General features: G+C 40.3%; 8 protein-coding genes across 9 annotated transcripts in view; 3 read left to right on the forward strand and 5 right to left on the reverse strand.

The window, feature by feature from the left end:
• The first annotated feature begins 1,563 nt into the window (after window positions 1-1,563).
• On the forward strand, window positions 1,564-3,755 carry hmx1 (H6 family homeobox 1). Its single transcript, XM_085356364.1, has 2 exons — window positions 1,564-1,837; window positions 3,139-3,755. The coding sequence occupies exons 1-2, from the start codon at window positions 1,564-1,566 to the stop codon at window positions 3,753-3,755; spliced, it is 891 nt and encodes a 296-aa protein (XP_085212490.1).
• A 1,895-nt stretch (window positions 3,756-5,650) lies between these two features.
• hmx4 (H6 family homeobox 4) lies at window positions 5,651-6,574 on the forward strand. Of its 2 annotated transcripts, XM_085356366.1 has the most exons (3): window positions 5,651-5,792; window positions 5,832-5,864; window positions 6,000-6,574. In XM_085356366.1, the coding sequence occupies exons 1-3, from the start codon at window positions 5,651-5,653 to the stop codon at window positions 6,572-6,574; spliced, it is 750 nt and encodes a 249-aa protein (XP_085212492.1). The 2 variants fall into 2 exon arrangements, with proteins under 2 accessions (XP_085212492.1, XP_085212491.1); XM_085356365.1 differs by having other exon boundaries at window positions 5,651-5,864.
• A 57,453-nt stretch (window positions 6,575-64,027) lies between these two features.
• Window positions 64,028-71,296, reverse strand: cpz (carboxypeptidase Z). The gene is made up of 13 exons (XM_085356367.1): window positions 71,027-71,296; window positions 70,527-70,559; window positions 69,824-69,875; window positions 69,335-69,657; window positions 69,018-69,233; window positions 68,235-68,470; window positions 66,647-66,808; window positions 66,127-66,285; window positions 65,910-66,045; window positions 65,649-65,788; window positions 65,257-65,356; window positions 64,955-65,100; window positions 64,028-64,851 (listed from the first exon to the last, which is right to left on the reverse strand). Exons 1-13 carry the CDS (start codon window positions 71,118-71,120, stop codon window positions 64,648-64,650), a joined length of 2,001 nt encoding a protein of 666 aa, XP_085212493.1. The 5' UTR covers window positions 71,121-71,296; the 3' UTR covers window positions 64,028-64,647.
• A 2,329-nt stretch (window positions 71,297-73,625) lies between these two features.
• On the reverse strand, window positions 73,626-75,318 carry LOC146631139 (G protein-coupled receptor 26-like). Its single transcript, XM_085356368.1, has 3 exons — window positions 74,574-75,318; window positions 74,277-74,390; window positions 73,626-73,869 (listed from the first exon to the last, which is right to left on the reverse strand). Exons 1-3 carry the CDS (start codon window positions 75,245-75,247, stop codon window positions 73,626-73,628), a joined length of 1,032 nt encoding a protein of 343 aa, XP_085212494.1. The 5' UTR covers window positions 75,248-75,318.
• A 14,729-nt stretch (window positions 75,319-90,047) lies between these two features.
• On the reverse strand, window positions 90,048-98,977 carry LOC146631140 (serine protease HTRA3-like). The gene is made up of 10 exons (XM_085356369.1): window positions 98,551-98,977; window positions 94,611-94,716; window positions 93,961-94,183; window positions 93,355-93,552; window positions 93,181-93,213; window positions 91,489-91,606; window positions 91,319-91,366; window positions 90,988-91,045; window positions 90,467-90,562; window positions 90,048-90,216 (listed from the first exon to the last, which is right to left on the reverse strand). Exons 1-10 carry the CDS (start codon window positions 98,975-98,977, stop codon window positions 90,048-90,050), a joined length of 1,476 nt encoding a protein of 491 aa, XP_085212495.1.
• Window positions 98,978-102,010: 3,033 nt separating this feature from the next.
• Window positions 102,011-114,834, reverse strand: pi4k2b (phosphatidylinositol 4-kinase type 2 beta). Its single transcript, XM_085356370.1, has 11 exons — window positions 114,329-114,834; window positions 109,750-109,901; window positions 109,165-109,245; window positions 108,860-108,979; window positions 108,533-108,664; window positions 107,498-107,651; window positions 107,175-107,242; window positions 105,836-105,938; window positions 104,738-104,871; window positions 104,577-104,636; window positions 102,011-103,037 (listed from the first exon to the last, which is right to left on the reverse strand). The coding sequence occupies exons 1-11, from the start codon at window positions 114,681-114,683 to the stop codon at window positions 102,864-102,866; spliced, it is 1,533 nt and encodes a 510-aa protein (XP_085212496.1). The 5' UTR covers window positions 114,684-114,834; the 3' UTR covers window positions 102,011-102,863.
• Window positions 114,835-116,056: 1,222 nt separating this feature from the next.
• Window positions 116,057-118,478, reverse strand: LOC146631142 (cysteine-rich protein 1). Its single transcript, XM_085356647.1, has 5 exons — window positions 118,436-118,478; window positions 117,472-117,566; window positions 117,305-117,359; window positions 117,200-117,206; window positions 116,057-116,132 (listed from the first exon to the last, which is right to left on the reverse strand). Exons 1-5 carry the CDS (start codon window positions 118,476-118,478, stop codon window positions 116,057-116,059), a joined length of 276 nt encoding a protein of 91 aa, XP_085212773.1.
• Window positions 118,479-127,617: 9,139 nt separating this feature from the next.
• Window positions 127,618-143,038, forward strand: part of rnf38 (ring finger protein 38) — a 26,887-nt gene continuing 11,466 nt past the window's right edge. Inside the window, exons 1-3 of the mRNA XM_085356371.1 lie at window positions 127,618-127,718; window positions 128,664-129,364; window positions 140,646-140,707. Coding sequence (XP_085212497.1) covers window positions 128,752-129,364; window positions 140,646-140,707 — 675 coding nt within the window. The 5' untranslated portion in view covers window positions 127,618-127,718; window positions 128,664-128,751. The remainder of the gene's footprint in view (window positions 127,719-128,663; window positions 129,365-140,645; window positions 140,708-143,038) is intronic.

Consider the following 143,038-nt stretch of genomic DNA (forward strand, 5'->3'; position numbering starts at 1 on the left):
TCATGAGAAAGACAGTGAAACACAAATCAAATCAGCCACGTATGAAGTGCTTGTAGCCCACTCTATGTTATAAGACAGGTGCAAGAATCAGCTCTTGGACACACAGTTCACGTTACTGTTGTCTACTCTTAGTGTTAGGTTGAGGAGCAGCAGTTCCACCGATCCTCTGTCAAAGGGCAAGTCTTGCCCTAAGGGGGGCAAAGAAAGAGAGAGAGAGAGAGGGTGAGAGAGACTTAGAGACAGAGAGAGAGTGAGGTCTGGAGTTAAAGGTCAACACCGCTGACTCCACTGAGGGAAATAAAAGCTCAAATGTCTTGCCATTTTAACGAAAAGGGTAAAAACGCCCGTCAGCACTCGTTTATATGTTTCAGATGATCCAATACTGATGAGCCTTTCTTAATCTGCAGGATGAAGTCCAATCCTTGAAAGCACTGAACTTTGTTTTGTAAATGGCAAATTCAAACTAATCCACTTCTATTACACCAGCCCATTATTTACCTTTATTCATTTAAATTTATATATCTACAACTCAGATACCCAATGCTGAAACAGCTTTATTTAGATACGTCCTGAATCTTTGCAGATCAACTCCAAAACATGTAAGGAAAATCATGTGTAGTAGGGCTTAATAAAGCTATGAAATTCAAATTTTATTTGTCACGTACACAGTCATACACAGTACGATATGAAGTGCACAGCTTCAGATAAACATGCTTATTATCAGGAATATCTGAGCCATTGCGGAAAGTTTGGATAACCTTTGACAGCATTTATTTTCAAGGTGCAGCGTCTCGTGCCGTTTAGCACGGTTCAGTGCACTCATGTGTCGAAACATTAGGTAAAAAAAAAATCTACCATTCGGAGCACTAAATCATTTTATTTGGGATAAATGGGATAACTGAAACATTAGAATCTACAAGCTGCTGTAAAATACTTTCCAGATATTATAATAGGCCTATAAAATAATTAAACGATATGCATATAATATCTGTTTGTACAGTTATTGGATAAAGGGGGAATCTATTTGAATTTGACAAGTTAAATTCTATCCTTCTCTGTATTAAGTGGAGGGAGGTCAAGGCTCTAGGATGATTGCTTCCCTGCCGGATCTTTATTTTGATTTGAACCCTAATTGAGCCCAAAAAGAGAGTGCTGTTTCAAGAACAGAGGTCTTCTCTTGTCTGGATGACCTCGAGGGGACGGCCCTTACCGTGAACCCACACACACGCGCGCACGGAGTAGCAGCAGAGGCTTACGCACAAGACCGTAATTCTCTTTTTCTTGGTAACCCCCATTTGCTATTGTGCTCGTCCAATCGCTGGATGCCCTCGACTCATTAAGCGTTTGACTTGACGTTTCACTATACTGCTACTTCCTTCTATCCATTTCGCTCTCCTCCTGTGGGCACCGAGGGATCGCAGTCTCGGCCATGACTACACGTCCCAACACAGCGCAAAGGCAGCATCGCTGGAAATGACTGCTTGGACTTTAGATTGCGTTGAGGCACGATCAAAAGAGAATCCATCGGCTTCTTGTGTAAAAGCATCGCGACATCGATAGATCATGCAGGAAAAACTGACGGTCACTCAGGCTCCCACTTCATCGAGGGCGTCGTCGTTTTTTATCGAGAATCTGCTGAGCAAGAGGCAGGATGTAGAGGAGTCGATGACCGATAGAAGTCGAGGGGACATCTCCACCGAAAGACAACTAAACGCATATCACACCGACACAGTGCCCGACGTCAACTCATTAGCTCGGTCTCTATACCGAGACTCGCTGTTGCAGTGGTACCGCGAAGGGACTGCGTTCAACTTTAGAGCTTTGGAAACACCACACAGTAAGTATAGAACAGCTTCACGAGCCACGAGAACATGTTAAATATTGGTTAGAAAACAGTTCGTGCCTAAAATAAGTTAAAGGTCTTTTCACTTGCCCGTGTGCAGTGCAACAAGACATTTTTTAACTATTGATCTTACAATAATATATATATATTAAATGTATTGGTGTAAGTTTTCCATATAGTTCTTTTAAAAAATATAGTTTCGCTTGATAAACATACAGAAAGTGTTCCGGAATGCGCCTAATGAGTCTTGTGGATCCATACTTTGGTGTCAGGATTTCAGTCACATAGATTGACTCATAGAAAATACAAGCAAGTCACGAGTCACTTCTCTGCTCTTTAAATATAACCTAGATAAAATCAGCAAACTTGAAGCGAGTGAGGTGTGACACCCACACTTGTAACTATGGTTCTCCGTTTACTCATCCTTAGTTGACCGAGCTCTCCTATCTATAGACCACAGTAGGAGTATTAAAAGTCATCTTTTTTTAATGGTGAAAAAAGCTGGGGCATTTTTGAGCTGCAAAACACATGCAAGTCTTAACGTTTTCGTGTCTGAAATTCGTTCTCTATTGACGGCATGGCTGCTTGTCATGAGATCCATGGTACGGCTTGAAGATTACGCACACGGATTACGCACAAAAACCCAGAATACAAGGCAAAACAAAAACGAAGTACGGAACGTCGACATGACGCTTTTACGCACATTCGGTGGATTTGTGACACTCATATGCAACCTCAGAACAAAGTGCCCCACCCTTTGGTGTTCACAGCCAAATACGCTTATTTTAAAACTCCAATATCACCATACTGTGTTTACATGTAATGAAAGTCCCATATCAATACCAACAGCCAAACATTAAATTAGTATTTACTAGCATATTTGGGAAGATGTTGTTGGACTCTTATTTATATTTATAATAATAAGTATCATAATCGGGCCTGAAACCGCTTAGTCGAATGTATTATGTGTTATGCAATCCAGTCAAAACGCCTAAGCTTTGCCCATGCTTGTCCAAACTTTTGACAAGGGGTATACTACGACACACAATAAACACGATTTTTAAACAGGTGAAAATTTCACTTTTATTTTTGTTTTCTGGTGCAACAATAAGTGTGTCGACAGTTTGACTCTTCGAAGATTATCCTATGAACCAGTTACTATAAGAAACAGTTTGAAGGACGGTGTAGCCAGTTAAAAAATCTGACTGAAGATAACGGAGTATTTGGAGAATGTGTATCTTAATGTCTGATTGTCTTTTTTAAGCAAGTTCTTCTGTTGCATTGTCTCCCTTTAGGTCCAAAAGACAGTACAGGTTCACTAGATCCATGCTGCTCATTATCAACCAGCGACAGGGCTTCACCGGCTGTGTCTGAGCCGATAACTGAGGACAGCGACGAACCTGACAGGAAAACGGGCGACAGCAACCTCACGGAAGACGTGGAGGACGCGCAAAACGTTTCTGACGCACGTACAGAACAAGACGCTTCATCTGACGCAACTTTCGCCAGGAAAAAGAAAACCCGAACCGTGTTCAGTCGCAGTCAGGTATTTCAACTGGAGTCCACTTTCGATCTGAAGCGCTACCTGAGCAGCTCAGAGAGGGCCGGTTTGGCAGCATCTCTTCACCTGACAGAGACTCAGGTCAAAATCTGGTTTCAAAACCGGAGGAATAAATGGAAGAGGCAGCTGGCGGCTGATCTAGAGGCTGCACAAATCCCAAACTCTACCCAGCGGATTGTCAGGGTCCCAATTCTGTATCATGAAGGACCCACACCAGCACTGGGTTTCAGCTTAAACGGACATCCCGTTTCTCAAACCGTGGGAAGCTTCTCCAGCCCCATCAACTACCCTCTATCGACGTTTGCTCACTCAATGAGCATGCTAAGATCGCAGATGACAGGACTGGTGTAAAGACTGACTTATCAAACTGTATGCTAATAACACAAAACCACCTCGTTTTTATTAATTGTGCAATAACCTCCAACACCGCCGAAAAGGTTGTCTGCACTCAAAGACAGTCCGCAGAGTCCATATGACACAAAGTAGCGAACCATCTTTATATGTCGGTGCATAAACTCCGACAAGAGTGCTGCTCTTGCATAGCATAACCCCTAATACAGTCAAGCATGGCAAGGCCTCCAGGGCAGCGGAGGCCGAAGATGAATACTGTATGTTTAAATACACACTTATTTTTGCAAACTTTTGTATTTAAAGTCACACATTTTTCCATCTTTGTCACTTTTCACTTAATAAATAAATAAAAAAAAAACAAGCACAAACTATCAGCATTTGTGTTGTTTGTAAACATATATGTGACAGAAACACTGCATTTTTCTTTTACTTCTGCCAGTCTAACAATCATCATGAAGGATTGCACACCTATGTATATAGGGAATGAAGTGGATCAGTGTGTTTGGAACAAAGCTTAAAGTGTTCCGGAAACAAAGTTAAGTTTAATGCAGTTTTTGAACTTTTGTAGCATCCGGCTAAACCTTAGCATGATCGCCTATACAATATACTATAAACCCTTGTGTGCCTTTATTAAAGTGAACTAACTAACATGTATATAATTACAATATATAATAATAACAATGCACAAAGGAGGCAGTGAGAGTATACAAAAGAGCACTACAGCCAAGCGAAACATTTGACTGAAACGCTGTCTGAAGACTTTGCTGTTCATTTGGGAGAAAGTAAGGTAATCAATATGGAAGAAAAAAAAATCACGTCTAAAAACGTGTTTTCACAACTTAAGATACGTTTCTGAAGGTGAAATAGGTCCATTTAAAAGGGTGCAAATGAAAAAGTATATATGAAATATGCAAAAGTAATAAAATTACAGAAAGCGTAATTAATACAAAGTGAACTCTAACGGGAAGCTTTATTATTAGCTACATCTGGAGCGTTTTAATGACAAAAATGTAGCCATCAGCAATAAAATAGGCGTTAATTACAAAATACAGAGGCACACTGAAAACAGTCACGATTTTGTGAATGTGGCGTGATTTAAATCAAAGTATGTTTTTGGTTTCTAATTAATATTTTACTTTTACTTAAAAAATGCTATTCTATATAAAGCTACAGAAAATGCATCAAGCCACGATTTGCAAAGACAAAAAGCTAATATCCGAATTCGAGAAGATTTTATTTATTTATTCATTTTTTTGTTGGGGGGGGGGTGCGTCAACAAATTCCTCAGATAAACACGTACTGCTACATTAAGCCAGTCTCGTTTCAGTCAAATTTGATATTAAGCTGACAAATACTTAAATATTTAACGCTCTGAGCACGCAAATCACACTCAAGTAGCTGCGTGGCCCACTTCACAAAAAGGGGGGTTGAAAACTACAATAAAAAAAAACCGTGTCAGAGCGTACCTAGTCTACTGTATATGCTGTAAAATTAAACTGCTTGATTATCCTGGGGAATCCCTGCAGGGCTCCGGACGATTTTCCTCGCAGCAGATGCATGAAGATGAGGGGGAGTCAGAAAAGACTGGGGGTTGTTGGTCTAGGCACAACATCACTTTCCAGCCCCCCAGCCCCCCCCCCTTTTTCCCTGCCATTCCTGCGCTGTTATTGGTCACTGCTAAACGTTTCTTTGGGCCAATCAGCAAGGACACAGCGCTCCATCCTGTGTGTGTAGCAGCGACGCGTACAGAGCACAGCCAGCCCAGCAGGCTCTGCTCAGTGACTGCTGCTATGGTGTATCGAGACGAAGTGGTGAGATTAACGTCCCGGTTTAGAGTTAAGGACGAATAGACTCGAGGAAGTAAACAAGAGAGGACTTGGAGCGACTTGGAGAATATGAACAAAGCAGAAGCACCACGTCGCCCGACCGCCTCTCTAAAATTCACTATCGACAACATCCTCAACCTCAAGACAAGCGGCAGTAACTGTGACACTTGTCAATCCGCCGGATCGCAGGATGAACTGGCCACAGCGATGCGTAAAGACAGTTTTCATCACGAAGAGAAAGGAACTCAAGCCAGACAGGACCCGGACAGGCTCAACGACAGTGGTAAGAGCTTTGAACCAATTTCTATCTGTGTTCATATTTACGCACAGCTCGCACTCGTCGATAATTCAGTTTAACGTGACAGCAGAGTTTGAGTAATGACCACAGTGGGTTAATCAAAGTGTCATTTTATTGCAGAGTTAATCACAGACTGTAGCGGATCAACGGAAACGGTCGTCATCAGCCGCGGGAATCAGAGGAAGGTGACGGAGGCGCGCTTCGAGAGCGGGGACAGCAGTTGCGATGACAGCAGCTCTCCCACCGCAGCCACAGACCCCCACAAAGGAGGGAGCCCAGGCAAGAAGAATAAAATGATAACGAAAAAGAAAACACGCACTATTTTTTCAAAGAGACAGATTTTTCAGCTGGAGTCTACTTTTGACATGAAACGTTACCTGAGCAGCGCAGAGCGCGCCTGCCTTGCCAGTTCGTTGCAGCTCACGGAGACCCAGGTAAAAATATGGTTTCAGAACCGTAGGAATAAATTGAAAAGACAAATTTCTAACGAAATCGAGGGACCAGTTAGCGATTTCCCCGAGACTGGAAAGCCTGTGGTGGTGGGGCAACTCCCGGCTTTGTACAAAGAGAGCAACCTGCTGGGGAGATGCCTGCTGCCCGTGCCTCTGCCCGTGGTCTACCCGGGAAGTAGCACGCCTTACCTCTGCTTCTCAAACGCCAGCAAGTACTTCAGCCTGTATGAAGGGGACGTATGATGCTTTTAACAATTCCCTGCAGTGAAAGAGACACTTTTAGTGGTCTGTTGCCAACTTTGAAGCATTTAAGGTGGTTTAGATGGAGGAGACGGCTCTGCGGCCTTAACTGTTGAGTAAGACTGCAACTACAGTGGCAGGGGAGTAGTTACATATCACATACAAATAAGCGGATTCAGTATTATTTATTTTCAGTCATCTGTGGGTTTTGTAGAGGCCTGACACGAAACCTATTGTTACACATTGCCCTGTACAGATCAATCTCAGGCTACGCTAATGATAGCCCGAGGGAGGCCCAAAACAATATAATTTAGATCATTTTATTGTTTACATTATTATTGTTATTGTTATTATTATTGACAAAAGCATATCCAGCAGCCTAAGCCACCAAAGAAATTATTATATCCGATTTGCATGCATTTCCTATATCATAAATGAATTTTGAATTTTACTGAAATTATCTTTGTATTTAAATGAATGTAATTAACATTTTATTCTGTTTCACGCATGTGTTTTGTTTTTCTGAATATTTTATCATTCTTACTTTGTTTCACGTTTGCCTGTGGGCCCATTACACCTTTTATTGAAATTGTAATTAAAATATCTTCAAGAAATATTTCACAGAATTGATTCAGTATTTTGCAGTGACCCTTGTGTTTCGGACATAAATTGTATATAGTTTCACAAAACTGTATATAATACGCTATGGATGCAGTTGTTGGTTAATTAATTTTCTCAATATCTTTGCTAAGAGGATTCTGTAGGACCTATTGACTGAAAAGAAATAAAAAACACAGCTGCAAAAAGGTAAATCATGCAAAAGCGTAAACATGTGGCCTCTGTAAAAACCACTCAATGTAAATTTGTTTTAAATTACACCAGGCTGCTGTATCCTAACCTCTATGGGTGAAAGGACAAGGCTTAGGCAAAATAGTGGCACACTAACATAGATAATTTGTTAAATTTGGAGGGCAGTACTTTATACTACATTCATTTTAAATACCTTACAGCCAGCTGAATATTATTATTATACTGAGTCATAAAAGACAAACCATGGAGTAACAACCTCAGTATGTCTGGGGAAAAAAAGTGTCACTTTTATCTTCAACTGAATTAAAAAAAAACGGCATATTAGAGGCATAACTACAAATGACAGTAAATGAAATTGGCAATACAATGTGAGACTAATTCTGTTTTACCTTAAGAAAAAAACTGTTTACATTGAAGCAAAGTGGTTACACATTCAGACATTCCCTTCTGTTTCTGTAGGTAAATACTTCAGGTTACACTTGGTTACGATGTGCTATATCAGAGGAGAAATAACATGAGACTAATCTTGTAACTTGCTGAGAAACTAAAATATTTTGGAAAACTTTTGACCCAAAGATGTAGAGCTGACAGATGTAGATATGAGGTGAAGCTCCTCCTTCCCCATTTGGTTATGACAGAAAGCCTACCTAAATTCTCCTTCTGTCCAGCGCTCAGTGTGCAAACCAATGTACACATATCTCCATCATGACTTTAAGCATACACAATAGGAAGCTTTTCGCCCACTCCCGTGAAGCCAAGCCAAGGCTCTTTCCTTTTGAGTTAACTTCTTTTGTGTCAGCTGTATTAGCAAGGGGATATTTACACCCAGGACTCCAGAGTGAATTAATGCACTTCCCCCAAAACAGAAACAAGGCTATCTGCTTTCTGGAGTTCTTATTTCTGAGATAAGATGTCTTAGCTGTTTAAATTATATAGCTAACAAGAAGGAAAATAAAAAGAGAAAGTAACTGGTAATGATCCCTAACTACAGCAAATAACATGTTTTTTAAATGGCGATATAATATGCATTTTCAGAATTTAAAGCATGCATTGTGGTATACCTAACAAGGTATAAAACGATAGTCATTGTCTAATACTTGTCTTCTGTTAAAGGAAAAAATGATGCAAAATAATGTAAAAAAAATTAAATCTAGATTTATAGTGTTTTTACTAAAAAACAAGTAACATTTGTCTGCAAAATATCTTAAAACACTGTGATGGTGTTTCACAGGGTAACATTGTGATGTTTCAAATCTTATGATTTTCCCAAGACCAAAGATAATTTGTTATTTCACTGATGCCCGCAGGGAGTCTGAGCGTGCCACAAGCATAATACCCTTGACTTAGACTAAGTGGTCCATCACAGACAACAGAAGAAAACATAATTGAAAACAATAATTTGTCAAAAACAATAATGCCATTTTCTCCACTAACAAAAATTCTCGCTCTGCATTGAATGAGCTGAAAGTGAGCTAACCTTATCAGTACTGCCCTTTGACCCCCACGGGGCACTTTGCCGAAACACTTAACCTGCACATTTATAATAGCATAGGCCTAAATCATACCGAGTAATCTATACTATCTACTACGGAGGTATAATCACATAGTTAAAATGAAGTTACTTAAGAGAAAAACAGGCCACTATGTGTTCATTACCGATCCTCTGTGGCAAATAAAGGAATCTCAGAGGCATTCACATCTATCATTGTGTGTGATTCAGACATCGACTCCATCAAGTGTGTGTGTTCACTGAAGAAAAGAGGCCTGTTATGTCTGGCAGGCTGTCTCGTGTTTCAGAGCTGCTGGAGAGTCACACTGCTCCGTACCCACAATCCCCAGCGGCTACCAGCTCAGACATGACGGCGGACTGTCAAGATACGAGGTGTGGCCAAATGGTATATTATTAACATTCAAGCCATAGTTAATGGAGAAGATCATGCCGTCTTCAAGGCACCAAGGCTTTCAGCTGTTGGACTGTAGAGAATAAAGTAAACACTTTGATAATCAGCTTGATTTGTTATGTGTCACATACATAAACGCACAAATTGAGTTCAGTACTTCTCATAAGAAGTGTTAATTGCTTCCACCACTGTACTCGCTTCATTTTGTCACTCTGTCCTCTTCTCCCATTCTTACTGTGCTTCCCTCTCGCCTCTTGCCCTGTCATAGCTCATCACAGTAATCTGCGCACTGAAGCCCGACTGTGTGCGCCTGTGACTGAATGAGAGGGACTGAGCAGGAGAGTGTGTAACACTGAAAGAGATGGAGGGGGAGAGGGAGAGATCACTCAGAACCAGTTGATGAGTGTGTGTTTGTGTTGGAAAAACTACGATCACATTTGTATTTCTGCATGGGTCTGTGCCTCTCTATAGCCAAGGTCTGTTTGGTCAGGAGCGAGGAAGTGCTGTCTCTGTTGGATGGAGAGCAACTCCAAGTGTGTGTATGTGTGCGCACATTATGCCTGTGTAAAGCTCTGGCAGCTCCTTTCTGCATGACTAGGCGGGGGCCCCTTTCTTAGCTCGCCTATTACTTTAACCTCTGTTGACCTCTCGCTGTCAACTGACAAAGGTCATCGCCCAGGATGATGGGAGAGCCCATCCATTAAAGTACAGAAAAGACTGTCACCAAAAGATTTCACATGGGAGATTTTCTTTAACTGAAATTCTATTTTTGGCTTCATAGGGCAATGGTGTGGGTTTGTCACAAACATTTTCAACACTTTTCCAGGGAAGTAAAACTAAAGGGGAAGAATAATATTCGGTGAAAAAGTATTCATGCCTCTGAGCATTCAACAATTCTGCCAAAACAAAATAAGAAAAGAAAATATTTGCAAAAGAGTATTTTTATTTGTGCTCTCCAGCCTCAGTCAGCACTGCAAAAGTCTGCAAATGGATTCTCTGGGGAGTCCCAATGCCCTGTAGGGCAACCCTACACAAAAACTTCATGACACAGCACATTGTAAAGTAAACAACAAGGCTATTAGTTAGAGGTGGAAATCTGAGACACAAGATCTGTGTATGTGTCACACTTTTTTTTTTTTTTACTTTTTGGAAGTGTGTGTCACACTTAAGGACTGTTTGATGGCCTATTGATCTGCTTATTTAGACACCCCCCACTCCATAATGCAAATTGCTTGAGGAAATTGAATGATGCCGAAGGGGATGAACTGAGATAAAAGCAAATGATACAGAGACAGAGATAATAGGCGAGAGAGTGCAGGGATGAGGGAGGACGAGACCACATTGGAAGGTGTCCAATATTTAATTGTAAGCCAAGCTAAGTGAGAGAGTGAAAACGCTCATGAACTAAATGAACTAAGTGACACTACGCTGGAAAATGGGTTTGTTTTAAGTTTACATTAACACTGAAATTTATACCAGTTTTCTCTGCGTCATCCTGGTTAGCTGCAGCTTTTTGAGAGTTCTGTTTTGCATTTCAAAAGCCCGAGTCAAACTAGCTGTGCTATGACTCATTCACTGTGATTAGATGCTTACAATGAATGAGTTGCCCTAACTTAGTCGGCACTTTAAAAGAGAACAATTTTGCGTAATATTTTTAAGTTCTGGGAACTAATTACATTTGCAGTGTTCGCCATACTTGGCTTGACATATTTCTTACAATTTGTTAACTCAGTTTTACCTCCAGGATGGCACGGTGATGCAGTGGTTAGCACTTGGTTCCATCTCCTGGGGTCTGTACATGATTCTTGCTTTGTTTGCATGTTCTGTTCATGCCTGGGTGGGTCGCCTCCAAATAGTCTTCCTTCCTCTTACACTCAAAAGACATGCATTTTTTGTAAAATTGCAGTGGTTAGGTAACTGTAAGTGTGGGTGTGAGAGTATGTGGTTGTCTGCTTTAGCCCTGGGATAGAACCCAAGTCAGATGAGTAATTAAGAAAATGGATGGACGAATGAATGGATGGAGATTTTAGATAAGGAACTTCCTGGTTCTGCACGAAGTGAAAAGGTACTTGCCAAAATTCATAAAAATTCTTACCTTATCCTGATTAATGTCTCATTTATTTATAAAAATTGTTTTATTTCAATTTTTAAATAAATATTCTAAAATCTCTGCCCATTCATCCATTTTCTAATAAAAATGTGAGTTTTTAATTTCATGTTTCTGTTTCATATAACACACACACACACACACACACACACACACACACACACACACCAGAGCATATCAATTAAAGAACATCATCTCTAACACTCTCCCTCACGTCCTGTCCCCTCACACACCCTTGTCAGGATAATGTGCCATTAATCTACCACTGAAAACACATTATAGGCCAATCAATAGGTACGATGGAAGGATAAAGGCAGAGGAAAGAGGAGAAGGAAGGAGGAAAAGGACAGAAGACAGGGCAGGGATATTCAGAGTCTGGGGGGACATCTCTGAGTGAGAGTGGGGGCATCAACACTTATCCATAGCCCCAGAGAATGAGCTCCTCTATGTGTGGACATGGAATACTCTGTGTGGTTTCATGCTTGTAGTCAATATAAGTCCATTAACAACAAATACAGTTGTTAGAGTGTCCTAACTTTTTTTTTTTTTTAACTCGTTCTTCCTGCTTTCCATCTTTTCACAAATCAGCATTACCAACAGTCTGGCTGGACTTCATTTCAATGCCTTATTCTTAATTTTACTCATGAAATTTTATATTTAAGCCTGTTTAATCCCTGGGTTTTAATTAAAGGTTTATGCGTTACTGTCAGTGTCCTGGTTTTTGGTCCCCAGACAGCTAAAACGAAGCTTATCAACATTACATTGTAAACATGGTAGTTACTGGGTTTTTTCCCCCAAGACAACCGTTTGAATCAGTCAAAATTTTGAAATGTCATTAGATCTACACTTGCGCCACAAATATTTGTCATATATACAACACATATAAGCCCCAGAGCTCCTGTTAATTCATGTTCATGTTTACAGTTTGACAGATTATAGGAATTATACCAATTAATAAAACATCCCATTTGTTTTAGGGGCTTAAATGAAATTGAAAATAATAGAACTGTGGTAACCAGCAAAATAATGAGACCATCTAAAGAGTTTATGAACCTAACTGCAAATGTATTCTTTCAGGTATGATTGCTGCATTAACAATATTTTTTGTTTTGTTTTTTACTTCCCCTTGGTAGAAGATGATGAGACAGGTGAGGATATGTCCTAAATCTTGGCAAAACTTTTATTTTGGAAGAAATATTATCCAAACATGTCAAAGAGCTGTACTTAACTGTTCCAAAGCCTGTTACGTGCGCACACATACATACACATAGATGGTCTATAACACCTTAAACCGAGAGGTTCATTCAGGCTTCCTGCACACACCTTGATGATCATGTACCACAAAATGCGGTCATGCAGATCTAAGCAGAACAGAACATGTAGTGTGCATGAAGCAGAGCTGACCTGCGTGCCTCTATAGTGACATGACACACGAGAAGTCCCAGGAGACCAGGGAGTAACTAGGCCAGTTACTCCCTGGTCTCCTGCCATTTACAGCGTCACTTGATGATGCTGAATAAACAGCTGCAATGAAACCCAGTCCCCAAAGAACAACCGACCACTATGAAGATCTTAAAGAGGCTAGCGAAAAGAACAAAATTTAGGCAATAAAATGGCAATCTAAGAAACCCACATCCAAACATTGGACGGGGAACACCAAGATATACTAATCCATGCTATCTGCGCCATCATTAAATCCAAAGAAAAAAGCAGCAGGCCGCATTTGGCACAGTTGGCACTGAAGAATACCAGATGGTTATATTTTTTTAAAAGTGCTACTCTTTCATTTTAAAGAATTGGTACAATGTAGTCTAGGAGCAAATAACTAAAACTAATTTAACTCCAGGGGGAAAAAAAGGTATAAAAAAAAAATTTACGATCTCACTTTGTTGAGCAGACATTATCGTACATGAGGTGTTGAGTCGATAGCTCTCAATAGTATCTACAAAAATATTGTGAAACTGACACCCTACTTCAGCTCTGATAACTTAACAATGTGCATATAATTTATTATGTGAATTAATTTTAACTGCACAATTAGGAAAATACTTACATTAAATTTCACTGCAAAATTACATTGAAACACTTCATGAAATAAGAACATAAAAACATGATTAAGTAAAAAAATACATAGGCAGAAAAAGTTATGGCATTGTCATTGCCCAAGCTACACTGATTTCTCTGTGATGATGAACAGCTCTCCCAGTTTTAATGTTGTGGCACATTGGGTCTCCAACAACAAAGCCTAGAGGAGCAGTTTCTGGTGTTTTGCCTATGAGTGTTTCTCACCAGTTTACTAGCTGATGTAGAGAGTTCACACAAAAGAAGCGCTTGTTTTATCATAGATAAATTCTTGTTGCAACTAACATTTAAACCAAATTGGTACCTTTAGAGTTTAAACTGAGCCTTCTTGTAGTGAGTGCAATGAAGAAACACTAAGAAAGAAGTTTATTGGCATTACATATGTTTAGCTGTTATTCTGATGAAATTGACAAGACATTTATCAAACAGTAAGAACACCATCTCAGAGTTAGAGATGTTGTGGAGTTCTACATCGATACAACAGATATCTGCTTGGGTGCAGACTCGGACATAATTATCATTTTCTAGTTTTACATTTAGTCCAGTTTGAGTGAAGTTCACTAAAATAAAGAGCAGCACAAGCATTAGAGCAGTGAAGCTGGTTTAACAGGTGTTAAGGTGGACACAGCCGTGTGTAACGAGTTCCTCGGTAGTAGATGGTTAAGAGTTATAGCAAAACGGTGTAATTCAACATTATTTGTGAATTCAAGATGTGCACAGACATATCGTTATCGGAATATGTGATTATTTGTGTAGTAAACATCACATGCTTAAAGGACTATGAAGTTCTCCTTTCAACAGCTCAAAACAGTATTCAAGTTATGTGAAGAATGTAGAAGCATCTTAAATAATGTATATACAGCCAGTCGTCTTCGTCCCATGTGAAACGTTAAAGTTGCAACATGTTGAACCCGGTCCTCCAAGCTAGAGGGTTGGGCATGGAGCTAACAACTCATTCCTGTAAAACAACATCATGTAACACAGAAACATCAACGTCCACAGTAACTGGCAGGGAAAACAGGTACATAAGAGGAGCTGAGAGACTATAATATATGTGGAGTGTATATTAAATTTGCATGAAAACTAATCCGTTGAATATGAGAAGAGCTGCTGTGTTATGGGAGCTAAATTATTATCCTGTACGGGACAGCTTGAGCCTTTTTTTAATCCAGTTTGAGTTGTATTTTTCTTCAACATGAGTGTAGTTGTTAGAATTGTTGTGATAACTCACTGTTGCCTCCCAACACACCTCTTAGCTGTGAAATGAGTGGATCTTTTGAGGCTTGTGCTCCCTTCTGGCCAGTTCTCGGGACACTAAGTGCTCTGTAATAGCTGGCAATCAGCACATAAGGACAGAAACCAACGTCTGGCCCTCAGGAAAGAAATATAAATAAATAAGATGAATAACTAAAAGCTCTCTGTCCTCTTGATCACGTATTGCAATGGGCATGTGTTTTATAATGAATATAGATTGAGTGTATGAAAAATTCATGGTCCAGGGATGGTGTGAGACAGGTGGGTTAGTGGTAGTGAGGAGGGGGTATTGGGGGATTGGTGGGCTAATGGTGTGAAATCTCATCCCAAGTGAACGGAAATGAAAAAAGGAAAATTCCTCTTGGTCCGGAAACCTCCAAACATGTTCCATTTGTGATGCCTCAACTGGGATACTGCAGAGATGCTTTCAGCAAATACCTTTAGGATCAGTTTTACTTGATGTTTCTAGTACATCAAAAAGCTTATAGACTTCAACATGATTGCAGAATATATATATATAATGCATACAATGTTGTTTCCAAAAGTTAGGACTTTCATCACAACCAAGATAGGTTTTTACATTTGTTGTGTCTGTAATTTTCAATTAAATGTAAGTTTAAAATGCTTGCGAATCCCTGAAAAGTAAGGGGTTACAAAATGCTTTAACATTTGGCTTCCCTTGAAGTCCCCTATACAGCCCCATTACCTAATTCATTTGCATGAAGCCTACACCTAACAGCCATAAATAGTTAAAGCACTCCATTGGTCCGCGGAGAGGTGTCTGGGGACACAGGCTGACTAAGAACAGCCCAGGGGCCAGATGAAGAATAACTGAGTAGACTGCTGCTGAGGGAGAACATATTGTGCCTGACAAGAACAAACAGACTGATAAACAAGTGGCTTGGGGTGGGGAAGCATTTTAGGCAAGCATGAGACAGAGAGAGCCGCCTGTAAGCGGAGAGTCAGAAGAGATGAGCAGAGATGAGCACAGACTCCAAAAATAGTTACATCGAAATCTCAGGAGAGCTCAGGCATGTATCGTTTATATAGTTACCTGGGATCAGCCTCAACTGTGTTTGTATACATACAGAGGTATGTTTGGGTCACCTGCCTGAAGGAATATTTCATGATATGTACATGCATGGGCATGCTCGTGTGAATTTTCTGTTTTAATTCAGTCTGGAATGAATCGTTAAACACCAGAAAGCACTGATGTAACCCTGGTTAACCCTGGCACACCGAGGCAACTGAAATGCCATGTTCATCACTACATTGCACACCAATTAAGCAGACAGAAAAGGGATGAACAGGAGACTGAAGCTGACATAAACAACTTTTGCCCTGCAGCGCCAAGATTGTCTATCAATAATAATGTTCAAGTCTCACAGAATGATCTCCCAACAACAATAAAGGAAGATGTCATCTATCTTTTGAGAGTCGAACTACTGCCGGCACTTTGCCGCTTGCTGTCAGACAGAAAAAATAACCCTGTCTGGAAGTAAATATTTTGTTCTGTGATTTAGGGGCAGATTATAACTAAAGTGTTTTAAAGTGTCGTTTGGGGTTACAGAACTGAGACAAATTTTTTGAAATAACCAACTTCTAGCAGCAGGCATAATAAAAACTTGATAGTCTTTTGGGAGGGTTTAATAATATAACAAGAACATGTGGACTTGCTAGAGTTAAGTACACTTAGGAGTGCACTCTAAAGTGTTGCAGAGGAGATACCAGATGACAAGTGGGGACGGGGAGGTGCCAGGAAGATGGTTAACAAACTGCAGCTTTGAATTTAGGTCAATTCTCTATCTGTCGAGGAAACAGATTTCCCTCTAACGTAATTGGAATTAAACAACCATACAAGTCCCCAGATCTGATTAACCGAGTGTGTCATAAAGCACTTAATATTTCTACTACAACATTCTAACCTAGAGGCAGTTAATGGGAATATTTTCCATTCATAAGCAAGTACTGCTGAGTGCTAGTGTCTAGATGTTATGATGCAGAAGACTGAACAGTAAGTTTAAGAGCATTCCACTTGTGTGTGCAAACACGAGCGTGAGTCTGTATAGGTGTGTGTGTGTGTGTGTCTATGTGTGTGTAGCCTGTCTCTGCTATCAGGAGGTTTTAATAGAGTAGTATATTCCTTTGCATTTTACATGACTCTAGGGCACACTGCTCTCACTTGTCTGCTCTGCTCAGATCAGACGCTTAAATTGGAGCATAGAATGGACTACAAGTCTTCAGACTATCTGCCTCTGTAGTCTGTGTGTGACTTTATGTATTTTTGTAGGCATCTGTATGTGTGCCTACTTGCCAGTGTTTGTCTGTCTGTTTGCTAAACAAAACCTGAGTTAATATAACTAATTACTCTAAGGAAAAATGCTACTGGCCTGAATTACAACAAAAGTGGCTGACCTGTGCTCAAGTAATTCTCATAAGTGCAAACACAAATTTTCTACCCTTTCTACCATACCACTTCCTGATGGCTTAACTCCCATTTGGTGCTACTAATGCAACACAACACAAAAACCTTACACAGCTCCACCAATGACAATGTCTCCCATCATCTGATACTTGAATTTTATCCATAATAGCAGCAATTTGTTGCTGTTATATAAATGCGAAACCCTATGTGTTTGAGTATAGCCTTTTAATGATCATATTATTTAATACATTATTTAATACCTTCACAAATTGTGAAACTAGTTGTGTATTTAATTTAAGAAGTGCAGTTTTATCAAAAATGAATAACAATTTCAACACATGCCTCTTATGGTGTGTAGGCTAACGTGTGCTTGACAAATAAAACAAACAAACAAACAAACAAACAAAGATCCCTGCTTTGATTCTGTCCGGAGACACAGAAAGGGCATCTGGTGTAAAAACTCTACCAAATCAAACATGTGGAACAGCTGAAAGTAGACTGAACTAAACACTTCAATGTATTTTTACAACTTTAACTGTCTGTATTTGATTACACTAGCAATTCTGCCAGTGCAAGTATTTTCCCCCCCAAAAAATGTAGCACCTACTATTGGCTAAGGTGTTAAAAATGTTTTCTGTTTGTTTGTTTGTGTGTAAATCCTATACCAGTGACATCACTTACCATCTGGTGCATTTGTGTGCAATCATGAAAAAATCTCTGAGGGCCGTTCTCACAATTTCCCAATTCAACTCCTTCTTCCACAAATTTGTTATAGACAATTTAAAGTCTGACCTAATGACAACATTTTCTTTAGCATAGTCAGATTACCTGCTTATCATGCCAATATTGACAGAACAACTCTTTTAAAATCAATACTCATGTGTTCTTGACACCAACAAGCTTAAACTATCAATACAAAATAAGTACTGTGTAGTTGATAATAACTCACCTCACATTTCTTATTCCCATTAACTAAGACCTATTTTCAAAGCTACCTTCACCTTAAAAAAGCCAACACTGAAACTGTCCTTAACTACTGTAGCATGCAGGCTTGCAGAGTACTGAGAGGAAAAGGCAAAAGAGTGACTGACTCTCACATTTCCACATGGGAGAGCAGTGACCTGGACAGTATAACCAGAGAGTGAGAGAGAGAGAGAAGAGGAAAAGTGAGGGGGGTGGACAGCAGATGTAAAAGAGACCAGATGGAGGAAAACTACAAGACAGGAACTGGAGAAATGGATGCAGTCTTATTAATAACAGAAGCAATAAATGCAACAGTCTATAACTTGGAAATACTCTTCACTTTTATTAGGGACTTTATGGTGGTATAAAGGCTTATTCATTTTTATAGAAACAGCAAGAGATATTACAGATGTTGCATAACACAAAAGTGAAATGCAAATACAAGCACGTGACAGATATACTGACTTCTATAAATGTGTGCACGCACTGTTGTGGGTCTTGTGTGGAGGAGCATGTGTGTATTTTTACTTAATGCAAATTTAATGAGACTGGCTCTGTTTGCCTGAAGAAAGTGCTGCCAAATCCTCTCATCCCCACTGACAGAGTGAGGAGAAAGTGAGGAACTATTAAACAGAGTAAGTGCCAACAAGATACAATTGTCAGAGAAGGGTGAGGTAGATTGACAAAGCACACTGATCAGCCAAAACATCATGTCCACCTCTGCTGAATATATTTTATATTTTATATATATTTATGTATTGCCTGAAGAGCTACTGAGGCATGGCTGGGCAATGAGTTTACAAGACCCATAAAGATGTCCTCTAGCATCTGGAAACGATGGTGTAAATTAACATGGTGTATTTACTGCAGTACTTAAGTACAGTTGTAAGGTAGTTGTACACGAGGAGTGTAAATCATAAAATTACTCACAATAAAATTCTATTACATGTCATTGCCTAAGATAACAACTGTATTGTAATAGTAATTCGGCAATATTTTATAAACTGCAAGACAATCAAATAAGTTTGGGAATACATTTGGCTTTCAAGTTCTGAATACTTTGTTTTATCACTGTCTGGCAGCAGGCTGATGTGCCAGTTGTAAGTAAGTACACCTCCAACACACCTACCTACATCCCATGGCTGCTGCCAGGCCTCAGTCTTTTCTAGAGTGTTCACAAACCACACTAGAGGAGCAATATTAACTTGCCTGCCTTTAAATTTACATACAGCCAAAAATTTAAATGCCATTCTTAGTTATTTTAATGATTAAAGGCCAGACGGTGTTTATTTTTACAACAGACAGCTTTACCAAACAACACATATTTGAAGTCATTCATTTAAATATTTAGTAACTAGTATGACACTTATGTAATATCTTCTTAAATTTGAGCTAAACTGGTGAAGGAGACCTTTCTTTGGCTGATTAATTAAAAATATATATATTTTCCTTACTGTCAAGATATTACTAAGACAAGCACAAAAATTGAATGGCCACCAACTCTAATAAAATAATGCTTACATATCCTATTTTTTTTTATATATTTTTATTTATTCCACCTTTATTTAAGCCCCTTCAGATTGAAAGCGATTTTAATCCTCAGGGGCTTTTCTAATCTGTTATAAAAAGAGAGACCTGACTGAGAAGGCAAACATTTACAAAATGACAGAAATCATCAAATCAAATGTAACAGGAATACACATAAGACAAAAATAAATGAAGTCAGAGTCAACAAGTCATCTAATACAAAATACAAAGTCCGGCTTACGAACAGGAATCGCGTTCTTCACTCACAGAATCTTTTAAAGAGCTCTGAACAAAAACAAAAGCATTGGACTTTAGTGCGCTCTGAAGGTTACTGCATGACCGAGGCACAAATGAAGTGAACAGTGTTTTAGAAAGTTTTTCAAAGGTTTATGACAGACCAGATCTGTGATCGTTTTAGTTTGCGTTCTTTATTTTATCAATGTGCACTGTCTCTTATTTTATATTTATTTTAACTTCCTTTGGACTACAGATATAAATGGCTAATTTTGCTGAAATCTAGCCTGTTTACCTCATATAGCCTTTTTTATTTATTTTTTTGACTGAAACATAAATGATTAACAATACAAAGCTGCAGCTGGAAACATACTTTTTTATTTTGAAAACGAACACTCAAATCAACCACGCACCTTTTTATAGAACTAAAGGCAGGATCTCAAAAAGTCATTACTCCTTTCTAACTAACATCAAGTGCTTAACTATGTAATAAAATACTTGAGGTTTAAAAAAAAACTACACATTTATGTATGTACTGCAGTTTTGGAAAATGCTATCTTCAGTAGAAGCAGACGCAAAGCGAGAGGAAATGGACTAGTGCATCTCAATAAGAAAGATCGGGGCCAGCTTTGTCATTTTTTGTTTGGTTTAAAACAATCTCTCATTTTTACACCACACAAAACAAGTCAAATCTCAGCTTGCTTTGCCTTTTTCCAGTGAGCACACTGAACAAGTCGGAACACCTAAAAATACCATCTGTGTGCAGCACTCTCTCCATCTTCACACTAAATCGAGTGGCAGAACACAGCTCAATTCACAGAGTCTAGAGTTTAGTGATAAATATTAGATGGGATACTTTTATTGCACAGTGCATGTCATGTTTGTTGTTTCAGAAATGCGCTGCCTGTACTTACACAGCAAACCAGGAGGCAGAAAATAAAGGAGAAAGTGAAATTTAAGCTGAAAACACACGCGAAGAACAAACCCAACTTAAATAGTACACACACCAGAAGAAGAAGAAGAAGAAGAAGAAAAGAACTAAAGGTCCCTCCGTCGTGAATATAGTTGGATTTCACCTTAAACGATAAAAAAGACATTTCCTCCTTTTTGGATAACTAAAAGCTCTTAAAAAAATTATGCGACTCTTGACTCAATCAATATTGCAAGGGTGTTGTGGGGATGAATAAATAAGTGAGAAAAACACATTTCCAGAATGAAATGCACTTATCGCTGCAGCGTTTTCATGTATGCCCTCTGGCCAAGCAGCAGAGGAACATGTGTCCCATTACAAAGAGCAAATGCAAAAGGAGACAAACCCATCGCTTTGTATGCGGAATGAAAAATGAAAGCACAGTTGATCTTAGCCTGTTGTGGCAAATTGACTTTTAAATGGCAACATACTGAAATAACCATTCGTCTTTTTTCATCACACATTTCCAATGATTCTTTGTCTCTAATTGTTTATCAGATTACTTCATCTGCATCTCCATGTCCATAAAACCCATCCTCCAGATTTATTGTTACAATTTCATGAAGTACATGTATGTGCAAGCCAATGTGTGCGCGTGTGCACACCAGTGAGTGGAGAAAAAAAGCCCAGTGTCTATGTCTTGATTTATGATGCTCTATTGGTAATCAATATGGTTCTTTTAAGTCATTTAGATGCAGTGATTGATACTTGGAGTGGTCAGCATATGGGCTGGGAACTCGAGCTCTAAGTCTGACCGTTCCCATATGGGTAATACTATCTGCCATGAAACCAATGCATTTCTTGTTTGTGCTGAAGTGAATTAGCTGAAAATCAAAAGTATAACTTCAAAATCAGTGTCAAAAAACAAAGTAATGTTTTATTTGTAGTGTAATCAGCTGTCCTGGTTAAGCCAGGAGCCCTCTCCTGTTTATATAAAGGTAATAAAAGAACTCAACAAAATGCCAAATATATTCCAAACACATTTTAGTTTTCAGAAACATTTGAAAACTTAAAATTTGTTTTTAATATTATTATTTTTATGATCATTTTTATTCTTATTAAGTTCCTACAGTCTACAAAGTACAGCACAATTTAGTTCAGGGGGTATTTTTCTAGGCTCTCTTTCATGTGCAGGTTGATTTGACGGGAGGGTTAGATGAAGATAAGAATACAGAGCTCTCTCTTTGGTCGTCTGTCAGCAGAGAGAGGCAAGACGTCCTCCAATAGACATAATTTACCTCCGGCTTGGGACTGGAAAAAAGGCAGCTGTTTTGATTGAGCTTTGATTAAATGTTGTTAACAATGTAGAGAACGGGTTTGCCTTTTTCTAACCTGGCTGGCACACGAGCCGAATGATCACGGACAAAGACTACAAAGAACTCTACTTGTGCTTTTAGAAACACAAGACAGCTCATTTGCCAGGGACGCTATTGATGAATTAGACTGTCATGTCAAGATTATTTTTCTGACAAGGGATCGCTGACCAGTTAAAGAGCTTTAATTGCATGTTGAAGGAAAGTGCTATACTTTTTACCAAAAGATCAGCTGAAGAAAATATTTCTCTAACTTTATGAATAAAGAAAATACTATTGGTCAAAAACTAATACAGAAAGTGCAGATTGTTTGAGTCCACATTTTTTTCATCCAGTGCACACAGAGGTAACATTGGTCTGTGTGTCTTTACCTTACCTGTGTTAACAGCCTGTGAGCCTGATCCAAACTATTAGAAAGGAATGTTTCATCCCGGGTGATGATAGACAACAACTACACTCACCTTATCAGCTCCTGGTCATCAGGACGGATACTCAAAACCCTGCATGGGGCATAAGAGCCCCATAGGGGCACTCTCACAAATAAACCCATACAGCTTCTAAACCCACATTAAAACAAACTAAAAACAATATAGATGTAGAAATTACTATAATCTAAATAATAACTTCTTACTGAGGTTGACGACAGCTGAAATAGCCCTGCTGAGAAATAATCCACCCAACAATGGCTCGTCTATTTCGACTTTAAAACCTCTCGAATGTTAGCGAGTTTTGTTTTTCCTTTCTGGTTTTCTTGTTAAAATTTTAAGATTTTAAAGAAATTAACTGCAAAGTAAAGATGTTTCAGAATGCATACATGCTAACATTTACTTGCGTAATTTGTTTGTGTAAATGTCACCAAGCAAAATAAATATATTTTTAAAAATAGAAGCTCTTTTTTTTTTATTAATATCTAAGACATCAAATGACATTCCACAGAGAAAATGCAAATGTGAAACAAAGTATCATCTTACATGTTTCACAATTGCTCTACGGGGTGTTCTATTGATTATATTGGACTGAAATTGTAACATAAAGCCCGCTGAACACAGAACACACATGCACACAGACACACGCATATCAGATCTCACAGGCATGTATTTTATGTCGAGTCCTGTGCTGATTGCAATAGATTTCAGATGAGGATCAACACTTTGAAACTGAGTCTTTGACCCAAGGGCTGAGAAGAAAGGGGGAAAAAGAAAGAAAGAAGAAATAGAGATGGAGAGAAGGGGACAAAATTTCCAAGGACAGGGAATAAAAGAAAGATAAATATTACACACAGTGTAATACGTAAAGCACCGAGAAAGGGCGTTAACTGGCATTAACAATCTCAGTGCGGATACGCATGTTTTGGCTACATCGTAATAGGAGTCATAATAAATAGCACTGACACATTCACAAGTGTGCGTTTTCCTGTGTGTGCAATCTAAGAAAGATGTATTCATAACTCGCCGTTCATAATCCAATCTGTGACTGATTTAGCCGTCTGCTGCCCAGGAGCCAGTCAGGCGCTACGGGATACCCCATCCAACACTCTGCTTTCCCACACCGGGACAACAGGACACTGGGATACCCCCGTGGGGCCGGGGCTACGTTAGAACGGGCCGATCACCTTAGTCTAAACTGACATCTGTGCTTAACACACAGACACAGACTTCGAGGTGATACAGCATCAGTAAGGATATGTGCTCCGGCCTGTGGTGTAGAATTACCTCCCTAAAGGGGATCAGAAGGTGTGTGTGCATGTTTGATCTGTATGAATTTTCGTTTCCGTAGCCATGCGAGATTGAGCATTGTATATTTTGGCATGTTCGCAAGCATGTAACAGAGACAAAAAAGTTGGTGCAGATATATTTTACTGCATAGTAATGGTACATTAAAATCAGGCTGGAAGACATTCACAATCACTTAAAGCACACCGAGGAAATACTCACTGGCATTAATCCTCAGGCAGTGAATTGAAAATTGCTTTTCCTTCCATGTCTGGACAATAATCATCACTATGATTTTCATCACAGTCTTTCAAATATTCTTGAAATAGCCATTGCCTCTAGCTCCTTTTTGTTTATAAACTACAGGCACAACATTCTGTTATTAGAGAATACAAAAATTTAAACCTGAAATCAGATAATATAACAAACATTTAAAATAATGTCTTCCCCTAAACACCAATTTGGGATTTAACTAAAACAAATTACTGAACTTAATCCCAAACTCTGAATCACTCTTCCTCAAGAGGTAACAACCAAAAACTAACAGAAAAACATCCTGAGTCCAGAGGTTACGGTAACTAGGGGGTATTGCCGTTCCCTGGGACTCTCGCCTCTAACCCTCTGTAATGAATATGAGGGCGCTAATAGACCGTCGGTCTGACCTCCAATAAGTGCTCCACGCTTGGAAACATGAATTGCTGTCTTCAAAGCACTGCTACTTCCTGAATGTTGCCCTTTCACTGAACGTGTGAAATGTGTGTGCACGAGTGAGAACATACGCACACTTGAAACCGATGTGGCAGAGGTGACTGCCCCCTCGAGCTATGAAGAGAACCAGGGCATTTCAACAGTCACAATTATTCATAATTGCAGAGAAATGTAAAGTCTGTGTGTGTGTGTGTGAGTGAGAGAGAGAGAACAAGAAAGACCAAGAGAGAGCCCAAATAAATGACAAAGTTGACAGAAGGCTTCAAAGACTTTGGCAAACCAGCAGGAAAAACTAAGAAATGAAGTAAAACCAATTTTTTAGCCAAAATCTAGTACAAAGCAAGAAAGGTGGCCAGCCCTATTTTCCACAGAAACCGAAGTGAAGACGTCATAGAACAATTAATTATTTCAATTATTTTCATGAACCATATATCACACTGGTATCATTCTTTTCCGTCTTACAAAGATCATAATCAAGGGGCCCCAAAAGAAGAACAGGTATGCTGTTTTGTATCTAGGTACATCTTATTAATTAGTTCAGTTAAACGTGTACTTTCACAGGCTTCCTCAAACAGGACACAATCAACTGCAATTAATCTGATCAATGGAATGTTAAACGGTGTACAGGATATGCTGTGGCAAGAGTAAGTGCCCTCGAGCCCCATCGAAGATATGCAGTGTGATGGAGAAAAACCATGTCCTCATCTCCTCAGGGGGCTAAATCTCTCCCATGTTAGATGAATTAGTCTGGGTTAGTACCTGGACTTCCTATAGTCAACTGGCAACCTTTTGATCTCTAACTACGGCAAAATGGATCCAAGCTGATGAATTTGTACGCCCTGGTTATGATTGATTATGTGGGCGCTCAGGACGGAAAGGCCTGCCAAAGTTTATTTTGAGGGTTTTTTTGGTGTTGGAGAGTGAATTGGATCCTTGAAGTATTTTGATATTTTGAAACAGGACGGTATGTGGAAATATGGAAAAACAGAGAAACACAACAAAAAGATACAAGTTTTCTAAGAGCAGGATGACTGCTGTCTGTGTGCGTGTATGTGATTGTGTGTGTTGATGGGTGTTAATGTGGGACAGCAGAAGTCTTGTGAGTGGCATTGAGCTGAACAGAGGGCAAATCAGAAGTTAAATGATGACTAATGAATGAGGCTGTAATGATCTCGTCCACAGTACCTGGTTCCCATACAGAGAGCCAAGCTGGAGGCCATCGTGCGCACAAACAGAATAAAACAGAAACACATGGTGAGCGTCTACATGTTGCTGTGCACTGGACACATAAGTAGCATAAAATTACTTCACACACTACTTTCACTCTTCTTCTGCTTTTTCCTTTCAGCCTATACACAATAGGCAGGAGGAAGTTGCCCCCTTTGCTTATTTTAGAGACAGTTTGACAGAAGCTTTGCTTTGTAGATGGGGCACTATGAAACTATCGAACATGGCAGAAAGGCATTTTCCTTTAATATATAGAATGTAATACAAACCACGATTAACAAAAACAAGAACCATTATTTAAGAAGGAAACATGTCACTCAAAAAATTATGAATTCCAATTTATGGAAGATTTTGAAATGATTAAAAGCCAATCGACACCCAAAATATGTTTATATGTGAGCCAGTCACGATGCTGTGGTGATACATTCAAGATTCTAGACATTTTCGACTTGTTACGATCGTAAAAATGTAGGTAAGTGTACGTTTAAAAAACATTTGCTTGTGTATCCATAGCATGAACTACCAGGGTATTTGTTCAGCAACTGAGGGCTGAGCAGAGACACCATTTGAGTCCACACTCGATTATGACATTAACAAAGTCTTTTTTTTTTTTTTTTGGCCTGTCCCGTTTGGCTCTTTTGCCATCAGAATTGTTGTCTAAAGGCAAAGAAAGATGCCCAACGGATTTACTTTACCAAATTGACCATCCCAGCCTTGCCGTAATGGTCCATTTGATTCACCTTTTATTGTTTATTTTATTTTCACTTACTGAATACGGGACAGACTTGACTGGGGGAAAGAAGGGGAGAAAGAAAGAGGGAAAGAGAAACGGCTGAGAAGAGGGACGGGGGAGAAGGGCAAAAAACATAAACCAACAGAATGGGCAGAAAAAAAAGAAAAGAAAAAAATGCATATATCAATCACCTGGATCACCTGCTGAGAAAGAAAAAAAGAAAACAAGCAGAAGAGAACAAGAGTAATAGAATAAACAACATCACAATGATATATGGGAATATGACAGTAAATACTAAATGTTAAACATTATTGTGCAGCACATAAGATCAACAGAACACAGTGTGCTTTGAGGTAGGAGCCAAAAAGGGTGTAGTTTGTGGGTGTGATCACCCGTGTGTACACCTGTGAGCATGGACGCGCTTGTTTTTTTAAAAGGTTCCTTCATGTAATGATCTGCTAGAGGGTGTGGGGGGGCCACAGCCCCGTCCTCCAGGGCATGAAGCAGGTATGGAGGAGATCAAAACTCCAGACATCCAGAGGCCCCCAGAACACAAGAGACCAAGGAAGACCAACAGAGGGGCAGCTGCGCCACTGTCCCGGAAAGAGCTGAGGAGAGTCCCAGATGAGGGCTCACTCAGCAGCCGCGGAGCAGAAGCCAGGGGGAGTTGCAGTGACGCGCCCGTGAGCTCCGCTGGCAGCCAGCCGTGCCTGAGTGACTGAGCCCCAGGCCGAGAGGCCGGGGGCACCCCACCTCCGAAGTGGCCCGAGCGAGCCCCAGGCTCCAGGCCCCGATAAGCGGCCGCCAAGGAGTGAGCCGGTGTGTACCTGGACGCCCATCCCCGGACACAAAGAACCACCAACGCACCGATGTCTGAGGGAGTCCGCCACTGGCAGGGGAAGTGGTGGTAGGGGGAGATAGGCCTCCAAACCTTGGAGGGCCTGAGATGTCCCCAGAGAAGTGGCGTCTGACACCCAACCTGACATATAGACACAGACATACAGGCACACAAAGACACAAACATCCATTCCCACCCTCATGCTCTCATATGCACTTACTCCACACTCAACCAACGTGGAGACAGACATAAAGAGACGCTGTACACACGATCACACTCCCCAAGCGTACTCTATGAACCGGGTCTAGGTACCCTTGCCCCTGGAGGGGGGAACTGCACCCAGACCCAGGTGGTGTTACCCTTTTCCCTGCGGTGGGGGGAGGCAGACCGCCCCAACTCCGCAGCAGCAGGGAGGCTCCACACTCCAGACCAGTGTTGGTCAAGTTACTTGAAAAGTAATCAGTAACTAATTACTGATTACTCCCCCCAAAAAGTAATCCCGTTACTTTACTGATTACTTATTTTCAAAAGTAATTAATTACTTAGTTACTTAGTTACTTTTTAAAAACACGATTTACAACCTGAAGAGGTGATAAAGTGATAGATCTTTCAGCCCAATTCTACTTTTTCTACATAATCCATCATACAAAATGTAATCAAATGGAAAAGTCTCTTTTTTTAACTTGTTTTATCAGTTTTAATCTTTTAACTTTATGCATCAAGCAAAACATTTAATTATATGCAACATTCTCTGACTTGAATAAATTAGTTTAACATTTAAACCTATTTTCTACACATTCCAGCACATAAAATAAAATATTTTTTGTGTTTTCACTCACTCTTTCAAACAGATGCAAGTAAAACACAGCGGAAAATAAATAAAGTCAAAGACTCAGCGGTCCTTTTGCTCTATTTTCACCTGTAAAGCAGGAGCAGGGTAGGCGGAGGGTTACCCTGGTGTAGGTGTGCTGCGGTCAGTTGAAGAATCCGCGCGAGTGTCTCTGTGAGTTTCCCATCACGTCGTAGCTACTCGGTGCTTGCTCGGAAGTTTAGGGGTTTTTTTCGCTGTAAAAAGAAGTTTTCTTCCCACGCACGATGGACGCTAATGTTTTTGTCACTTTTTATGGAATCAAACTCAAAGTAAGGTCAGTACTTCCACGCTTTAAACGCTGCACGCTCATACTCTCTCCCGCACTCGATATATTATCCATTGTTGATCTGCACACAGCTGCTGTCACCAATGTCGCACTTGCTTACGTCACTGTCATGAGACATTCTCGCAAAAAAAAATCACGGTTTTAGTAACGCAGTAACGCAGCGTTCCTACGGGAAAGTAACGGTAATCTAATTACCGATTTTGCAATAGTAATCCCTTACTTTACTCGTTACTTGAAAAAAGTAATCAGATTACAGTAACGCGTTACAAGTAACGCGTTACTGCCCATCTCTGCTCCAGACCGCAGTCGGACGGCCAACTCCTCCTCCTAGCCCCCCCGCTCCAGCAGGTCGCAGAGAATGGGGGTGAGAGAAGACTCCAAACCTCCCTCCACCCGCTCATTGTAGTGTTGATGCATGTGTGTTCTAAGGTGCATTTAAAACCCAGGAGGGCTTGGAGCTACCTGCCAGAGAGCAGCAGGTAAGCGCATGGTCCCTCCTGCTAGCCCTCAATGTCTACGTGTATTTAAAATTGAGAGGTGGGCAACGACGCCAGGGGTGAGGTGTACACCCTGATGGTAATTTGGATTCCATGTATCGTGCCCACCCCCAAGATCCTATATGTATGTGTAATGAGAGTGTGAGTAATGTGAATGTCTAAGTTGTGGGATAAAATTGAGGCAGAGGCAGCCAGAATGGGACGGGGGGGGGGGGGGGGGGGTAGCCTCCTCTGCACCCTGGTGACATACCCCTACTCCAAGGTCCTGCATGTGTGGGTGGTTGTGGTGGAGCGGGAAGGGGGAGGCAGCTGGAGATGGGGAGGAAAGGAAGGGAGGGGCAAGTGACCCCTCCCTGGGGCCAGCTCCCCCGCTGACCCCAGTAGGCACCCCCATACTCCGCGACCCGCCAGGGAAAGGGGGCCCAGGCCCATCCAGACCGGGGCCACATTAGAAAAGTCTTAATGTTGTGAGTATGCTTAGCAGAAGTTTAATGGTGGAAAACAACTTGTATTTTTGCTGTCATTTTCATGTAGAACAAAGTCATTTGATACAAAGACATCCAGTTATTTTCTATTTCATTGAAAATGTGGAAATCACGAGATGGCCATTATATCAGCCCTTAAAAAGATCTTTGCAAGATTGGATTAGTGGATAACCACACGAAGTATCTGCAGTGGACACATCAACATTTGACTATTATAAAATTCCACCATTTTGGGAAATACCCTCACTGATTTTTTTCCCCAAAGTCTAGAAACAGACTTTGAATGGTTCCCAACATACAGTGGGGGAAATAATTATTTGATCCCCGGTTGAATTTGCAAGTTTGCTCACTTACAAAAAAAAAAAAGAACAATCACTATTAATTACATGATACTTAACATCACTGTTGCTGGGTGACATAAGTATTTGAGCCCCTGCAACCCAGCCAGAAGTCTTCCTCCCATAACATTTAGAATCAATCAATAAATTACAGACTCTCCTGATCTTATCTTGTTTTGTGTATAAGGCACACCTGTCAACAAAATTAATTTCTTCCATTTCACTTCTCTATCACCATGGGCAAGATCAAAAAGCTGTCAAAGGAAGCTTTATTTGATTATTTGGAAATGGAAGAAATGAAAAATGGCCATCATCATCCTCAGGCTGAGGTCCAAGCAAAGAAAGGATGAGCATAACGAAGGTGGTGGATCAGCCCTGAACTACACTGGAGGAACTTGTTAATGACTTAAAGGCAGTTGGGTCTCCCAGCTCACGAAGGCACGTGTACAGCATTATCTTAAGCTTGCCATCTTGCCAGAAAGCTTGGGAGAAAGTGCAGTGGTTATGAAAAGGTGCTGTGTGATGAAACCAAAATCAAGTTCTTTGGCATCAACTTGTATGCCAAAGTATGACCCAAAGAATGCCATCCCTACAGTCAAGCACGGAGATGGAAACATTATGATTTGGGGCTATTTTACTGCTGAGGGTAGATGACGACTTGACAACTTTGAGGGCCAGTGGACAGAGCTATGTTCTGTAAAACCTTGGATGACAACCTTCTTCCCCTTACAACAGAAGACTGAATATGAATCTTCCAGTACAACAATGACCTAAAACACAGTGCCAAAAAACAAAGCATAGGCTACAGGTGATGCACATTAAGGCCATGGCCATGTGGCCCAGTCAGTCTCCAGACCTGATTCCTAATAGTAATAATAATAATAATAAGTGTTATTTATAGGAACCTTTAAGACCCTCACGGTCACCTTACAATAGCACAAGAACAATAGCAACAACGCAATACAATATAAAAAAAAAAAGGCAAAATAAAATTTAGACATAAGAGAAAAAAAGCAAAAAGTATAAAAGCTGAGCAACACAACTAACTTAGGACTAAGACAGAATCAGGTGAATGCAATTTTGAATAGATGTGTTTTGAGATGTGATTTAAAAGTGGTGAGAGAGTTTGTGGTTCGGCGATCTGGTGGAAGTGCATTCCAAAATCTTGGGGCAGAACAACGAAAGGCTCCAAGTCCCATGGCAGTCAGGCGACCAGGTGGAACAGACAGAAGGGAAGCTGAAGAAGAGCGAAGTGTACGAGGGGGTGAGTATGTATGGAGAAGATCAGATAAATATGGTTGAGCGATGTTATGTAGGGCTTTGTAAGTATGAAGCAGGATCTTGAAATTGACACAGATGTGAACTGGAAGCCAATGGAGCTGTTTAAGAACAGGTGTTATATGTTCAGTAGATCTAATTCTGGAAATAATACAAGTCTGGTAAGATCCTATTAAAAAAATCTGTGTTGGGGCTGCAGATGTTAACAAACATCAACCTTCGGGCCAAAATCCCTCATGAGATATGTGTAAACATTTAGCACCACATCTTACCGCTGTGCTTGTCAATAAGCGTTTCTCTACCAAGTAGTCATGTTTTTCTTCACGATCAAATACTTACTTCACTCAGCAACATAGAAATCAACTTATACATTCTATGTAATGCTTTGTTTCTGAATTTGTGATTGATGTTTTGTCGCTCTCCATTTAAATGAAACCCCCATAACAATTACAGACTGTTTATTTTTTTTGTAAGTGAGCAATCTCACAAATTCAGCAGAGGATCAAAGAATTATTTTCTACCATTGCATATACATTTGTTTAACTTGGGGTTAGCCCTCAAACTGGCTAACCTAAGCAGACCATCTGTTCCCTCAGTCCTGTTAGCGCTGGATATCAAAATGAATTACATCAGCTTGTGGAAATGAAATAATTTTACACCATTCTCTAACTTTAAACAAGCATACGCTGAAGAGACCCCTTACCTCCCACTGGCAACCACTGACAATTATAATCACCTAACGATCCTGCTAAAGTCTGTGTACACATCCAGTGTGAGATATGAGCCACGGGTAATGAAGGATTTTACCGTGTCAAGATTTTTCTGCTTTTATGGAGCTGCTTTGAGCTCACACAATGGTGCATTTTGAAGAAGGCATCAGTAACTGTTATCTGTGTCGACCTTAAGGAACACACTGAGCCTGTGATATATATCAGCCCTTAAAAAGATCTTTGCAAGATTGGATTAGTGGATAACCACACGAAGTATCTGCAGTGGACACATCAACATTTGACTATTATAAAATTCCACCATTTTGGGAAATACCCTCACTGATTTTTTCCCCCAAAGTCTAGAAACAGACTTTGAATGGTTCCCAACATACAGTGGGGGAAATAATTATTTGATCCCCAGTTGAATTTGCAAGTTTGCTCACTTACAAAAAAAAAAAAGATCACTATTAATTACATGATACTTAACATCACTGTTGCTGGGTGACATAAGTATTTGAGCCCCTGCAACCCAGCCAGAAGTCTTCCTCCCATAACATTTAGAATCAATCAATAAATTACAGACTCTCCTGATCTTATCTTGTTTTGTGTATAAGCCACCCCTGTCAACAAAATTAATTTCTTCCATTTCACTTCTCTATCACCATGGGCAAGATCAAAAAGCTGTCAAAGGAAGCTTTATTTGATTATTTGGAAATGGAAGAAATGAAAAATGGCCATCATCATCCTCAGGCTGAGGTCCAAGCAAAGAAAGGATGATCATAACGAAGGTGGTGGATCAGCCCTGAACTACACTGGAGGAACTTGTTAATGACCTAAAGGCAGTTGGGTCTCCCAGCTCACGAAGGCACGTGTACAGCATTATCTTAAGCTTGCCATCTTGCCAGAAAGCTTGGGAGAAAGTGCAGTGGTTATGAAAAGGTGCTGTGTGATGAAACCAAAATCAAGTTCTTTGGCATCAACTTGTATGCCAAAGTATGACCCAAAGAATGCCATCCCTACAGTCAAGCACGGAGATGGAAACATTATGATTTGGAGCCGTTTTACTGCTGAGGGTAGATGACGACTTGACAACGTTGAGGGCCAGTGGACAGAGCTATGTTCTGTAAAACCTTGGATGACAACCTTCTTCCCCTTACAACAGAAGACTGAATATGAATCTTCCAGTACAACAATGACCTAAAACACAGTGCCAAAAAACATAACACAAAAAAAAAATATATATATATATATATATACATACACTCAACAAAAATATAAACGCAACACCTTTGTTACTGCTCCCATTCCCCATGGGATGGACGTAGAGACCTAAAATTCATTCCAGATACACAATATAACCATCCCTCCCAAACAGTGGTCACAAATCAGTCCAAATGTGTGGTAGTGGGCACATCTGCTATATTGAGATAATCCATCCCACCTCACAGGTGTGCCACATCAGGATGCTGATCTGACATCATGAGTAGTGCACAGGTGTACCTCAGACTGCCCACAACAAAAGGCCACCCTGGAATGTGCAGTCTTTTGCGCTATTGGGGGTCTGGGGACCCAGAACCGGTCAGTATCTGGTGTGACCACCATTTGCCTCATGCAGTGCAACACATCGTCGCATGGAGTCTATCAGATTGTCAATTGTGGCCTGTGGAATGTTGGTCCACTTCACTTCAATGGCTGTGCGAGGTTGTTGGATATTCGTGGGAACTGGTACACGCTGTCGTATACGCCGGTCAAGCACATCCCGAACATGCTCAATGGGTGACATGTCCGGTGAGTATGCTGGCCATGCAAGAACTGGGACATTCTCAGCTGCCATCTGCCCTGAACAATGTGAACCATGATTCATCCGTGAAGCGCACACCTCTCCAACGTGCCAGACGCCATCAAATGTGAGCATTTGCCCACACAAGTCTGTTACGGCGACGAGCTGGAGTCAGGTCAAGACCCCGATGAGGATGACGGGCATGCAGTTGAGCGTCCCTGAGATGGTTTCTGACAGTTTGTGCAGAAATTGTTTGGTTGTGCAAACCAATTGTTCCAGCAGCTGTCTGGGTGGCTGGTCTCAGACGATCTTGGAGGTGAACCTGCTGGATGTGGAGGTACTGGGCTGGTGTGGTTACACGAGGTCTGCGGTTGTGAGGCCGGTTGGATGTGCTGCCATATTCTCTGAAACGCCTGTGGAGACGGCTTATGGTTGAGAAATGAACATTCAATGCACGGGTGACATTCCTGCTGTCAGCATGCCAATTGCACGCTCCCTCATTGCTTGTGGCATCTGTGGCATTTTGCTGTGAGACAAAACTGCACATTCCAGGGTGGCCTTTTGTTGTGGGCAGTCTGAGGTACACCTGTGCACTACTCATGATGTCAGATCAGCATCCTGATGTGGCACACCTGCAGTAACGGAATACATGTACCGCCGTTACGTATTTAGAATACAAAATATGAGTAACTGTATTCCGTTACAGTTACCGTTTAAAAAGGTGGTATTCAGAATACAGTTACTTTGTTGAAATAAATGGATTACACTGCGGTACTTTCCTGTTTCATTTTGTCGCGGGTCAGGACTGTTTGGGTTTTGTTTGACAGCTACGTTCTTTCGTTCCAGGCGGCAGCGTTACGGTTGCCATGGTTACAGGGCGACGCTCTCTCTCTCTTTCTGCGACTGTGTGTTTCCTGGGTGAGAGAGCGCCTTTTCGTTGTTGTTGTTGTGCTAAGCTAACAGGCAGAATGCTACAAGCATAGCTCTAAAGAATGTAGCATCATGGGCAGTATAGTCCGTGTTGCAGGGAGAATGGACTGCCATACACGTTATGTGTCTGTGAGCGCGAGGAGGGAGAAAAAGGCGAGTGGAAAGGTACGAGTTGTCGTCGAGGAAAAACGGGAGCTGGAAGCATGTAAATATAATAATAACCACTGCAGCCAAGAAGAGTGCCTGACGAGCCCAGTTGTAAGTAAGCTATTAAGACTCGACTGTACACCGTGTTCGTGTTTTCCTCCGAAAACAATAAGTTCCGTTGGAGCAGTCTTTCAACGCCTCTCTCTGTCTCTCGCAAGAAAAATTGACCCACACAACAAAGTAAAGCTATTTTTCGGCTATGAGCCGACAGGGACCCCGCCGTATTAGTCAGAGGTCCCTTTACTACAGTTCGGAGTCGCGGACCTTCAGTAATAGTAATAAATCACACAGCAATAGTACATTCACGTTGTTGTAAAAAGCACGATAATATATTAAGTAATCCAAAGTATTCAGAATACGTTACTCTCATTGAGTAACGTAACGGAATACGTTACAGAATACATTTTGGGGCATGTATTCTGTATTCTGTAACGGAATACATTTTAAAAGTAATCTTCCCAACACTGCACACCTGTGAGGTGGGATGGATTATCTCAATATAGCAGATGTGCCCACTACCACACATTTGGACTGATTTGTGACCACTGTTTGGGAGGGATGGTTATATTGTGTATCTGGAATGAATTTTAGGTCTCTACGTCCATCCCATGGGGAATGGGAGCAGTAACAAAGGTGTTGCGTTTATATTTTTGAGTGTGTCCAAAGACATGCAGCTTGTGGGGATAGGTTAATTGATTAATCCAAATTGTCACTAGGTGTGAATGTGCGAGTGAATGTGAGTGTGAATGGTTGTCTGTCCCTGTGTGTTGGCCCTGCGACAGACTGGCGACCTGTCCAGGGTGTACCCCGCCTTTCGCCCTATGACAGCTGGGATAGGCTCCAGCGCCCCCCGCGACCCTGAAAAGGATAAGCGGAAGCGGAAGGAAGGATGGATGGATGGATGGATGTATATATATATATATATATATATATATATATATATATATATATATATATATATATATATATATATACACACATATACACATACATACACACACACACACAGTGGGGCAAAAAAGTATTTAGTCAGCCACCGATTGTGCAAGTTCCCCCACTTAAAATGATGACAGAGGTCAGTAATTTGCACCAGAGGTACACTTCAACTGTGAGAGACAGAATGTGAAAAAAAAAAAAATCCATGAATCCACATGGTAGAATTTGTAAAGAATTTATTCGTAAATTAGGGTGGAAAATAAGTATTTGGTCACCTCAAACAAGGAAAATCTCTGGCTCTCACAGACCTGTAACGTCTTCTGTAAGAAGCTTTTCTGTCCCCCACTCGTTACCTGTATGAATGGCACCTGTTTGAACTCATCATCTGTATAAAAGACACCTGTCCACAGCCTCAAACAGTCAGACTCCAAACTCCGCCATGGCCAAGACCAAAGAGCTTTCGAAGGACACCAGGAAAAGTATTGTAGACCTGCACCAGACTGGGAAGAGTGAATCTACAATAGGCAAGCAGCTTGGTGTGAAAAAATCAACTGTGGGAGCAATCATCAGAAAATGGAAGACATACAAGACCACTGATAATCTCCCTCGATCTGGGGCTCCACGCAAGATCTCATCCCGTGGGGTCAAAATGATCATGAGAACGGTGAGCAAAGATCCCAGAACCACACGGGGGGACCTGGTGAATGACCTGCAGAGAGCTGGGACCAAAGTAACAAAGGTCACCATCAGTAACACACTACAACGGCAGGGAATCAAATCCCGCAGTGCCAGACGTGTTCCGCTGCTGAAGCCAGTGCATGTCCAGGCCCGTCTGAAGTTTGCCAGAGAGCGCATGGATGATACAGCAGAGGATTGGGAGAATGTCATGTGGTCAGATGAAACCAAAGTAGAACTTTTTGGTATAAACTCAACTCGTCGTGTTTGGAGGAAGAAGAATACTGAGTTGCATCCCAAGAACACCATACCTACTGTGAAGCATGGGGGTGGAAACATCATGCTATGGGGCTGTTTTTCTGCCAAGGGGACAGGATGACTGATCCGTGTTAAGGGCAGAATGAATGGGGCCATGTATCGTGAGATTTTGAGCCAAAACCTCCTTCCATCAGTGAGAACTTTGAAGATGAAACGAGGCTGGGTCTTCCAACATGACAATGATCCAAAACACACCGCCCGGGCAACAAAGGAGTGGCTCCGTAAGAAGCATTTGAAAGTCCTGGAGTGGCCTAGCCAGTCTCCAGACCTCAACCCCATAGAAAATCTGTGGCGGGAGTTGAAAGTCCGTGTTGCTCGGCGACAGCCCCAAAACATCACTGCTCTCGAGAAGATCTGCATGGAGGAATGGGCCAAAATAACAGCTACTGTGTGTGCAAAGCTGGTAAAGACCTATAGTAAACGTTTGACCTCTGTTATTGCCAACAAAGGTTATGTTACAAAGTATTGAGTTGTATTTTTGTTATTGACCAAATACTTATTTTCCACCCTGATTTACGAATAAATTCTTTACAAATCCTACCATGTGGATTCATGAATTTTTTTTTTCACATTCTGTCTCTCACAGTTGAAGTGTACCTCTGGTGCAAATTACTGATCTCTGTCATCATTTTAGGTGGGGGAACTTGCACAATCGGTGGCTGACTAAATACTTTTTGCCCCAGTGTGTGTGTGTGTGTGTGTGTGTGTGTGTGTGTGTGTGTGTGTGTGTGTGTGTGTGTATATATATATATATATATATATATATATTAGGGGTGCAACGATATTCGTATCGATATTGAACCGTTCGATATAGTGCTTTCGGTTCGGTACGCATATGTATCGAACAATACAATTTTTTTCAATTTTTTTTTTTTTCAATTTTTTTTTTTTTTTTTTTTTTTTGTGTCCCGTTTGGATCTATAGCCATCAGAATTGTTGTCTTGAGGCCAAGAAAGATGCCAAGAGGATTTATTTTAAGTGGATCATCATATTGGTCCATTTGATTGACCTTTATTATAATTATGAATTTATTTTATTTTCAGTTGCAAACGGGACAGACATGACTGTGGGATAGGACAGGGGGAAAGAATGAAAGAAAGAGGGGGAGAGAAAGAAAGAAAACCAAAGGGGAGAAAAAAAAAAAGAACAATACAAAATTTGTAATTTATTTTATCAACTTTCCTTCTGACGATGCTGTCTGTGTTGAGCGCTCAGTGAATCTGCATTTGACTACTCCGCCTAGGCTCGAGAGTGCAGCCTAGGCGGAGTAGTCGAACGCAGATTCACTGAGCACTCAACACAGACAGCATGGTCAGAAGGAAGAGCGCAGGGCAAGCTAGCGAGACAGAAGTGGACCTCCCCACCCTCATTCAGATCTGGCGTTTGGAATTATTTTGGTTTTCATGTGACGTATGACCCTGAAGGTAAGCGAGTCATGGACTAAAGTAAAACAGTATGTTGGATGTGCCATGCAATGCTCAATTACATGGGTGGGAGCTAGTGTGTTAGCGCAGTTAGCTCGTTAACGTGTTGGCCGTCTAGCCCCTCTGTATAGGGTAGCTCGTTAACGGAGATTTGCCGTGTTGTGGCGTTAAGGTTATTTCAACGAGATTAACCTGAAAGCACTAGTGGGAACACAACGAATATGACTGCACATTTACACCGACATCATCCTAGTGCAAAGACAAAAACAACAAGCATGCATGCTACAAACTTTAGCCGAGTCATTTAGACAGCTGTTAGCACAGGATTCTCCTTATGGAGACCTGATATGTTTAATATGCTGCTGAGAATATAGCCCAGAAGAAGCGGATAGTATAGCTTTTATTTTGGAAAGAGACATTTCTCTGTAATAAACTCTCTTTTCCAAAGATGAGTGATTCCTCAATCAGATACAGGGCTCGCAATATCGCTAGCCCGACGTCCCGGGGCTATCTCTCCCCTGCCTGTCGGGCTATTGTAGGAAGGAAAAATATATGTCAATGCTTTTGCATTCTTTCAGAAATGTAGCTGGGTAATTATGTCATTGGGTGAGCCACTGTCAATATGTGACATATTGAAATCGTGTTTGAATTTGCGCTTGTTTTTTTGCTTTCACTTTGCAATCGCGCGAACTGTGTATAGAGAGCGACAGCACTGATCTGTGAGTGATGATAATTTGTGCACCAATTCCTCTGACATCGTCTTATTAATTGTTAGCTTACTATGCAAACATGACAAGTGAAATCTCCCGCAGCTTAAACATGTGAGAGGTTGATCGCGCAGAGAATCGCTGAGCTTATGTGAGTGCGGCAGGATATATATTTCACTACGATGACCTGGATGATTGAGAACCTTCACAGACAGATATATATTTTAGTTCTGCTGAGCCAAATAAGACAGGTCAGGGTGAAGAAGTGACAGCCAAAGAAAAGCTTACCACAAAACGGAGAAGTTATGACAAATCAGACTATAAGGCAAAAAGAAAGTGCAGCTTTATGGTTTCATGGACAAAAGAATTTCTGTGGCTGCAATATGACGAGCTAAAAAACAACACGCACAAGGGTTAGGGTTAAATTTAAAAACTGTACTTTTGTGTTAAAATATATATTTATAATTTTAATAAATGACAAATTAAAAAGGCATGAACATTTTTTTTTGTATCGAAAAAATATCGAACCGTGACACCAAAGTATCGAACCGAACCGTGAATTTTGTGTATCGTTGCACCCCTAATAAATATAAATATATATATATATATATATATATATATATATGGTGTGTGTGTTTAGGGCCCGGATGGCTTGGGGATAGAAGCTCCTCTTGAGTCTCTCTGTCCTTGCCCGGAAGATGCGGAACCTTCTACCAGATTGCAGAAGTTGGAACAGTTTGTTGCCAGGATGGGACGGGTCCTTCAGTATCTGCGCTGTTCTAGTCCGGCATCTCCTGGTGTAGGTGTCCTGAAGCGGGGGGAGAGCAATCCTGCAGCAGCATTCTGCTGTACGGATCACTCTTGCCTTTTGGAGAGACCCTGAACTTCCTCAGTTGTCGTAGGTGATACAGGCGCTGCCTAGCCTTTTTGGTCTGGACCTGAATGTGGGCAGCCCATGTCAGGTCTGAGGAGATGTGGACACCAAGATACTTGAAGGACTGCACCCTCTCCACTGGAGCTCCATTGATGATAATGGGCTTGTAGTCTCTGTACTGACCCCTTCTGAAGTCCACCACCAGCTCCTTGGTCTTGCCAACGTTCAGCTGGAGGTGGTTGTCCTGGCACCATGATACCAGATTCTTCACTTCATCCATGTAGGCCGCCTCATCGTTGTTGGAGATGGCACCCAACACCACTGTGTCATCAGCAAACTTCACAATGGTGTTGAAGCCATGGGTGGCTACACAGTCTGAAGTGTAGAGGGAGTAGAGCAGTGGCGAGAGGACACATCCCTGAGGTGCTCCTGTGTTGATGGTGATGCTGTTAGAGACGCATCTACCCACCCTCACCACCTGAGTTCTGCCAGTGAAGAAGTCCAACACCCATGCACACAGACGGCTGTTAAGTCCCAGATCCCTGAGCTTTGTGAACAGTCTGCAGGGCACTATTGTGTTAAACGCTGAACTGTAATCAACAAACAGCATTCGCACATAGTTACCCTGTTTCTTGTCCATGTGGCTGAGAGTGGTGTGTAGGACGTGGGCGATGACATCCTCTGTGGATCTGTTGGATCTGTAGGCGAACTGCAGCGGATCTGTGGTGTCTGGGATGGAGGACGAGATGATGTTCTTCAGCAGCCTCTCAAACACCTTCATTACTACCGAGGTCAGTGCAACTGGCCGGTAATTGTTCAGGGATGAGGGTTTGCTGTTCTTGGGCACAGGGATGATGGTGGATCTTTTGAAGCATGTGGGGACCACAGACTTCGCCAGGGACTCGTTGAAGATGTAAGTGAACACACCTGCTAGCTGGTCAGCACAGCAGCGCAGCAGACGGCCGGTGATGCCGTCTGGCCCCGCCGCTTTCCTTGTGTTCACTCTCCTCAATGCCGCTCGGACGTCATGCTCCGCGATGCTGGTCACCGGTCTCTCGCTGATGACGTCACTGTCCTCGGTAGTCAGGCGGTAGATAGAATTAGCTGCCTGGCTAACCTCGAAACGGGCGTAGAACTGATTCAACTCGTTGGTGAATGCAGAGTCGGCGTTGATCGGCGCAGTGTCCCTGGCTTTGTAGTCCGTAATGGTGCGTAGTCCGTGCCACATACTCCGTGTGTCACGCTGGTGGAAGCGAGACTCCACACGTTCCCGGTACCGGCGTTTGGCATCTCTCACTGCGCGCCGCACGCCGTATGAGGCCGCTTTGTAGGCGCTCATATCGCCAGTGGCGAGACCCGCGTTGTAGGAGGCGGTCCTGGCGTTTACTGCAGTGCGGATCGATCTGTCCATCCACGGTTTCTGGTTTGGGAATGTGGTGACTCTCGCAGTGGGGATAATCTCCTCCGCTAGCATATTGACGAAGCATACTGCTACTCCCGTAAACTCGTTGATGTCGACTGCGCATGCTCTGAACATGTCCCAGTCGACGTCGTTGAGTGCGTCCTGTAGCGTAGCTTCTGATTGGGCAGTCCACCGTTTTACCTCCCTCGTGGTCACGTCTTCCCTCCGTATGTTTTGTTTATACTGGGGAATGAGAAAGATGGCGTTGTGGTCAGACTTCCCAAAAACCAGGTGTGAGACAGCTTTGTAGCCCTGCTTGTATGGCGTGTAGCAGTGATCCAAAATTCGATCCCCTCTCGTTGGACACGAGACATGCTGGTAAAAGTTTGGCATGACTTGTCTGAGGTTCGCTTTATTAAAGTCTCCTGCTACAATGAGGGCTGCGCCCGGGTCCTTGTTTTGAAGCGAGCTCAGTACATCATGTAATTCAGACAAAGCCATACCTGTGTCCGCTTGGGGTGGGATGTAGACCACCGTGGCGATGACCGAGGTGAACTCACGGGGCAGATAGAAAGGGCGGCACTTAATGCTCAGGAACTCCAGATGTGGTGAGCAGCCGCTGGAAAGAGTAGAAATGCTCCTGGCATCACACCACTTTCTGTTTACCATGAAACACACTCCTCCACCTTTGGTTTTGTTCGACTCTGCCGTTCTGTCCGCGCGGAGCACAAAGAATGAATCTGACGGAGTTACGGCCTGGTCCGGCACGGTGGGGGTCAGCCATGTCTCCATGAAGCACAGAATGTTGCAGTCCCTCATGTCACGTTGGAAGGTGACCCTTGCTCTTAGGTCATCGAGTTTGTTCTCCATGGATTGTACATTGGCCGTCCTTTGTTGTTCTCCGCGCCGCGTAGAATCTCTGGTGGCCAGGAAGGGTCGGGTTTAAAAGTGTCCAAGATTAGATGTGCAACCTTGGCACCAATGTTTACAAGTGATCTGCTGTCGTAAACTATAAGACTAGAGGATTTTGGGATGTAAACCAGAGTAAAAAATAAGTAAAAAACAAGAAAAGTGGATAGTCGGAGCGGAGCGGTCAGGAAGGCGTCTGGACGTGGCCGCACCGTAACCATGATGAGAAACACAGACAGAGTCTGGCTGGCTCAGATGCTGGCAGTTCTCGCTGCAGTCTACGGGTAGCGTCTCCTTTCAGGCCAGGATAGACGAATGTCACCGAGCAGTGACTAAGTTTGTGGTCAAAGGCTTGCACCCATTTGCCACAGCAGATGCCCCTGATTTTCAGTAAGTGAATGTGTTTAATTGTAGGCAGGGACATTATTGGATATCCTTGTGTAATTGCTACAGAATAATTATGTTATACTTTGTTATTGCTACAGAAGAATATTTATTTTATTAATTTACAATTTTTTTTTTCCTGGGGACCCCGTGACACCCCATTGAAGAGCCGTAGGCTGTGGATCTCTTAAGATCTCACTGTTGGGTTTGTAAGGCCATGTTACTCCTAAATGTCTGTCTTGTTCAAAGAGAAGCTATAAAACAAAGTTCTAAGCTAATCGCCCTTAGTGTTCTCCTTTTATTAAAATAATCGATAAAGAATCGAATCGTTAAACAGAATCGAAAATGGAATCGGAATCGTGAAAATCTTAGCAATTCCCATACCTACTTACTGACCATTTGAAGCTGTGAAGAGTTCACAGCAAGTTATTTGGGAGTTCATCTGATAGACCACCTGACCTCCACTGACAACACCACAGCCATTATGACCATCCACAGCTTCTCTCCCTACGCAGGCTGAAGTACTACATGTATTTTAGTCATTTACTTGTTTCCTTTCTCTGAAACAACACAGCAGAAGAAAATCAAAGTGGACAGGATTTTGAGAACTGCTGAGAAAATCATTAGTGCCTTTCAGCCATGTCTTCAAGACATTTATACTGAGTGTTGTAGCCACTGAGCATTCACCCCTCTCATGGGTTGTTCAGACTCACGGAGTCAGGACAGAGACACAGAAATATCAGATCAAGGACCATTTGACTGCTAAATTAAAATTACATTGTTTTACTTTTACAAAGGTACATATGTATTTAACAGGTGTAGCAGATCAGAAAATACTTCTATTAGAAAAATCCTATGGGTCTGTCTAATAACCCAAAAGGCAATTTTTTTTCTATGAGGTTTACTTTGTACGAACAAAATCAGAATTTTTTTGGCCTTTAGTAAGAACCACATATGATGGTGATTAGGGCTGCACGATTAATCGTTAGAAAATCGCGATCTCGATTCATACTTATGTGCAATCTCATTTCCAAATGACAACGATTAAAAAACACAAAAAAAAAAAAAAAAAAACGACGACGATTGTACCGCATTTTGATCCGGGACGTAATCTGCATGAAAACAAGCGCTCACTCTTCCTGCTCAACAAATGACAAGGGCGGAGCCTTATACCACGTGATACAGAAGCTGTGCCGTGTGATGCTAAAATTAGCAGGGAAAAAACAATGGAGAGCACGACAGGGATGACAAGAAAGTGACAGGAGAAAATCCGTCCCGGTCCACCACCCAAACATCAATAACGGGAACCTTATACAGCGCTTCCCTATACCCATCGAACTCCCACAGGCACAAAGAAATTACGGAGGCCATCACTTATCACCTGACCAAAGATATGGCTCCCATCAACACTGTGCAAAACGAGGGATTTAGGAAAATGATCAACACCCTAGACAAACGCTACACAGTGCCGTCCCGCAACTATTTTTCTATTGTTGCACTACCTGCTCTATACACACAGTGTCGAGCAACGGTGGAGACGGAATTTCAAGCAGTACAACATTTTGCAGCAACAACAAAACGTGAGACATTTGTTGTTTTTATGTTCAGTCTCAACTGTTACGAAGTTGATGTGCAGTTAATACGTGCAATAAATATTTATACTGGAAAAGAAAATCATGAGAGAATCGTGATCTCAATTCTAAGCCAAAAAATCGTGATTCTCATTTTATGCAAAATCATGCAGCCCTAATGGTGATAATTTCATTATGACGAATGCCAAAAGACTGCATTCAAATCAATTTTCCACACGACTGTGGCTGCATGTACTCATAATTAACCTTTTACGCTAAATTATCATCAAAACTAGAAAGTTCCACTGGAACATTGAGATGTTTTTTAGGCCTTGTGAGTTTTATCAGAATGCTGAAAAGTCAAAGGACATCCCTTTCGACTGCAACACTTTAAGAAGTACCAAAAGTAAAACAAAAAATTAATCTGTATTACATTGGGTCAATAATAAGGCTCTTGTTTGTACTACAATAATGTAAAAAAAAAAAAAAAAAAAAAAAAAAAAAAAAGAAAGAAAGAAAAAGAAATTAACACACATTTACACTTGTTGAGAAGGTTCTCACTATGCAGCAGACCTTGAGGCAGACAATCATCTTCTGATCAGTAATCAGTCTACTCCTGCAGTACAGCTAATTGCTGGTGCTGCTGCTAAATGATAATCTTGCTGTTAACTGCTATTGATTGGCCATTAACCACAGTTGCAACTGGAGCAGAAAAAGCTGAAAAATCCAATACCATTTGATTTACGCTGATTGAGACATGACCTTGCTGCTTTAAGGCGAGAAATTGAACACATTTTAACTTATCTGTCATCAGTCAGCCCGATCTCATGAAAATTATGCTCCCATACAGCTAAAGCTCATTCTCAATACATTCATTTGTGAGTCATATATACTTTAGTAATATATCTTTGCCATTTATAGCTTTGCTTTCCTACTGCTGTTCCATTTTAGGCAACCAATCATACATACGATGGTAGAAAAATGACAAACTTTAATTTGGTTAATGTTTCAAAAAGGTCTAACCCAAAGCAAGAAAGATCTTTTACTAAAAAAGTAATTATGTAATTATGCTTTAACCTAACCAAAGAGTAGAAATGAAGAAAAAAAAAAGTAGTGTCTGTATTGTGCTTTTACAAGGTTTTCCATGTTCTTTAGATCTGTTATATAGCTTTCGTTGTTTGAATGTTACTAGGTTTTAAAAATCATAATTTCTTAAACTCAAACATACATATTCTCATCTATAGAAAATGTTACTGTGTAACTGCCTGAAGTGCATCTTTTGTAGCTAAATCTTTTCCTTTGTTATTTATATTTGTCACACTAAACCACTGGCATAGTGCTTGGCTAAGGGGCAGCTTCTTCTCCCACTGACTCTAAAATGATTCCATTATAATGATTATAATGATTCCAAACCGCTGGATTGCCATTTCCTGAAATGACAGGAGTGCATGATTACTCTTCGGTTCAAGCTTGCCATCAACAGAAGGTGTGCCTTACTTATAATGGAATCATTTTAGAGTCAGTGGGAGAAGAAGCTGCCCCTTAGCCAAGCACTATGCCAGTGGTTTAGTGTGACAAATATAAATAACAAATGACAGAATATCATTCAAATGTGGCTCAATTTTGAAAGCAGTCAACAGCTTTGACACGGTTATGCTACTCATTTATATGCTGGCTAACTTTTGTGAGTTCAACTGATCAATCAAAGCAGACTGGACTTTTGGGAAAGATGAGATTAAATAGTCAGGAGCTGAAAGTAAGCATTTCAGACAGAAGTTAGAATACGGTGCTACAACAAAGTACACAATGGGGGAAAAAATAAGTGCTTCAAAACTGTTTAAAGCAACGTTCATCCTACCATACGTAACTCTTATGGTTGAATAAAAAAGGGAATTATTGTACTAACATTTTCTTTTTACACATGTTCTAAAATGCCATTTTTTGACAATCGGGGAATTGTAAAGCAAATGTTACTGATCTTTCTCTTTTTCTAAACAGAGCTAAAATTAATCTTCTCTTGTAATGTGAGTTAAGATAATCTTTTACATAGAAAATATAAGACAAATAAAAGATGTAACTTACAAACACTAAATGCCCTTGTACTACAAAGAAGAATAGTGTGTATCACTGTTGTACTAGGTGTTGTAGACTTAGAGGTGGACTTGGGATGTTGGGGTACCAAAGGCCAGTTCTCCACAGACAATGTTTGGCTTTTGACTCAGAATTGTGAGGGCAAAAGTTAATCATCTTTTCTGTGTGACTTGTATTCTTACTACTCACAACTATGCGTCTATGTCAAAAGACAAAGATACTGCAAAGCAGGATGACTTTGTCTAAAAATATCCACCTCCAGAGGAACCTATAATGCTTTCAACAGAAGATAACAGTAAAACATTTACAAACAGCAGGCGGAAGAGTTAAGCTACATCTGAGTCTGTATAGCCAGAATGGAAAAGTGTGAGCTCCAAAATGACATGTGTGTATATAGAGTACATAGCGTTTCACATTAACAGAGCACTGTGACTTATTCCATGAATAAACTCACTAAATAAAAAATAAATACAACCTGATCTATTTTCAATGACTACACCATTTTATCCTTCTATCTCTGAGCCCCTCCCCTCCCCCACAAGTGTTACCATGGAGATGACCAAATGCATATCATATGCATGCATGAGTTTGTGTGGCTGATGCACTCAGGGCTGGGCAGCAGGCAGAGGGGAGGAGTGGGGGGAGTGGGGCACGACACAGAAATGTGTTCTACTTAAAATGCTAATTTTACATATTTAATGCCACAGAGCAATTTCTATTGGGAGATGAGTGGAGAAGCAGTGAAGCATAAGGAGAAGAGGGAGAGCACTTATAGCATACACTCAACTGTCCAACAGGAAGGGGTGGGTGGGTGAAAGCACAAATTCCCTTCTCTCCACTTAACTCATTTATTCATCTGTTTGTACACTCTCCCGTCTTTATCTCACTCCTGCCCTCGTCTCTCTTTCTGCCTCTCAGCATCCCAGGCCTCCTTATATAATTGTTCTGAATGTGTTGAGACAGGGATTCACTGACAGAGGTCCAGACTGCGCCACTCCAGACATTCGACATCAACCAGACAGAATCTTTGACCTGTTACCAAAAACACCAGCACACAAGACACTGTAGGGAAAACGCAATGGGCTCCATTGTGTGCAGTATTACTTGGCTTTACAATTTCAACAAATTAATGTTTGTGAAAGGTAAATTGTGAGGAGGTTTTAGCAAAAATCAGGAAAAGAAAGATTAAACTTGTCACAAACTCTAAGACTAAACGTATAGCAGTTATAGAGAACCTGTATGACAGAAGATAGTCAGATCACATCCAGAAAAATCTCTATTAGTTCAATGTCCAAGAGTTCTCTCCAGGTCGCCTTCTGATTGTGCTCCCTGACCCCAGCTAGCATGCAGCCATCACTGGTTTCATGGTTGATTACAGCTATTCCTGGATTACTCCTGTGTTGTTTTTGGGGCTAAAGGTAAAACCAGATTAACTCGACTTTGGATCTGTGAACTCAGCTGGAAGGCCAGAGGGCTGGTTCTCATGGAGAGAGCATGGACACACACATACATAGAGCAAGAGTGCACACACTTCAATAAACAGACAGACGCACACAGGCACAGGATTTATGTTTCCATTGCTTCAGAGGACAATCAGTCAACAGAAATCGATTAAAGAATCGTCCCTTTTTAATCAAAGCCTAATCTTGATAAACAAATATCTGCATGTGAATTTTAAGGATGTGGGCAGATAGTATCCTCTTGTGCACCACACAAACTAACTGGTTTTCATAAAATGCAGTTTCAAAATTTCCAGTCTGAAAATTCTTTTTGTGTGTGTGTGTATTTGAAAATGTTGATAGTCACAGAATAGAATGGCTTTAACAAGTCAACTGCTGACTGGATATTCCACTATGTGGATAAAATTGTACCCACAGGCCTGAAGTCTGAAGACTAATCAACTGGTTCCAATCAAGTCTTCATCCACAAAACTTTTGTGCATTTGTTTATTAGTCCAAAAAAACAAAGACTAAAAATTATACTCCCACACTACATGTACAAGTAGACAACAGACATTCATACACACAGACACAAAGTAAGTTAAGGAAAAATAATGGACACATGAAACCACCAAAATGATGGGAGGAGGAACAGAAAAGGAACAGCTCATGAGCCGAAGCAAACCACATCAGTGGTCAAAGATTCAGCGAAGAAGGCAAAATAATACAGAGAAATCAACCCATGAGTTTCACAAGGCAATTTTCAATGGGGTATTTTCAGTGACCAAGTCAGTCACCTGATCTCAGCCCAACAGAGAATGGATTTCACTTATAAAATATAAAACTAAATGAAGAAAGACCCACAAACAAGCGGCAACAAGAATTGGGTACATTAAAGCCCCGGGGAGAATATTTTGCAAGAGCACATGGGGACAAGACATGAGACAACAGGCATTCATTAATTGCAAAGGATTTCTAAGTATTAAAAACAATCTTTACATCTAAAATTATGTTAGTTTGTCCAGTTACAATGTGATAGGCTGGCTACCTGTCCAGGCTGTACCCCGCCTCTCGCCCTATGGTAGGATAGGATCCGCTCCAGCCCCTCGCTAGCCGGGTAAGGATAAGCAAGCCTATACTGAGCCTCTGAAAGTGGGTGTCTATGTATAAAAACGTGTAATTAACCCAGAAAGTCTTCATTTCAAACATGTCTTGATTAAAATGTATTATGTTAGAACCAAAATGACAAGCAGTTGCTCTTTTAAAACTTGGGAAAACATTCAACTTGCTACCAATTAAACTAATTTTGGAGGTTTTTGGTGCACAGTGTTTGGCAGATGGTCATACTTGTTAGAAGGTTTGACATTATTATAATTAAATCTAAATAAATCATTATCTTTACCATATACTGGACTTTTTTGAGGCTAACTTTACTCATGTTTTGGAACTAGCTTATCCAAAACCTACTGCTATGCAGGGTTGATACTACTGTAGCATTAGCTGTATTATTAGCATCTATTATGTACTAATCATACGTTGCCTCTGTTATTTCTTTTACTTTTCTGATTGAGACCACATCTCAATTTTATTATATTTTGTCAGATTTTTTTAATTAAACAAAATTATTTTTATGATACAGACAACCCTGGAAAAAATTAACACATTTAACTTTTATAGATCTCTGCAGGTAATTTTGATATCAAGTTGTGACTTCCAGTTTTTCCCCTTTTTACTTACCAATCATCAGCAAAGCTTAATGATTACACTATGTTTCATAAGGAGTCTTTGGTCCTCAGATCTGAACCCTTCTGCATCACACTGACAGGTTACCTCTGCTGCGATGCTCAGTGGAGCCAGCGAGTCCTGGGTCTTTTCTGGTTGACAATGTCCATGGCTGGCTGCAGCTATTGACATTTCCTAATACTGACAGCAAAGCAGTCTGCAACTAGAGTCCTAGATTCATCATCTGTATGTGTGTGTTGTACATGCATGTGTGTGCATTTAACTCAGTCAACTGACTTTTAATTTTCAATCTCCATCTTTCTGTGTGAAGATGTAGAGTTATTTTAACCCCAAGCCCCCACCACTTATATTGGAGCTAGGTTTGTAAAAGGGGTGGTCTAGGGTCTAGGGTCTCAACTAGATCAAGTGCAACTTAAACATACATTTATTGATTTTTTTTTTTTTGGTGTCATCATCATGCAACATTACAAAAAACAAGTTCAAGTTAAATTTTTAGATTAAACTTAAAATGTTGTTTGAAAAAAAAAAAAAAAAAAGGTCAAAATTAGAGATTAGAGTTATCGTTTCAAGCCAAACAACTGCTACAGGTCCTATACCCTCTACAAATTACTTTGTGTAGATGAGTTAGTAAAAAGCAATCTGCTGTCCTATTGTGTATATGCATCCTAATAACTAAAACGGACTCTGAAGTATGATTTCACCATGTCATAAAAATAAGGCATTTTGTAGAGAATGTAGCACCCGTGGCAGTTGTCTCCACATTTTGACTGTTTTCTCAAAAGAGTATTTCGACTTTTACTTGAAATATTTTTTCCAACTTTAATTATTTATTCTCAAAATGATCAATAATATATTGTTTTTCTTAATGTGGCCCTAATACTCCTTTATAGCAGGGCGAATGTAACCTACTCCCAAATAAAGTCTTAGTCTGGCATTATAGACATCCTCATCATTTCTGAGTGTACAAGATGGCCTTTTGGTCACAGAGGACTCATGTGAGTGTGCCATCTTGGCAGTCACAGATGTCATTAACCACTATTTTAGTCTAAGGACAGACAAATAACATAAGATAAAACTGACAGGTTAACCTTTTCAATTATCTCGTACCCATGAGGAAAAACAATGTAGACTGCTAATACAATGTGGCATGGAGGCAATTGAAATATCATTGCTCTCATATCCCGGGGCCTACGCACGCATACAGTGTAGCTCCATGAGATACAACACAAAAATGCTCAAACAAAACAGCTGGAATTCTATTCTGTGCATCTTTCCAAAGTTCAGCTCGCCAGTGTCAGTGGGCTCTCTGTGTCGTATGCCTCAATAAAACAATCGCCCACATAACACGAAGAACACACACAGACACGCACAAATCTGAGTGAGTGGCCTGCTAGACACACAATTTCCCCAATCCTCCCACAGGCACCAGTCCAGCCCATGAGGTCATCGCCTGCCGAGACCCTGGATTATAACTCCAAAGGGACCCTTGGAAGCATGTGGTTATACGTTCTGACAGCCCAGCAGCCTGATTAAGCCCCCTGTTTGCTAATGCTAAGCTAATATTAGCTTTGTTGTCCGCCTAAAGGTGCATTTTTCAATAGCTATGGGCAAAGCAGTGGTAGGCTAAGCTAAATCTATGCTAATTTCACTGGGCACACCTACGTATTTTGTCATCCAAATGACTTAATGCAATGTGAGGGATTCATCACTGTGTAATGAGCTCAATGCACCAAGCTAACACTGGATCACTTTTGTCTAACACAAGATTAAAGGAAGGTCATATGCAGAGGATTTGGCTGCAACTAGTTTGAAGTCTCAAGGGAACAAATCAAGAAAAACTTAAGTGGAAGGTTACAATAATAATAATAATAATGGATTGGATTTATATAGCGCTTTTCAAGGCACCCAAAGCGCTTTACAATACCACTATTCATTCAAGCATAATACTGTTAGCTGCATTCAGTATAATAACTCCTTAACCAACTGAATGAGCTGAACTGTATAGCACCTGTTCTATAGCATAAATATGTAACCTTAAATCCAGTAAGTAAGATAATAACAGCAACTCTCAGAAAATTACTGTTTTTACTGTAGTCCGGTTCTAATTGAAGCCCATATGTGACAACTGACCTACATGAGAAGACAATCATAGTTTTCAGTTTTAGTCCGAGTTGTTTATTTGCACAATTGTTTTTCAGTCAAAATCTAGAGGCACACTACACTAAACTCTTTTGTTATCAGATTCCTAAACATTCCATGGTAGAACTTGTTTGGTTTTTCCATAAAAAGAACTTTACTGACTTCATCTAATATGTGAATCAATTGTGTGATGGCATGTCTTCCAAGTACAGCTGAATACAAACAGATTGAGAGTTTCTAGATATTTAATAGTATTATAATATCAAGACAGACATTCACATATTTGGGATATTAAATGTTATAATACCTTGCTCATTTTAACTTCTGAAAAGCGATAATCAGTTAAAAGTAAATAGTGACTATCAATATATTCTATTAAAACTTCTGTAAAAGAAAGAAAAAAGTATTTTCATCTTAACAACAAAAAACCCCCGATCAATTAAGATTTTTTCTGTCTGCTTTAAAAGAATCCTGCCCTCAAGTAACATAACTCATCAGCGCTTCAAGTACTGGTTTTAACATCAATTAAAATCCCAGCACCACTTGCTGAGCTGCACTGTGCACTGTCACATCGTGTTGTGTGATCCCGCCGGGTGATGATCTGTGACAAAAAGCTCCATCATGTTTGGCTGCACCACACAGATACAGAAAAAAAATACTCTCTTCTTAATCTCGTATATGCAACTTTCAAACATGTGTCTTGTTCCAATAAATGCACTTGTCTACAATTACACTTAAACTGAATATTCACACATGCCTGCACAAGCAAACACAGCTACCAGATAATAAGAGCTGGCTGCAAAAACAAACAGATAGTGTCATTGAATACAATGAGAAAGAGACACGCTTGTGTGTGAGAAATCGCCCATTATCATCTCCACCCATACGAGTTCTCCGCTTCATTCTCCCTGTCCTAACACATTGCCCAGTAAACAGGCTGAGGCCAACGGCTCAACTCAATGCCACCACGTGTTATCCCACAGTGCCTACTTTTTCCTCCATGAGTGTAATCAGCTCAGACAAACCAAATATCTGTGGAGTTTAAACCACTTTGACTCATTGGTTGACTTCTAACTATGCAACAAATTACAGTTGCTTTCTAACAGCCTTGTGATACTGAATTAAATTATAACAATAATAAATGAAGCTGGAAAAAGGCAAATAAAATAAAAAAAGATTTGTTTGTCTTTGTTGTAACAACATTTCTTGGCAGTACAGTTTGGCAGTAAACTGCTGGAAAGCCTTAAATGGTGACCTATTTGTATGGGAAATGCATTCGTGGGTTAAGCAGCAGAGTTGAGTATTTGGGTTACCAAATCTTCTTTGCCTATCCCAAACACCTTATTATGTGACCAACACAGCACTGGTTGAAGAATGGAATGCCATCCCACAGCAGTGATTGACCAAGCTGGTGATCGGCAGTGTATGTTTCTTCAACATACTACTAAGGCCCATGTTTGTTGAGTGAATAAAATGTTAAATTGCCACTATGTCTTGTATTTTTAGACTTCAATAATCCAATCCAATAAACTACAACAATCAAAAGTAAATTCCAGAATAAGCCATTTGGCATTGGCATTGAAGATTTGGCAAGTTGTTAGTGAGCACAACTCATGTACTCAACCGTGCTGCTCAACCCACAAATGCAGGGGAACTCCACTTCCTCTCAAAGGGGAAATAAAAAGGCAGTGGGGTATAAGAATTATTCCCAATAAAGCAAAAAGAAATAACTGACCAAACACAAATTTCCTTTGTTCTTCTGCTAAGTTTATTTGTGTGTTCATATATCCTGAACTCTTAAATGAGGACAGCCTTGTAGATGTTATTTTTGGGACTCTACCTACACAAATGAACTCTGGATAGACAAAACATATTACACATTTGTGTAGGAGGAGGAAATGGTCACTGAAAATCAGTGCGAGGTTGTTCTAAGTGATGGGAGTGGTATCTTGATGGGAGTGGTATCTTCCAGGATGATACTGTCCTATCCATAGGGAATTAAGGTTTACTGAATGGTTTCATTAGTATCAAAATTGTGTCAATTGCATGCTGTAGCTGTACAGTTATCAAATCCCAACCCTAATGAACACTTTCAGGAGATTTTGAACCAATGCGTGATGGTGCACACACTAAATGAGTGACTATACTTTGGAAAAACTATTTTTAAAAGTTTGGAAGATCTCCAGAGACTTGAAGGATCCAAAGAAACACTGTGGCCCAAGACTTTGCAAACCAATTTAATTTTTTTTATTTAATTTGTCATCTGTCTAGATCTTCAAACATACTTCTAGAGGATCTATAACAGGTAATGTTAAAAGTGTAAAGGTTTAACCTCCTAGGACCCGAACTCTTCCACAGCATGCATTTTTAATTTCTCTTTGATATTTGGGCATATTGGGGCCCGATGAATGTTAAAACAAAGAATTACCAGATTTTTTTTTTTTACCTTATTTTTGTTTTTAAGAAAAATAAGAGCCACATATGAGGATATTCGTTTAAAATTGCGATAGAACAGTAGCAGTGTAATGTCCTCGTAAGTGGATATCAGGCCCTTGTAGAGCAAAATTGAGTATTTTGGTCTAAATAACCCAAAATGTGATGTCCACATATGTGGACGCCAGGTCCTAGGAGGTTAAAGCTGATTTGATAAACTGTACACTGGATAAGCCCAGCTGCACATTTTATTTTTATTTGTGCAACTCCTTTTCTTTTCGATACGTTTTAAATAGCGTCGTAGCGTAGTATAGTAGTAGGTTTATTCTAAGTGTAATAAAGCTAATTTAAACATAGGAAATAGCTTGGCATCATCACCGCCACCAGGGCTATTTGTGTGCTCAGTGATGCTGACTATGTGCGTTCAGTGGTGCGTTCACATACTCTTGCATGACAGCTAAAGTAGCTCCGTCTAACGGCACTGATGTTTCCTGCCATTTGCCTTTAGGGCTTTTCCTCTTTCTCTGCCTCTTTCTAGCTGACTTTTAAAGTGTTTTTCTGTTTCGTTCTCCCCGAGGAAATATGATCAACAAAGCCTAGCTTTAGAGAGAGCAAGGCCAATGATCTTAGTGTCTGTTTAGTGCGTTATCATGGCCCTGCCAAAGGCTTTGGCCAGTTTACATGTCATTCAGTAAAAGTCAGGTTGGGTTGAGAATAAGTGAAGCAGAGGTTTAAACCATTATACCTCGAGTTCCTTTTGTGAAATAAGGCAAGAAAAAGCTGCATAGATGTGAAAAAGAAAGTCGAAAAAAATCGAAATTCTGAATTAATCAGGACATTCACAAGTGGAAAACCAATCAAGACAGCTACCAATCTTCCCAGGAGTGGACGTCCCAGCAAATACACCTCAAGGTCAGACTGTGCAGTGCTCAGAGAAATCTCCCAAAAGCTACGTCTCAGACTTTATAGGCCTCAGTTTGTGTGTTAAATATTCAAATCCATGACAACACAATTAGAAAATCTGCAAGAAGGTATGGTTTGTTGAAAGCTTTGCCAGGAGAAAGCCTATTCTCTCTAAAAAGAGCATTGCAGAATAGCATAAATTTATGAAGTTGGATATGTACACACCACAACACTTCTGGTACTTCTTTTCTTTGGATGGAGAAGATCAAAGTGGAGATGTTTAGCTATAAATGCCGAGCAGAAACAAGGTGTTGTGATGGTTCAGTCAAAGTTTAGACTTTAATCTGACTGAGTAAATGCCTGCAAACCTCAACAAACTAAAGTAACGTTATAAACGAAAGTGGAACAGGATTCTTCTACAACGATATTAGAGACAAATAAAGCTAGAAAAGTTCTATTTCAAGTCACTGCAGCTAAAGGTGGTTCTTGAATGATGGGGGCACTTAGTTGTTCAAACAGTGTTTTTGCGCTGGCATAGATTTTATTAAATAAATAACAATTCAGTGTAATATGTGTTTAAACTGATGTATTTAAATAATATCAGAGATGTATTGTTTAAATACATATGTGGTTGCATTTAAATAATTTTAGAAACTTGGCAAAGACCAGATTAGGGTCTTTACCAGGTTCTAACGATTTTGTTACACTGTTGATTGTATTAAATCAAATGTTTTTTCAGTAAACACGCTTGGGTTTACTATTTTACAGCAATGTATAATAATAGCAAAAAATACCGCATGGTCTACATCTCAACATTGCATAAGGAATAAATGGGACAACCACTTGAGCAGAGGAAGAAAAGGAACACCAGAGGCCTCGGGTTAACAACCACTTAATTCAACTGCATTTTACTTCACTACTTCCCACAAAACCAAAAACTAAAGGTTACAGAAAAGATGAAAGAGGAAAAAAAAACTGTTTTACCTGAATGGTGCAAAGGCCAGTTCTCAGCACTCCCTGAAAGGAGAGATACAAAAGATGTCTCTGCACACTGAACAGTCTCAAATGTTTAGTTCAAGTACTGACATTAATTTTGAATGACATTTCAACTTTAGCATTTGACTTCATCGCCCCGATTCAACATCAGACAGTGAATCAGACATATTTTAAAATATCTCGAGTGAATCTTTTGACTGATCATCCATGAGGACATTTTAGACACTGTAAGAACTCCACAATAAATAATCCCATTAGCCGGATGAATGGTCAGACAATTTTACCTCCATAAACTCTCAAATACACAAAAAAAAATCACCTTGATTTTGAATGCATTGAAGTGAAAAATAATTGCATTGACCTTTTTTTCTCCTCATTAGCTTTGCTCACTTCTACCCTGAATCATGATGAGTAATTCTAAAAATGCAGCTTTCCATATGGTTGCATCTTCCGCTTTTATATTTGTCTCTGTGTTTGTGTAGCTTTAGGGCATTTTCCTGACAGAGAAACAGTTAGAGTAGGAATAGTTTGGGGAAATTCTGTCTTCACATCTGTCTTATCTTCTGCCCAGCATCCTTTGGTAATGGTAAGTGTAATGGTATGTGTTGTTCCTCAACACTTCAGAGCAGGGCATTGTATTTAGTTCATGGCCCAGTTTAGTAAACCTTCTAATTTGTTAAAGTTCTGCAAATGAACATTCTTTTACATCAGCAATGGATCAGATGACCTCTTGTAGTGTGAAAGTTATCACTCAGGAGTTAAACGGCAGAGAATTCAGAGAATTACCACCCTGCCATAAAGTTTCACTTTTTACTGTAAGCCACTTTCAGCTCTGATTAACAAACTTGCACTGCCTGTCCAGCATCAAAAAGCAGATTAATGTAATGTAACTCCCAACCCCCACACTATTTCATTTTGGGCTGGAAAATGAAGTCAAAGGAGACTTGGCCACAGCTAGAGACCCGGCTCTTATCACCAAGGTAATAATAGCTATAAGCTGAATTTCTGGAATTACTTCTAACTAAAAGTTTGAGTATCTTTAATTTTACAGCATGAAAAACCTAGTCGTCACAACAAATATTTATCTATTTCATAGTATAAAGTCAGATGTGAGCACACAGCTTTTTCTCACATCATAAATTCGTAATTGTGCATGCTATCGGTCTGTGAGAAGTTGCCGACAGAAGTTGCCCTAGGAAATCGACATAATCACAAACAAATGGTGCATAGCTGTGTCACGTTTCACACATATTGTTGCTGCTTACGGCTACACCGCCCCAACCTCTGACCCCTGAGAAACAAGACACTGGTTGTTATGGTATAATTCTACAACAAAAGTATTATAGGAAAATGAAAAGCAGATACTGTCTCTTAACAAATCTTGAGCAATGAAAGCCAAGTTTCCGAGGAACACGCGAGATTTTTACAAGGAAAACCAGCGTCTCAATTTACTAAATGAATGTACAATACTGGAATTGTCACAATCATACACTGTAATTTTTATCTTGTCATATTAATGGTTTGAAATCACAGGAAGGTTTAAGATATAATCTCAACTTCCAAATACAGGACAGATTTAATGAGAGTGGTTTGAGAAAGCAGATGATGGGGGAAGCCCAGAAACTTTGTTTTTTTTAATTCCATCCTTTTAGCTTTTCCCTTTTATAGCTGTGTTCATAACAGTGAACAAAATCATAACATATAAAGAGAAGAATGAGGGGTAAACAAACTGACTAGTACTGAAACTGCCACTTGTTCAGCGAGCGTAAGCTGGCAAATTAGTTTTGGGGTCAGACCCCGAGTCTGTTCTATTGTCTGCCACAACACCAACTCGTCATGCTTCTGTGGAAAAAATCAAATAAAATAATAGCAGTCCAACAGGAAAGATCAGTTGATGTTTTAGTAAATCCGTGTGACGGGCATTGTTGAGGTCACAGATGGGTAGCCATGAGAGTGTTTTGTAAAGGAAGTGACTCAGAGAAATCTCTAAACGAGTGCTGCTCAAACAAGGTCTTGGTTGTCACACAAAACAGGTTTTGACTTGAGGGAGAAAACAGACACGTTAATAGGATGTTTCAGTTAATACCACTACAGCAGTTTCCTTTCACTGCAAGACATGGATAAGTCCTGCCGTGTAATTTTTATGGCATCAGGTGATACAGTAATCTTGAATAGAATGGAAAATGACAGTCACAGCAACAGCAAATGCTGTGAGCATATTTATGCATTACACTTGGATTCAACAAAGAATGAATCACTTACTAACACTTCCTATTACATCATCGCTGTTTTTGTAAACTGAGGAGCTGCTAGTTCAAGTCTGAACTGTTTTTTCAAAGTTTGTAATAATTTATGCAGCTTTTAATTCGAGCTTCTCTTTCCAGTGTCCTCTCTCAGTCACACTGAAGCATGCATACACCTCTTTCAGTTACTCGTGCACCCTGTAACCTACCACACACACACACACACACACACACACACACACACACACACACACACACACACACACACACACACACACACACACACACACACACACACACACACACACCTGTTCCTCTTCCCTTGCAGTGTGCAGTGGCAGGCCCGAGTCTGTAATTGCTGCCTCTGTGGCGTGGACAGACAGGCGAACTGGGGATTGGAGATGACACGCACCCATTATTAGTGGACCAAGTGCTGTTTTTGCAATTACTGAGGATTTGGCTGAACACGCTGAATCAGACTCTGGGATTCTCTATTCAGAAGCCATTTCAACTCCAACTGGCTGCACAGCTTCTGTTGGCCCCGGCCTAAACAGCACTGGGCTGGGCCTCTGTGCGGGCCTGAAAATCTGTTGTTCTGGGGAAACACATTTTGAAGAATATGAACTTGAATTTGTTTTACATTGTGTTTATTTGGTTATCCTATTGGATCTACCCTTTGACTGGAAAGCACTTATGGGTGAACTCCTGTAGTTGTTTTGTTTATTTGCTTTAGTGTGACTTGATCTGAGTTTTCTTACATTTTTATCTATGAGATAGCACCAAAAGGGCAGGCAGGCAGAACCACACAGAATTATGAAAAATACTTCAGAATAGGAGCACTGAACCTCTATTCTACCCATCTACCAACCTCTTATTTGCACTAAAGTGTTGTTTTATATGTTGGGCAATAACTGATGTAACAGAAGAAAAACTACACAATAATAAATAAATCTTCTTCTTTATTTATTTTTTTTTTTTTTGCTTTGCCTTTTATTTGTCAATTAAAAATACTTTTGGCTTTTGGAAAATGACTTGGAAAATGTAGTAAATAGATGCCCAGCACCTCTGAAGGTCACTTTAATCAGTCACTCCCTACAAGAAGTGGGAAGTAACTAAGTACAAAAATACTTTGTTACTGTACTTGAGTAGAATTTCCAGGTCTCTATAACATGTGACATCTATGTTTCATACATTTCATTATTTTTCATATTGTGAAATGTGCTGCAAAACAATCTGAGGTAGACTAACTGTGTTAAAGGTTGCATGAAGAATACTCTGCAGGTGAGTGCAGGACAAACAGGTTAGTTTGCTGCACTGTGATGGATTTCGATCAGCTGTTCACAGCCTGTACATTAAGAAAACCTGAAGCTTTCAATAGAAATTATTGTGCATTATGATTATTTTACCCACACTGAGACATTACAACTAATTTTAGGGTTCCCCACCTGCTGACTCTCACTTTGACCTCTTCCCTACACATTTTCCTGTTTAGAGGCAAAGTCACACTCTACAATGTAGGCAACAGAAAAGAGAGCTGTTATTTTATTTTCCTTATTTTTCTCTGCTCATGTTCTACTGATATAAGCCAAATACCTTTATTAAAATAAAAATGTAGGCTAAAATGAAGTTTGTATTTCTATCTACAAATAATATTTTAGTATTACATTAATATAGCACTAGGTTCAGTTGCCTTTGCATATAAATAAGTGGTAGGAATGTTCTTCAAGGAGCTTCTTTTGCTTTCTTACTTTGAATACATTTCAGAGCCGGTACTTTTTGACTTTTACTTAAGTAAAGAAGTCAAATCCGGACTTTAACACTAATATCTGTGCTTCTACTCAAGTACAGAATGTCTGTACTTTTGCCACCTCTGCTCCCTACGATACAGTATAATTCATCATTACTGATTTGGTAGAGACATCAAGCTACAAAACACCTGTCCCTTGATCCACTCATGAGCAGAAAGCACAAAATACAAGCGTAAACAATCACGATGATGGATGGTGAACCAGAACGATGTGTTCTGATGCATCTGCGACAAGTTCGTAACAGGTAATGTGTCCCGCATTGCAGCAAATAACCGTTTCCTGTCAATCTGAAAGGATAGTAAAACCGGGACATGTATTTTTGTTCTCAAAACCTTTAAGCAAATGTGGTACTTGACTGCTGACAGACAGATGTTATAACACTGCAGACTTAGTAGCACAAGTGAAAGTGTTAAACTAGAAACCCTGGAGATACTTGATATAAAACTAACTATACTAGAAGATTTTCTTCAAGGCACAAATCTGCACAAGCCACAATGCAGCACAAAAGTAAGCCTATCAGCAAAGCTAGCCAAAACAATTTGGTAGAGGGGTCCTAGACATACATATTAGTTCTGCCCAGCAGATCAGTAAGTGAGGGGGAACGACTAGAAGCCAGCCAGCCATTCAGGCATAAGGACAGCTTGAACTTGGCTAAGTCTATATGGCCTGGTTCTAGGGCTGACGTTGTGGCGGTTGTGCCAGCAGCCAGTGGCTGCTGCGTACCTGCAATCTCCCTGATGATAATGCAACATGGCAGCCCCGAGGGCAAAGCCCATACAACTTTCTCAGCCCTCTCAGAGTAATTGGTGACCCCTGAACTTGCCCTTCATATAAAAGGAGGGTAAAGGAGAGACAAGAAGAGGAGGGGGGGACAGGACAAGCGATAGTCAACGGAGACACTAGAAAAGGGGAGACAAGGTCATATGAAAGAAAGGAAGACAGAAGGCAAAAGAAAAGAAAACCCAAGAAGACATGAGCTGGGAGGAAAAGGTTAATCTCTTTTACTGTGGATAGTTTGAAAGTTCATCAGACACACAAAAGTCTGCAGCCCAGTTGTGCGTGTCCTATATTGGGGGCATAAGAGGAGACCAAACATTTCCAGTGTATTCTATAACTACATACTGTCTAATAAATAGTTACAGAAATCATGTTTTCTCATTTGTTTATTAGAGCTTTAACAGTGCTAAAGCAAGACTGCCACCAATTTTATTGGCATTTATTCGTATTTTTGGCGTATTTCACCAAGCCAGCAAAATAAAACTCTTCTTTCTGTTGTTTATATATCGCTATGTTATCATTGTTCTGTATGAGCTAAACCTTTTTGGCTATTTAGTCTCATTAAGCAATACAGAACAACAGGCATGTGTTTTCAGACTAACCAAACTGGAAACAATTGCTGGCTATCTGACTTTACAAAGCTACTTCAAGCACGGACTGCTTGATTCTTCACTGAATGTTCAAACTTTACTGTTTACTTAACTGTTGATATTTTACTTTGGGAGAATTGTAGAGATGCTACAACAAAGCTTTGTTGACAATTTTTCTTATTTAACCATGGGTGACCATGGTTAAATTTTCCCAGTGATGCCTACTGGGAAAATTATTAAGAAGAACTTAAACATCTCTTCCCCCCCCCCCCCCCCATCCCCATTTTCTTAACTGCTTATCTAGTGAATGCTGGTATACCTCAAAACTTATTTTTTTAAAGTGCTTGTTTTTTCATATTTACATGTTCACAAAAATCAAAAATAAAGAAAAAACATAGATAACAAAATTGATAAAAGATTAAAAGTATTTGAACAGTCTTTGTTTTAGACTTTGGTTTGAAAATATTATATTTATCTTTTTAAAACTTAAATCATGTAATCGCTTGTGATAGAAATGTTTTGGGTTTTTTGTTTTTTTAAAAAACCATCAACATAGAACAGAGACTGTGAGAAAAGACAAAAGATCCTTAACAGTCTCAGTGTCAAATGTGACAGCACTACCATCTGCCTATAGCCTAAATTGGGGGGGTTTTTTTGGTAAATTTGGTAATGTTCCCTTGTTTCTACAACTGTTTGTTTAACACATTACTAAAAATCGCCTGAAAATTTTTGTCTGTTACCAATTGTATCACACCAAGCTTACCACTAACCAGTTCTTTCAACCAAGTAAGTAAAGAAATGCGCTACAGGGCCTTTTTGTGTCCAGTGACTTGCAGACTGAGTCTTGTGTGTGTAGCATGGTTACTTGTGTTTCAGCTTGGCTCACTACAGACATTAATCTTCATAAAGTTCAAACTTCATCTGTATCAAAAACAATAATTAGAATCAAATTCATTTGAAATATCACTTAATTCTATGGGGTTTTTTCAACATTTGTAAAAAGATCATCCAGGAGGCATTACTTTTCATTAAAAATTATTTTTAATTGCATATGAGCAGTGCAATAATATATTTTTAACAAAGTTACGTGTAGGTACAAAAGCCTACATTTAAATAAAAAGAGCTTCAATCCAAATTAGTACTGCTGGTAAACTTATATACACATTGCATTTTGGGGTTACAAACTATGATTTAGAATAGCACAGCAACCTGTCACTTTAAAACATTATAGTGCATTTACTTGTTGCGGCTCACAGTTATGCATTTCAACACACAGCACAGTCTTAAGGAAGTGAGATATTTTTGGTCCCTCAATATGTCTATAAAGTTTACCCAAGGATCCCTATACTCCTCATCTCACCTCTTTATCTTTGGGCTATACATATTAGTATGTTCCATGGTATTCGTCACTCCAGCCCCGTCTGCGTGCATTTGTCTATGCAGTATGAATCCATTTGTCTCCACTGACGGAAAATAATTGCAAAGCAAACAAATCATCTCTGCCACATTGAGCAGGCCTCTACTCCTGGGGCTTAGCAGCTAGATAGCTATAGGAATGAAAGACTGACTGACGCAGAGGGAAAGGAAGGCGAGGACGAGAGCAGGATAGAGGAAGCTCAGAGCAAAGTGGTTTGGCATTTGCATTATATATGCAGAGTGTTAAAAAGTGTTATGTTGAAGAAACTGATGCAGTCAGATTGAAAGTGACTACATGGTGCACTGGGAAAGCCAGAGAAAGAGAGAGGGCCAGAGACCTTAGTGGAAGACTGCCAGCTGGAAACTCACTCCAGGAACATAAGGAGGAGGCATCTGGGAACACACCGCCTTGGAAAAAGAGAAAAAAAAAGATAATTAAAGCATGATGCAAATATGGCCTTTTCAAAAAGAAAACCTACATCTAGTATAACTGTGTTCTTGCTTTAATATCAGCAGCACGGTTCAGTGAGGACTCAGAAGAAGAGTGTTTCTAAAATCTACACAGCCCAACTCAGGTTGCTTCACTGTATTAGTATCACTAGTACTTACCATTTCTACTTTATAGGCTATAGGCCCGAACAGAAGAGCAATGGAGGGGAAGTGCACGCTTAAACAACTCTTCCCACAAAACCCACAATACTTCAACCAAACTACCCAGAGGTGAAAAGCATTTAACCTGGAAAGGGGAGAATTAAATCTGTTTTGAATTAAATATGCCTACAAATTGTTAGGAATTGCGCAACTTACCTCTGTGTGAACATAGCCTATATCACCTTAGAGTTTGCACCTGAAGGAAAGTCATGTGTCAAACTGAAAAATAGCATTGTTGCGCTGGGCTTTTCTCGCAGATACAAGTCAATAACTTGCCAACTGTCAGTTCACATTCTCCTTTCAGAAACGCAAAGAGTAATAATGTACGGAGCAGCTGGCAGCATTAACTGTGGTACTACATATATGACTACGGAGTTTGTTAGCAAAACAACTGTCGTTCAATGCTAAAAATCACAACAGAGCACCTGGATAAGGCGCAAGGATACAGGACGCACTTGCACACCAGCGCTACATGTTCTTCCGCTGGATAGCTTAAAAACATAAGAATAAAAACAACTTCACTGTGACAGCTTATCCTCTCTTCTGGGTATTCCTGAGATTCGCATGGAGCTTTAACTCAACGCAGAAAAATCAGAAAAATCAAAGTGTGGAAATTTAATTGAACTGTGAAATGTTTTTCTAACATTTAACAAATTACTAAACACTAGGATAAATAAATGTATAAACTCTTTAATGAAGAATACAAATGGACTTTACGCTAATTAGAGAATTCATTGTTGAAGTCGACGAAAATGCCATTATATGTTCTCTTGCGCCCTCTAGTGACATAATGCGAAAACCACTCCCCGAAGTTGATTCATTGAAACAAATGAGTGCCAGAAATATTCACTGTTTATTTGTTATGCTTGTGGGGGAAAAGCAAGGCTTTCTACAGTTTTGAGATGGCACAGTGTTGCTGCTAATCCAAGCTCTATGTCACATGCTGTTACTGATCCAGTGGGCTTACATTTTTTGTGTATTGTATGAAATATGGATAAATGTTACAAGAAATTTACTTGTACATGCCCATAAAAAAATAAACATAACAAATCCCAACTCATTTTTTAATGTACACAAATGTGTGCAGATGCAGTGTTGTAAAACTGTAAGCAAAATATCAAGTCCCATTTCTTCTATTGTGTTCTCTATTGTGATGAGGTTTTAGGGAATGATTGTGGCATCCATATTTCATTCATTATTCAGTAAATGCTGCTTCAAAGCAATGCTGCCCCCAAATCTCACTCACAGCCCAAAATTAAATGTGTTGCCCCTTGGAAAAAATGCTAATTCACATCCTTACAGGAAGTACTGCAATGTGTTCAGTTACTGCTGGTTAGTGTCACAGCTCCTGCTACATAAACGCCTCTGAGAACACCAGTGGGACTGGATGTAAAATGGTCCTTCACCAGTCTCCTTATGTGGTGGAGGTGGTAATCAGGATCTTTATTGTCCCAAATGTGTCTACACATTTCTCAGCAGCCAGGTTGGAGGTGAGATACCAGACTGGGAGAAATAGTTCCACCACCATGGTTTTTCCTCCCTCTCTCTCCCACTATCACCCACATCTGGATCCCTGTATTGCTCAAACTGGTTGTAGGGGTCAAATCGATCCCATGTGTCTGATGTGGGGAAGAGGTGGTCATCAATATCGGGCTCCACGGGAACCTGGATGCAGGACATGAGTGAAAATGTTAGAGCAGAGGTGAGGAAGGAGGTAATATTTAAAAGAAGGTGGTACAGAGGGTACAGCGGGACTTTGAAGACAAACCTTCTGCAGGACAAAGTCAACACGTCCAGCCTTGCTCATGGTGTGAGGCAAATAAACTCTCTTGCTGACCTTGGAGTATCCTTTGGCTGTGGCTGTCACGATGTGAGTTCCAGGGTTAAGCAACCTCCAATAGTCTCCATCTTCAGCTGGAAGAAAGGCAATAAGTAGACGCAGAACGGTGGGAGGGAAAGTGAAGAAAGTTAAAAGAAGAAAATCAGTAAAATGTGTATTGTCTAAGGTTAATTTACACATTTACAAAACTAAGACTCCAACACATCAAATACTGACATAGTTATGTATACCTGTGGTGACATCTTTTCTAACACCCCTGATGGAAATTGTTGCATCTTTTATTCCATTACCATTACCATCCTTAACTATTCCCTTTATTCCTCTGTGGACCTGTTTAGAGAAAAGGAATACAATGGCAAGATTTGTCAAGCGTAGTTTTTTCCTGAACAGAGTAATTATCCATGCGTTCAACATTATAATTTAGCAATTCACTTACCATCGATGATTTATAGTATAGTATAGTATAGTATAGTATATATATATATATATATATATATATATATATATATATATGACATATAGATTATGAACATGCTACTATATCTTGTTTAACTTTGAAATATTATTATTTGAACAGATATTTCTTTTTATTCACAGTTAAGAAAAAAAAAGTGGCACTTACAGATTCAAGAAAACTGAGGAGAGCTTCTTTATTCCTCTTCCATTCTGGGTAAAGCTCAGCCTCTGAGGGGAATTTGTCGCATCCAAGCTCCACGGTTATCTCAAGACAGTTAGTGTGTAAATAATTAAAGTCTGACATACCTGCAAAAAGTAGGAGAGGTGCACACATTGTGGGAAACTTGGGGGAAAAAAATTTACGCAAAGAAGTTTGATTTATGTCTTTTGCTGTGAGAATTAAGGAGTGGAGTTAAAAGTATCTCACCACCAGCAAAACTGTACCACAGTGCCCCATTGATAATCCCCCGAGTTCGATAAAAGGAGGCACCACACCTCTCTGTGTCATTGTTTGACATAGTGGCATGAGCATCGGCATATGTGCGAGCCAGCTGCTTGAAGACCTGAGCATTGGCAGATTATTGGCCAAGGTAGACATTGATTGTTATTAGAAATCTGCTATCTATAAAATTCCACTCCCCTACCTGTTCATCTGGAGTGGGGGAGAACATCCGCTCCTCAAGAGGATGTCTAGAGTAGTCAAATGGATAGGAGATCACCAGATCCCCTCCGTGGAGGCTGGCAGACTGAACGAAAGGCAGAGACCTGACCCACTTCATCACTGCGTAAGTCTCTGGTGCCACCTACAGTAAAAAGAAAAGATTGAATCATTTTTGGAAGCCAATATGAAATAACTGCTGGAGATTATTTCTGGTAATTGTTAGTAAATTAGTACTACCTTCTTAAGTCTTGATGCATGCTCAATCATCCATGTACAGAAATCCTAAAAAGTTGCTTCTGGTCATCTGGATGTAGCATTTTCAGTGTGAGAAACTAAAACTGCTAGTTTCAGTCATTATGCAAATGTTCTGGTAATAAGTTTGGGGAAACCTGCAGTCCGCTGGGACTGAAGAAGTCATTTGGATGACTGACAAAACGTTTCTGCCACTGAAAAATCTCTACGTCCAGAGGAACAGAGTCAACTTTCTGGTACTGCCTTCTTACCTTCCCAAACCAGTATGCGTCGGGAATCGGGATGTGGTCAGTACGGTAGTGCCTGCTGCGTCGATTCCGGTACAAGACAGACGTAAGGTCCGGAAAGTTCCGGTTCAGGTCAATATTCTGGGCATTGGTTCGACCATTGGTCCAACCATTCAACAAGTGACCCTGAAACATTTAGATTCACACTAAAAGCATTAAAATGTGTAAGGCTGCTGAGACTGATGACAACATTAACTGTAACGATGTCATGTCCAGACATTAGTAGGTGCCGTGACTATATTAAGAGCAAGATATTATGATTATTAGTCAGGAATCCAAGAAGGAACATGTTAGACTATGACTGTTAATTCTATTGTTAACATGAAGACAAAATCATATATCCGTCAAGAGAAAGAGTAGCGAATAGAAGCAGAAACCATTAAGTCTTAAACATAAGATGAGATGAGATAAGCATTATTGTCATTGTAAGCACAACCATGCAATAAAATTGGAATGAGCACAACAATTTCTTTATCTCATCCAAATAATCAACAAAGTTATTTTTTTGGATTATTTAAATTGTTACATGCTGTAAACATTTATGTATATGTGTCCATATACAGAACAAATATTTCAACATTCTGTTTTAACTCTCTCTCTCTCTCTTTTTTAAATAAATACAAATGGAAAGTTACCACACTACATGCAGTACATAACATTTAAAATATGGTCATATTGATATAAAATGTGTGATACACTCTAAACTGTCATTTGTATTTAAATCATGCTCTCTGGATAAATCACTCAGAGCAGTAAATGTGTTTGTGGGTGCTGCTGTATTTAAATTACTGCACAGTACATGCAATGACAATGGCAGTTCTAACAGTGGACTTCATAATCTTTTTATCAATCCTGTATCAAACAGCTGATACACACATTAAAGCATGGAGACAGTCAGTGTATTCTTTTTATGCAGAGGCACAACATCAAGGCTGCATGCCTATGCAACATTTCAAATAAATGTTCCACCACCAGTGTTGTTATTCCGAGTATTCATTAAGAGATGCCAGCACAGAAGTCTCGCCATGTTTGAGAATCCAGCATAATGCATGCCAGAATAAACAGAGCTCAGAGACTTCTACAACTGCTCAACGGGCTAGATAAGTGAAGCAAGGTACATGCAGATTTCCCACTGCCAGCTATGATATGTATGCACACTTAATTTCAGAAATGTTGAAACCCTGGCAAATTCAAATCAAAGTTTATGCATTTGTCTGGGAGTAGGTGGACTTGCCCTGGGCAACAAGACTATGTAGACAGACAAGCAGACAGGCTGACAGAGAAAGAGGTAGGAGGTGGAAGCCTGGAGTCATTTCGTAGAGCTTCTGTGCTTACACGGTTATGTATTAAATAGTTAAAAGTTTCCTCTTAGGTTTCAAATTTCACAGTCCACAATCCACATTGAAAAGCTCTGTGCATTAGCTGTTCTTAGCAGATTGACCCACTCTTCCACCTTCACACCTGAAGCTGAGCAGACTAAATAGACCAAGATCAATTAATAAATTGAGATCGGATAATGACAGTTTGTCTTTTTTCTGTTAACAATATTTACTTCATGGTTGATGAGCTCCGGGTCATTGTTATCCTCTACCTCTGAGGCGGCTAGCTCATAGCCATCGGGGTTCATGGAGGCTAGAATATGGATGCGAGTGGTGTTGATGATGGTCTGAATTCTTTGGTTTCCCAGGATATATTCCGAACACAGGTACTGGGCCAAATAGATGAGCAGCTGGCGGCCCAGCACTTCGTTGCCATGCATGTTGCCCACCAACTTGATCTCTGGCTCTACTACAGTTCATGGACAGAAGTGCAAATCATTAAATCTGCATTCTCTTATTTATTTTTTTAAACTTTTGCCATTTTGAGCAGAACAAGCAATAAACACAAATCAAATTATGTATTTAGGTAGTTGTTCTGATGAATTTAATAAATGTGTGTGTATGTTTAAACAACCTAGGAGGGGAGGGGGTCAAAATAACCTTTCAGGTATGTTTGTGTCAATTATCTACTTTTAAAGAAAGCACCTGGCTTGTTAGCTGACACTATATTGAGAATATATATATTTAGTGTAGAAAATCTAAAGCTAGAAACAATTTTAAGAGGGCTAATATAAAGCCAAACGAATAAAGATGAGTAAGGGATCTTGCATTTAAGACATCAAGCTAAATAATGGTAAAACCCTGCAGAGCTGATAGGAGGTGCTATTCGCTGATAAGATCACAAATAGCAATGCTGTATGTAAAATATCTGACCATTTGTTTTCCCCAAGTCTTAGAGAGGTAAAACCTTTTTTTTTAAATAACATCATACATTTGCATTAACCTTCCTTACTCACATAGCTCATGTTGTCCTGGGTTGTTGGTGAACTCAATCACCAGTAGATCCCTGCCCTCAGTGCTCCGTCCAATGCTGTAGACGTGGGAGATATGAGAGCACTTGGCTGCTGTTCTCTTCAGGATGCTGTACATCTGTGCATTGGAGGTGTAGGTGAACTGAATGATAGTACTGGGCTCCTGAGGAGAGAGACTGGACAGTGCTTGCTCCTGTCTGGCTGGAGGAGGGACACCAAGATTTAGGGGAAGCCAAGAAGAGTGCTTCAAAAGAGCGTCAGACTTACTCAGGCAGTATACAGTGCATTAACATGACCTTTACCTTTCAGCCCTGCCAGAGGATCAAAGCAGCCTTCTTGGTCACTGGCAAAGAAGCGGTCACAATCCAGGAAATAAGGCCAGGCCATCTCAATGGCCTCAAAGGCATGTGTGCAGTCCTTCCTCAGTGCCTCACATGTGCTCCGGCAGGGTTTGACCATCTTGTCATCTCTGCAGGGTGAGGCCAGTACTGAGCAACCTACAAGACGAATCTCAGGGGAGCACTCCCCAATCAAAAGGCCATGGATGACACTTAGGAGGAGGTACTCTGCCCCTGACTCTGCCTCCAAACGAGTCCGATGACCAAGGATGTTAGGGAATATGGTTCTGGATATAATGTATACATGATTTTTAACAGCATGATTTACATCAACATGTAAAACAATAAAAACAAAAAAAAAACAAAAAAAAAAACAAAACAGCACCTTATGAGACCGTTGTGTAGTTACAGTTTTTGTTGGCACAGATTTCTTGGCCAAGCCCTGTTACTTACCTAGAGTATTCCATATCATTACAATAGCCCAGGTTCAGCTCTGTGCATTTAGCTGTTGGAGCAGAATAGATGTAAAGAAAGATAAGGAGTCAAAAAGAGGACACACATGGTTTGACTAAATCATTATTTTTAAGTATTCTTTACATGTTTTTTTCCCCGCCAGTGCTCAAATATAAAGACTATACTGTAAATCACATATTTACAAGTAGTTTGAAGATAATGCCTTATCTCTTTGGATACAGTTCATATGGATTACATGGTTTGAGTTTTTCACCAGCCTTCAGAGCTCTGATGTTGTATGATTATGTGCCATTAGCCCTGACTTGTTATGACTTGTTCACTGTCTCTTGGATGAGAGTCAATGGGACTCACATTTTTTCTTGGGGGGGGGGAAGCACCATTTGCTTTTATAAGATTTTGTGGGAAAACTGCTAATTTGTCTGATATAGTACCTCATCACAGAATAGACAAGCACAAATCCTCCCATACAGGCTGAGCCTTGGTACTGCATTTTTTTTTCTTTATGTCAGAGATTACAGATCTGTCTCATCTATCTGGAGCAGATGCATGCTGCATCTTCTAGGTACAGCTCTTCTGTTTTACCTGACTCAAAGGTCAGGCCATGCTCCACGGCTAGGTTTACCCAATCGTTATTCAATCCATGCAGTTAAAAATTTGTCCAGTAAAAAAAAAATTCACATACGTTTTTCTTCATATGCACTGTTGCTGCATCTTCCTGTGAAAAAAATAAATAATACAAACTCAAAAATATATAAACATCGCTCATTGAACGCTAGATGGAGACATCGTAACAACAATCCAAAGAAGAAACTCCATTTAAAATCACCGTTTATTCAGAAACAAACAGCAGCTGGCCATGAGTCTGTCACACACATTTATTCTTAAATCTCCCTTACACGTCTCTGCAGAGTCTAATTTGGCTATTATGTAATAAAACTGAGAAATATGCAGACTAAAAAAGCGCCTATTAGCTGTCTCGAAGCAGAGAATTAAAATGAATAGGTAGGCCTTAAAATTATTTGAATTAGTATCCGGGTAACTTAACATCGGAAGTCGAAAGCAGTCTATCAGCTAAACCGTGTGGACGTTAAGTTACATGGTTTAACTCCCACGGACTCTAAGCATGCATCACAGGTTTGGGTTTGCACGGTACGCGTATTTGTTTGGACCAGATGACCTTACCTAAATACTCGTCTCCTGGATGGCAATTCTGCTGCGGGACGCACAACGAAGTTTTCGCCCAGAAAAGAAACATTACCAAAAGTCCTAGCTGCATGTTGGAGTGCTTTGCGCTGCCAGAAAATTCGGTGTGTGATGTGGCAGTGTGTGTTTGAAGCTGCCACTTTTCGTTTTCTATGCTGGATGATAATTACCACCCACAGGACGGAAACCTCCTTCCTTTGTTTTATCGGTGCATCCCTGACCTGTAAAAACTGAGGCGAACCAGGAGCGCGGCTGTGCCGATCATATTTCACTGCACAGAGTGCTGTGCGCGTATGTGTGTGTATGTGGGGTGTGGGCACGAGGAAGAAACGTGGCTTGTGGGGGTGGGAGTAAGAAAAGTTTGTGTCTCTGCCTATTATTTGACATAATAGCGCTGCAGAGGCTGTTCACACACCAGTGTATGGATAGATTTGCACCATTAGGGTATCTGAAAATCTTCACCGACCTTCGTATTCCCGGCTTTGGTAAGAATAATAAGCCATTACCAAGCTGTAACAGGGATTTAAGTATTTAGTATTTATTTATTTATTGTCATTGTCAAGAACAATGAAATTGCGTTTGGGGCTTCCATACAACCCAAAAAAAAAAAGAAAAAAAAAAAGAAGAAAATAATAAATACCCCTTAAAACCCAAGTGTACATATTTAACCCAGTGTGACTCCAATGCAATAAGACAATCCTTAGCAATAATGTTCGTAGAAATTCAGACAAAGACCTGAGAAACATGACAAAATACAACAATGCAACCCATTCAATATTATTGTACTGTGAGATATGATATCAGATATGATAGTTATCTATTTAAGAAAGGGGGGGGGGGGGGCAGGAGGGGGAAGAGAATAAAGATATGATGCACCAATGCAGACCAGTTCATTGCTATTAAGAAGTTGGATATGGTTATTGTCCGTGAGAGGGGGGCAGAGAGTTCAGGAGCCTCACAGCCTGTGGATACAGGCTGTTGGCCAGTCTGGATGTTCTGGCCTGTATAGACCTGTACCTTCTCCCTGAGGGCAGCAGATGGAAAAGGTGGCGCGCAGGGTGATGTTGGTCCCGCAGGATACTGTGCACCCTCCTCAGACAGCGAGTGGGGAAGATATTACTGATCTCTGGCAGACTTGTTCCAATAATTCTGCCAGCTTCTTTCACCACCCGCTGGAGTGCTTGCTGATCGGCCTTGGTGCAGCTGGGGAACCACACTAGAAATCCATACGTCAGAACGCTGCTGATGGCACAGTTGTAGAAGTTCAACATCAGAGATCTGGGAATGTGTGCGCTCCGCAGTCTCCTCAGGTAGTAGAGGCGCTGTTGGGCCTTCCGTACAACTGAGGTGATATGGTTGCCCCAGGACAGGTCCTCGGTCACAGTTACCCCCAAGAATTTAAAACTGCTCACCCTCTCCACCGCCTCACTGCCAATGAAGAGAGGCAGATGGTTGTTATGACCCCTCTTCCGGAAATCTACAATGATCTCCTTGGTCTTTTTGGTGTTTAAGACCAAGTTATTGTCGTGGCACCATGACTCTAGTTGTTGCACCTCTGTCCTATAGTTTGTCTCATCATTGTTGGATATAAGTCCGAGCACTGTAGTGTCATCTGCAAACTTAACAATGAGATTGGACGCGCAGGAGGAAATACAGTCATGGGTGAAGAGAGTGTATAGCAGAGGGCTCAGAACACACCCCTGAGGGGCACCGGTGTTGACCACAAGGGTGGAAGAGGTGTTCTTACCCACTCTGACACTCTGTCAGTGCTTAGCAGCAGTTTCCATGGGCTTAAGAGGTAGCAGCAAAAGATTCAAAAATAAGTATGATAGCTTCACAAGATTCTAGATCACAGGTTTCTAATTTTTTCGTTTAACCGTTCAATATTGGATACTTCTTGATTTTTATGCATGAACAGAGACACGTGGAAATATAAGTTTAAAATATGTTCAGTTCATATCAGTTAATAAAAGATCACGATCATAATATTTGACTCACTAGTCTAGACTGATGCAGTATTGCAGTATACACTCACTTTAAGTACTCAAATAGAAGACTCGATTTTCATCTGTGGCAGTGGAGTTTATTTTTGAAAGTGCTCTGATATAACAATTTCACACATCTTCTTTGTATCTATTTTTGCACTCTATTTCAGTCATTAACACAAACAAAATGTAAGCATAAAACAATAATAAATGAGCAAATGGACAAATCCAGTGTTATCACACTTTATAGATACATTTCCACAGTACTAAACATGTTGCAGTTTTCATGTGGTTGTGCATCTCCAGGCAAACTAATGAGCCCTATGGAAACAGCAATCTGTAGAGGCTGAAAAGGCTTCGGCACACATCGGACGTGAGAGGTGCCGTTCAGTATGAATTGTTATGTGTCCTTCACAGCTCTCCCAGTGGAAAATAATGTTCCTTTAACAGTCACATGACACAGTTCTTTGTTAAAAAGTCCTTGAGCAAGGCATTGACTTCTTTCAATCTGCTGACCTTTTTGACTTTAAAGACTGTGACCTTTTACAAAAAAGATCAAAGCATTAAATCATTTAAAAATGACCACATCAAGCTCAAGTAATCCTGGCAAGACAGCTGTCATCTGTGGTGTCAAATGTGTTGCTTGCACTGGTCACAGACAGTAAGTAGTGATCTTTTCCTACAACTCGGCTGATAATACTAACCAGGACCTTCCTGTACTGCTGCCGCAGAAGACAGTAGACGAATGGGTCACTGGAAGCCTTGGCATAGAACAAGCATTTGGTGGCAATGCCCCAGTAACGAGGGATGCGCACAGAGGGCAACAACTCCACCAACCTGTGGGAGTAAGACAGAAAAAGTAAATTCCACTTCCCCGGATGTGTATTTATAGCATGGAAAGTTATGGAAACAACAAAAGGCATCTGTTGCCTTCATGGGGGTTCTTCCCCTGTTATATTGGTTCAGAGGCAAGTTGTTTTATATTTTTACTGTTCAAATAAAGGGTCTAATGCAATCCACTGCAACATTCATACAATGAATGAAACCTTATTAGGGCTAATTATGATGCTGTGTTACAGAAGTAATGACTCAACTTTAAGGAAGATGTATACATTCTAGATATATTCGCGACTTAATATTATAAAATATAGAAGACATTCACATTTTAAAACAAAGTTCAGTCAAATGTCACAACGGACTTGGTGCCATGCTGCCATTCCACTTAACTACACTGGAAGGCTTACCTGGTGATAACATATGGTGAAAAGCAGAGGATGAAGGAGCCAATGAAGACGCAGATCTTTTTAGTGGCGCGCTGCTTTCTCTTCTTCCGTTGCGCTAGGCACCTCTCCTTCACACTGATAAAAAAAACCACATTAATTTCTGACATTAATAATTAATAAACTCATTAACATGTTACCTAATATTACGCAACCGTTTTTTTCAGTATGGCGTAACTGGTAGAGATTTATTTTATCCAATTAAGCTGTTTTGAAATCAGAGGCATGTCAAACGTTTTTTTTTCAAAGAAAACACTCTACCTGGGGTGGATATCAACCAACAGAAGCAAAGTCTGCACTGTAATTACATCTATCCTCTTGCAGTGTGACTTAGCCACTCTCAAAACTTTCAGGTAAGCGAAGCACAAGACGAGGAGGCAGAGCGCAAAGCTGCTACCGTGGAACAGCGCTGTGAAGGTGGCGTAGATTCCCAGCTGAGACACCTGGTCCAAGTCCAGGTGAACTGTGCATGAGGCGTAAGTGTAGCTGTAGCCTCCCCAGTTCATCATCAGCTGAGTGAGAGAAAAGATGAGAGAGTGAAGCCAGGAGTAGGCCACGATCAGAAAAGCGTCCCTGTAGCGCATCTTGCTGGAGTATCTCAGAGGAAATACTACCGCTATCCACCTGTCCATGCTCAGCGCCGCCATGCTCAGCATGGCATTACTGGTGATAAAAGTCTCGGCAAAGCTGACGACGTGGCAGAACAAGTCCCCCAAGGGGTTTGCGCCACTGACCACCCCCAGAAAAGTGGCAGGCATGTTGATAATACTGAGGAGGATGTTAGATAAAGAGAGATTTATCATAAAGATTCCTGGTACATGGGCTCTTAAATCGCTGCTCTGAACGAAACATAGCAGTACCGACAAGTTGGTCAGCAGAGAAACAACAGCTATTATCACAATGGACACTTCCAGAAGGAACTCCGGTATGCTCATATCTCGTGGTTCGTGTTAGCAGCAGCTGTGGGGAGGATGTTATGGAGAGTCCGCCATGCTCTCTCCTTTTGCCCCCCACCAGCTATGACGGATAGTCATTGCCACGTGCCAGACGCGCACTTGTGAGCCAAGCAGAGAGAAAGCGCTGTCCGGTGCTGAAATGCCTCAACAAACCTTCACGTCAGTGTTGAGATAAATAACTTAAAAGTTGTTTAAGATTTCTAGGAACTCAAATACTACTGATCGCGCCGATTTCTCCACTAATGACAGTAGTTTAGTCCAAATTGAAGAGCTGAGCAAAGGATAACACGAGATTGCCGGGTGGTCTCAGCGCTTACTCGCGATCATGCGCACTATCCGGCGCCTCCTCTCTCACTGGCAATGCCGTGCGCCCTGCACGTGCGGTCGGTGACTGGCTCATGTGACGCTTGAACAATATCCATGCGGGCAAGAGTTAATGTGAGAGATGAGGATGTTGTGTTTGCATCCAGCTCTAAGTTTTTATCCCAAAAGAAAAGCTCAGCTGTGCTGTGCTGTCTGTAACTATGGAAGGAGAGCAGAGCTTTTCGTGTGTGTGTGTGCGCGTGTGTGTGTGTGTGTGAAAAGCTTGACTCATCCTAACCACAGCTGCTTCATGCCTTACTCTAACCTTTTATTCTAGATATGAAACACATACTCACCTTATAATCGAATGACCTGCCTCAGCAAACAACCCTTTGTCACCATGATGTAACTGTGAAAGCAGATTTGGGTCCCCATAACATGAGTAATATCGGGACCACACACACATGCACACACACACACACATCTCCATAGCAACAGAAGATCTCTGGTGTCTTCATCACTCTTTGAACTTCATCTTACTTAGCACTGATTTGTTTTTGATTTGTCCTCAAATACCTTCAAGAAGTCATTTGCCACCGCATGTTCATTTAAGTACACTTCTTGAAAGCATCATATGCTGTGTTACGGATCATATGGATTACAAAGGCAGGTTGAAAGGACAGAAGAGCTGGCAAATTAAGAGAAGACGGATGGAACCTGAAAAGCTGAAGGGAAACTGGATTGAGGGGGAGGAGGAACACGTGTGGGAGAAATGAAGAAAAAAAGATGCTGGTTGTTGTTTTATATACACAGTGCAGTTTCAGATTGCCTTTACGGGCAGTGTATTTCCATTTGAACTCTTTGATAGATTTTAATCATCAGTAAAAACAGAAAAATATTACCCCTTTAACGAGTTGGTGGAAATAAGCTTGACGTTACATTACTGTGCCTGATGTTAACTTTTCAGTGTTACATATTCCTATTCAGAGGCTGTAACTGGGGCTTAGTTTGTTCTCATTTTGGCAATAATGACATGTCTCCATCTTGACATAGAAAAAAGCCCTTTTCACTTCAGTGAAAACCAATAACAGTGCTTTAAGTGCAGTATTGACAGGTCTGTTGCACTGAACTGCAGTATTCTGTTTTCTGTGCTAACATTGATTTAAGGTTACATGGATAATTCCTGTCACATGTAAAATCTAATGCCTGCACAGTTAGTTCAAACACAGTTCAAACACAATGTGTTTGAAGCCTAAAAACATGCGCGGGCTTGTGAGTGTGACTGATGGACATCTTTTTCCTCATTATGCACACATTATTCAGTTTATGTTATCTTAGGGCATGCAAGTGGGCTGTATTTTATTTCCTATTTTCTTCATGTGTTTCATCCTCTGTGTCCCCAAAGGCTACATTTATATTCAATTATTAACAGGTTTCTAGAAGATCATATTTACAGTATGTGCTGCAATAGCCCCAGTGATGTACTTTTTCTTCTTTTGGTGTTTTGTCATGCTGCTTTCAGTGGTATTATTGTTATTGAGTGTGTAATCGAATGGCTAAACTGCTGTGAAGAAAAACCAGCACCTCTCAGTTGCTAAGAAGAAGGAAGAAATATCGGGAGAAATAGCAGAAGAGAAAGAAGGAGAAATTACCTTCAGAAACAACCCTCTAAGTGATCTCATATTCTCACTGGGCTTCTGTGGATGGCGAAGCTGTTATGCCAGTATCAGAATAGTGATGGGGAAGCACTTAAGAAGTCCCACTGGCAGGCATCCCACTCAACCTTGAGCCACTGCCTCTGGCTGCTATGTATATATATATATATATATATATATATATATATAGAGAGAGAGAGAGAGAGAGAGAGAGAGAGAGAGAGAGAGATGCTGTGAGTATCTGCGCCATTACGTAACATCACAGTTCCCACAGTCAACAACATAATACAGAGCTCTCTCTTCACCTTAACTTCATCTTTATTAATTCCCCATAAAATATGACAATATTTTTAGTTTCTGTCCATGCATCCATCTGTTAATGTAGCCTTCATTATTACTACTGCACACAAGTCTTTTGTATATATGAGGTATGTATTCCTTTTAATATTTTTTATTCAAGTGTTTGAGAGTTTGTATTTATATTATTTAAGAGTTTTCGCTTTTTTGTTTGAGTACGAGTAAATTTCATTGTGATGCCGTGACAGTGGTTTAAGGACAGTCTCTTATCTCTTATGTTAGGTTCCATCATTCTGATATATGGATCCTTGTAGGTGTACTTGGCCTATTTTAAAATGAAACCCATTGGTTTTTATACATGCTTATTCCACTATGTTTGGTGTAGTACTATAGGCTGCTAGTGACAGAGAGAAGAAGATTGCTCCTTTTTGACAGCTATGACCCTGATCTGTCTGCTCTATTAAAATCAGTTCTACATTAGAAAGACTAAGAGGAAGGCGCTCTGTGGTGGTGTTGGTAGCATGCCCCTGCTTTGTGATAACTTTTCAGCAATGATGCTGATGGTCATGAGAGGAGAAAAAGAGATGGGCTGCCAAGAAGACAAAGACTGTAACCAAATGTCAGGGTGACTGTTTCTGGAGTGTGAGATTCTGGGTGAATGAACAGGTCGTGACCCTTTGAGCTACAGAATAATCACAAACACTAACTCACTCAGACACTCACATGTCCAGATACACACAGGCCATCAGTTTCTCCAAGGTTCTCTGTCAGTCTTCCTGTTCCTTCCTTCTTCTACCTTCCTATTTATTTCACTCTGAGTCACATGTTAACAGTGACTCTACGATACTGTTAAAGGTGTCACTCTTTTTACACTTGTTAATGAAAGGAGGGGACAGGAGTGAAACTACTTCTAATGATGTGTATCCAGGTCAGAGCATACAGACTCAGGTGAAATCTATGATCTATGTATTCATACATAAGTGTAAAAATGATGCAGATATTTATTTATTTGTTGTTTTTAGATTTCACCCAACAGATAGATGATAGACAGATTGATACTTTATTGATTCTACAAGGAAAACTGTTGTGTTGTAGCATCATAATTAAGAGCAAAAAAATAGTACAGTCTACAATAAACAACAAGTCAGTAGCACAGTTAAATAAATGTGCAATCTGGCAACACATCAGCTAATATAGTGATGCAGCCTCAGGGGGCCAAAGGCAATTTTAAAGGCTTCTGGTGCAGCAAGCACATATTCAAGCCAAGCATCCCCATTCAATCTGAAAGCCACTGTTTACAAATAGAGATAAATGAAATAAAACTAATAACAGGCTAAATTTTCATATGACTCTGTATATCATTACAGTAAATAATAAATAAAGTTGTGAGGTGATTGCAATGCAAGTTTTCAGCTTTAATTCAGAAGGTTTTAAAAAACTATTGAATTGCAGTCCTTCTATGTATGGTTCCCCATGTTCAGTGGCTCAAAAGTAATGACAAATGACCAACATGATCATTCATCATTGTATTGTATTGTAAAAAAAAATTAAAGAGATTAAAGATCAATCTGGAGTCGATTTTGAGTGTTGAATTAGCATTTTAGAGCAGTTCACTAGAAATATCGATATGAGGTGCAAAAAGATGTCAATGCAAGTGAAAGGGGCCATCATGTCACAGTACTGGGTCTGGGACTCAGTGTTTTTTGATCAATTTATATTCTTGGATTTGTTGTTTCTCATGGTTTTTATTCTCACTATTGTTTTCTGCTTATTTATAATTCAATTCAATTTGATTTGATTTATATAGCGCCAAATCACAACAACAGTCGCCTCAAGGCATTTTATATTGTAAGGTAGACCCTACAATAACACATACAGAGAAAAACCCAACAATCAAATAACCTCCTATGAGCAAGCACTTTGGCGACAGCGAGAAGGAAAAACTCCCTGGTTGGTTCTGAGAGGGGCGGACATCTGCTGCGACCAGTTGCGACTGGTCTTTAGGTTTCTGTCTCTGTGCCTCCCGTGTGTTCCTTGTGTCACGTCTAGTCAAGTTATGTTTTCATGTCTGTGCTTCTCCTTGTTTCAGCGTCAAGTCCGTGTTTCTGTGGCTGTCTACTGTTTCCTGTTTTGCTTTGACGGTCTCATGTCCCATGTTAGTGTTTTCAGTTTTGCTTCTTATCGGTGTCGTTGTGTGTGATTGCTCCCAGCTGTGCTCTCCTCCTGTGTCTCATTCCCTGATTATCCCTCTGTGTATTTAAGCCCTTTGTCTTCCTCTGTTTGTTGCTGAATCATCTGTGTGTCATTTGCGGCATTCCGCACATCTTAGGCGTCTGCTTTCTTTTTTTTACTTGTTTCTAGTTTTTCTCCCAGTTTAGTCCTTGCCTTCCTCAATTTTTGTTCATGTTTTGCGCTATCATAATTAAGTTTAAGTCTGTTGTATATTCCTTACTGCAGGGGTGAAGGGAGTGCCAAGCATCGCAAAGACCAAAGTCGCTCATATACTGCTTGATTATATTTGTGGACTGCCAATTGCACTGAGTTCCTGCTGCATTGAGCCTATCAATTTTTCCATTTAGCCCCAGGTTGAAGTCACCCCCAAGAACGATTGTGCAATCTAAGTGTTCAGAGAGTGTACTAAAAAATCAGTGGAAGAATGAGGGGTCATCAACATTTGGACCATTTATACTCACAATACATAGCTTTTCGTTAAGTATAGATAGTTTAACGATTAGGAATCCGCCCTCTGGATCTATAACTGTGTCGAGTATTGTGAAATTAATATTTTTATGTATTAAAATTGCTACTCCCCTTTGTCAAGAATTATAACAGGCTGAAAACACATTAGGAAACATCATTCAAACCTGTTACAGGCCCATGAGTCTCTTGTAATAAAACAGTCTGCCTGTAGGTTTTTAAGTTGATTAAGTATTTTTAACCTTTTTTCTCTGGAGCATAGCTCGTTCAGAATAAAAAAGTCAATAGTTTATTTATACAGAAACACCAGGTGAAGACATATACAGTGCGACGGGTCAGGAAGTCCAGGGAAGGAAAGGAAAGGAGTCCACAAAACACACTCCACTCCCACACTCTCCACACTTTGTTCCAAACTCTTCTTCGGGCACTTACGCTCCAATAAACTCCACGCCACACTGCCAGACTCGGGGATAGGACAGGAAACAGGAACAGGTCTGGGAATCTATTCATAAATAGAGCACAATCAGAAACCACTGTAGGGTTGCAGAAACAACGATTACTAAGGTTACTCAATGATCCAGCTAAGAAGCGCACTGAGCCACTGTTTTAAATAGTGGCTCGGCAATCACACAGGTCAGCGGCAGGTTGATTATGCCAGGTGCGTGGGCCAAGGGCCGGAGCCCAACATGAGCTCTGCTCAGGCAGACAGAGGAGAGGAAGGAGAGAGAGAGAGAGAAAACAATAACAATGCAAACATATGGCCCAAAACTAGGTCAGCCAGGAAGACACGGGGACCAAGACAATAACAAAAACTTTAGGAGTGGTCAAATCAACAATATGTTACTTTCTTAAAAAGAAGGAATGCACTGATAAATTCAGTAATGCCAAAAGGTCTGAAAGACCACAGAAGACAACTACAGTAGCTGATAGTGAATTCTTTCCGGGATTAAGAAAAACAGCTTCACAACATCTTGACAAGTCAAAAACACCGTCAAGGAGAAAAGCATATCGCTGTCACAGTCAAGAACATGCGCTGCAAATTCACAACACGGTGGATACGTCTGGTTACACGCAAGAAAAGACCAGATTAGTCATTGCTAGAAAACATTTAAAAGAAGAATCTACTGTGGTGGTTTAGAGAGGCAAAACAAAAGTTGTGCCGTTTTTCAAAGCCCTAATTGTATATATTTTCTCTCTACTGGCACTTTGACTCACTGCCTTTATGTCATTAGATTATTTTTGGGGTATCTTGAGTCATCCCAAGTCATGTTAGAATTCTGTATAATTTTAATGTGTGTACAAAAACTGTTTGTATGCTTATATTTACAGACTTAGTTCCTCGAAAGTGTCATTGAGGAAAGATTTTAATTGCTTTCAATCATTGCCATCTGCACAGTGTTTGCATTTCTTGCCAGGCACCAAAAAACTCTGACAGGAAAACTGACAACTTGATGGGTCTTTCGACTTGGCATCACCCTGTAGGTTTAGGTTGTGATAAAGTCAAACAGTGCTGTTTTGGCTTCCAGAAAACTAAACGTGTCAGGCCCATGGCAGAGATAAAGTCAATTTGTGTCCTCTTGTTGAGTGTACACTGAGCACATTTTCTGATTTCTCTCTGCTAACACTCTGCCAAGGGTTAGCTATGAAAACTCTATTTGAATCCCAGACCATTAGAGAGCATATGTTTCTCTTCTTTGCAGTTATGCAAGATTATAGTTCCCGTTTTCCTTGGCTGACTAGTAGTTTATTTTCACAAAGATACACTCCAGATGTTTCTTATTTGGAAAGGGGATTTCTAGATGCTGCATCCAAAAATTTACTTCATTACTGTGCATCTTGTCAACAACATCAGTGATGCTTCACAGATGATAAACACCTATAACAGAATGACCATGCTAAAAGCTAAACATTCAGTTTAGAGGATTTTATTTTCAAACAGCAGTAAAATGTTGCCTTAGGTATGTACACCAACTTTACCCACTGAACTCTGTGCCCAAACACAGCAGGCATTACTCTCATTAAGCGATTTAACCAACTATCCAGCTACAGCATGACGCAGGAACACAACGACTGATTACACACATAAAGATACCACATGGCATTAACCACCACATACATTGCCAGTATGAAAGCGCACACTCACACCCACACAGAGGATGCAAGATGTGGAAATGTAGCTGAATTATTCAAAATCCAGAGAAATGCTTGTGCAAGAGGAGACAAGGGAAAAGTCCACCGACTAGATTTACAAAGAAACAAAGAAAGACAGATAAACACACAAAAAGAGAACGAGAGGGGGAGATGCATGAGTCAGCAGTCTGCCAGAAAACAGGAGTTGAGAGACATAAAAAGAGCTCAGAGGATTTAGCTCTCACTGGAGTGCTGACAAAACGCTCACTTTACTGTGGCTGTTTTGTTTATGCGTACTTGTATTGCTTATGTTGTGGGGACCTCAGTGTGCTACACGGTCACATTTTGGAGACCAGCCTTCATACTGGGACAATTTCTTTTGATTTTAGGATGAATTTTTGGTTTCAATTAGGGTACAATGAGACAAAGTCAAGTAATAGTATGGTTGGGTTACAAATGAGCATAACTCAGTGTTTGTGTGTGCGGCAGTCTGTTTGTGAGCAAAGTCTATTAAACATAGGCAAATATTTCCTTCTATATTTCTTTTAAAATATTTTTTCTTACAAGCATGAAGTGAAATTGTAACTTGTAGTAGCCTTAAAGAGACAATTCAACATTGTAGAAAAAAACGCATCGTAGTCACAAATATTCAGCCACACCCAGAAAGCGGGTTAGCCTAGCATAGCATGAAAATGAAGCAGAAAAAGCACAATGTGTAGCTTTTAACACATTCATGTGTGGAAATATAGATATTATAAAAGAGGCAGCTTCACAGTAATGGCAACACTGAAGTGTCTATGTTATTTTTCTTTCTTTAAAAAAAATAACAGTGAATTATAAAGTGAAAACACTGTAACAATGCTATAAGTGTTGGTTTTGATAATAATTATCACCTAAACCTGAACGCTACATGGAAAAAGGCACTGAGTCACACCTCTTTGTCAGGTGTTTTCAGTCCCATTGTTACATGTTTATAAAATCAAGCAACTACCGACACAGTCTGCATTTACTGTTGGGAATACATGTACCGGTGTTATGTATTTAAAATACAAAATATAAGTAACTGTATTCTGTTACAGCTACTGGTTAAATAGGTGATAATTAGAACAAAGTTACTTTGTTGAAATAAATAGATTACACGGTAGCGTTTTCCTGTTTCATATGTTAGGCTATCCCCTCTCTATCCCCTCTCTAATTTTGGAAATTCCACACTGGTGGAAACCCAAATAAAACATGCAATGAGAGGCTCTAATATTAGTGTCCTGTTAATGTTGGTAGTGTCAGTTACACAATGGACCCGGAGCCAGGACATCAAAACCAGCAACGCACGGGCAGGAATGCATTTCCTACTTAGAAATTCCGACACCACTTTATACTTTAATTGAAAGGAAGGTTGTGTATAGGAAATAAATTACTGCTGTACCATGTGTGAAACTAAATAAATAAATAAATGAATGAATAAATATTTAAAGAAGAAAGGGTTGGGAGAAATCTGACAGTGCAAGGCAAACTCTGTTTGCCAGCAACCAATCTGCTCTCAGCGTCAAAAGACTCCACCTCCAACATCTGGAAGTAAGTTCTTTTTTTAAAAAAAACAACAAAAAAACAAACAAACCTAATATTAGCCTGCTGCAACTATCTTGTTTTAGTTGTTGTAGCTACCTGGTTTATTGCCACTTCACACAGTATCTTCGATGTACGATTTGTGATTTATTACTATTACTGAAGGCCACTCGGCACCGAGCTAACATTGTTAGCTGGCGTTAGCTGAGGTTAGTTCATATATGTGCAAACTGTTAGACTTGATGGATAGCATTAACAACCTGCTAGCTGCAAATAATCACGTGCAGTCCTGAAAGCAGACAGAAAGAAACATATTACTGATACAGAAATAGTTTAAAAAGTGCAGCCTTACCTTATGTTCACCCTACTGTTACTCATTTTATATTAAGATTTAAAAATCTAGTAACCATGTAAACCTTTTGGAATACAAGCATGCTGATCCACACAGGTATGCACACAGGTGTACACACGGGTGTTCACAGACGTGGACTACACCTTTCTTGGCGGCTGCCTCAAAGCACATTGTGCGCTGTCTATTTTGCGTGCTGCACAATATCGTTTATTATTTAGTATCTACTGTTATCTACTGCTAGCTAATTTTTTGTGATGGTGCTGGGTTTTTTTTATTATGTTGCTCTTTGTTGTTTGCTTTCTCTTCTGTTTTTTTTCTCCATACAGGTGATCCAGGTGTTTGTTTGTTTTGTTTTTTCTTTCTTCCCCCCCTTCTCACCGTCTCTTCTCCCCTTTGGTTTTCTTTCTCTCCCTCTCTTTCTTTCATTCTTTCTCCCTGTCCTATCCCCCAGTCATGTCTGTCCCGTTTGTAGCAACTGAAAATAAAATAAATTCATAATTATAATAAAGGTCAATCAAATGGACCAATATGGCAAGGCCATGATGATCCACTTGGTAAAATAAATCCGCTTGGCATCTTTCTTGGCCTTAAGACAACAATTCTGATGGCTAAAGATCCTAAAGGGACACAAAAAAAAAAAAAATCTAGTTGGTATTTGTAGCCTTCAGTAATAGTAATAAATCACACAATAGTACATTCATGTAGTTGTAAAAAGCATGATAATATATTAAGTAATCCAAAGTATTCAGAATACATTACTCTCATTGAGTAACTCAACAGAATGCATCACGAATTACGTTTGGGGGCATGTATTCTGTAATCTGTAGTTGAATACATTTTAAAAGTAACCTTCCCAACACAGAACATGTGTGGGTAACTGATGACAGAGGATAAAGCAAACTAAAAATAGTGGCCGCAGTCTGAAAACCAGAACAATGAGCAGGAAAGACCATAAAATGTTATAGAGCAGATAAGATGCTGCATACTTGGTTCTTTTACTGTCCATATGTAACTCCTTACTACAAGCTAACCTTTCACATACCAGTTTTGGGAGCTGTTGATAACTTGAAATGTTGACAGTGGGAGTTCAAAATACAGACAATATCAGATCCGCTATCATGAGTGTCTGATATTAAAACAATTCTTGCAGAAGTTTTAAGCTTAGTGAATATTTATAAATACTGCAATATCAAACAGTAGGAATGCCAAGCACATTCACAACCAGAAATATTAAATGAGAGGTCTTCCAGAAAAGGGCACCGTGTCTCCTACACAGTTTCCAAGTGTTTTATAAGCTCTGCAGTTAGTGCCTAAGGGCTATGCATCTGAAAAATAGACACTGGTGACTAATTTTCCTTCTGAAAAACAAACTAGAAGTCAAAGAAAGAAGAGTTACAGGGAGGGCATCAGCAGCTCTGGCATATGTGCATATGTTAAATGCATGAAATAATGAAAGTAAATGTGTATTCACTCTTTCCCCTTTAGTATAATCAAAAGCAGCACATCTGTCATTTACTAAACCCACGTGGAACCACTGTTAAAATGGGTTGATAGGACGTATGTGTAGCAAGACAAAGAGAAAAACAAGTGAGAACTCATCTCCTGTCACTCTGAAAAAGCCAACTCTGAAGTGACTGTGGACTATTTCCAAAAAAGATTTCAATAAAAACAGGCCATACTTTGAGAGGAATGCTTGGAATTTAAGCTCTCATTAAATTTTAGAAAACCGACCTCTGGGAAATATAATCTGAAGTGTCCTGAAGTGCACGTCATTCCAAGAATAGCTTTGCACTTCACTGTGTGATAAACCAACTTAATATGTTTGCAGAAGAGGAAACAAGAAGTCTATTTTCAGCAAAACGCTCAACACAACAGCACATGGGTGTATTTAACTTTTTTCTAACACTAATTGTCCAGTTGTGGAGCATCACTGTGTGAAAAATGTGGTGTATTGCTGTGTTATCATCCATGCTGAGGATGTTTGTGTGCCTGTGTGGGAGGTAGGTTGAAAGACTAACAGATTCACTCTGTAAAAGTCTGGTAGCTTTGTCTTTTTGTCTTTTTAGAGTAAATTGCCCACGTTAGTAGTGATCAGTAAGCCATGAGTCATAGAGAGTAGGATTTGAGACAGATGGGTGTAGTTAGGGCCTGTACTTCTGTAACACCACAATTTAACAGGGTTTCTTTTTTTTAAGCCAGTGCAAGCTGTCTATGCCAAATGCTCCAATCTGTGGTCTTGACCCTTAAACTTCCTCTAAATATAAAAGTTTACTATAAACGCAGTCTCTTGCTAGAGGTTGCCAGTAACACAGGTCAAACCTAATACTGTCAAGTGTTTAGTGTTACGGACGTCTCCAGTTCACTTCCTCGATTGGACGAAAACCCACAGATATGCACAAATCCAAAATCAGAAGGGTTTTCTTTTCTTTTTATTATTAGATCATTAATTAAACAGTTACATTCCCTACGAACAGATAAATTCATCCCTGGATATTCCGAGTGGCACATAAAGGTCCTGTGTGTGTTTTCAAGCATTGAGGAGATGATGTTGCTCAGCTTCCATTAAGTGCTGCTGATGGGACTCAAAATGCCATCAGGTTCTGAGGTCACTGATGACTCACAGTTTGACATTATAAGGGACGTTATGATTAAAGCCTAATATGAATATCTGTTAGCCCTTAACTCACAAAGCATCATAAGCATCATCACCATTTTTCTGTGAACATGTAATTGAGCTGACGGTCCATTTTTCCCCCTGGCTGCCTCTCCTGGACGTCTAAGGTCTCTGTCTCTGGGCCTTTACCCTGGACTCTTACCATAAACTGAACACTGACAGATGGGAGCTAAAGTGTGGGTGGCTTTGAATGAAACCCTGGTGTGGAATGAGCGGAAAGAGAGTAAAAGAGGCAAGGATGAAGATCCCTGAAAAAGTCCTTGAAAATTTAAGAATTTCTCCAAGATGTGAAATATCCCGTGTTAAATGTGCAGCAGTGAGATGGCTGGAAAAAAAAAGAGAGGTTGTTATTTATTTCACTTCAACACCAAGATATCAGATTAGATTGACAGCACCTTGGTAACATTACATCACACGTGTCATCAGACTGTGATTCAAATGCTGATGACGGCTGAGTCATAGAAAACAGAAGACCACAGACAAAAGCACAAATATGGAAATCCATCTATCCTTTGTAAATATCAACACTTCACCGAGTTCTTTTGATTCCTCAGAGGCATCCAATGGAAGACAAAACACTGCTCAGTAGACCATTTAACACTTTATTACTTCTAGAAGGGACATGCGTCCTTCATGACACGTTGCCGCGGATCTCAAAATGGTGGTGTGGCCCTAACAGTTTTATTACAGAAGCTCATTCTAGTCTAAACAACAGTGTCTCAGTAACTTTCCACTAGAGATGGTCCCCTCTTACCTACATTTTCCCAAGCAAGCGTGAGCGAGAGTCTACAGCTTTCTACTCCCTAAGGACACATGGTCTCATGCCTTTATTTTTCAGGGCTGTGTCCACTTAATACTACACTATATAACTTTATAACACTTATTAATAAAAAAGCATAGCATTACTGAGGCACTGTAAATTATTTAATCCCAACACCTTCCATTTTCTTAAAGTGTCACAGGGCGAGAGGTAACATACTACCTAGAGATATCCAGGTTGTATATTATGAAAACCTTATATATATATAAAAAAAATCAATAAATAAAATAGTTCCATCTGTGTACAATTGATCTTATTAAGAAAGTGGTTGAGAAATTATTTAACAACAAATAAAAGTGAAAAGATACAGCAACAGTACAGATCAATACATGAAAGTTTGACGTTTAAGATACAAGGCGTTATAAAGAATATCAAAATCTGGAATAATGCAAGAGTGTTGTGTTTAAAAATCTTCAACATCAACTATTTTTTCCACATCTTAAAAGCACAATCTTTGGATTGGATAGAGGAAAAATGGGATGTTTTACATGTCTCAGAGTTAATAAAGAATTCTTTTTGTTTATAGCAAATGAGACATTATCCCTATATTGTTTTTAGCACTATGATTAGCACTTGGAATTCATCTATCCTTCCATTTACTTATTTTCTTATCCCTAGCCTATCCCAAGTGTCACAGGGCGAGAGGTAATATACACCTAGAGATATCCAGGTTGTATATTATGAAAACCTTATATATAAAAAATCAATAAATAAAATAGTTCCATCTGTGTAGTTCCACCTGCACGATTGTCTCTCTGACAGTCTTACATGCTGTTGAAATGTTTAACTGTCTCTTCTGCTTTAAGTGCAAAAGGATGCAATCAGAAACCAGAGCTATATATAGACTTCTATAGTGCAGCAGTCCTTTAAGATGAGCGTTTGAGCAATTGCCACGTTGGGAGGAAATTCTTTATTCTCCACCTGCCATCTAGTGGATTCTTTGGGAATCATAAATTGTGTTTATTTCAAACTAAACTATATTTGGCCTCTAGATGGCAACACACTGACTGGGTTGCATAGGGAATGCACTAATCTAAAGTACAAACAGTGTACAGAAGAGTATATGTTGTGCTTTATATGCATGCAGAGATATCTGTAAAACTCTGGCTTTACTGTAAAAACACATGGCCTTTGTTGTTGAGTGAAAGTTTATATTTAGTGTGGGCTTAGATATATTGTTTTAGTGTGGACACAGCTGTGTCCTCTGTCTGCCTTACTGAAGTAGTCTGGCGCTCAGCTATAACAATCTGTCTTGGCAAGACTAGAAAACACCACCCACACTCCAACAACTGCTCCATCAAGTCACACGCTGAGTGCAGCACAGAGAACCATATTAAAATCAGTCTGCGAGGACCGGCTGAAATGGTAGTTATTTGTTCACAGCAGGAGTCACTTATTAGCTACATTTCCTCCCTGTTTTTCCTGTTTGTGAGCCCAGCAGCCTGTCTTTCCTTTTTGTTCTTCCAGTTTGTCTTTGCTTCCTTGGCCTCTGCTTGTTCCAGCCAACAGTAACCAGACAGAGTCTATGTTTAAATAAACAGGAAGGGTTTTCTGTCTGGGCTCAGTTTATGATGTGTGGACTTACAGGGAGTTCAAGTGGGTTACAAGGTCATTTCTGAGGTCATTTCAGCATGGAGGAAGGCTTTTAGAATGATAAATAAACCAAAACAACACTATTCAAAAGTATAAGCATATATGTAGTATGTGCAAAATGTCAAGCTACTGATCTTGATTTAATTTGGCTTTTGTATAAGTACTTTCAGGCTACTTCAGGGTGTGCGACTTTAAGATTCAGGTTATGTTATGACTGAAGATTTTCATTTCCAAAATAGGAAAGAATACAACCAGCTGTTCCCTGTAACAGGATTTTACTCATAGTGCCTGTGTTCCGTATGTGGAGGTGTTGACTTAGGTTTGTTTAAATTAGGAGAAAGTCTTTCCAAGAGAGAGGATGGAGGAGGGATGAGAAGACATAAACAAAGGAATGGAAGCTGCCTTCTGGAAAGCAGCTGCTGAACAGACTAGACAGAAAAACACACAACTGCACAGATCCTTCTTCTAAGCTTTTATTCTAAAGCGCCTTAAATATACAGTGCAATGGATTCTACTGAGCTGTATTTTGAAGTCTGTGTTAAACTACAGTATTTCAAACTCTACCAAAGCATACATCATCAGGCTAGTTGGGAAAGGAACTGCTCTTTTCCGTTCTCTTGTTTTAATAAGAAATCAGTACTGGACATATTGAGTCCTGCCTCTTCACAACTAAAAGATATCAATTCTCCCAGTTTTCAATGTACCAAAAGCTGTGGGTGGATATTGAAGAGTAAGTCATCGTTCCCTCTGCGAATCTCAAGTAGGAGTGGCTGGTCGCTCTGCAACACCTCATGGATGTCTTCAGTGGTCCTGACTGGCTTTGCATTCAACTTCACTATAACGTCACCTTCCCTAATCCCTCCTCTAAGACATGGAAAAGAAAAGAAGCTCGAGTCAACCGTTTACTACAAGTGTGCCAGAAAGAGAAAAAGAAGATTCAGACTTATAATGACATCATTGTCCATAAATCTGCAATCACTTTCTGGAAGTATGAAACAGGGTGATATCATTTGAAATGTGTGTGTGTGTGTGTGTGTGTGTGTGTGTGTGTGTGTGTGTGTGTGTGTGTGTGTGTGTGTGTGTGTGTACTTTTTGCAGGTGTGTGTGAGCATACTTTTCTGCTGGAGTGTTAGGTATGACCTGCCGCACCAAAACTCCACTACTGATGTCGGGGAAGTCTGGGTTATGAAGTCGCAACTCTTCTACAAGACTGTGGCACACGTAGGACACAATATTAATGCTATTAACACATTTTTACACATTATCATTTCAATTATGTAAAAAAAGGAAGTGCATCACATAAAACTAATTCCCTTTTCGGACATACTCAGACATGCAAACATTTGATTTTCTATGAAACAGCTCCTGCTGACAAATCAAAGGTAAAGTTGTTTGGCTACAGACAAAGTAGACAAGCAGCAATACCAGCTCCTGAAGCCAACTTATGTTTCCCATAGAATAACACAGAATTTGTCGGTTTGTTTGTTAAATGATTTATTCACAAAACAAATGTTGCTCTTAGTATTATTTGGGTATGCCACCTTTATCTGTAGTAGGAAGTGTATTAAAGAACATTAGTGCAAAATTTATTTTCTCCTTACAGTCTAATATGTGTGTGACTTTGTAACAACTTACGCTTTGGTGATGGTGACCATCCAGATGCCTAAAAAATGTCTCTTAACTAGGGACGCGTCTGAAAGCACAACAATATAACCATAATTTAAACACAGCCTCATGCAAAGGCTAAGTTGGGCTGACGGGGAAAGATGAGCTGAGGAGACAGTTAATAACTATTTTATTAAACACATATTAAAATATAAATGTAGCCATTAAAATTATAGTCCAAATCCTGAGGATTTCATTTGTTATTAAAGATCTATTAACTTTTAGTCTACACTCTTAACTGCATGTTTTGCCATATATGTAAATAGTTATAATATTTGCACAAAAACGTCTTGTCTCTCACCTGCATCAGACTGTGGTTTGTCCATTTTTCTTTTCTGCTGTCTCTTTTCTGTCACAACAAAAACCAGTCAGAGTAGTAGGTAATGAAAATTAGAGACATATACTGGGGGGAAATAGTCATTTAAAGATATTTTAGATAATAAGATGATAAACTTCACAAAAAAAAGTCACCATCTTTCTTGTGTTTAATCTGTGACTCTGAGAGAAAGCGGCTGATGCGGTCTGCCGGTATAGCGAAGGAAATTCCTGCTGTCACTTTAAGAGTGTTGATTCCAATCACCTCACCATCCTGAAGGAAACACAAACACATGTTGAAAGACAAACACAACATGATGGCTGCCAAAAAGGACTTGATGCTGACATAAATATCAGCCAGTAAGAACTGAGAAAAATATGTCAAGATTTCCAGAAAAAAAAACTGCATCAGTTGGTATGTAGAGCCGAGCATGTGGCACAACTACAGTTGCTATGATATATTGATAAAAACACAATGCATGTGCCTTTTTAAACGTGCACTCGTTTATGGCGTTATAAATGTGTCATTACACAGAACACTTTAAAGCATGTGACACATGATGTGTCACGATTGTGTCCCAGTGTTACTGCAGTCAATAAAAATAAACTGCACGTTTCTACTTTGAGCTTTTTTATAATTAATATTAGTAGAACTCCAGAATTGGAGTAACAGCTATAGCCGTTAATCACTGGCCACAAGAAAATATGCTTGAACAAATCTGTAAATCAATTTTGAGCCATTTTGAGTTCATAGTTCATGGGACACAAGAGGGTTTATAAAACAAGCAAAGACTGTATCATATCGCAGGTTTTTGTGCTTTGGTTCTGCATTCTGGTTTCTTAGTATTTTTGAGTCTTAGTCATGTTTTATTTTTCTAATGTTTGAAGTTTAGATTTTTTTTTCAACCATATATATTTAATATGTGTAATATACTGAATTATATTTATGAAATAGAGCCGTTTCTATTTATTAGTGCTCGTTTGCTATATTTTTCAGCCTTGCAATACACTGTATTATTTCACTAGTTTAGATAGTTACTCTTTTTGTTATTTTGGAGCAACTGTGACCACATAATTTTCTTAGGGATTAGTAAAGTGTTTTGATTCTGATTTTGTGTTTGTTGAACATCTGGATTTCCTGTTTTCATTTCTTGTTCTCGTAGAGCGTGAGTTTTATTTTTTTATGATATCTTGTGTTTTGATATTAGCAAGAGTTTCCATGTGTGTTCGTTTGTTAATTGTTAGTGTTTTACTTTGAAGGTTTGCTTTCTTTTGTGTCTTGCGTCAGTTTTGCTTCCTGTGCTCCTCTCCCTACTGTTTTCATCAATAATAATTTTTCCGTAATTATAATCCTGTCGTCCCTTTTTACTGTTGATCTTTGGAATTTCCTGTGTGTGCTCCTCCACTTCCCTTTCATGCTGTCCAGTTTATTTTCTTTGGAATTAACCTGGTTCTTTGTTCTTCTTTCCAGATTCTTTGGGTTTTCGTGACTCTTAACTTTGTGCTTCTTGGAGTACTGTTCAGCTGGTAAAGCTCACATTTTGTTTGCATTCTGTGCCTTGTTATGCACACATCTACAAAGCTATTTGTGACAGTTAATAGTTTCTTTAAATGTGCTGCAATACATACAACAAAATCAGGTATAATGTCTGTAGTGTATATCACACTTAAGCTCCCTCTGTGCTTTGGCGAATAATACGTTTGTGATATTCAGGCTCATATGACAATTTGGTGACTCATAACTGTTTATGCTGCGTTGGTGAAAACTCCGTTCTTTGTTTGAGGCCAAACTGAAAACACTCCAAAATCAAATGGATCATCTACTGTACCTTAGAGAACACCACTTACCAAGTTAACAAGAGGTCCTCCCGAATTGCCGTACTTGACACAAGTATGGAAGATATAAAATAGAAACAAGCACAACAGTAATTCTTACACATATGGGAATATTAATAAAAGACAATTATGTAGTTCAATAATGCAATCAATGTGTATAGATGGAGATATTTAAAAATGTTTCACGTTAATAATAGCATCAGTTTGGATGTAGTCCATGTCTGAGTCCTTTATGCCCAGCTCTTTGCCATCTCTTTGTGTAGTGCTGACGATGCCGGTGGTGACAGTGTTCTGCAGGGCGAAAGGGCTGCCAATGGCAACCACAAACTCTCCTGGCCTCAGATCAGCCGAACTGCCCAGAGACAGCACGCGAAGTTTCTTCTGCTACAACAAGCACAAAAAAAACCCACTCAAAAAATACCAGCACACAGGCGAAAACGCGAGTATGTCAGAGCAACACAGATGAAAAGAAGAAAAGACATTTAGAGGAAGAGGAATAGTTGAAAGCTTACAAAACTCTCCAGGTATTTCAGACAGGGGTGTGAGATTACACACATCGGCGCTCTGTCTGTGACTCACGGAGCTAGTGTTTATGAAAGTCTTATTAATGTCTAGCAGAAAACTGTCAGATGTTGACAAAGAAATGTGTCAGGATGTGGGCTGTGTGGTTTATGTGGGCTCATTTAAGATTTATGGATGTAAAAAAATCTAAAGATTCATGTGTTTATATTTGAAAAGGAGAAGAGGGTAGAGAAGCTTATGATGATAGCATGTCAGGGCTTGTGCCCTTACCTGTGGATTGACCTTGATTGTAGCAATGTCTGCCTTCCTGTCTATGTCTTTCACCACGGCTTCATATGCATCTCCGTCGTGGAGCTGAACACGCAGCTGTGGCCTGCCTGTCACCAAGGCAGCTGTGGTTACCACATGAGCGTTGGTCACAATCACACCTGAGTGGGACACGATGAACCCAGAGCCACTGGAGAGCCGCATGTGGCGACCTAAAAGAGGATGCCTGGAAACAGAGGGTAAATGAAAAATTATTAAAGCGAACATGATTAATAATAACAATAATAATTAAAATGTGCTTTTCTTGCATATATTTCACATTCTGGTTGCCCTATATAGAAGTAATTTTGGCAGCTTGGAGAGTTTTATGCCTTAATGTGATGTGCTTTGGACTAAATTGTATGCTTAATTTTATGCATGATTTGAATTTTATTTTAATTTTAAGCTTAAATTTGAATGTAATTTTATGCTACTTATAATAGCAGGCAAACAGCACTTGATTGGGCCCAATATCCCTAAAACAGCCTGTTGAGGAAACAGGTTGCACTCGTTTTTTCTTACTTGAGATCAAAGCAGACAAATCAAGCCATTATGCTATAAAACAATATAAATAAGCAATTTTTGTTATTTTTATACACATACACAATCCAAACCTTAAGAACAGCTCAATGTGGACGACAGCAGGGGCTATTTTCTCCACGACATCAGCAATGAAGTTGAACTTGTATCGAGGGCTGCTGAGACGAATCAGGGTACGACCTATACTGACAAGAAAACCCCACCAAAACATTAATACAGACAGCAATCAATCTATCTATAGCTACAGTTAGGTCCATAAATATTTGGACAGAGTCAACTTTTGAAACAACTCACACTTTCAGCTTTAATTTAGTGGGTTGAACAAAAAAGATGCATAAAAATGTGAGAAACTAAAGCATTTTTGTAACACAATCCCTTCATCCCAGGGGACTCAAAAGTAATTGGACAAATTAAATTACTGAAAATAAAATGTTAATTTCCCATACTTGGTTGAAAACCCTTTGCTAGCAATGACAGCCTGAAGTCTTGAACTCATGGACATCACCAGATGCTGGGTTTCCTCCTTTTTAATGCTCTGCCAGGCCTTCACTGCAGCAGCTTTCAGTTACTGTTGTGGACCTTTCTGTCCACAGTTTAATCGTGAACAAGTGAAATGCATGCTCAGTTGGGTTAAGATCAGGTGACTGATTTGGCAACACAAGGATATTGCACTTCTTTGCTTTAATAAACTCCTGGTTTGCTTTGGCTGTATGTTTTGGTTCATTGTTTATTTTTATTATGAAACACCGGCCAATCAATGTGACTCAGTTTAGCTGGATTTGAGCAGATACATCTTCAATAAACATTAGTGTCCCTGTCCGCCACTGGCAGCCATGCACGCTCAAGCCATCACACTGCCTCCGCCATGTTTTACAGATGATGTGGTTTGCTTCGCCATACTTTTTTCTTGCCATCTTTCTGGTAGAGGTTGATCTTGGTTTCATCTGTTGAAAGACTGTTCTTCCAGACCTTTGCTGGCTTTTTTAGAATTTTTTTTTTTTTTTAGCTTGTCCAACCTTTTTATTCTTGAGGTTTATGATTACAACTTCCTCCTGGAGAGTCTTGCTCACTCGGCTGGCTGTTGTGAAGGGGTTTCTCTTCACCATGAAAATGATTCTGCGATCATCCACCACTGCTGTCTTCTCTGGACATCCAGGTCTTTTTGCATTGCTGAGTTCAGCAGTGTAGGTTTTGCCACTTCTAATATTGTAGCAATTTCTCTGATGTTTTTTTTCTGTTTTCACAGCTTACAGATGGCTTGTCTCACCTGCATGGAGCGCTCCTTTGATTGCATGTTGTCTGTTCAAAGAAAAATCTTCCCAATGCAGGCAGCACACCTCAAATCAATTCCAGGACTTTTATCTGCTTAACTAATAATGACATAATGAAGGAATTGCCCACACCTTCCTTTGAATCAATTTTCCAATTACTTTTGGTCCCGTTAAAAAGAGGGTGGCATATGTTAAGGAGCCGAAACTCCTAAAACCCTCATCCAACCTGAATGTGATATCCTCAAACGAAAGCTGAGAGCCTACACATTATGTCCATTATATAACTATAATTGGAATATGTTTCAGTAAACAAAAAATAAAAAACCAACCTTGCCTCAGTGCCCCTAATCTAGATATTTTATACACACGTATGCGCACACAAATATGCGCACACAAATATGCGTACACAAATATGAGTACACAAATATGTGTACACAAATATACACATATACACATATATGTGTATATATACCCATATATAGGGGAGACCGGGGATAGTTGTAACATTTTTGACATTTCTGTCTGTAAATTGAAGCTCTTTTAAGGTAGTGGATTCAAAATGTAATGCAAAGTATTTACATGTCTCTGCTATTAAATAGTGCAGCTATTTTCTCTGCAGCACAATTACCCATTGCATGGTATGGTCTCAAACACAAAGAGTGAAATGTTACAGTTAACCCCATAGTCTGGGTTAGTTAGCAACACAGAGCACCTGTATAAAAAAGCCCAAAGCCGACTGTACTTCCTCAGGAGGCTGAGGTCTTTTAACATCTGCAGGAAGCTCCTGAGGATGTTTTACCAGTCAGTGGTTGCTGGAGTACTTTTCTATGCTGTGGTGTGCTGGGGGAGCAGCACAGCAAAGAAGGACTCATCCAGGCTGGAGAAACTGATCAGGAGGGCTAGCTCTGTGGTCGGCATGAAGCTGGACACTCTGGTGACAGTGGCAGAGAAAAGGACACTAAAGAAACTGCTGGACATTATGGACAATGCTGGGCATCCTCTGCACACGGCCATTAACAACCAGAAGAGTCTGTTCAGTGACAGGTTGCTTCTCCCAAAGACAAGAACTAACAGACTTAAAAACTCCTTTGTCCCACACGCCATCAGACTGTTTAACTCCTCTCTGGAGGGGAGAGGGAGGGGAAACAGGAGGACAAAGGAGGGGGGAACAACTAAGCTGTAGTGCCTCTTCACCTCACTGTGCAATACTTTTGTAAATAGTCAACAGTGCAATAGACCTCAATACTTGAAATGTGCAATTCACTTGTATTTTTATTTTTTATTCCTATTTATTCTATTTATCCCCTTCGTATATTTTATTTATATTGTCTCTGTATTTATATATATGTGTGTGTGTGTGTGTGTGTGTGTGTGTGTGTGTGTGTGTGTGTGTGTGTGTGTGTGTGTGTGTATATATATATATATATATATATATATATATATAATATTCTGTAACTCTGTAACTTCTGTCGGTGCTGTGCTTTTTTTGGAAATCGAATTTCCCAGAGGAACCCACCCGAGGGATTAATAAAGTTCTATCTAATCTAATCTAATCTAATCTAATCTAGTTGTAACATATCCTGGGGTAAAATGTAACACAATGAAATAAGGGTACTGACAAAATATTAACATGTAATCTTTGTTTATTCAACACATGAATGCACTTAGAGCCATTTATATAGCTGTGTGTGTGTGTGTGTGTGTGACAGAATGCAGAAATCTAGCTTTTGAACATATTCCAGCCCCCCAAAAAAGACAAATTATGGAATTTTCTGCAACTGAATATTTCATTAATTTTGGTTGGTCTTCCTTGAGTTTGGCCTCATTGGCACAGTGGGCATTATAAACTACAGCTCTTGCACCAATTTTGAACATAACAATGAAGCTGAAAAAATGTAGTTGTGCACCAGCATCGCAATTCCATTACTTTTTACCATGGCTTACCATGGCTTTGCAAACCACACCAAGTGTGGTTTGCAAAGTGCTTCAGAAAGATGAGGAAATCTGTTTCTTGCACCCATCCTGACTTATTTCCACTACCAGTACTTCCTACTGGTCCATCTCTGACACAGTGGTCTGCATAATGTATGTGTGGGAACACAAACAGTGGAGGAATTGTGTTGCCAATGGCATTAACCACATATACAAAAGCGACCAGTGAACCTCTCTCTGCTGATGTCGTTGCCCCAACTTGTTTAATATAAGTTAAAGTAATAGTGTGGTAAGTTGTAACATCTGCATTATTGTTACAACTAACCCAGACTGTTGCTGTTACAACTGACCCAGACTCCTATAGCCATGAACTAGCTAACATTACAGCCAACGGCTAAAACACTAGCACTAAAGACTTACACAGAATATATCCCCATAGACATACAAATAACATAATTTAAATTTGATGAGTTTAACTGCAAAGCAGATAATGCTATTAAACATTGAAATAAAGTAGAAAAACTTACTTTTTGGCATACAAATTACTTTTTTTCATGTTAAATTGTCTGTGTTTGACAAAATGTGCTGATTTTTCACATGTGATAGCAGAACTGAATTGGGCATGCACAGGATTAGTCACATCATTTGAAACTTAGCCCTGATTGGAGAAATTGGAAGTGTTACAACTGACCCACGTTACAACTATCCCCGGTCTCCCCTACATACATATACACATATATACCAAATCCGGGAAAAAAAACTATTCTACCCTGTACATTCTAGGTTTGTGGCGACCTTAAAGCAACCCTACCTGCTCCTAAAGGCGAACAGGGTCCTTTGTGCGCTTGGCTGACCGCGGGTCTCCCCTTGAGTAGAGTTTTCCGACTGGCTGCTCTCATCTTACACACATTTCCATACGATTTCCCGTCGCTCCCACACACTTCATGGTCCATCTTACACCGACAGACCCCTTTGGAGCCTCGCCGCTTCCCCGCAGCGAATAACTTGCACTCCAATCCATCCCCGCAGGGCAGGTCGTCTTTGCGGCCGCAGGGGTCTCCTTCACGCGGGGAACACACCAGGCAGCAGTTACATCTGTCCGGAACGTAGCCACCGGGACAGCTGGGGCTCGGGCACGAGCTCACATCGCACCGGGAGGTGCACTTGTCAGAGCGAACGGCTTCGGTGATTTCGTGCGCAAAGAAAAACGCAGCCACAAATATAAAGAGCTGCATCATGTCAATAGTGCCAGAAAGCTTAAATAAATATGATATAGATATATGCCCTCACAAAATCATATTAAATTACTACATTGAAAAGATTGGGGTTGCTTCTTTAAGAACTAAAAAGTAATCTAAGTACAATCTCCCGTGGCTCTTCTGGCTAAAAAGGACTACAAGCCAAGCCGTCTATGTCTGCATATTTTTACAGCCTTGTGACTTTAGTCGTTCTCAAAAGTGGTGTAAACTCATCGCCTTGAAGTGCACTTCCGACGGCAGGCAACTAAAATAAAACAGATACTGCGCGCCATCTAGTGGAAACAAAAGCTCATAACAGACATAACTGCAGGGAAGCTTGTACACGTCAGAAATTTACATACACTCATCATGGGCATGAATGTCCTGGTAGTTTGGGCTTCTGATTCCTTTGAAACGGTCTTTATCTTCAAAAAACCAAGAACTGGGTGCACTTTATTTTTTTTAATTTTGCATTTTCTCCAGTTCTTGCAAAGTCACAAAGTGTAGATACAGGCTCAGATATAGACGTACATTTATTTAAATATTTTAATAAGCAGTGCTGAAGGTTCTACATTATACTTTTACTTGACAAATGAAAGTCCTGTTAAATTTTCATTAGTGTTCATGATTGATTACTTGTTTTTCCTTTGCCAGTACTCACTGGATTGAGCAATACTTCGAACAACAGGAAAGCCCAAGAAATTCAGTGACAATTTAAGAAGCGGAATTGTAGATTTACACAACTTAGGAAGGTCTTTCAGGGCCATTACGAAAAAACTGCAGATTACAAAACCATTAGCTCAAGTTACTGTATCTATGTATGAGTTAGTGAGACGTGTCACCGCATTGCCAGGATCTGGAAGAAGATCCAAACTGTCATCCTGGGATGAGAATAAACTGGTTAGGATGTTCTGGAACAGCCCAGGAACCGTCAAGGTTAAAGCGTGAACTGGAAACTGTTGAAACTCCAACATCACTGTCCACAGTAAAGCAAGTTTTACATCCCCATGGAACGAGAGACTGCCAACCCAGAAAAAAAAGCCCCTGCTTCAAAATCGACACGTCATCACTGATATTTTCACTTTCCCACCACAGGCATGAGCCTAATGCCTTCTAGAGGAAAGTTTTATGTTCAGATGAAACAAAGATTGGGCTGTTTGGTCACTATGACAAGAGGCATGTTTGTAGGGGTAAAGGTGGGGCTTACAAACCTAAGACACTGTACCAACCCTCAAACATGATGGTGGCAGCATCATGCTCCGGGGGGAATTCTTCAAATTCTTCAGCTTCACCTCAAATCAACACTTAGAGAAATCTAACTTGGACAGAGTTGAGTGTTCCAGCAGAAAAATAACCCTGAACAGACATCAAACTAGTTTTAGAATGGATAAAACAGGTGAACATCAAGCTTCTGGAATGGCCCTCCCAAAGCTTCAACTTAAAGCCAATTGAAAATGTATGGATTATGCTTAAACACCAAGTCTATTCCAGGAAACCGACCAAATATCCAGCCAAAATTATGTCAGAAGTTTGTTGATTGCAACCAAGAGCGACTTGCTAAGGAACATTTAACCAAATATTAGTGGGTTGTGTGTATATATTTGACCCAGTATGGATCAGATAAAAATAAAAAATAAACTCAAACTTGACTTTTGAAGTCAGTAAAGGTGTATGCTGTACAATCATTCCACCGTGGATAAAGAGCCGTTTAAAAAAGCCCCAAATTACCAGGACATTCATGCCCATGAAGAGTGTATGTAAACCTTTGACCACAGCTATATATACACACAAGCAGAGTACAGAATCATACGTTTGGTTATTATAGTGTTTTAAAAGACCTGGTACTCTATTTTAGAAGACTGCCTATTTTTTTTGTGGTGACTTGAACCCATTAACCTGAGGTTATAAAGAAAACTTTCCACATGAGGGCACTGTTGTGCAAGGCTCCGTGTCACACTACTGCTAAGATGACGAGACATCCTGGTAGTATTGCAACAGCTCTTTTCACATTTTATTTCCTCTCCAGATGTGTGTCGCTTCTTAGCGAGAATGTGTGGTGACCTTATTCAGCTGTGCTTCACATCTACCACCACCTTGGTGTATATTGGTTTGAAAACCTCTGCTATACAAAGAACACACGCCACAATTTCAAGGCACACCTGTAGGAAATATTCTGTTTGTCCTTTGAATGACATCACTGACATTCTCGATTGGTCAGATGAACCCGGGCACCTTTTTGTTTTTTTGCTTTACAAAAGGCCCCATTAGCTTGTAATCTTAAACCGCTCCCTTTGTCACTTTCACACTATTAAACATTTTCCATGGCTCTGGTTTAGATCTTGTACCTTTGCAATCGGCAAAGTTTCTCTCAGAAAACCTTTAATTGCTGATAACCTTTTTAATAATTTCTCAAGCTAAAAATTCACTGATTTCAATATTTTGCGTGTGAAGATCTGTTGTTTTTGTTTTCATCCTTATTACCTGGATATCTTTGGGCTTTAGCAGGTTGGGTGGGAATTACTGTTGACATCTTTAATCTTAAAGTCAATAGGCATTAATCAGGTGCATGAGAACTGTCATCCTGCAGATAGAGCTCTGCTGAACATACCTTTGTCACTGCTGAACTCCAGCTTGGTGCACTTCATTCTTTATGCCTTCAAATTAGCCTTTTCCTATAAACTAGAACATGTACTAGTGACAACTACAAAATACTTGATTTTGCCAAATTTTATTGTTTTTTTTAATCTGTTAAATATACAACTTATCCCATATAGTTGCAGAGTTGGAATAAAAACTTCAAGATGCATACATAAGAAAACAGAATGGCATCAAGCAAGTCTCCTCAATTTAGTTTTTCCTCTTCACAGAGTACAATATAAAAAGCAAGGAGAGTTGCGACCCCCCCCATGCCAGAAGATTCAAGAGAAAGCTGCTTACCAGCAATTAAATACAAGTCAAACAACAAATACATTCATAGTAATGAGAAGTCTATTTCTTACAGAATTCTCTTGTACTGAAATGTTTAGGAGCAAAATTCTGTGTATAAACGGTAAACAGATTACATTCAAGCGAAGTGTTTATTCGCAGTCCTCCACTTCCTACAAATTCAAGTTTCAACAATTTTCTTGTCTTGAAGCTCTTCAATATTCCTTCAACAAAGACTTTGGCAGCACTGAGAATTGAAGACACTGTCTTTGTTTAACACGTGGTTTTAAAGCTGGGTAAAGTGTGTTTTGGCCCAGCTGGGTGGAACTGGTCAAACACTTCCAGCAGTGTAAGTGCACATCTATATTTCACTAAGTAATCCTATAAGGCAAAGCAAATATTTTGGACTTTATCCCAGATGAGGAATAATGTCGACCAAGAGAAACTTCTTTAAGATTCCCAAACACTACCAGGACCACTGTGCTGTTAGCTTGTGGTATTTAGGTGCTTGCTCTTTGGCCATCAACGCACTATATTATCGAGAGACCTTCAGTAGGTAGCTTGAGTGGTTTGAAAAAAAAAAGAAAAAAAAACAACTTTCAGCTTCCTAACAATAAACAAAGCCCACCTCTGTGAAAAAGCTGATTATCTAATCAAGTTGCCATAGTAACCACAAACAGCCCCAAGGTCTCTCTAGGAGACGGCGGTATGCTAATCTCTCCAGCTCCCACGGTTCCCTGCACTCTCCTCAAATGAGGAATTGGCCTCAAGTCAATTTCCTCACAAAATATTTCTCATCTTATTTTCCATCATCACCGTATCCTTCTTCACTTCCTTCCTGCCGAGGACAAATATGAACAGTTTCCAGTGTAAGCTTCTCTCTCACTTTCTTTACATCAGGAGTGATGTGTGGACAAAAAGCAGATGCTTCTCCTCTGCTCCCCTCGTCATCCTTCTCTGACTACCAGGAGGAAAAGAATGGCCGCTTGCAGTGGAAGGTTTGTGTAAACGCATTCCCCAAAGTGACCACACGACCTTGGCCACCTGAGCGGCTGCGCTCCACTACCACCCGAGGCATCTGAACCAGTTGGAGGGGGCTCTTCCCGTCCTTCAACGCCTGGGTCAGGTTCAACACCTGGGAAAAGACGGTGCATTAGTTGTGCAAAAGCAACTCGAAGTTTTTAGAGAATATGCAAACAACTTATTGGAAATATGAAACAGTCTGTGCTTACATATTATGCATGTGACATGGCTTTGATAAAGGACAGTAATACATAAAAACTGCAGTTATTATTAGCTACTTTCTCCACAGCCAGGTCATTTTAATATCTGACAAAAGTTAAATAATTAACTAAAAGTTAAAATAAATAAATAAATTACAAAACAACTGCACTACAGGACAAAGTCTTGAGCCATCCCTCATTTTGTTATATTTTGCTTGGAAAATGGGAAATAAGTGCAGTGATCAGTGAAATGTGCAAACATGTGTGGAAATAGCACATGAAGCAAACACAGAAATGGTGAAATTCTGACAAGCTTGCAAATTTAGTACAAGCACCTTTATTCTTCAAAACAGGCTCTATTTTAGTAGTTTTCAGGAATAATTCTCCAGGCTTCTTAACATTGAAGCTCTAATCTGGACGTTACCTGATTTTCATCCATTTGTTTCCTGCCTCTGTCTCACACTACTTCAATAATATTGAGGTCCAGGCTCTGAGGATACCAATCCATAACTGATAGCATTCTATTATGCGTTTTCTACCCAGGTGTGCTTTCACTGCACTGGCAGTGTGTTTGAGGTCAATGTAATGCTGCAAATAAGCTACTGCCAATCAAGGCGCTTTCCAGATGGTACTGCACAGTACTTTTCTGCGTTTATAATTCCATCAATTCTGACAAGATCCCCCACACCACTGACGGAAATTCAGCACCAAACTATGACAGAGCCTCTACCACATTTAACAGATGCTGCACACATTCACTGCTGTACCTCTCTACTGATGTCCTCCATAACACTCCAACGACACTGACTAGAACTTAAAATGTTAAATTTACATTCAAAATTCACAAGACCCGTTGTTCACAACAGGTTGTTGTACAAAAGTCCAGTTCTTGTGTAACTTGGCATAACTCTGCCTTTTCACCCTCTTTCCCTTCTTTAAGAAGGGCATCTTTACAACAGTAGATGGATCAATTGACGGGTCAGATGTTTATCTCAGGTCCTTGGGTCCTGTGTTATGCCTTTGTTGGATTTATTCATTTTTCTTAAGGACATGACTTTAAGCACTTTAAACCATATTAAAGAATTCCAATAGGGAAGGAGAACAAAAATACAAAGAATTGAGAATGACTCAAATCCTGCACAGTATTGTTCACTAATATAACATGTTTTTATTATTAACTGCTTGCTGAGAGAAGAATAGAAAGACTGAAAGGTGAGACAAGACAGTGGCTGCAGATGCAAAATTAGGGTAAAATGTGTGGTGAAGACGTTACAGAGCATACAAAGTGACAGAAAGTAGGCCATGAGAGGAGAAAGGAGAACAAGGTAGGATATAAAAGGAACAGGCAGAAAAAAATAAAATAGAGGACAGAACAGTACAAAGTTAAAAAAAATGACTAGAGGAACATTAAAGTACTCATTAAAAATAAAAAATAAATTACAAAAGCTCACCTGTCCTCTCATGACGGACATCTGTCTCTCAAACATGGTTTTGTCAAAGCCTTTATCTGTCTGAAAACAGAAAACGACTGATATTAGCTGATATCCTGCAATTAAGAATTCAAAAATCTAGAAACAGATTAAAAAGGAAAGCTTATGAGAACATCTCATACCTTGAACATCTCATAGAGGTCCTCACAGAGATCCTGAACAAAGTTCATGTCAGAGAGGCGGGACAGCACAAGGTCTCTGGTCTCCTGGGAGAAGGGTACCTTGGCCTGAGGAAGCCATGCCCAGTGGAATGGATCTGTTAGGGGGACAACACAAATGTTTCCGTCTGTATAGCCTTTCACTGTCACTGAACCTATAACTATCATTGTATTTGATAATAAGGCCACATGTAGGATTGTTTAGTGGCCTAATTTTTCTTTACAGTTTATTTTTTTTTTATTGTAAAAAATTCTTTAATTCTTGCCAGAACACAGATGACAAAATTCTACCATAAGAAGAAAAGGACTGAAATCATCCAATAGCAATGAGATTATCAGAAAATTAAAGGAACTGTCTGTGGCAGTGTCCAAAGGTAAAAATCATACCATCACATCTACAACTTACTAATTGCAACACTTTATCAAGTTCACAGATTAGTACAATTTTACAAGCTCTTACGTTAGTTTTACATCTGGAAAAAGCCAAGCTAGTAAATTCCTCCTATTTACAACCTTGGTACTAAGATAAGCTAATTGTATTGTCTAATCTGGACAGCGGGTCTAAAAGTAGTATACATCTCAAAAAGTATGCAAATAAATCCCCTTTCAGACATGCAGTCCCCTCCAGTAATTTCATGGTATCTCAATGTTTTGTCTTCAAGTACAATGAAACTTGTGGTGCAATATAAATGCATTTGTGCATCACTCAGTACACAGCACAAGTCTAAACTGCATGCAGTCACAGTGCCTGGTTCTGATTTGTAATGAGAGTAAGACTTTTAGCTGTGACACATTTTGCAAGAGAGATCTCCTAAAGCCCACGTGAACAAAGAGCCGGGTCAACCATCAATCACTGTGGCACAGAAAGATACTTTAAACACTCAAATAAAAGTGCCTTTTCACTTTGTGTTTTTCAGAAGGTTATGTTGACAATACCCTTTCCTACAAGTGCAATGAGTCTTTTTAATGAGTCTTTACATGAAATCGCACATGTAAAGGGGCCCTCTCATTACTGTCACTGACAGAGATGGTGAGCAAAAGTGAAATAAGTGATAAACATACAGGCTCTCCATTCATCCGGGTGTTTAAAGGGGAAGGCCAGGCCGTTGTCAATTGCTGCAATCTTGATGCAGGAGTCCTGAATGTTCTCTGTCCATTCTGCATCCTGCAGCATGAGGGAGAAAAAGATTAAAGACCTCGAATTCATTAAGTGAGTAAATTATTAATGACTGATGACCAAGTTGGTTATTGATTGAGGGGTGATTACTGCCACACATAAATGACAACTTTTGTCATTTATCGGCAAATCGAAAATAATGATTGATGATAGGTAACAAAGACGTACATCAAGTTTGTTCCATGCATTTGTGAGTCTAGTTTCCACATACACAGAAGCAAAACCAACATAAGGTGTGTTCTGGTTTAAAAATATATAAGTGTTCATGTCTGTGAAGGTTCTCAGTCATCCAGGTCATCGTAGTCAAAGGAACTTGCAAAAGAAAAGCGTCTGGACTTCTTTAAGTTGCTTGAAGACGTTTCACCTCTCATCCGAGAAGCTTCTTCAGTTCTAAGGTCAAATGGTGGAGAGTCCCAGATATAAACCTAGTGGGAGTAACCCCCCACAGAGGGACAAAAGGACCCCCTGATGATCCTCTAATCGCCTGAGCCAAGGTGTGAAAATGGGTGTGGGTCCCAATCAGCCAGAGTTTCGGGTGTGTTCATTGTGAAACATGGCCCCACCTTATCATGCGAATTCCTGAGATCAGATGGCCCAGGATGTGAGTGGGCGTTAAGGCGTCTGGGAAGGCATCTCAAAACTGGATTATAGATGGCAGACAGTTTGTGTCGTAAACCACCGCCTCTGTTCAAAGATGGTCGCTCACAGTGGACATAGATGGCTTCTTTCACTCCTCTTTCAAACCATCTGTCCTCTCTGTCCAAAATGTGAACATCGGCATCCTCGAAAGAGTGTCCTTTATCCTTAAGATGCAGATGGACTGCTGAGTCTTGTCCTGTGGAGGTGGCTCTTCTGTGTTGTGATAAGGTGGGGCCAGGTTTCACAATGAACTCACCCGAAACTCTGGCTGATTGGGACCCACACCCATTTTCACACCTTGGCTCAGGCGATTAGAGGATCATCAGGGGGTCCTTTTGTCCCTCTGTGGGGGGTTACTCCCACTAGGTTTATATCTGGGACTCTCCACCATTTGACCTTAGAACTGAGGAAGCTTCTCGGATGAGAGGTGAAATGTCTTCAAGCAACTTAAAGAAGTCCAGACGCTTTTCTTTTGCAAGCTCCTTTGACTATAAGTGTTCATGTGTTTCAACAGAGTTAAGCGAGGTGAATGCGTGCTTGGTGAACAGTCTGAACACACCTCTGTCATGTGGTAAATTACCTCACCTTTTGTTCTTCTCCCTCTCCTTCTCCTGGTGTCTCGTACTTGATCAACCAGTTGTCATTCCCTCGATCTAACAAGGAAAACAAACAGAAACAAGTTTTGATACGCAGAAATGAGAGGGAAGACAGAGCGATGTCAAAGATAGCAAACAGCTGTTGTGCGCAAGCATATACTAACTTAAAATAAATATGAAGATCAAAGGAATTTTTATCATAACCAGTGTATAACTAAATCGAAATAAAGCTGCCAACACTGTAATGAGACTACAATGACGGATCACTTCAATTTAAACCATTTATCGAAATGTTAACACGTGCACGCCTACCTGTGTTTCTGATAACATAGTCCAGCACCACCAGCCGCTCAAACTGCGACTGCAGCTGCTTCCTGATATTCTCTGGCAGTGGTTCTGCCTCAAAGCGTCGCAGCCAGTAGTCGGCTTCACGATAACCCTCCACAAACAGCTGAAATGAGCCCACCTGGTAACACACAGAGGCGCATATGGCATGAATGCAACTAACATACCCATTAAAACAAAACACTGTATAGCAATGTTCACTGCTCTGAGAACAGTATGTAGACAGTTTAAATGGAAATGATGTGGTGTGCAGTGATATTACAAGTGAAGCTGTAATGTCGAAAGGCTGAAATGTCAGCTGTGCCTGACAGTTGAAAATATGCAGTCAGTTTCCTCATATTTACTTCCTCGAAGACACTTCAGCTATGTTTTCACATCATCTTAACATCCACATATCTTTAGATCACCCACAAGACTGTCTCACGTAATAAACAGCCAGGAATGAAATACCTGTTATACATGTTTTTGATTAAAAGACAAAACTGATATACGATTACAGTTCACAATACAAGAGATAAATATATCCAGTAAGTATTACAGCTCCTGAAAAAGAACATGGCTTAAAGCAGAAACAACATTTATGGTTCTGATGGCCTTTTATCTAAACACATTGTTCTTCTTCAACACAAAAATAGTGTGGCATGATTCCTTTTACCGTTCTCTACCATCAGTGGCTATTCTCAGCCCTCCACTCACTGATGCAACAACTCTTGTATGTTATAGAGAAGCAGTCAGTGTACATATGAATAGAACAAATCTGACAAAGAACCTATTAACAAATATTGAAACAAGAAGATTAGAATTTGTTTTAACCAGTATGAGTATAGGTTTTCCTGCATGTGGCTGTGTTTTTGCACAAATACAAAGAGAAAGCAAGGAAGCAAGAGGAGGAAACGACACAGGAATGAACAAGAGAAAGGTCAAGATTCCAAGCTCCTCATGAATTGCTTATAGTAAACAAATGGTGACGTTAGACTGTGACGGTTTAAAAGTCTTTGGTACCTTGGGTGGGAGGCCCACTCTGTGGAAGCGTCGCCCCACTTTGGGGACTTTCTCTAGGGCGTACTTCTTCCCCCTGGACTTTGCTCTGTCTATGGCGTTGTAGTGGAATGTCTCACTGGCCAAATACACCACCTGATAAAATTTAGATAACACTGGTTTACTTTGAAACTGTGACCACTGCTGAACAGAAAGAAGAGCACAGAGACCCTAATCAAATCCAGATTAATTCAAGTGTTTACTTATACTGGGTTTTGGAGATTACATGTTATTAATTCAAAAACTCTACAGAGAAAAAAAAAAAATAAAAAAAAAAAAAAAAGCACACACCTTGGTTTTTGGCACCACACCAAGACAGAGTTTGGTGTCAACCAGTGAAGCAGCAGCCTCTGACAGATAACCCTGGTTAGGTAACAAGCACCCTCGGCCAAAACAACATGGACAGCAAAGCTAACAACAGAGACAGACATGGGGGAAGTTTTACAGATGAGGTGTTAATATTACCCTACTTTTTTTTTTTTTTTTTTGTTTAATCTTACTCACTGTGTGCAGCCATTAAAGTAAAATGAATGACAATATATATCTTAATAACTTTTCAGATGTTTAAAAAAGGTGATACATGTGACAGAAAGTACCTTGTGAAAGTATTTGGTCCATTTTGGATTCAGATGACCATAAGGTTCCTCTGACTTTGGTTTAAAAACACCAATGATTTTCTGTAAATAAAAAACAAAACAGAGTGATACATTTGTTTTTTTTCTAAACTTGCAATCTGACATACAGCCCAGGTCAGAAAACAGAAAGAGTGAGAACTAATTTTACCACGCATATTAGTGTTGCTTCAAGCTCCTTACAAACACAATTAAAAAGCCAAAGACTAATAGTGTAACTATAAGCAACAAATGTAAAGCATGAGGAATGCGTCTGACATCTTGGGCTCACCATCTTCCCAGTAATTACCTGTAGATGCCAGTGATCTGCTGTTATCAGCTGAACCATTGCTTTTTGAATAATTAAACAAGAATCATAATCCTGTGGATTTCCATATTCCTTCTTCCTAATTTACAAACTCTTATGATTAAAGCAATTAATGTTTTGAAAAAAGAAAAGATAAATGTTTGGAAATGTTGCTAAGCTACTGATTTATATTCTTCCTCCAAGTTTAGCCCATGAACCTTCCTTCGCTTGTCATGAATCTGTGTCATTTGTACCAAACGTACCCCTTTTGGGTCTTTGACAAAGTAACTCCCACTTGAGCCCTGGGAAATCCTCTCTGGAAAGACGCCACTCTCAATGGCTTGCTCTGCCCTTTGGATAATATCGGCAAACTCGGGGTCGTCAGGGAAATGGTTGAAATCTCCACTGTTGGTACCTAGAAGGGGAATAACTCAAGATTACTTTGATTTATTTTTACATTGTATACAACCAGAACTTGCTACAATTAAACAAATGTATTTTCTTAAGAACTAGAACAATAAGATTGCATTTACAATTACATGTCCATTGCAAAATATGGCATTAAGTAAACATCAAGAGGTTTCTCTGCATGGGTGTTATGTTTTGGTGTTTAGGACCATCAGATACCTTTGAAATGATCATGAATGAGTTATTTACATTATACATGCTGAAAAATCAGTGGTAAAAAATAATAATTGCAATCTCCCTCACAGAGACTACTGTAAACTGTCCGTTACCTCACCCATCTCACCTCCTGATTATTCTGTTCTAGGCAGTGGGAAACTGGAAGTGTTCCCATTGCACACTGTGCAAAGGGTGGGATAAAACAGGTGGCCAAGTCTATCACAGGAATCACCCACAAAGGAATACACAAACACACATTTAAGAGGAATTCCAAATCGCATGCCCATATTTTGACTGTGTGTACACTATCACAGAGAATTTACCAACTAAACTTAAAAAAAAAAATTGGTCTAAACCAGTGATTCCGCCACTTGTTAAAATCTGGCATTTTCTACTGCCTTGCAGATCAAACGTCATTCTCTTGAAATCACTGCTCTCTGGTGAATAGTGCCAATTATTATTTTGATAAAGGTCCAAACACATGACATGGCAGATCATAAGTTCTCCTCCTTGCACAGGGCAGAACGATCAGCTGACAGAGACCCATGCTCTGTATCAGTCGCACTAAAGTCACAGTGGGATGCAAGGAGAGATAAAGTCACAGACATGTGGTAGGTGCTATAAAAACAGGGACAGGACAGTCAACATGCCAAGGGTGACCGATAAGGAGTAACAAAGATAGCTTCAAAGCTAGTTTAACTGTAGGGCCCAAGAGAACCTAATTAACACGAGGAAGAAAAGAAAGAGTGATAAGCAAACGTTACATAATTAATCTGGATTGTTTAAAACAGTGAATACTTGTCAAACCTAGTCTGACCTAGTATGGCCCAATTACTCCTGAACAAATACATGAAAAGTACCCAGAATCATATGTTAAAAGTCAAACTCAATTTAACTTAACGGGGAGGTTCAGAAGCTGGCACGGTGGTTAGCACTGTTGCCGCACAGCAAGAAGGTCCTGAGTTCAATTCCAACATCAGGCCGGGGTCTTTCTGTGTTTGCGTGGGTTCTCTCCGGGTACTCCGGCTTCCTCCCACCATCCAAAGACATACAGCTTGAGAGGATAGGTTAATTGGAAAATCCAAATTGCCATTAGGTGTGAATGTGCGAGTGAATGTGAGCGCGAATGGTTGTCTGTCCCTGTGTGTTGGCCCTGCGACAGACTGGCGACCTGTCCAGGGTGTACCCCGCCTCTCGCCCTATGACAGCTGGGATAGGCTCCAGCGCCCCCCGCGACCCTGAAAAGGATAAGCGAATGGATGGATGGGGAGGTTCAGAAAGTAAAGTGACTAACCAAGACCTCCTCATTACAGCACAGTACTCGCACCCTGCAGCCAATTATCTGTTAATGTTCCGGTAGCATACTATGCATTACTTTGATGCGTCAAAGGTATTTTGGTGATACAGTGGGGAGCTATCCAACATTAAGATGAAGACAATGTTGGATAATTCCTCCCACCCACTCCATGACATGCTGGTCAGTCACAGGAGCACGTTCAGTTAGAGACTGAGATTACCAAAAAGCATTACTAATAAAGTATTCTGATTAGGTAGGTGTTTATCATGTTGTGGCTGTAAGATAACTCAATAATTCAATAATAAGAAGAATTTAGACAGACTGATCTTTTCCTTGTATCTTCTCAATAAATGCTGCAAAGTTTCACTCTGCGTTTATATACCACTCTGCGGGTCATCGGATTCTTGGGGTTTTCTCCGCATTACTGTAGTCTTTACCTTGCAAAATAAAACAACTTGAGACAACTGTTGTTGTGATTTGGTGCTATATAACTAAAACTGAATTATTTGAAACAGAGGTTTAAGCTAGGCTGCACCTGTGTTTCATGCTCCATTTGGTACCTGCAAAGCAAACATCCTACTTTAAAAAGAATTTAAACTGTGCTGCAAATATTAAGCAATTTTATTGGGTAAATACTCCCATAAATTTCTGATCATGCTGTACGTGCACAATCTCTGAAGGCTAAGCTCTGAGTGGTTTTTGTGGATGTGGACCACACTGGGACAAGATGTCTGGCCATAAAGGTAACTCTGATCTCTGGAAAAGCTGTCCAAAAGTAATGACTTAAAAATAGCTCCATTTTGACTTTAGTATAAAAATCTTAACATAGTTTTAGATTGTGCTCTAAAACAGTAAATCTCTGATTTACTGTAAGGAGTTTGTAATCCAGTTCTGTGTGATGCAATATTTTATCTTCATTTAATTCCCAACAACAGGTCAAAGTGTGCTCAATCTATCATCTTGTATGATGACAGATCTACGCTTCCTGTGCGCAACCCTGGTGCTTATAGTCTGTGATAAGATCACTGTGGTGTATTGCTGCAGATGGCAGTAATGGGCCTTGTATGTCTTCCACTTCCCATTAGCTTCAACCTGTAGAAAGCCAAAGTAATAGTATATGCGCATATAGTACTTCCTTTCTCTCAATTTCCGTCTTCATCATCTTCAAACACTGTACTGGACTACAAAGTGTGTCTGCTAGCACAGGGGCATTATGCATATTTAATATCAGCCTCTCAGATGTCCTGGTCAACTAATGGGGCACACACAGCAGGAGTGTACCTCACTTATAACTTCAGAGACCTCCAATAGACATGCAGAGCACAAAGTGTGTGACATGGCACAACACTGGACTGTGAAAAGTGTTCTATAACTATATATTTAAGTTACAGCAAGCGCATAAAATTGATACAATTTGTCTTAAACGCTAAAACTGTTTCCCTCGAGTTTTGACAGTTACATGATAAAATGCTTCAACTTACTCAAGTTTATCAAAATGAACTTTACATAAAGACTATAACTATAAATAAACCCTGCGTGCTGTTTCTAGGCTCTTTGGACTGGTGACAAAGAAGGCAGCAAAAGATGGCATACGTGATGAAAAATAGAATACATTTATGGACGCATGCAAATTTTTACCAATTACTTTGTTAAAAAAAAAAAAAAAGCACTATTGCTATTTGGTTAATATTTCCCATGACACGTAAAGCAGAATTTAAGAGCTACAATTCACAATTAATTTACATGATATTTTTAAATGGCACAAAGTGCAAGAGAAACGGCTCTTAGTCAGTATTCTAACAATAATCTGTAAAACAGTTTTGTAATTTTAGAGGAGAAGATTATTGTTCTACAAAGGCCACAAGTAATGGGATGCCAACACTTGCCATTTAAGGCTCAGACTCTACCTGTGGCCTAGATTTCTGGCCATAATAGGACATGGATCTGAACAATAGATCTCTGTTGGGAGAGGCTGAATAACAGAAATGAATACAAATGCTCAGAATTTGTTTTGCAGAGGGAAAAAAGGAAAAAACAAAAGGTGGGCGGTATGAGGGGGAGTGTTGTTAAATCCAGTGAGCATTTAAGTCAGATTATGCCGCTTCCATAGCGACTAGGTCACCTTTTTCTTGGTCTTTCCCTGCATCCCCCACCCCCCTTCTCATCATCCAAAACAAATCTGACAGAAACTTTAGTTGTTCCTGCTGGACAATCTAGTTCACAGCATAGCCTCAAATAATTTTATCACAACAAACATCTTACAACAGACCAGAATGTTCAAAAACCTCCTAGCTTGAGGAACAAAGATAATTTGGATGAAGGAGGCAATGATGTCAACCAGGTGGGCAAGAGTTCAATGGATGAGGCAGACTTATTTATTATCCTGGAAGTATTATAAACTGTTTGTTTGTTGTTGTTGTTTTAAAAACTTTTTTGTCATCATATTTGTAGCCTTGATTCTGTCTTGATTGTCAGACTAAAATATGGGTGATGACAAATTGAGCAGAAAATACAGACACGATACAGACTGCACACCAAGCCTTCAGTTCACCAAGTGCTGTGGAGAAACCGGGTACTTTTTTATGTAATGTGACACCAAGTTTGTGCTTTTTTAAAATTCTAATAATAACCAAAGTGTTGGTTCTCCAACAGCCTCAACAGACCTTAAGAGAGACCCAAACATTAAAAAGCCGCGTGAAATGCTCACTTCAGACAGCTTACATAACATATCTATTTGACCACGTTGCATTACCTGTTATCACAACCGTAATCAGCCTGAGTAGGCAGAATTTTTCCAGAGCCATATGCATCAAATAACAAAATGTCAGAAAAGACATAACCCCTATGAGTATCTGAGTGTGGCTGTCTATTTATTAGTTTCATATACAACCATTTCAAAGGCCGTGATTTGAAACACTTACCCGGGGAGGCTAAAGCATCTTTATCCGAAGACGAGCTGTGCCTGTACCGCCTGCTTCGCTTTTCTTTTACACCTCTCGGAGACGACGAGCTTCCTGCTAAGCACGGTAACAGCAGCGCCTCTTCGCCGGAGCCCTCTGTCTCTAGTTCGGTCAACACGCTTTCACAAGAGTCCGAAATACGTATGGCACCACCGGGGTTCGCCCCAGTTGTCAGACCTATCCGGTTCCTGTCAAATAACACCTTTGGAGGGTCTATGGAGTGAAAGTTAGACTCCAGCACTGGCACCGCTCTTTCCCCCGTGTCCAGCACTGGCTCGCCGGTCTCTGTCTCTGTCAGGTCGCATTCTGACATCATTCTGACTCAGGCCCTAATACATACAGTTAAATATATATCGTATTGACTCAACTTCGTTTCGAGCTGTCAGCTTTTCATTGTAAGAACACGGCATGTATCCAAATCAAACAGCTACTGCTTTCACTCAACGATATGTCTACATAATCCATGGAGACCGTCTCCTCTGCTTCCTAGTTAGCTAGATGCGCATGCGCCACACAAAACGACGCTGCTGGCTATGAGTTGCCTTCAAGTACAGCTTGGAAAAGCCGAAGAAATTCAAAGACGTGAGCGAGCCCCCGTGTTTCAAATTCCCGGTTGACAAGTACACTCGAGAGCTTTACATCATTACTTCTGTTATTACCGTGTGACTAACGTAGTTGTCAATATGCAAAGTCAGAAACAGAAACAAAAAAAATACAAATTAGGCTGTAGAACATGTCGGTCTATAAACACGTACCTTCCTACGCTATTTATTAGAGATTAGCTATGTTAAGTAGACCTGCTATCAAGATATCCTTTTCTGACCTGGCATTTATTTATTTATTTGCAAAACAAATATATTCATAGTTTTGTCCTTTCTGTCTTCTTCTCCGGTGCTTGAAGAATTTCAAATTCATGAACTGAGTTAGAATTATTGGCACATGATAGGGCTACGTTAGTATTTCTTTTGTTTTATTAAAATGCATTTTCTAAGCTATTAATACAAAAATACTCTGGTGGTTACTGTAGTGGTTACTGTGCAGGCTTTTCAACTGACTCGACGCAGTCCAGCAGTTTTATTCACGGCCACTAGATGTCAACAATATTACATAAATGAAAATGGTTGCAACGCATCGCCTCACAAGCAAAAATTGTCTAGTCTTTATACATTTTTTAAAAGTTACTGTAAAATACTTAAATACTATTTTCAAGTCGTCATCAAGTGTCATTGTTTGAAGTGTGGCAAGCATAGTTACTGGTTTAGAATGCCTCTGAAGTTAATATTGGATCCACACATGGGCCTTTCCCGCTGCCACCTCATGGTAAGATAATGACATTTTTTTATTTAGCTCAATTTTCCAGTTTCGACCCAAGGTGAATTAATGCAAATTGAATAACCTCTGCATTAACTTAGCAAGGCTTAATATGGTAATTTTTCATCCCTCTGTTTTACTTTCCCCTCTCTCTCTTCCTGTCTCGCCTATAAATTCAAGCTCCCTCTCTTTTCTTTCAGTTCTGTCAGTGCCCCTCAATCACCCAGTGGTCTGCATAGCACCCACTCATCCCTCTGCCCCCCTTCCACCTATAATTCTGCCCTTCCACCACCACCCGTCTCTCTAATAAGGGAGTGTAGCTGAAACACTTGCAAATGAACAGTCAGCCAGCTGGTAACACAGCAGTCATGTGATCTATCAAGGTAGGGGGTTAGAGGGTGAAGGAGACATGGAAGGTGAGAGAGGCTTGGTGTGCTTGGGATAGAATATGGATCTGGAAAAAGGAGAAGGAGATGGACAGTTTTAAAGGCACACTGAAGGCTAGACAGGTATATCTCTGCTTACTCTTTGCTAGATGTCATAATAAACCCTCTCTCCCTTTGTCCATCTCCTCTCTCGATACTATTTCTTTTTCAGCCTCTTCACCCTTTATTTCAATATCCATCTCACCTTCAAGAGCAAACACCTGAAATGTCACTGGAGTGACACATGACACTCAACAGGAAAACGCATCAACCACATCTCTGTTTTGTTTTGTTTTTTCATATGCGTGCCAGTGTGTGTTTGAAAAAAAGAGAGCGAGAGCGTGTGCATCGAAACTGTGCACTTCACCCACCACTGGGTGACAAGCTCCTGCAGCAGTGAAGGCACACTGCAGACACACTGCTTGCACGTGCACGTGTGTGTGTGTGTGTGTGTTTGACAGAGAGAGCCCCATGTTTGCCTCACTGTAGCACCCATTCCAGTAGATTCTGCTGGCAGAAGATCTAGTTTACCCTGCCAACAGCAACCACTCTTATCCATTCCTGCTCCTTTCCCCTGGCAGCTTGATGGGGGAGAGAGGGAGAACCCTCTAGCCCAACTAATTTTTTACATGCATCTGTATTGTTGGTGATTAGAGTTTTTATTAGTTTGTGAGGGAACACAATCATGCCGCATGCCCAGAAATCTAAAAGTGTAAGCCCCTGATTGCAAAGTCTTAAAAACTTAGACATCTACCAGAATTTGATGCTGCAACATTCAAAAAATGTATTTATTTGCACTGACTCACACTTTTCTACATCCAAATTAATTTACATTACAAAAGTGAACAGTCACATATACATAGCATTGCCTAGTTCTACCACATTTATAAATATTTTAATTCGTCAAAAGGGAACAAAGAGAGCTCACTCTGTCCTATAAGGTTTACAGTATATTCCGGTCCTTCATTATTATTTATTCACTCCTTTATCTTTTGCCTTATATAAACCGGATCTTTTAAATGTCAGCATTTGTTCATTTTTGCCTCATCCTGGCTTTTGTTGAGGGGATATACTGTGCCACACCGACGTCAGTTACCTGTTACCTGTTAAGAAAGATTTACACAGAGAAAAGGCATTCAGAAATAGCGTGTGGTTGGCCAGTTGTGCGTGTTTGTGTTTTCATATTGAGATGGCAGTATACCTCTCGGTCCAAACATCTTCAGATAGCAGTGTGTACAGTATGGCTTCTCATCATACTGAAACACAACGAGTAACACATATTTATAGCATCATCCTACTCATTCAGTAAACTGCATTCATATTACTTTCCTTGAATACTTAATTGACTCAGTTGTTGTCCTTATATACCTCAGCATGTTGTCCAGGGGTGAGCTGTCTGTTACACTTCTGACACTTCAGACACAGAGGATGGTAGTCTCTCCCTAAGGACCTCTTCTTCTCACCTGCACCAAAGGAAGAGATGGACTAGCTTAATGAGAGGCAGGATCGGATATTTTTATTAATATTTAATTAAAAAGTCAAAAGGATTTTGCATCTCATACAATTTCTGATAACACAATGTCTGGATTTCATGTGTCTGGTTCAGAAGTTACAGACTATTAGCCTCATCAGTGCAAGTAGGCCAGAGACTGTGATGTTGAACTAAAAGTAGGGCAGGTCACATCAGAGAATTTGAACTTAGCTGGTGCATGAACAGGCGAGAAAAACTAACAGCAAAAATAACAACCAAAGAGGAATCTAACTGGTGGTTTGAGTCATTTTGTGGATCTAATGGCTAGGCCTGAATGTGGAAAAGGACTTGTTTAAAAGAGAGGGGAGGTAGGGAGGAAACCCAAAGAGCAGTGCATGCTCGTTTGGCTAGACCCACATCCTGTTGTTATCATGGATACGAGTGTGTGCATTTGTGTGCATGTGTGGTTCAAATAAAGCCAAAAGCCTTAAAAAGAAAGAGTGAAATGCCTTTTTTTGTCCTCTAAAAAGAAAATAGATAACAATTTTGCATTTAAGGAACATATTGATATCATTGCACTTTGTCTAATGTAGATAATAAGACTTTGCAGAAAGAAAACAAAACACAAGGTGAACCTCAATCTTATGTTAACTCCAAAAAATGCCCTTTATTAATTTTATTACACCTGGTTTCACCTGTTCATTATTTGTGCTTTATTTCAGATTTCAAGTTTTATGACAATGCCAAACTGATCTGCCACAGAGATGGTAGACAGACAGATAAAGAGCGTGTAAAGCAAGTGCCAGACAGAAAGAGGAAGACAATTGCATCGAGTTTAAAAATTAAACAGGTCAGACTTACCAAAGTAGACAGGCTTCCCGCAAATTGGACAGTAGCCTACCATGATAGTATCTAATTATTTATCAGTATATGCGTTTATGTGTGCACCTTTTTAGTCCACAGTGTCCTATGAGCGAAATCGCGTGAATACGGGTGTGAACTGAAAAGTGACAGGAAAACCGTTAAACTGTAGACATCTCAGCATCTTGTGCAGTCAAAACCAGGATGTGGTGAGACGTCACAGGAAGAGAGTAAACTTTGAGATTTGAGCAGTAAATGGTGTCATCAGTGGAAAAACTAGAGACAGGTAGTTTGTCTCTTTCATATATGTGTGTGTGTGTGTGTGTGTGTGTGTGTGTGTGTATAATTTGATCATTTTACATATTTTAAATCACATTATTTTACAGTGAACTTTTCATATCTTCATATAATGTTTTGCGCACTCATCTATAACACTGTAAAGAGAGAAAGAAAGAAGGAACAAAAAACATCTGTCACCAGCTCAAATTCCCAGCTACCTTCTCCCTTTTCGTGCTCTTTTCACCCTCTTTTCTAGATTAAAAACAAGGATTTGAGCTCCTGAACTGAAAAGGGAAACTTGACACTTGTGCCTTTCTTTTCTTCTTTCTTTCTGTCTGTCTTCTTTCTCTCTCTCTCTCTCTCCCTCTGTGTGTGTGTCAAATACTCACACACACCTCCCGCTCACTGACTCACACAGACACCATACACCCATTTACACACACACATGCACTCACCAAAAAGGCCATCCTTCTGCTCAGTGACATCACATAAAGAGGCTGCAGCCAAAGTGCGGAGGGAGAGTCAGGGTGAGGCTGGTCTAGTGGAGGGACAGATGGGGCTGGGCAGCGGAGGCAGTTATCCCCTAGGGATAGGTGATGGAAGCAGACCTCGGGAGGGACAGGGGTGAGGAGAGATGAGCGAGACAAGGTTGGAGACAGTAGCCAACTACAGCTCAGCGGGGACAAAGACGATGAACTGTGATGAACTTTGTTGAGTGCAGAACAAGGCCACTGAAGTCACTGTGGAAGACAGGCAAATGTCTGTGTGGTTCGATTGCTATCACTGTCTGGGCTTATACATGGCTGAAATAGATGTTTAGCAGCATCAAGGACCAAAGACCAGACTCTGCAAGAGCTTCTTCCCCCAAGCAGTCCACTCACTACCACCAAAGGACTGATATACACATACACCTCTACAAACACCTTACAATACTCACCAAAAGACTCAAAAACAACAAAAACTTCCGCTAATCCACTACGAACTGGACCTGGGAACAATATGCTTATTTTTACACTCAGTCTCATAGTTGCTGAACACATATCTAAATTATATTATATTTGCACATTTTCCATCTTGCACATGTCTTCGCCCTGTCTTGTCTACAATATCATGACAATAACTTCAACCTGGTATTCAATACCTACTGCACAATACACTTTGTGTTGTCTCTGGACTGTCTTTGTTTATAGTTATCATTATAGCATTGTATAGTTACTACTATAGTATTGTATAGTATTGTATAGTTAGTAATTAGTACCTTTTTATCCCTTAATTTTACCAAAATTTAGCATGTTATTTATTTGTAATTCTTAGTTTTATATCTCTTGGAGATATATCTTTTATATACTTATAAATGCACCATGAGGGGCTTGGGGTGAAACAGCATTTCGCTACGTTGTATACTGTGTATACTGTGTATACTGTGTATACTGTTGTATTGACAATAAAGCTCTTGAATCTTCAATCTTGAACTGAATCAAGGAGTATCCAGGAAACTATGGTGATGGAAGACTTATTCAGATGGTTTAGTTAATTAAGAGTACTTCAGAGCAAAATAACTCCATGTACTTTTTACTTAAGTAAAAGTTAATTAGGAATAATTAAAAGCTAAATGTTTCAGACACGGGGAGCATTATGCCATAAAACTGACTAGTTGTTTCTAATCCTTAAGGGGAATTCCACCAGCATACACATGAAAATCTATTTAAGGTCTTAGGGGGTGCTGCTACATATGAAAAAGTTTAGTGATGCTTTTTGTAGCTCTAGAGTGAGTAACTGAAATGTGACAAATTCTCTCCAGTGATATCTTTAAATTGAAAATTAAAAAGTGCAGGTGCAAAGTCAGAAAAAAGGGTGTTTTGTGCAGCGCACTCCTACTCCCCGTTCAATAATACATACATGTGCAGCTGCTAAAAGGGCCAAATATCACATTCAACTTAACAGTCAACAACTGTTCACTGTTAAGTTGCATTGTAAGATATGTTTGCGGTTGTTCTTCTGCAATAATTTTGACAAAAACACATCTTTTCTACCCTACATTCACAATTTAGATGATAGAAAAATGTTGTGGATTAAAAAAGTCCTATATTTGGAATATAATGCAAGAGTAAATAGTATATAGACACATGCATTCATATGTATTTTCAATACATAGTCAATGTTTTACAGTAAGTGTTTCTTTTTCAGCCTTTAGACGTGCCGAAAACATCTGCAAATCATTACTGCAGCTGATGAACTTCTGAAAACCATGGAATATATGTATTTCATCATTTGCATATTTACCGGCATCCCTCTCCTGTGTGTCATGCTTTGCAGAGGGATGGAATACCAAGTAGGTATTTCATCTGACCAGCTTTCCCTACAGGATAACCTATCATGTCTCTCCATCAGCATTCATTGTGTGTGGACAGCGCTTGGAGAGCTACATCCTGAATTAGAGGCCTGTATGCATGCAGTGTTTTTTGATGCAAATGATGATGTGCTTTTAATAGAGAGCAGATTTTGAATATGCAGAAAGAAAGAGAGACCGTTGTCATTAAAGCAAGAAGAAGCAAAAGATTTCCACAGGTTGAAATTGCAGAAAATTGAATACTGAAGGAAAGGGGATAGAATTAGGAAGAAAACAGAAGTGGAGCATGGAGAAACAGAAGTAATGTAATTGTGAACTAAGGAAAAGAAAGGAAAGAAGTGGAAAGAAGAGAGGAGGCGTTAAAACCACATTTCCCAGTGGATCTCTTGGTGAGGCTATGCTGAGAAAACTGCCAAAACTCTTAACAGACACATTCCCGTACTGGCAAGCACATATGCATGGTTCACTTCTGCCAAGTCATATGAGATACACCAACACACTGGATGGAGAGATGTGGGAATATGGTGTGTATGAAGTGAAGGATTTACAGTAACATTCAGTGAGTGGTGGAAAGAGACAGAGCTTGGGAAGACACAGAGAGAGAGGTAGAGAAACACTGGCTTCTCTCCTCTGTGTCCTCTGGTGGGTTGGATCTTGTATAGGCCAAACCCTCCGACGCCAGCTTTGAGAATTGTATGCAGAGGGGTGGAGGGGACACAGGAAGAGGCTCAGGAAAGAAAACGGCTGGAAGGATTCCTTCTTCCCACACATAAATGCACTCTTGATCACATGTGCGTACACATGAACGTACAGTCACACATATACACAGCCAAAAAGAGCCTTTGGAAGGATTCCTTTTTCCCCACTCACTCTCACACACCCACTAGTCATCACGTTTCAGCTCTTGGCATCCTTCTTTCTCCTCAAAGCCCAGAATATGACATGGCTTTAGGGTTGCATCTCAACTGCATACACATAGTCAGCCTCACAGTATAAGACATATGGCAAAGAAAATCAAGCAGCATTTCAAACATTTGACAAATGAAGATAACCAAAGGACCACATGGTGATTTAGTTGGTGGTAACTCTTTGAGGTGCAGAGAATGCCTTTTTGTTTTTGAACTTGCCTCTTTTCATTGTTGATGTATAAATATCAGTTTTCAAGATGAATTTTCTTTGCCTCTTTGATAATCACTAGATTGTTAAAGAAAGGGAAACAGCTCACGCCTTTGTAACCAAGCCAAAACTAAGTCTCTCACCCTTTGCTGTTACAAGCCTTTCTGGTGTGCATTTGGAACAGTCAGATGGATATTTTGGTTGCTTGCACTGTGGTGTGGTAAGCCATTCCTGGGGTGTGTTTTTCACAAATATCCTCCTCTGTGACAGTCTTCATGGAGTCAAACAATCTAAAGGCTATAATCCTCTACTAAGGGTACGAGTGGATGGAAAAGTCCTTGTTTTTCACTCATAATCTGGCAAAGCCCATAAGTCCCTTCAAGCCTCTATGCAGTGATATGATTATGGAATGGCAACTATTACTACATGATTAGTAGATGTGAGTGGCTGGGTCAGTCAGTTTTCATTCTGTTGTTTTTCTTTTTTGTATATGAGTCTTTGTTGTGTGTACATCAGCGACTGACTTATATTATGGTACCATAATGTGTGCACGTTTAAAATCTCCATAATGTAGTTTTAAGGTGAGTATAAAGTGAGTTGAGGATAGGAAAGTAGTAGTTGTGGTTAAGGTTAAAGAAAGTCATTATAATGTCCTCTGAATTCATGGGCTCGTGACAACCTCTGTGTGTGTGTGTGTGTGTGTGTGTGTGTGTGTGTGTGTGTGTGTGTGTGTGCATGAACAGTAAATTAAACAGATGCCAGTATTGCTTAGGCTTTCAATTCTCCATAGGGCTTATAAACAATACCAGTCCCCCAAATGTCTAATGTCGCTTCCAAAATGCCATCCCCGCACATACAACAGACTGAGTACTAACACACACACACTCACCAAAAACTGAACATGATGCACAAGACAGCAAAAACTGTTGTGATAGCAAACTTCAAGAGCTGTTTAACAAACTGGAGTGAACAGATTTTTATGATGTTCTTCTTTGTAAGCGACAAGTTGGTCAGTCAGTTGATTGATCCTCCTCGTTTTGTTTAAATAAACCTAAGATATCCCAATAAATGTTGAATGGCTTATGATTTTGTTTGTGATTACATGTACAACTACAATTTTGTTGTACACGTACAATGACAATAAAGGGCTATTCTATTCTATTTTATTATTTTTCTTTACATATCTTTGCTGGCTTTTTCTCTAGTCCCATCATAGCCTAGCTAAAATAATACAACTGGTCGATGGATTTAGACAAATTTTGGTGCAGATATTTATATCCATCTCAGGGTGAATGGTCAGATTTTTCCTCTGGTCCCATAATAATAATAATAATAATTCAGAAAATTTTCTAATGTGCACCTAAATTTGGTTCATAACTAAATACCTGACACCCCCCCCCCCCCCCCCCCCCCCCCATCCCCATTCCCAGCAGACTGTGCTGTACTCTCTGCTTAGAATGTTTTCCACTACCATAAAACATTACATTTACCCAGCAAACATACCCATGTTGGCCCACAGTGAGTAGCTGTGGGTGAACTGTAGGGCTTTGTGGACAGGGCAAACCCACACTTATCCCACACAGGCCCAAACTGAGTGTGCCCACATGGGGCCCATGGCAGTTTTGCCTTTGGGACACCAGTATTGGTTATGGGCAAGCCTACTGTGGACTTCCACAATGAAGACCAGTGTGGGGCCACAGAAGTTTTTACCTTTTAGGTCCCCATAAAGGTTTTCTGTGGGTAACCTATTGTAGGCTTGCACAAAAATTCCTCACTGGCCCCTCCATGCCAATGAGGCACATACAGGCACCCACTGTGGGCCATTTAGGTCTGCCCTCAGGGGCCCACACAGGCCTGGAGTGGGCATGTTTGCTGGGTAGTGTCAGGTTAACAGAACTTTTAGCATGCCTAAACTTCTAGTCTTGTATTGTTACAACAACATGACAGTTTGATGAATCATCCAGCATTTGAAACTTTTGTAGTAGCGGTAGTAAAAAAAAAAAACAAAAAAAACCCACTGTGTCCAGCTTCTGAGCCAGCACTGTGAAACCAAGCGTTGTTCACGATTACAGAATTCAGTTTAAATTATAGTGGAAACTGGATGCTTTTCAAAGTTACAAAATAGGCCAGATTTCATTTAGGAAAATGTCCTCTACAATGATGCAGAAGATATTTTAGATATTTCTTTTCTATTTAATGTTGGAACCATGACAAACATGTTCGTCTTTGCTCTAAACATTTCACATAAAAATATCACCTGGCTGACAAATAAAGACTGTGGATCCAGTCAGAGCAGGTGGCCTAAGATGACTGGCTACCTATTAGCACAAAAAAGAGGAAAACTGTTAGAAATAGATAGAATAGAGTACCTATATACCCCAAAGGGAAAAGCTGCCATGAGCTCTCAGTCACTAAGTAGGGTTCTGACTGCACAGTGCTTGGTTCTCAAGGCTGGTCCCACCTATTGTTTAGATCTGCTTTAGGAAACAGTAAGGCAGGCAGAAGGAACGAACCTAATGTGTTGCTTCTTGCCTGTGCATTCTTGGCATAGCTTGTTGCCCTTTTCATTTTTTGACTGTGATTTTTTTCCCTCTTGCTTTAATAGTGAAGCCAAGGGTCCACAGCCAGCCAAGTCCCACCGCTCCAGTCTGGCTAAGCCACAGAAAGCCTGGCCTCCTCTACTCTGCTCTCTCTGTCTCCCATTCTCATCATATGTACTACAATATGTACCCCTCTCTCTTTCTATTTGTATGTCAATATACCTCCTCTCTTACGTCTCTTTCCTTCATGTTTGTCTATACTGGTCAGTCTGTCTTTTTGTCTCATTTTCTCCCCTCTTTCTTGTCTTGTTCTCTTCAAACACATGCACACAGACACACACAGACGCACACACACACACACACACCACCCTCTCTCCCTGCCTGACAGTCTGTCACAGCCAGCGGACTGGTTTAGCAGGCGGGGTTCAGCTGGGCTCCACAAACACATGGCACTCAATCTGCCTTCTTGTGTGTGCTGGAATGGTATTTCTTTCTCCGTGCTGTTTAAAGCTTTCTGTTTAATCTTCTTTTAATTTTATGGACATGTTTAAAAACAGTCAAGTATCTTTATGTTACACTGTAGACGGGCAAATGCGTACTTTTGTAGTGAAATTTATGTCTAAGGTTGGGGAGTTTCTCATACACAGGTCGTTTTAAATATCGTCGTTGTCACGTCTAACCTTCAAAAGCTGATTGCATAATGCTTAGGTAACACTGATATGATAAATGCAATGACACGTCATCTAAAATTTAGTTGCTCTACAGAAGACATTTGGTCTTTTTTCAACATGACTGCAAGAGTTTGGATGTATCCAAAAGAGGCAGTGTAGACAATTTGCTCCTCTCTGCGTCTCAATTATAGATCAAGAGCCCCTTGTGTGTACAAAAAACAGAATTCGCCAACTCAAACAAAGCCTGCTTCCTCTTCTGCTCTGCTCTGTTCCTATATGATCAGCACCATTCATTCCGCCACTCAGACAGGAATCTAATTAGACCAGAATATCAACATTAAAACCTATCTGCCCCCCTCCATCCTTCTCTCGCTCTCTCTCTTTGTTTCTCTGCTCTTCCCTACAGCTGGTGAGAGTATGGTTTGTGGCTGCCCCTCCCCCAGGTTTTGAACAAGCCAATAAGAGAGCACGTCAGCAAAATACCCCCCCCCCCCCCCCACACACACACACACACACAGACACACACACCGACACACACACCATCCCTCGGTTTCCCTTACCACCCTATCCATTTCCAATCCCATCCCCCAGAGCCCTCTCTACACCCCATCCCCCTTTCATACCACCCCTAACCCACTTACTCATCCTGCCTCCACCCTCCCACACACCCATGAGACTTCCCCACCCTCTCCACTTTCTCACCCGTTCTCACCCTCCGTAGTACCTCCATGGTCCTCGTCTTCTCCATTCCTTTCACTTTTCTTCTCACTCACCCTTATTCCTGGACACCCTTCCTTTCTTCTATACTCCCTCCCCGTCATTACACCAACTCGCCATTTTCATTATCTCCATCTCTTCTGTTTCCCTTCTTTCCCCCACCTTTCTCCCTCCCTCTCTTTCTCTTCTCTGTCTACTGTGGCCTTATCTTATGAATATCGGTAGCACACTGGGTGAAAAATTGATCCTCCCCGCCTGTCTGTGGACGCTGCCACAGCGCATTAGCCTGCGTGTGATGTGTGTGTGTGTGTGTAAGCTTGCTGCTTGTGGGAGACACAGAGGGAGGAAGGGAGGAGTGAGAGGAAGGAGGGTAGGAGGGATATTTGCATATCATCAAAGTAGGAAAAGGGAGTGTAATGAGGAGAGAATATGTGTGTGTCTGTTGGGCGTATGTGTGTATTAGGCCTGTTGTTGATGGGTTGGGCTTCAGTATGTGTGAAATGAGAGAACAAGACCAAGGGAATAGGGTATAGGAGGCAAGATAGACTCAGATGGCGTTAGATGTGTGTGTGTGTGTGTGTGTGTGTGTGTGTGGGTGTCTGAGAATGAGAGGACAATCAGAAACCACGTACAGTTTTCCTCTCACATATCATTCTTCTTGCTCCCATACCCCCCCCCCCCCCCCCCCCCCCCCTCCCCAACACACACACAGTAACAGTAGTTTTCATAAATATTTCAAACAGGGCATGTTCTTGACCTTTGACACGGCACCATTGAACATTTTTCAAAAAAAGGTATAATGGTCTCAAGCTTCTGCAGCTGTTTGTTTGTTTGTTTGTTTGTTTGTTTGTTTGTTTTAACATTCAATCACATTTTTCTCCAGCTTATGAGAAAACATGCAAAACCCCTTTTTAAACGTGAAAACTTTGGCCCAGATCTGATAAACACAGGCACTTCATTTATCCTAGTGGCCTAATTTATTTTAGATTACGGCTGAATAATCTGCCCTCCCCCCGCCATTTTTCTATGTTTGTCACTATTTAATAACGTTCTAGTTATTTTTTTTCTCGCTACTGTAATTTTGTAGCTCAAGTAACTTCTGCAAACACAGCAAATACTTAATTTTAAAGCGAACTTTCGACTCCAAAGGAAACAGCTGCAATGGGTAGGCTTGGTATTTGTAAATAAATAATTTAAAGCCCCTTTTAGTCTGCCTCTCTGCTATCCACGGCTTCTGATTTAACAGCCCTACTAATAGATTGCCGAGCTTAAACTGGTTCGTTTCACCGGTAAAGTCCGGATTTTAAAATTGTATTTATAAAAACAAACTAACATTAACAGTTTTAGTCATTTGTCTGTGTTTTTTTGCCATCGGTGACTTAACCAGCATTGTGTCTGGGGGAAGCAACTACAAATGCACTCTGTTTTCTGTCGTCGATTGCTCCGGTCTGGTGAAATCCGACTTGAGCGTTGACGGTCTGTCACATTTCACGCTGACACCGAGCGAACACTGGGCTCACACACTCGCGTTCATACACTCTCACAGACAGGGCTCGCAATATTATCGACAGATCCGAGTTGGGAGTACAGTCGGGGAGAGCGCGTTGAAGGTAAGTTGTTAAAAAATACTCAGAGCAGGGGAAATAGACCCGGTTTCAGCGTTAGACACAGAGGCGGGGTCATTCCTTAAGATCCTGTTAATTTTAGCCGTGGTTCTTTCTTTGTAATTTTAGACCGGCCACTTTTAATGTTTCTGTCTGCGCTTTGCTGTTTGCTTCCATACAACCGGGAAAGCTCTACCGGCTCATCCCAACGCAGCGAAATCACACGAATAAGTTTATACACAACACCGTTTTGTTTTCTTACTATTAACCAAATATTTTAAAGCGCTTCGAGGCGTGGGTGGCTAGCTATGGGATTTTTCTCTGTGTTGGTCGGTAGAGGAGGAGGGGTTGGTATGGCTTGCCAAGCTAGCGAACGACATTACGCAGGCTGGCTAAACAAGTTTAAATGTGGGTTAAAGTGGCGAAAGTTGTTTTAAAGTCGGTTCGAGGATAATTGGGATTCCGAGAAAGCGAGCTGGTGTGGTAACACTGTAGTTATATAGTTAGAAGAAGCATCATAACGCCTTTACCACAGCGTGCTATGCGCACTAATGTTAGCATCGCCCCCAAACGCTAGCTTCCCGTCAGCTAGCGAGCCGTGGTCGTTGCTGTTGTGAAGTTAAAGCTGCTGGTGAGCCGGGAGAGGAATCGTATCCCTGTCACATTCTTGTAGATTATTATTATTTTTAATTCCCAAACAGTATAATCGAGTGAAAACTTAAATATTCACAATGTAAGCTGATGAACCAGTTTATGAAATAGCAAAGTTCTAGTACCAAACTACCAGTTAACTCAAAATTACAACACACGTGCATGTCAAAAGAAACTGATGGCTTTGACTTGTTTGTGTAGGTAGTCCAGCTTGGTGAATGTTGTGATGTACAGTGTTAACAGAGTACCTCACAACTCGATTTAACTCTTCCTAACTCATTTAATTTGTCATTTTAACAGTGTGTAAAAGCTGCTTCGGTGAGGGGAACGAGAGGAAAACGCAGGGAACAAAAAAGGAAAAGAAACGAAGGAAATCCCCCGAAAGGAAATGCCAATCGCAGCCGCTGGACAGCCAACGACTCAGGAGCCTCGAGTTTGCCCCCGGCTGCCCTCCACCCCGGAGCCTGTCCCTAAAGGGGCTGATTTATTCGACGAGGCGGGGGCGACAGAGTCTGCGGAGCGAATAGAGTACGGGGGCGCGGAGGGGGGCAGAGGACTCGGGGGCTATAGTTACAGCCAGAGCGGCGCGAGGGGCTTTGTACAGCCCGGATCTACCAACGGCTCTCCGCCGCAGTCCCCAGAAGCGTCCTCCTCTTTTCTTTTCCACCCCCTTCACCCCCACCAAATGACCATGGAACCTCCAAGGACTCGATCTCGCTCACGGTCTGGATATTATCAGTCGTGCGGTGTTGGAAATGGCAATGGAATGACCGGCAGCGCAGTTATGGTATCTAACCACCACCACCACCACCATCTCCACCACCATCAGCAGCAGCAGCAGCAGCAACTACATCCACAGCAGCAGAACGGTGCCGCTTGCGCACCACTTGGAACTCACAGTATCCACTCGGAGAACCAGCAGCGAGCCCCAGGAAGTAACGCCTCTCCCGGCATTCAGAGGCTGTCTTCTGTTCCCGGAGCGCACCGCATCCCAGCAGCAGGTAAACGTCTCCACTTGTCATCGTCAATGGACGTGTATGTGGTTGTGTAGGTTTAGAACAAGAAGGAAAGGCGAGTCACACCTCCACTCAGACTTTTAATTTCACACTGTATGCGAGTTGAAGGGACATAAGCGGAGGTGTTCTAATACCTTTCTTTAGAAGCTAACAGAGAGAGGGAGGGGACTGCCCTGGGCTTGGCATGACTGTAGTGTCTGTGCATGTGTGAACACATTTGATGTATTTTAATTAGATGGGGTGTTTTATGTTCTTGCCACTTAGCTATAGTGTGGATGTGATACACAGTTAGCACATACAGTAGGCAAATGAAAAACAGCAGCCTGTGCTCTGGACTGGGGTAGCCTCAAGCCAGTTGAACTGCTGTGCATAGTTAGTTAACCAGACTGCATTTCTTTAGGCACTGTGGCATGTCTACTTTTAGTCAATTACACAAATATTGATGTAGCTAGGTAACAAGCCTTATAATGTGTACAGGCAAAACCTTTGACTAAACTACGTATGGTCTGTTCTTTTTCAAAGCTTCTTAGAGGGACAATTGTAGCTAGATAACCCAACTTGTTGTGAAGTTGTGAACAAGAGTTAAAATATCCTCATATATTACTCATATATTATGATATTGAATAGATCAATATTTAGTCAGCATTTACTGTTATAAATGCACATACACATACAAAAAACGTGCTTATGACAGAGAATCAGCTGAGCAAAGTGGTAAACAATCTTAGCCATGGCCTCTGTTTTAACAGATATTTGGTTTCCGTCTGAGGTTGTATTCCGTTTCAAATGTTCTTTTCTTTTTAATTCACAGCTACCTGGGTAACCTCTGCTGTGACGTTTTTGCTCCATTGCAAAGCAAACTTGGTTAAGATAAGATAAGATAAGATAACCTTTATTAGTCCCACACGTGGGAATGTGTGGACTGGTGTTGGGTGTTAAATACATGTGAGGGCACTCTCACACAACACAGTGAGTGCAGTGTTGTGAACTTCATAACATAGAAGCAGCACAGCTAGAGTTTCACATTCACTGAGGCTATGGGAAAGTTTTCCTTTCACTAAAGCTAATAGCACACCTAACTGGCTTCACAGGTTTGAAAATGCTTCTGCAGTTGGTAGTATCCACGGGTGTTGTGGAAACATTTTACTAGTTATCATTATTATTATTATTATTATTTTAAAGAAACATTGGAACATTCTAAAACAAAATCCCCTTTTTATACAGACGTTATGTAGTGGAACTTTTGCTTTATAAAGTTTTTATTTTGCAAATTAATTTGAGTCATTGACATTAAAATGTAAGGACTCTGGGAAAAGCAGGGTTTAGGTTTGGTCTCATTACAGCAGACAAATTACTCATACCGATTCTACCTCTTGGGATATGTCTAAGACTGCAGTCATTTCTCTCACTAAGCAACTCATATATGACAGACGGCCTAGTTTTTTTTTTTTTTTTTGTTTGTGGAGGTACTTACTTCTGCTCACCTCTTCGAAATATGTCCTCACTTGGGTACACCATCGAGATACACAGTGAAATGAAACTATTGAAGTCCATGGCTTGAGTTATATATAAGAGTAATAATGATGAAGATGATGATGACTTAAAAAAACAAAACAAAAAAACTGTCACATTTTAAACAGTAGGTGTTTGCATATCTGTGTACACAAAAAACTGAGCAGGTCTTTAGAGAGACTGGATTTACCTGTTTGGAAGACTGAGAGCAAGAACACAGCTGAACCCACATAAACAAAGAGAGGCCTCTTTTGAACACTCAGTCATTAGGTTGTCAAAGCAGTGTGTGTGTGTTACTTGTATGCCTTTGTGTTGAGTTCCAAGGAAATAAAGTTGTGTCTCTGTATGTTGTTCTTAGGAAGGAACGAAGAACCAAGACAAATTAATATGAATAAGAATAAAAATATAGACTAGTTTGCCAAGTCACAGTGTCTCACCAAACTGCTTCTAGTTATCTTCAGAGTTTATCGACCCACTGAGACTTGCTGCCTGTACTCTATCATAGTAGCTTCGCTGTGAAATGGATAGCTCAAATCAATGAATGGAATGACTTTATTGTATTTCCATCCAAATTGATTTTGATTCAGAGGAGGAGGACCTGGGTAGAAATTCTATAAATTTACCAACTTGTTGTTCAGACAAATTTCAACACAACCTGACACCCACAAAAGAACAGATACTCAGAAAGGCTACAGGTGGATGTACACATTTGTGTTTGTACTTTACTCTCTCCTGCATTTGTGTAGGTAGATGATGAGTCTAACAGTAGAACAAATGCACACATATAAAAGTTTCTTTCATTTAGTAGATATTGCAGTTTAAATATAATGTAAGTTATTGTTTTATTTCTATGTATTTTTAATTGAGTGCTGTTTACATTGTTAACTGCAGGAAGCAGGGGGTGGGGTGGGGGTGTACTTTTATAGTTAAACGTACTCCTACAAGAGTAAAGCAGCTGGCTAGCTGGACCTTTCCCACCACTACACACCTCTTATTAAACCCTCTTTCCATTCTCAGAATGGGATTTGCTTGCTGGGAGAGAGGAGGGATACTTAATCCATTCTTCCACTGCTAGTCACCTGCGTTGGACATGAAAGATAATGATATCCTGTACTCTTCAGTCCCCTCCCTACTCTCCTCTCCTCTCCCCTTTTCTCCACTCATCTCCTCTACTCTCCTAGTCCCCCGTTGTAATTATTTTGCTCCCATTTTCCTCTTTATGTGTTGTTCTTTCATACTTGTTTCATATTGTACACAGTGCAAAGGGTATTTTCCTCTTTTTTTTTATCTGTCATAAAGTTCACATGACTTTTTAGGAAATCATTATGTTTTCAGACTTAAGAGAGCTGATGTCTGCAAAACTAAGACTTGAGGTTGCAAAAGAGAAGCACAGAAAAGCTCTCAAAATGTTTAAGACTGCTGCCAATTGGTCAGAGTTGATAAAAACATCCTTTGTAGCAGCTGATATCTTACCCTGATTGCGACCCACCTCTGTCACAGTCTGTCCTGTTACTCACATTCACTTCTCCCTCCCGTCTGAATCAGTCAACCCTTTCTGTACCCCTCCGGTCCATTTTCTTCGGCTTCCTCCTTCACATTTGTCTAATGGAGGGATCGTTTTAATGGATTGCCCAAAGCAGCAGAGAGGTGGACAATCCTGCCACTCTACCTCTACCCCTCCACTCCACTCCTGTCCTCTCCATCCTTCTGTCTGTAACAGAAGTGGAAACATGCACTCTGTTTTTTTTTGCTTTCCTTTGTCTTGTCGCCCAGGCAACCCCCTCTAGTTTGAAGAGAAACTCTTTCACTTGGATTGACCAAGTAGCAGGGGTTCCCTGCTACTCTGTCACTCCAAATAAACAACAAAGCAGTCACTTTGGTCAGCAAGAGAGGATCCTTGGAATAGGGGAAAGTGACCTTAAATTAGCTCAGAATCTAAGGGAAAGGGCTCTGATCTGGTTTGGAAAAAAGGTGCTTCTGAGACTAAGTGTAAGAGAGAATGCCAAAGGGTCACTTAACTCCTGAAGAAAGGTCAGTATGAGGAGAGAAGAAGGAAGCCAATGAGTGAGCAAAAACTGCAATAGCTGGTTAAAAAACAAGTCAGTGGTGGGAATTTGTAGTCATAGGACTGCATTAAGCAAGTACAGTGAACGAGTTTTAGGAAGGTCAGTTGCAGGCAGGGGATGAGGAACGGGAAGATGATTAGGCTGAGACCAGGCAGTGATAACAAAAGGAAGATGTGAACAAATATAAGGAAGAGGGCTGTTGAAGAAACGTAGCACGTCAGGGGTGCGGCCATAAGCAAAGCATAGACAGGAAGCATGTCTTTCTTGCACAAAGCAGTTGTGTGCAACCTGAGAGGAGGTGTGGATACTGAAAAAGTGTTGGGGGCATGAAGAGGCCAGAACAGTTGACTGAAGTCAAGACAAGCACTAACTTTGGGAATGTGGGTAAAGGTATGTGTCAGAAAGGAATGGATGGTGAGTGAATTAAGGAGGAGGATGGGAGGGAGGCATACTTTGCTCCTGGTGTTTGCATGTTGGCCTTCTGTTGCTTTCAGTTTAATTGCATATGTCCTCTGGATGTACCTTTTTGTTATATCATGGCTGCAAGCCTGTGTTTCCCCTTTTGTTGCGAGAAATATCCTCTTTTGTAAAATTATTTTCCTGCTCATGTAACCCTTTCTCAGTAAGCTGCTGGGAAATGGCATATTATGTCAAGTTGTACTTTTTAAGTACTATGATAGGGCCACCATTAACCCTTAGCACAAGTATAAACCCAGCCAACTTCATACAGAATAGAATAATCCTTTAATTGTCCTACAAAGGGAAATTTGGGTGTAATACAACTTCATGATTTATATTTTCTTATTCTCGCCTTTGGAAATTTCTTTTTAATCTCAAATAGCTTCTGTTGCAATTCTGTGCCTCAACAGTTGAGTATCCTTATCTTTGTTGATCATTTCAACACTACCCCTCAATGTGTCCTTCTCCCTTTCCACCTCTGTTTGTCTTTTGTTTTCACTGCTTTAACCAAGACTGCTCATTTACATGAACTGAATATTTTAATCTGCATAGTTGTAGATTGAAGTAGTAAGTTTGCTTTGGATGTTTTGTAAAGTGTAACTGTAAGAAAACCCTTCCCACCCCCAAACCTCATGTGCAGGATAATCCACTTCTCTGCTGTCCACACATATGCTGAGTGTTTTCCAAACATTCATCCTTTTGCCAACATATGGCTAAAAGGCTACATCCATTGAAAATTCAGCGCTTCATGGAGCTGTATTTTGGCAAACAGGAACTGTTTAAACATACTGTGCATACAGATGGGCAGCAGAGAGGTGGAACACGCTGTAGGGATGGTAGAGAAGAGTCATTAAGATATTTCAGTGAACTATAAGCTTCTGTCTGTGTTTGTTTTGATAGCCTTTCCTGCCACCTCTCAAGCTCTCAGGGGTGAAAAAAAAACTTTAAAAAAATGGGAAATTGGGTTTTGTTTTTGGTATAAATATATATATATTTTAATTGCACTTAGGGTGTTTTATTGGTCAGAATGTGAAGATAATTTCATTTACTTATTTATTTACTCAGTATCTAGTTGGAGGTTTTTTGGGGGCTGTGAGATTTATACCTTCCAGCTTATGAAATAATATTACACTTTCTTTCTTTTCATTTGAGATAAAAGATGTCCAGGAGGCTTAGTTTCACTTAAGTTAGGGATTGGAGCAGATCCCAGCTTTAATAAGTAGAGAGCCAGGGTACACTCTTGATCCTGGCTTATAAATGATGTGTTAGTTGCCCCAAAGACAGAGAGCAAGCACATTTTATTAGTAGCTATTTCCAATGGGCTCCTCAGAATGTAGTTCAAATAGTTGAGAGCTCACTTTGTGGCACTAGTGTCAAAATTTATGATGGAAAGTAGAGAATTAAGACAGTTAGCACTCTCCTTTTCTGCCCATTACTTTCCTTGTCCTAATGCTGTTGCTCAGATGGCTTCTGTCTTTCACTGAGGGGAATGTGGAGAGGAAGACTGAAGACAGAAGGTAGAGTGAGAAAAGAAAACGAGTGTGAAAGAGCGGTTCGCTGTGTGCATTTTGTATTTTTATGAACTCGACTGACTTGGTGCGTCAGTGCACACGCCTTATTTACTTGCTGCCTGGGTGGGCTGGGAGCAGGAATGGGACTGTTAGAAACATGTGCATACAGACAGGATGACGTCACAGTCGAGCTAGAGACCAGCTTCATATCAGCCGCAACGCTATTGAGTTCTTAGACCACTATTTCTAACGCATGCGCTTTCTTAAATCAATTATGAAATAAAACTCCTCTGCAAATATTTAAATTTTGAAATTTTTTGTGTCACAAATACATAATAGAAGAGCAGCATACTGGAGCGGTGTGACCAGGTTCATTTCCAGTGAGTCTCGTACCCTGCGAATGGACTCTCAACTCCACTGGATTGAACCTGCTGGCGGTAGTACTGTCCTCTGTTCTGTGGATGTGGTTATATCGACATTATGGCTCCTGAACCAGTACTCAGAGTCGTGCGGGCTCTGTTTAGAAGAACAAGGGACACGGGGCAAGCTGGTATGAGTACAGGGAGTATTGGTGCTAGTTGGTTAGCAGAAAACTTTAAAAGCAAGAGCAAGAAAATTAATGGATGTAATAGTTCAGGGAGACGGATTTAACAAAAAAGAAAAAAAGTGTAGTAGTGGAGCACCACTTTAGCTCAGTAGGTGAGCAGGCGACCACATGCCGCATGGAGTTCAGTGGCTCGGGTTTGAGTCTGACCTGTATTGTAGTATAATGAAATGAAAGTCAGTTGCAAAGTATACTTCAGTGGGTGTTAAGATACCCAAATGGCATAGCACAGTAAAGTTTCTGTGTGTCTGCAGATCCACATTTTGCTATTATGTTGAAAGATGCAGAAGGTCAAAACAATACCAGCCTCGTCATAAAGAATGTACTTTATACATTTACACATCCAGTTTTAAACATTTTGTCATGTCGGAAGAAGCCATAGGCCATTTCTTGGACTGTGCTCATGTTTAAACTTAGCCTGTATTTGAGCTCACGTAGACAGTACTGGGACAGGCATACTCACAAAAATACCAGACTTGGAACTATGTTTACTAGCAATGTACTGGTTTAGAAAGTAGCTGCCATGAAATTAGTCACTTATTATTTAAGGTGAGCATGGAGAAACCTCCCCTTTAGTTAAACAATGCAAAAAAATATCTGTGTGTTAACCTGTATGTAATAAATATGAATAAACAATGTTGATTTTTGAATGGATTACATTAATATTTGAACTCAGTGACTCTTAATTTGAAAGAAACATGCTTCTAAACTTCTAAACTGTTTTGGGCTTTTTTTGTGGCTACTTTGGACTTTTGGTAAAACAAACAAACACACACACACACACACACACACACACACACACACACACACACACACACACAAAGGCATGCAAACTTCACCATGGCAAAAGTTTAAATCCAAAAACATTGAAAGATGCTTCAGCAAACACTATTTATTATACATACACGACATAATATTCTGATGTAGGCATGCAGAGATGAGGTTTCAAAAAAGAACATAGACGTGTGAGTTACTCACTGTTGCCCATATTCACAACAAGTTCGCACTCAAGTATGTTATGTGCAACCACCTGCACACGCTTGCAGACTGTGGGATGTAAATTTTCAGGCTTGAGAAGAAATGCAGGATGGAGGAGCAACCTCAAGGACTGCAGCAGAACACACAAAAAAAGATAATGAGAAAGATAATGAGGAAGGAAATGTAGGAGGACAATGAAGTGGGAGAACGGTAGAATCAGTCCCATTTCTATACGTGACACACTCTTTTGCCATGAAGCGCGTGTGAAGCAGGTAATGGTTGGGCAAGCGTTACATGCCCGCCTATTTTAAGCTTGGATATCAGCTTGTTACTTGACTGCTTTGCGCTAGGGTGTGAAGTGTGCTCTGACATGTGTTCAGGAGGCGGGGTGATGTGAGAGGTGTGTATATGCGTGTGTATGTGTGTGATATACATATGTTCAGTTTTGCTTACTTTCTGTGAATGCTATGTAAATGCATACAAGTTCTGCAGCAAGCCTTCTGTGGCTGGTTGTTACTGTTGAGCTGGTGATTTGTTAAGTAAACCTTTTGCTTATCTATCATCTATCCTTTCATCTATCATTTCTGTTCACCCACTCTCTCCTGTGTTTTTCCATTTGGACATGAAACGGGAAGATGTAGTTGAATAAAGATAGACGGTAAGAGAGAGGCTGATGGAGATCATGGATAGAGATGGTGCGATAGGGCAAGAAAAGGAAATGTGGGTGCCATGCGATAAAGCTTCAGGAATATATGGGAGGGAGACAGGCCGGCAGATAGGGAAATAGATCGGTGGCTGGGAGGGATGGTGATGAAGTGATGGAGAGTGTGAGGAGGAGGAGGATGTGTAAGGAGGGTGTCTGAGCTGAGTGCAGGGGGGGGAGGGAGGGATGAGAAGGGGAGGGAGAGGTGAAGGAAATGGATAGAAATAGCTGATGCACTCTGAGGCTTACAGAAAATCAATAGCAGTCAAGAGGGGAAGCCACAACCCCCACCCTGTTCCCTCTCTCTGGCTCTTCTCTCTTTCTCTCTCTCCCTCCACTCGTTTTTCTTCCACTCCGTGTCTGTTCCTGTCTCCCTTTCCTCCTCAGTGGTCTCACCTTTTCATGCATGTTTCCAGCCCTGTCCTCTTCTTCTGCACCTCCCTTTTGCCCTCTTCTTGTCACCCACACTTCTCTCTCTCTCTCGTTCTCTCTCCTCCTTCACCCTCTCCTGCCAACATTGTTGTGCTGGTTTCGTGAAACAAACAACTAAAGTCGATGGCAATTTTCTGCAGCCACGGGGAAGGCGGGGCCTGCAAACTATTCATTCTCCACATAGTTACTTAAGCTGGCATTGCTTGCAATCATTTTTCCTTCATTTAGATAAGACCTTTTTAAATTTCACACAGCAGGAAATGGTTACTGCACACTCAGTTCATTTTTTTAAAGTTTTTTCAAAAGTTTGTTTTGTGACTTTCAAAGAGACAAGAGATGAATTGTGGTGCTCTAAAGCAGTACTTTGTGTCTTTAGTATTATGAGTCATAGTTTTTCATATCATCTGCTTCACACGGCAGATATTTAATTGTCAAAAAAACCCAATTCTCCATCATGATGCAGTGTGTTGAACTTATTATTCTAGCAACAAAATATCTTACTGTGTCCGACTTCCTCTTGTTCAGATAGCTATGCAAAATTCACTTTTAAACACAAAATCACCTGAAAGTTAAGTTTAGAAAACTTTGCAGCCTATTGCTGTTTTCCCACATGTATGTAAATGTTACTTCACAAATACTGGTTCATTATGCTTTTAACCAGGTTAGCTGTTTTTCCAGCTAACCCTAGCCTCTTGTAGTTGTACACTGACTGCTTCATTGGCCAGACTGCTTTTGTTTTAGTCCAAGATATTATTATTCTCCGAAGATGCTCATTGTCACCAACTGACTACCAACTCTGCTATCTTGGACTGGTGCTGTTTTACCCTGGAAAATTGCTGTGAGCTGGGAGGGCCACTCAAACCAGGTGAAGAACTGGTTCATGTGCTGCTGCAACAATCTCATTGAAGTCTCCACAGCAGAATAAGACTAACCATCACCAACTGTAGTCCAAAACAGTAAAATTGGACTTTATCTATATCTTTATTTATAATGGGAGACTTACTTGAGTAGCAGCTGATTATATTACTCATTTCTTTGTCATAGACTTTTTACTTGGTGGGGCAAAGACAGTTTAACGTTCAACCCCACTGCTTCCTCACATGCCAAGAAAAGTTGGGGACTTCATTGGATTTGCGAAAATGACTGAAGACACGGAAAAGGTGATTCAAGAAGGTCACATCCTTTGCAGAGTCCGTGGCTTGCCAATGAAGGTTCATGTGACAAAGTCCTTCGTACAGTAGTTCAGTGTCCATGAAATCCGTTTTGTACTGTCTAAAACGTCCTAGATATTGTCGAAGAATTTGCCATTTCCTCGCACATTGTAATTCATACTGCAAATCCCACCATTCGGCTTTTCTCGGTGCCCTAACAGCAGAACCAAGATTGTGCACAGTCTGTTAGTCCAACAGTGAACACGATGTTACTGCAACATTTTAAACCTGCTCTGTAGCTTCTGTGTTGTGCTCTATAGAGTGACTCTAACTGAATGACTCGTTTCTGAGTCAATTTACAGGATTCTGACAATGTGCAAGTGAGACCACATTCAGGGAGGGAGCTGGATTTTTGCCTATTGTGATCAGTGAATGAGTGTTGCAGAGACGAGCCGCTATGCAGCCGGCGAGCTCCCTGAATACTTCACCAGTATTCTGTCCCAAATCATCTCAGTGGAAATAGCCTTTTAGCCTGGTTTTCACTACACTAATATAAGCTTTACTTACTTCAACCTTTTCAATCCATTTATTTGTCCTGCTCTAGGGATTGAAGTATGAAAGGAAATGCTTTTTAAGGACTGAGGAATTCAGTTGTGAAAACCTCACTCTGCCTCTTTCTGTCTCTTCCCCCCTTTGTTGTCAGTCATAGCTTCTCTTCAAAGAGGCTGGCTGTAAGCAGGAAAAATCCCACAAACAAACAGCCGATAGGTGAAAAATTCTCTTTTTAAACACCTTTGTAATTTTTTTTTGTGCATCTATTTCTTTTTACTTTTGATTCGTTCATTTTTATTGAAAAGGTAGTCTTGTCTGGAGTGCCCTTGGGAGTGCTTACCCTTGGTGTGTATACCACTGCCACCATCTGTGGTGAGGACGTCTCAGACGAGAGACGTCCCCACGACAAAGGAAAAATAAAAGCCAGAATAAATAGGAAAGACAATAAAAAGATGAAAGGATTGTTGAAAAACAAAAGAGTAAAAGTCTTAGCTGTGATGGAAGCGGCGGTATCATCAGAAAGCTTCTCTAATCCAGGATTACTGTGTTTATTTTGTGTGTGTGTGTTTTTGCATGTGTGCCTACATCTACTGCCTCTGATGTGAGACAAGAGTATGCCATATGTGTTTCAGTCACTTTTTTGCCGTACACATGGTCAGCAAGCGTTCTCACAAACAAACATGTTGTCATTGTTTTTTGCTGCTGTGTATAAAGCCTTAAGTTGGGTTAGAATAATAACAACAAAGGGATTAAATGGAGATAATAGAGGTCTCCAAACAATGATGGCTATAATGTCAATGACGCCAAAAGGTATTCCTTTTATGTTGTAGTTTATATTGTAAAATGATACACAGTACACCACAGAAAAAAAATAACTTTCATGGCCGTGTACATAAGAAAAACTGATGCCTATTTTTGCGTTGTATTTTTAGGGAAATGAGCTGCTTCTGTATTTTTGGATGAGAAATACATAGAGAAACTTTTTAGCCTGGCCTGATAATGCTTGTTCAAATACAATTTTGTTAAACTTACCAAGCGGAGATGATGGCGATTTCTGGGCAATTTAAGACTTTTTGCTGTAGTTTTTTTTGCATCCAAGAGGGTCTGAGTGGGGAAAAAGAGTCGTAGGAGTGTAGAGATGGCTTAGTAAGGATGTCTGAGTGCCCTCCATTTGTTGTGACCATGCAGGGGCATCAATTGTGACCTTCAAATGGACTTGAAAGTGGTATAATAAGGAAAAACTACTCATTTCGAAAGGTTTGTAGCAAGCCTTACATGTTCTTTCCTTCTTTGTACAGGAGCCTCTGGCGGGTCCTACCACTGCCACCCAGACCATGCGTATGGAGAGGAGAGCGATAAGGTAAGAAAGACATTTATTAAGGTTTTCACAGAATTTCTGGAAAATGGAAAAACTTTTAAAATGTACTGGTTTAATGACCCCTCTCCCAGAGATGAAGCTTTAGCTCTGAGAAGTGCTTGATGGTGTTTAGTATTCAGCAGCAGGCAATGAGGCTTCTTGTGTAGACATTTGCCTCCAATTGCCTCCTTGAGAAACTCAAACAGCAGTGCCTCTGCTTTACATTTCATAAATGCCAAAGTATGTTAAGAGGTGGTACATAACTGTATGCACATTATACATCTGTGAGAGAGGACTGCAGATTGTTGTTTAAGTTTATTCTTTACAAATAGTTAGGCTGTCATCGTTTCATGTATTTGTTGTTTACTTTTGTGTAATGAAGCATACCATACCATGCTTTTGAATAACCAGCTGATGTCCAGTTGTTTACAGCAGATTAATCTGATTACTGGATATTGCATTTAGCCGCTTTCCGTTATTTGCAGTGTTTTCACTAAAAACAGTTTCCCTTTTCTGCTAAGGGTGCGTATCCTTTTTGTTTCAGAAACTATGTTTGCGTCACCAGTTTAAAAAACAAAACAAAAACCTTGTGTGTTTGTGTGTGTGCTACTGATAATATTTCAGTATACAAGTGTACTTGAGTAAATGATAGTCATCATCACAAGTGAAGTTGTGTGTTAAAAGCTAACAGATGAAGTGGAAAACGGGTAAAAAAAGGAGGAGAGGCGAGACAGGATGCTGAGGAAGGTGTTGCAGAAAGCTTGGAGGAAAAGAGGGGAGGGAGAGAGGCGAGGCCAAAAACAGGGAGGGGGTATTGCTAATGATTTCACCTCCAGCTGTGGAACTTGGTTGGAGTGAGAGAAGCGAAAGGAGGGGAAGGAAGGGAGGAACAGTGGCAGAGGAAACAAAATGGGCTTTGAAATCTTGTTGATGGAAAGAAAATAAGTGGGGGAGGGAGAAGTGTTTGAGTGCTAGTGGGAGCATGTCTGCAAAATATTAATGAATCTGTAAAAGCAAATGACCATATTTGCTCAGTGTGCAAATTCGTGAACAGACTCTCATGGCAGGAAAGAGAAACCCGGTCTCTATTGTATTTTTTTTAGGTTTGTATTTTCATGCAGTCTCTGGGCCTCTCTTTTATTTTGGTTCTCAGCAAAGACAGTGAAGCCATAACAGCTGTTGGCCAGAGTTGCTATGTGTATGTGGGTGAGAGTGGATACATGCATACCCCAAATGTAGACATGGTGAAAGAGAATGTGGAAGGGTGTGTCTGCACTTCTGCTTCAGGATGTCTGTCCACTCTGGTCTGTGAACATGCTGTGGATGCTGTGAGAAGGAATATGAGGGTGTGTGAGCCATAGATGGATTCACAGTTTGTCACAGTGTGTCAGTTTGTTTGTGTCAGAATGTTTTCTTCTCATATTTTCTAGCTTTTGTTTTTGGACCAGATGTGTGTGTCTGTGTATAAGTTCACAAGTTCGGGCACTCAATTAGAACATGAGGACACATTATAACACATTGCTTTAGGACACACACACACACACACACACACACACACACACACACACACACACACACACACACACACACACACACTCCTTTGTCTGGCAGTGCTCCCCTCCCTCTAACGTGGGTAGACAGGCCCATCAAACTTTCATAGTAATGGGCAATAGTCTGCATTTGTTAAGATGTGTATGTCCTGTCTAAGAACCTTTTTTGGCCTCATGTTTTAAGCAAGGGTCTTGGACAGGGCAGGCAGACAGGGAAAAAGCAGGGGGCACATGAAGAGGCGATCATAGATTGGTTTAGATTATCTGATGGAAGGAAAGGGGGGATGGTAGGAGGTTATTCGGAAGGGTGGGGAGTAGAGGAGACTGGCTTAGATATGAAAATGGGCACAGTAGATGTCCCTAGGGTTTTGGGGTTGGGGCGAGGCTGGTAGAGAGGTTGTGGGGTGTTGGGTTGGAAGAGAGGAGCTTAGTGTCTCAGAGTGGGGTGGGGGTGGGCCACTAGTGCCCTCCATCCAATGCCGTAATGGGTGTATTGTAGTATCTTCTGCTGGTTTTGATAAAATGAAATGGAGAAAAGCTTATTTTTCATTTCTTATGTAACAAATAACCTATCCTCACTGTTTCACTCCGATTCCAACTTGAACTTCAACATATGTTGTGTTGCGTCTCCCGAAAGAATCTGCTGACTTTTAAATGTGATTAAAAATGTGTTTCAAAAGCAAAGCAGTGGGAATAAGTTTAATTTGTTAATGTGTACTTCATATATGCCAAGTGTCCATCCTAAAAAAGAATTTAAAAACACAGATTTTAGTTTCAAAAACAG

Source organism: Diplotaxodon limnothrissa, linkage group LG6 (genome assembly GCF_057381915.1).
Source record: "Diplotaxodon limnothrissa isolate DT_005_m linkage group LG6, D_limnothrissa_male_GT1.1, whole genome shotgun sequence".
Taxonomy (NCBI): domain Eukaryota; kingdom Metazoa; phylum Chordata; class Actinopteri; order Cichliformes; family Cichlidae; genus Diplotaxodon; species Diplotaxodon limnothrissa.

What these genes read in the sequence shown, in the direction of transcription:
- hmx1 (XM_085356364.1), top strand. Translation starts at nt 1,564, where the DNA reads ATGCAGGAAAAACTGACGGTCACTCAGGCTCCCACTTCATCGAGGGCG. An exon ending in AGCTTTGGAAACACCACACA is followed by an intron (nt 1,838 to 3,138) that starts GTAAGTATAGAA and finishes GTCTCCCTTTAG; the next exon opens with GTCCAAAAGACAGTACAGGT.
- hmx4 (XM_085356365.1), top strand. Translation starts at nt 5,651, where the DNA reads ATGAACAAAGCAGAAGCACCACGTCGCCCGACCGCCTCTCTAAAATTC. An exon ending in GGACAGGCTCAACGACAGTG is followed by an intron (nt 5,865 to 5,999) that starts GTAAGAGCTTTG and finishes ATTTTATTGCAG; the next exon opens with AGTTAATCACAGACTGTAGC.
- cpz (XM_085356367.1), bottom strand. Translation starts at nt 71,120, where the DNA reads ATGCAGCTAGGACTTTTGGTAATGTTTCTTTTCTGGGCGAAAACTTCG. An exon ending in TCCAGGAGACGAGTATTTAG is followed by an intron (nt 70,560 to 71,026) that starts GTAAGGTCATCT and finishes TTTTTTTCACAG; the next exon opens with GAAGATGCAGCAACAGTGCA. An exon ending in TCCTCAGTTTTCTTGAATCT is followed by an intron (nt 65,357 to 65,648) that starts GTAAGTGCCACT and finishes TTCTCTAAACAG; the next exon opens with GTCCACAGAGGAATAAAGGG.
- LOC146631139 (XM_085356368.1), bottom strand. Translation starts at nt 75,247, where the DNA reads ATGAGCATACCGGAGTTCCTTCTGGAAGTGTCCATTGTGATAATAGCT. An exon ending in TTGGTTGATATCCACCCCAG is followed by an intron (nt 74,391 to 74,573) that starts GTAGAGTGTTTT and finishes TTTTTTTATCAG; the next exon opens with TGTGAAGGAGAGGTGCCTAG. An exon ending in TCACCATATGTTATCACCAG is followed by an intron (nt 73,870 to 74,276) that starts GTAAGCCTTCCA and finishes TTACTCCCACAG; the next exon opens with GTTGGTGGAGTTGTTGCCCT.
- LOC146631140 (XM_085356369.1), bottom strand. Translation starts at nt 98,977, where the DNA reads ATGATGCAGCTCTTTATATTTGTGGCTGCGTTTTTCTTTGCGCACGAA. An exon ending in CAATCAAGGTCAATCCACAG is followed by an intron (nt 93,553 to 93,960) that starts GTAAGGGCACAA and finishes TGCTTGTTGTAG; the next exon opens with CAGAAGAAACTTCGCGTGCT. An exon ending in GATTAAACACAAGAAAGATG is followed by an intron (nt 91,367 to 91,488) that starts GTGACTTTTTTT and finishes TTGTTGTGACAG; the next exon opens with AAAAGAGACAGCAGAAAAGA.
- pi4k2b (XM_085356370.1), bottom strand. Translation starts at nt 114,683, where the DNA reads ATGATGTCAGAATGCGACCTGACAGAGACAGAGACCGGCGAGCCAGTG. An exon ending in AGATGCTTTAGCCTCCCCGG is followed by an intron (nt 109,902 to 114,328) that starts GTAAGTGTTTCA and finishes TTCCCCTTCTAG; the next exon opens with GTACCAACAGTGGAGATTTC. An exon ending in CTATGTTATCAGAAACACAG is followed by an intron (nt 107,243 to 107,497) that starts GTAGGCGTGCAC and finishes TTTCCTTGTTAG; the next exon opens with ATCGAGGGAATGACAACTGG.
- LOC146631142 (XM_085356647.1), bottom strand. Translation starts at nt 118,478, where the DNA reads ATGGTAGGCTACTGTCCAATTTGCGGGAAGCCTGTCTACTTTG. An exon ending in CGGGAAGCCTGTCTACTTTG is followed by an intron (nt 117,567 to 118,435) that starts GTAAGTCTGACC and finishes CCTTTGGTGCAG; the next exon opens with GTGAGAAGAAGAGGTCCTTA. An exon ending in CCCCTGGACAACATGCTGAG is followed by an intron (nt 117,360 to 117,471) that starts GTATATAAGGAC and finishes GTTGTGTTTCAG; the next exon opens with TATGATGAGAAGCCATACTG.